The sequence below is a fragment of the Sinohyriopsis cumingii genome, chromosome 15, assembly GCF_028554795.1.
Source record: "Sinohyriopsis cumingii isolate HCF-2022 chromosome 15, ASM2855479v2, whole genome shotgun sequence".
NCBI lineage: Eukaryota > Metazoa > Mollusca > Bivalvia > Unionida > Unionidae > Sinohyriopsis > Sinohyriopsis cumingii.
The window spans coordinates 16,599,208-16,743,386 of record NC_142975.1 but is presented as its reverse complement, the minus strand read 5'-3'; the positions used below and the strand labels follow the sequence as shown (position 1 = coordinate 16,743,386).

Below are 144,179 nucleotides of genomic sequence, written 5' to 3'. Positions count from 1 at the left end.
TATTTATAACCAGCTAATTTTTTTCTTATTATATCATTGTCAATATCATCACTAATCACTGACGAGTCTATGACGATTCGTCTCAGTTGAGATATTTTTCTAACTCGAGACACTGCAAGATAAACTAAGTTCGACCATTCGATGTGATCATCGACGATCCAAACAACTGTATCAGTAATAGTTAATCCCTGAGATGAATGAATCGTCATTGCGTATCCAAGCGTCCACGGAGATTTATCAGCACGTAGAGCATTTTCAAGAACATCAATATCAACTGCGACAATATCATTCAGCACAAAATTCTGTTTCCTTGACTCGGTCTGTCCTGGTATATCAACGTCAATATTTTGCCGCCGTGTATCTGCTGGTCGATAACATAACGGAACTGGCAATGTTGGATATTTTTCTTTATGCAACTGAAACAACTCTAGTTGAAGTTTATCACGAACTATCTTTCTACTTGCAACTACCAGATCATTTGGTCGCCACGTTTGTAGAAAGTCATTCGTGGGTGTTTCTGAAATTATTCCACGCATTACTTCATACTGAATTTTATTCGGTTGTAGTCTGATTAATTTTCAATGTTGTATCAAGTGTTCTATGATCATCATTCATTTCTTCGTAATAATCGACAAAGTTCTTTAGCCATCCATGTGGAGATGGCCCAACAAACGGTGGTGGTTGACCATGACTGCCGCACATTATTACAGCAGTATTTCTTGTTAACAACCAATCTAGAAATGTTTTTAATGTTTCTAACGGCACCGTGCATATTTCATTCCAAATGATGATCCTTGGAATGTATTTCTCACCCATCCTTAAAAATGTCCATGTATCACCCTTCCATCGGAAGAAGCTGTGATAAGTACATGATTGTACTCCTCGTTGTTTCATTTCTCGCGTGAGTCTATGTGTTGGTGTCAGCACGATCATAACTGAGTTCTGAAATAGTTCGATCGCTCGAGTGGTTTTACCAGAACGATCCGGTCCGTTTATGTATATCGTTTTATATCTAGCTATTGGATCATATACCGATGGTAACAACGTTGCAACCCTAACTGCGGTATCAGGGAATTTATTTATCATAGATAGCAAGTTTATGCTCACGTAAGCCAACATCGATGATCTTAAATGTGTATACTGAGGCGATTCTCCATCCATATAGCTTACAATCGTACCTAATCGTGTTTCATTTAATAAATAAGCATCTTCGCGGTTTATAAATATATTTCTCGCTGCTGCATCAGCAACTATAAAATTGTATTCGGTATCATCCAGTATTAATCGTGCATGACGTTGTTTATTATCATATGCACCACCTTGAGCAAACTTTCCTATTATTTTTCTTCCAAGATCCTTTGCTGTTTTATCGCTATTATTGAGTTTAATCACGAGGATTCTAGAAGCCGCTTTGATGATATCATCATTGAAAGCATCAGGACATTTTTTTCTAAATTCCTTAATGACCTCATCGAGACTGATATTTTCCCCCGGTGGTAACCAAACCTCGGTTTGTTTCTTATATAATATAATTGTCTCACTAACCACCAACGATACCAATATCGCACAATCGAGCATATATCGTAATAAAACTATTGGTGCCCAGCGTTTTTCTGAGAAATGTCTACCAAACCAAACATAACATATCATATGAAGATCCATAACAAACTCTAATTATTCAACACAAGCAAATCCAGTTAGATCAAAATCCGGCAATGGTCCATTTATCGATACTCGCGTCATTTCATGTGTTGGATGACCGAACCTTGCAAAATAATTAGAACAATCTCCGTATCCGAGAAAACTTCGGATAATACGCAACCATATCAACAGGTATCATATCGTTGTAATTATATTTGGTATTCCACAATCCGCCGTGGCCATACTCGGCACAAATTGATTGTATATCCGAAAGAAATTCATTTCGGGTTGGTTTCCACGACTTTTTTTCTCTAGCAACATGAGCTGCAACAGATGGAACAGTAAAACAGTTGCTGAGCAACTCATCAATGTTTTCTGAATATTTTTGAGCAAGATTTTTCATTTCTTCATGAAGGGATTCTTTACGATATATTTCACTTTTGGGTCGCACAAATTGATCATATTTTTCATCATCTGAGCTCTTAAATAACCACACTGACAGAGAATCGTTTTTATTTATTTTGTTAATAAAATCAAACATGTTATCATCATAAAATTTAACAGTTCGATTTCGTGGAAACACTGTTACTGCGCTAGTCCACGCGTGTGCATTATGATCAATAATTTTGATCGAAGCTCCTTTTGATTTATATTTTGATTCATATAATATTTCTCCTGTTATCGTCGCTATGGTTATTGGGAATTTTAATCTTTTTCCTCCCTCAGTGACATCTTTGATAGACGCTCCGGTATCTTTAACTGTTTCGCCCCACTCGTTTATTATTTTACGTCTTTTATCTGTTAAACCGTTTGTAAAATGTTCTATTACTCGTTCAGCTACACAGTTTATTTTTGAAAATTTCATTGGCGCCAGTTTATCAACGCTAGGTTTTTCATTTATCACATAGATTCCATAAATAACTGCTGTTACAGGATACGTTCGCTCATAATACGGTTTGTCAATACCGGTAAATAGACCTGGTTTGGAATTTCTACTTAGTATGACAGTTTTTTTATCACCGTGGACGGGATCATATTTGTCACGAATAATCCATCGAGCTGTTTAATAATAGCTGTTGCTCTTTTGTCATTCATCGTAGCATCGATAATACCTTTGGCCTTGACTTTGTCATTGCGAATAATCTTGAACGTTGACCAGACATGATATGCACCATCTGCTTGAAATTCTTTTTGGCGTCGTGAATTTTATTGATCAAACCTTTATTTTTCCGATCAACCAGATCTCCTATTGGCACGTCAGGAGATATCCTGTTCAGGTTGTATTTACTTGTTTTCCAAGGCTTTATTAGGGATAGTCTTTTAAACTCATCCATATTATATTTCAGACAAGTATTTAAATAAAAAATATTATATATACAATGTCTCAATGCAAATGGTTGATGATCGGATCATTAACTCGTTGTAATAAACCCTGCAGGAAGGAATTCTGCGGACAACACATGCAAAACATTCACCGTGGAAGCTTAGGACCAATGCCATGTCTGCGATGTGTTGCTGGAGTACAAGGAGAAACACAGTTATGTGCGTGTTGTGGTGATAAACGATGCAGAGAGCTTAAAAGATATTATAATAAAAAAATAACGTCAAGGACAACGCTATAAAATCCGTGGAGGATTATCTAACTAAGTTTTCAGACAAATTATGATTTAAACAAATAAAATTATTGTATAATGGAGCAAAATATGAACCACGAGTTTATAAAGCATCCTATAATAACAAACTACGAATCAAATATTGATGGTGTGATCAGAAATTGTTGATTGAAAAAACCAGTTGGTTCTGTTAATAATACTGGTTATCTCGTGTTTACTGCTGGGAAGAAACATTATCTCTGTCATCGATTCGTGTATGAATGTAACAAGGGGTTGATCAAAGATGGTCTACTGATCGAACATATTGACGGGAACCCTCAAAATAATAGTTTATCCTATCTTCAAACTGTTACACAGAGCGAGAATAATACATGTGGTAATACTAGAAGATGTAAACAACCGGAAAGAGGGCGGTAAAATCTACAAACATAGAAACTGGCGAAGAGATTATATTTCAATGAATGAATTCAGCTGCGAAATATTTTGATATCTGTCGGCGTTCGGTACAATTTGTCGCGGAAAATATGCATAAATCCACTTTTTCCAGTAAATATAAACAAAGAATCACCTTCCAATATTGTTAATGAGATAAGCTATCATCACTATCAAGTAATTACCTCGAATTATATTTATTTTTTGGGAGACCCAGTATTGTACTACCTATTTTTTGACTCATGCGAAAGGGAGATTACTTCTGCATGTATATATTTATCCGTAGATTTCTGATTTTTATGGTCGTAATTGGTCAATTAACTATCCACTTCGTAATTAATATCAATAATTGTACTCGTAGAAGGATATTTATGGTTTTTAACTTAAAAATAAATATATAAACGTATTTCCCATCGTACAATGTAGCGAGTTATTTTTAGATCTGTTATGAGAAATCGAGGCAGAACACGCAGTTTATATATTCACAATCTGTTCAGAAACCGCTGTTATAATAGATAAATATACAAACCGATCTGTAGGTAATTTGATAATGCAGTGGTAGCATGTACATATATTTTATCAAGGCAGGAGATGCTGTTTATATATTTACAATATGTTACGAGAAATCTTGGCAGAACACGCTGTAAGTGCAAGATATTCTGAAACGGTTGTTTTAATACAGAAATATTTACAATCTATTCAGAAACCGCTGTTAGTGCAAGATATTCAGAAACCGCTGTTTTAATGTAGAAATATCTATAACTTTACAATCTATTCAGAAACCGTAGCTATATAATACTTTTTGGAACGTATATTGTTAGATGATTCGATAGCTCAGTTGATAACGTATCGGACCGTAATACTTGTGGCCCGGCGATCGAATCCCCATGGCTGACAACTGTCGGTAGTACGCATATTTGCGATTTTTATAATTAATTGGGGGGCTCCGAAACTCAACAGAAAAAAACACCCACCTACCACATCACTGGTGGTAGATACATGTTTTGTATCACCCACGACTGATTATTGGGGGGGTGGGTGTCAAAATCTGTTGAACGCAGAGAATGGCCCCCCCGTATATGTTGTGTCGTCATTCATTCATTGTATATTTGTGTCGTCATTCATTCATTGTATATACTCATCCATTGTATGTTTGTGTCGTCATTCATTCATTGTATATATTTCATGTCATTCATTGTATATTTGTGCTGTCCGTAATTAAGATTATATGTTCCGTATATCCTCTAAACTTGGTAGAATGCGGTGGCAAGCTACAAGTTTTGGGGGTTGGTGTTTGTGCTTTTAAATATGTCAATAATACGTGTTGTGCTCCGTGTATCCTCTAAATTTGGTAGAATGCGGTGGCAAGCTACGAATTTAATGGGGATTATATGTTGTGCTGTCTTCACCAAACGCACCCTCTTGGGCCTCTAGACCGTTGTTTGACGGGTTAGGGGCTCTCATAGGGGTAGTGTTTCGTGTGCCCCTTGAACTTGGTAGAATGCGGTGGCAAGCTACGAGTTGTGGGTTGTACTGTCCTTGTAAATACTATATGTTGTGCTGTACCCCTTCCTGAACTCGTTAGAACACTCGACTAGGGGTTCATATGGGATATATTTTTTCTTTTATATATATATATATATATATATATATATATATATATATATATATATATATATATATATATATATATATACTAAATAATGAACTATGAAAATATCAATGATGTAATTGTTGCTATTAAAAAATTAGAAAAAGGCAGTATTAATATTTCTGATGAACTGAGTCCTGAAAAGATTATTTCTGATTTAGAAATCTTACCAGAACGTAAAAATGATGGTGGTTTTACACTGTCGTCTGAATGCAAGTTCATAAAACTAATTCAGGCAGCGATGTTCCGGTCACTAGCTGCAGTAAAAGATGATAAGGTCAAGGACTTCGTTCCTCTCTCTGCCGCAGTAGAAAAATTTAGATCGGAGTTATCCCACGAATACGAGGCAAAGAAAACGATTAGTACACGTATAAGACAATTAAAAAAAATCAGGTCAGCGAGTAACTTCGTTGGTGAAACGACCGAACAAGTGTAATATTTTTATTTATTCTGAAATATTTTTATTTATTCTGAAATATTTTTATTTATTATGAAATATTTTTATTTATTCTGAAATATTCTTATTTATTCTGAAATATTTTATTTATTCTGAAATAATTTATTTTTTCCTAAAATCTGATCGATTTTGTTAATTTTGAGTACCATTTACTGGTCAAAATTAACAAACGATTGATTTGTACGATTCTGAGTTACCCATTTACTAGTCAAAATTAACAAACTGATTGATTTGCACGATTTTGAGTACTAAAGTACCATATCAATTTAAGATATATCTGATAAAACAAAACATTTCTGATCAAATAAAAAATATTTCAGAATAATAATAAAACATTTCTGCTAAAATAAAATATTTCAGAATAATAACAAAATATTTTTTGTAGTATTTTTGCAAAACTGATCAATTTTGTTAATTTTGAGTACCCATTTACCAGTGAAAATTAACAAACTGATTGATCTGCACGATTTTGAGTACCCATTTACCAGTCAAAATTATAAACTGATTGATTTGCACGATTTTGAGTACTAAACTACCATATCAATTTCTTAATAAATAAAATATTTCAGATTATAATAATTATTTCAGATTACTTGCAAAACTGATAGATTTTGCATGATTTTGAGTACCAATCACCATGCCAATTTAAGATATTTCTGATAAAACAAAATATTTCAGAATAATAGGATATTTTTTGTAATATTTTTTGCAAAACTGATTGATTTTGTTAATTTTGAGTACCAATCACCATATCAATTTCAGAATAAAAAAATATTTCACAATAAAATATTTCAGAATAATAGGATATTTTTTGTAGTATTTTTGCAAAACTGATCGATTTGCATGATTTTGAGTACCTAAATACCCTTCAGAATTAACAAACTGATCGATTTGCATGATTTTGAGTACCTAAATACCCATCAGAATTAACAAACTGATCGATTTGCATGATTTGGAGTATCAACCACCATATCAATTTCAGAATAAATAAAATATTTCTGATAAAATTAAAATATCTCTGATAAAATAAAATATTTCTGATAAAATTAAAATATTTCTGAAAAATCTACGATAAAGTCTTATGACAATCTTAAGATAAAGATCTACGATCTTACATACAGATTGACAATCAATTCCTCCCCACGCTCAGTTAATCGTCCTATGTGGTCAGTTAGTTTAAAATTTATTCGTGTTAACATATTATTATGACACCGCAGATAAACAGGATTACTTGGTTCTTGCACGATCAAATCCCCAGGGGGAACTTGTGGTGTGAACGTGTATAAAATGTATCCATGTTGAGCCTGATTTGATTTTCCGAGATCTATTTGATAGCTACCATTGATTACGTCACAAACTAGATTAACCGCGACCGTTGAAGTTATATTAACGAATCCCGGAGATACTTGTCTAACGCCGCCGTGTGGATCATTATCATGTCTGACAACAGTTGCTGGTGGGGCTATTTTTCTCCATGCATCGAGTATTTTAGGAAAGTTCTCACCAATGACATCATTGAGGGATTTTCTTAATTTATCTGGATTATAATCAGGGAACATAAACGTTGCAATATCAGCTTATGGTATTTTGTATTTGGCTGCGACGGATTTTTTGTAATTGCTTGATGACTTAAGAACCATATCTCTAATTCTATTATAGATAATTTCAGAAGAATCAACTACATAATTTAAAACTTCTATGTACCTAATGATAGTAGATGTCAAATCAAATAAATATTCCTGAAAACTATCACGTAAACTATTTAACTGTATTTTATGGTCTGAGTTTATAGAATCAATATTCAAAGCAATAACACGTTTATTAAGATTATAAAAAATAGGTGCAGGATCATAATAAAGTTCTCCCCATATCACCTCTGGTTTTACTTCTATGTAATCTAACCAATCTGAATTCATTTTAATACTATGACGAAAACTATTCTTCGACGTAAAATCACCCCTCGTTGGTTCTGGTGGTCCTTCATGCACTGGGGGAACATCCGGCCATCCTAGTACGGATCTTATCGTGGACTGATAAATATCAATGACATAATCAGGAGAGTTTATTTGGATTGCAGAAGATAGCGTCGACTCATGAACGTTAATCGATATTTTTGCTTCTTCCGATTATTGATTTTATTCTACGCGCAAATTCCTCATTGATTTGTTCGATCTCATAACTACCAGTTGGTATTCCAACAACAACCCAGTCCGGTGTTCCATCGGGTTTATTCTTATTAGCAAATACAAGCGAAGCATTTGTTGGTGTACCATTAAATGATTTCGATCTGATATTTGGCCAACTATGGTATACTTGTAATTGCGCTAGTGCAATTTCATTTGCGCGAATCGCAGTTGGAAAATTGATACTAAATTCAGGATTAATCGAGCTTACCGAGATCATCGTGATCTTGTGCGGGGTTGTGTTTGTCACGATCTGCTGGAGTAATTCCGTCATTATTAATACTCGTACCTTTAACAGCACTGTTATATATTTTAATCATTTCTGAAAACTCAAAATCAGATATAATTCCATCACTGAGACTCGCTGATAACAACGAGGATAACTTCGAGTATGCGACCGTCGCTGTATGTAATCTTATCATGTAATCGGATAATTTTTCATTCGTGCAAGTACAAATTTTTTGGCAATTATATTGAGCACACCTGCAATCGTTGTTGTAGCTGAAATACAAATAGTTACAGCTACTGGTGTCATCATTGCCATTGTTGATAATATCACATCGGTTCCAGCAACAACAGCGGATGCTGAATAAACGATTACGTCGACGATAACTAGTCGTCGTCGATATTTTTTTACTTTTACCGTGTATTGTTCGACTCAATCTTTTAAAGCTGCCTGCCATTCACGCGCTTGATTGTACCTGTATTGAGATGCATCATCGACTGAGGTACTCATTATATTTTATGCAGTAAATAATTGAGGTGTTTCCGCTACAAATTCCAAACACCACCAGTAAGATGTTGCGGTTAATTTCTTATCAGCTGCTTCCAGAATAAAAATGTCTTCGCTTCCGCTATTTAATATAACAGATACCACCCCGGAAAACTTATCAGTTGAATGACACCATGGATACGTTGTAAATATTTCAAATTTTGCAGCACTGAACACAGACAGCCTGTACATGCCATTGACTGTTGCGGTATATTTGATAGTTTTATTTTGCTGCGACGAGGTTGCGAATCCAGATGGCACCGTGTATACGATGTTTGTAATATGCCCGGGAGTTATTCCCGATGACATTTTAATCAAACTGGTTTTATTAACAATCTCAGGAATCCCCGCTACGATGTCTTGCTGTGTTTGTTTGATCGTGTCGATGTTCGTCTTGATATCAACGAGCTTTACGTCAACGGCCAACGGATTACCAAAAAATTCCTCTGCGGTTTCATTAGTTTTTTGAAAGTTTCTACGAAGTCTTGCAAACGCGTTTACGTGAACGTCATACTCGGCCCGCAGCATGGATAATTTACCATATACGGTGTTCTTGTTGACGTCGACGTATTTTTTTGTTGCTGCGTCTTCGTCGGATGTTGGATCTCTTAAAACTACTATCTTATTCCCGTTCATGCTGAGTTCATTGTGTCACCGGTATTTTTCACGCTATTAGCAACACTTGCTGTAATTTGATTTCTGATGGTTCTAAACGATATACTTGAATCCCTGATTCTGCCGCTGTCAGTAAACACAGGGATATTATCCGTAACTGCACCAAGTACTCTTCGAATTATATCATCCCATTTGATATTGCTAGTTTTTAGTTTACCATATCGATCCTGAAAAATAACAAGCTCATCTGGGTCAACTCTAGCAAGATTCATGATTTCAGCGAGTTCATCTTTAATCGCGTACTTTGACAGATCAATGTCATCGGATTTTTTCTTAACGCGTGAAGAAGATCTTCTTCCGTAAATATCAACCATTATATTTTAAGATCTGTTTAAAATGAATCGGTTGCTTGTATAATCATGCACGACTTTATGTGGCGGTTTGGATGATTTTGATATAGCATTAAGTACATTAATTGCCTCACGGCCACATATTGGCGGATCTGTCATTGTTTGTGTGGGTAGCGTTGAATACCAAACTTGTGCGTGAAGTGGTGCAACATACTTGATAAATTCAATGGGTGGAGCTAACCCGTATGAATCAAAATAAACGATTCCACGTGGATCAACCGCGTATGATACCCAGTGAGTACCGGGTCCTGAATTCGAGTCGAGATTTATAATACCTGTTTCAACACTGTTCGGTTGTTTCGGTAATTGATCGCATAAAAACACCTCTGAAGTTTTTTTTATTTTTAATCGTTTAGCAGCATCAAGTAAATCAAAATTTGATGCTGGAGCATCTAATGAAGTCACCCTGGAAGCCTCAGACCTCTTCCCCAACAAGATCCCGGTAATCTTAGGCCGCGTCCCTTTTTTGTATCCCTTTCCTGTTGCTTTCTTTAGAGCCATTGCAGCAGCTGTTCCAACAGCACCTAATGCGGCTTCTTTTGCTACGGCTGGAGCGTCAGCAGCTATTAACGCTGAAATAGCCGCGAGAAGTGGAAAAATGCCACCGGTTTTAATTGAGTCCTTAATCGCACCCGCAGAGAGATTAAGTTTGACGCCTGTTTTTGATTGTTTAGCGTCGTTGAAATGTTTAAGTTGACGTTCTGATAATGATAGTTTATTTTGACCACCCGTGATCTGATCTCGCTTTAGTGATATTTTCATTCCGCAGTTTTTTGCTGAATTTGATTGAAGGTTTTTAATCTGACCAGGAGTCAGACTGACACTAACGTGATGATATGGCATTTTATGATAAATACTTGCCACGCTCCAAATAATGATTAAAGGTTTTCCACTGGTGCATCAACGACTCTCATTCGACCACTACCACCTTCAAGTAACATGGCTTTATAGCTGAGTATAACCGCGATTGCTCTATAATCACCACCGCCTGTATTTAACGTTGCTTTAAGATGTGTATCAACGACAGATTGTTTTGATAGATCAAGATGCTCCAGTGAAAAATAATAAATCGGATACAAAGTTCTAAAATCATGTTGTGATATTTGCAACCCAGTATCTACATTTTGATCACGTCCCATGAATGACATTAAACGATGATATACACGTCCTATACTATTTTGTTAATAATTTAGTTGTATATTCTCTGTTGGTTCTTGTTGTCCGTTTATCCGTAAAGAAATATCTGTGATACCTAGTTTATCAAATATCATATGAGAGTGAACCTGTGAGCCTAATTGATCATGGCGCTGAAACGCAATAAAAATATGCCGTGGTGCAGAAACACCTTGTTGTGATGCTATATGCCATGCAAAATGACCGTTAACGTTAGTTTGTATACTACCTGTGCTTGTTGTTAACCATAACAAGGATTTACCACCTGTGTCCATGAAAGAAATCAACTTTTGTTCTTCTGCGATCGTTGGAGTCATTACCGGCATCCGCAGTGAAAGTTTTTTTAGTATTACTTTACCAGCATCACCATGAGGTCTCCACAGAGCATCGTTATCATCACTCTTTCTTACAAGAACAACCGTATGTCTAGCTCCAAAAATAACCTTTCTAATATTTCTACAAAATCCACAAATTTGCGATAGTGGAATAGTGCATGAAAAACTTCTATTGGCTCCTAGCAACATATTTTTACGCATTGTAAATCCAAAGTTGAAATTTTCATTAGAGCCATAAACCACTGGCCACACAGCAGCATCAGCGGTATTGGCATCGTTTCTTGATCGTCTTATATAATATGGATTATCATCGGGGTGATCAGAATTATCTTTTACAAACATCATCGTGGGACTCAACTTGTGATTGTTGCTGCGCTTGCAAGCTTTTTCTGAATGAATCTCTGACAGGGAGAAATTTTTTGATTGCTTCTAATCGTTCTCGAGCTATCCTTGCAGTATGAGATTCCGGATGTACCATTATTTTAATATAATTAATGATTTAATTATTGCAGCAGAGAGGGTGGGGGGACCTCGCGAAGACGTAATTGCATAAAACGCGTGCATAATAAAATAGAAAAAAATCACCAACGACAACGAAGTAATATTAATTAGACAAATTCCGGAAAGATTTTCTCAGTAAAGTGTCGACGCTTTTTTAAATCTGTCGACGCTTTTTTATTTTTCGATCATTTGTAGGAAGGCTTATTTTCGACATTTGGACGTTTTTCGACCATTGGTCTGTTCACCCTCTCTGCTGCTTTTGTTACAAGACTTGGGAGAAAGTTAATAGTTTGAATAATTTGAAATACAGATTGAATCACTTGTCTGTGGAATGAAAGTAGAATCTTATACATGTTCATTGTTTGACTATTCTGATTGTATCTGTAATTGTACAACTCCAGAACAAGAATCATTGGAAGAAATAAATTTGGATTCTGTGAGAATGGTAACAGGTGCTACCAAGAGTGTGGCTCGGGCATTATTATTTGAGGAAACCGGGTGGGATAGCCCGAATTTTCGACGTTATCAGCATAAATTAATTCAGTACCTTTTCTGAAACGTGTTCACAAGCAGTAATTTAAATTTATGTGTTACCAATTAAACATACGAAACTCGTTCGTCGAATTTGTTGGTACCTTTGTGCAAAACTACAATGTAACACATATCAGTTTTGGCTTCCACCATTCAAACGTGGAAAACGTTACGAATATAAATAAAAAGTAACCCGTCCATTCCGAATAGTAAAACTTTGCTGACTCGAGATAAACACAAGTCCGTAGTGTTATGTTTGTGATGTGGTGGATCGTACAAACAGCTGAATACTTTTTGTTAGAAATATAAAAAATATAAAACTCGAAAACATTCGTATTATCGTAAAGATTTAAACACTTACAAACCTTTATAAAATTACCAAACTGTTTTTTCAAATTAATTTACAACCACACACATGTATTGAATATTTTCTTACCATCATATGATCTGATGATGCACGAGAAATGACTGTGCATATCTTTATTTTTAGGTATGACCTAAGTTAAGTTTGCTACATCATTCCAGTGTTTTACATTATTATGGGTTCGAATCCAAGGCTCGGCTAGCGTGGGTACGAGTAGCCTCTCGTGGGTCGGTGGTTCTTTCCTCCACCAGTTATACTGGCCGCCATGTATAGCCTATCTTGTACTGAAAAACGGCGTTAAACCGTAGAACAACAACAACAACAACATTATTATAAATCAAATTTAAAGATGTTATGTTTTAAACTAGCTAAAAGAAATAAAAAGAACTGGGCTCGTCCGGGATTTGAACCCGGGACCTCTCGCACCCTAAGCGAGAATCATACCCCTAGACCAACGAGCCACCGTTAATACTCTAACTACACTTCTTATTCTAAACATTTTTAGTCTTTGTACTTAGTCCAATTTTGTTTGTTGGCTTATTTAAACAACTCTTGATAACTACCGGTACTCATTTTTTATTTACTCGTTTTTTATTTACTCATAAAATAAAGTGATGTTCGCAGAAGTTACCGTGCACACAGACTGGTTTCTTTATGTTCACTTTTCATTCCAAATTCAACCACTTGCGTATGTCACTTGACTGTCATGTGACTACTTGTTTTTAACTGTTTCGATCTTGTGATGCGAAGCGTTAACTGACAATTAAATTCCGCGTTCCCAGTTCTTGTTTCAATCAAGCAGAATAACTTTACACTTAAAATGATTGAAGCCGTGTGTATTGTTTTAAGCTGAACATTTTCTGCCAATTTACAAGAATTGGATTTTTGTATCGTTGGTGATTCACAGGCATCAGCCTCAAGCATATCCGATTGGAGCGTTGCGAAGTTGAGGCAGAAAAAACATGGCATGGACGACTCGTCAGATCAGCTTTGCGGTGGCAATGGTTATAACTGGGTCACTGAATACCTTATCAACTAAGTATGAAGACACTTCAGTAGACAGGGGAAATCTCAGTAGCTGACTTCTACTGTAGTTCGTTACACATATCTTCGCGCATTTTCTATATCTGTAAATCATTAACTTTTCAGGTCATCGTTATTAAATGTTGCTGAAGGTACCCAGTTTGTTTCGGATGAAGTATTTAAAGTTAATTAGGTACTTTTAGCTACATTTAATGACGCTGACCTGAAAATCAGCCTATAGTTACTTCAGCAATAGTTCTTAAATAGTTTTGCTTTTTATTCATCAGTAATTATGGCAATATAGTAGTCCTACCTGTAAGACCCGACGCTGATATTTATGTTGTGGGTGTCAGCAAAATCAAAATGTGCTATGTCTTACATGTAGGACTAGGTAATGTAGGTCCTGGTCATACAGATGTTTTGACCTCCTAAAACCAGCCTTTTAGCCTATAGAACTGCATGAATACATATTATTTGAATGGTCTTTGTATAAAATATGGAATCAGTTTGTCTTTTTGAAATATCAGTAGATTGAAATTTTTCTTGCTTTCAGGTGGGCAGACAATTGTAATGCTGAAAGTAGTGATGGTGAACAGAGGACATTTAATCATCCTTTCCTGCAGGTAGAGAAGTAGAAGTTAAACTAGTCTATTGTGTTCATGTACATGTTAAACTAGTCTATTGTATTCAAGTATATGTTAAACTAGTCCATTGCATTCAAGTATATGTTAAACTATTCTGTTGTATTAAAGTATATCAGGGTTCATATGGTATATGACAGTTTGGGGAAAATGAGGTAGCATTTTCAAGGCCTTGAAAGTTTGGTAAAGTCTAGCAGATTACCCTGTCTTTAAAGGTCTTTGAATGAAATAAACCCAAACATTTTAATTTCTTTCCATAATCACAAATAAAATTGCCAAAGGTTGTTAGATTCGTATGTAGTCAAGTTTTCCTGGTTTCTTTCTTTTGATGACCCGTTCAGTTTCATTTCATCATTAAATAATATTGTAGTATTTGGCATTCGTTGTTTTCTTACAAAACATAACTTTATTACAAAACATTAGCGAAAATAGGTCTTGGAAATCAGTGTTTATGGTCTTTGAAAGTTTGGGAAAAGTTTTTGAAGTTATCCTTCAAAATTCTGTATATGTTAAACTAGTCTATTGTATTCAACTATATGTTTAGCTAGTCTATTGTATTTAACTATATGTTTAGCTAGTCTATTGTATTTAACTATATGTTAGCTAGTCTATTGTATTCAAGAATATGTTAAACTAGTCTATTGGATTCAAGTATATGTTAAACTAGTCTATTGTATTCAAATATATGTTAAATTAGTCAATTGCATTAAAGCATATGTTAAACTAGTCTATTGCATTCAGGTATATGTTAAACTAGTCTACTGCATTCAGGTATATGTTAAAATAGTCTACTGCATTCAAATATATGTTAAACTAGTCTGTTGGATTCAGCTATATGTTAAACTAGTCTTTTGCATTCGAGTATATGTTAAACTAGTCTGATGTATTCAAGTATATATTAAAGTAGTTTATTGCATTCAAGTATATGTTAGGATAATTAAATGAAACTATTACTGTTAGTGGAGTCTTCTTAAATTAAGCAATATCTGCCATGTAATCACCATTAATTAAGTACATATTGTCAAAAAATATTAGTCTCAGAGCCACCTCATTAAAAGAAATAGATTTAGCTTGAATGTGGGTTTTGGCTTCATGGGACATGTGGAAAAAATTGATAAAATCATTGGACAGGTGAAACATTGATTCAGATATCTTTAGCATTTTTGACAGGATAGCAAAACAGTTTCAGCCTATGGATCAAATATGTCTTTCCTGTTGACTGTGCATCAGTTAGTTTGTTGGTGATGATTACTTGCAGAGTGAATTAACATGATATGTAGGGAGAGCTTCAATACTTACCAGGTTACTGTGATCTGTACTTTATGCTTCATTGAAGGCTTTGCATTTATCTCAGTTCTTCAGACACTGTGGTCTGAAGATTCACAAAAGACTGATGCATGTATTTATTATGCATTATATCATTAGACAGACTAGGTCATTGTGACCATATTTTCATGCTTAAGTGATTTGCATTGGGTTTTGCATTAAATTTGATTTCTCATGCAGATTTGTCAGCAGAGGGTATTGTTACTTGATAAAACTGGGCTTTGTGATCTGACCATGCTGTCATTGGAAATGTGTCAAGAATCATTTTCAGACTCCACTGGGATCCAAATTATTTTATAAGTTTTAATACACAAGGTATTTCAGTTTTAAATTTTTGTGTACATGTAAAGTTAGCAGAAATCTCGGAAACGCTTAACTACGTGTATTTGGATGCCAATTTTTGATCTAGGATGCAGAAAATCACTGAGGCGGGAGTTCTCCATATGCATGTAATAGGTGCGCAGCAAAATTCAAAGATTTGCCAGTCCTGCTTCAGCCACCTGCTTTGTGGGAAAATGTGTTGATTAATTAGCTGTGCTGATATTTACAATGACAGAATTCAGTGACTGAAAGGCCCCTTGATGTACATACATGTAGCCATTATAAGAGTACATAAAAATGAACGTGATGCAATAGCTGGGCGGCAAGTTCAAAGGCTTTGACTGGCGGCCAGGTGGGAAAATGTACTGATATTTACAGTGATTGAACTCAGAGGCAGAAAAACCCAGAGATGTACATGTGGTCATTTATAAAGGTACATCAAATAAACAACTTTAGTTTTCGTTATTCTGTTCATTTCCGATTGTAGCGGAATAAGCAGTGCACGTGACCTCAGAATCAAGACATGTTGAGACTTAGACAAAATGCCATTCATAAGTGGTTGACAAGTCACCTAAAAATGTAAATTTCGCCTTCTTATGTTAGGACAGCGAAAATGACTTCGCCCTGTGATCATTTAAGAGGTACATTGACCCCTCGACTTAGTTCTAGTGTAGCGAAATGTATTCATCAAGGCATCAATAGCTAGGCCTAGTTTTTATATCAATTACGTCGACAAACAAACTCTTGTCCATTCACAAGCATTATGTTTTGATAGCTGATTAAGTAGCAACTATCGATTTCCTGCATGCTATCATTTGATGATAAAACATACAAACTTGTGTTTTAAGATCAGAATCGGTGATCTGGATATATATATTAACTGCCTCTTACACACTATTTCATCATAAAATTAGTTTGAAACTTTAAGCGAACCAGTAGGCCTAACGGGAAATAATGGCGGACTTTCTAAGTCTGGGATGTACCAGTTTATTAGATTATCTGTTTTCTTAAATCATCGGGCAAATATATTTTAAAAAAATATACAAATCATTGAAACCAAAGCCTCTGTATTATTTTATTAAAGATTTAACTTTAAAATGCAAATTATGTAGGTCAGAAACGTATGAGACAATGCTATGTTGTGGAATTCGCGAGATGCGCTGTATGGTCTAAGCTGTTTTCTGACTTGACACGTACTTGCAAAAATACGGAGAAAACTCCAGCAAATCAGATACTATTTATTTGCCTAAAATTACTACAAGTATTTATGCAAATACATAAACCATAAATTTGTGATCATGTTAATGGACTGTTGTAATGAAGCTATATTAAATTGAGTGATTACATTACGAAAACCTCTCCATCTAAAAATAGATGAACTCACATCTGTGTTGATTCTGTAGGAAAGAAGGGACTGCAAATTTTGATGGTGGGACTCCAATTTTTACCAAAATGGGAGTCCTGGACTCCTAGTTTTAAAATCCTAGCAAGACCTCTGATCAAAGGATTATTCTATGACACAGTGGATAAGGCTGATGGTGTTCTGATTGGTAACAAGGCCTAATCTGGTATAGACTGACTCATATAAAGTCCTCAAATGACATATTATCATGTAAAACACAAGAACATTTAGCAAAATGGAATAAAAAATCTGGTATAGACTGACTCATACAAAGTCCTCAAATGACATATTATCATGTAAAACACAAGAACATTTAGTAAAATGGAATAAAAAATATGTTCCACATGTAAATTCAATAAAAGTATTTTATTTACCTATTATATAATGGCCACTAACTTGTAATGGTCAGTTTCAGAATGTCCTGTTTGTACCTACTGTATGCCATCAGACTGGACTGTTAAATACAAACGGACTGAAGATATTTGAACCTTTTCAGGCAGTGGGTATGTTCCTGGGTGAGATGTCATGTCTGCTTGCATTCCATCTTATTCGGCTATATCACCACTATAAGAAACAGCAGATGGATATCGGAAACCAGAGCTTCAGCCCGTTAATCTTCCTCCCTGCCGCTTGTTGTGACATGGTTGGCACTTCCCTGATGTATATTGGACTCAACCTCACCTATGCCTCCAGTTTTCAAATGCTCAGAGGTAATGTAACCAAACCAAAATTTCATAACTTACACAGTGCCTAAAAATGATATTTTCTTTCATCATTTTTTGGCATTGGACTCAGACACAATTTTGTTTTATGCAGAAATGATTTACATTGTGCTTCTTTGTATGTAGTTTTGAAGGATGCCCCAAGCCTCCTATTTGTAGAACCTTATGAATATATGTACATCATTTTCTTCACGTAACTGACTTGCTACACAGATACATAATACATTTTATAGCATGATGGCTCTCTTGGACCCTGACTGTCATGTTGAAGTGGGATATCAGTGTATATACATAAATAACATAATGTCTGAATATTTGACTAAAATACTCTACATATACAGTGACCCGCTATAACACGGTAGTTGGGAGCCATAAAACCCAACCATGTTATATACTGAACTGTGTTATATGCAACCAAGTCAGTTAGCTGAAGAAAATGTACCCCCCCACAAAAAAAAAAAAAAAAAATCGTGGGTGGTGGGTGGATGGGTAATATATGCAGGCAGTAAAATACATGCTTCGTCTGCACAGTTACCTTCTTAAATTGATGCATATTAAATGAGAAATACACCTGTAGTGAAAACAGAAGACATAATAGTTTTCTTTATTTAGAGAACCATGAATTGGTACATATATGTGAATCCTGTTTATATATAAATGTCTAATGTATAGCATGAATATCAACACTGTACTCACTTGCGAACCTCATCATATACATTGAATCCACAATACAAGTGATTCCATTGAAAATATGCACACACAGAGCTTTAAAATATTCATTAATTTTTTGACAGGTCATATCGGTCTGAATTCAGTTGAAAAACACAGCACAATCATGTAACAAATAACAAAACACATTTACTTTAAAGTACATTCCAAGTCTGTAAAAGTTAGTTTGCATTTTAAGCTGTTGTTGGTAGCATTTGTAAGCATAAGCTTTTTCCCTAAAAAAGGAAACTTTCACAGCACAGTTAATGTGTTCCAGTCACATTGGAAAATGAAAAAATCCATCAGATTTCATCACTTTTATTTAAGTTTGGTACTGACTTCCTTTGAAGAAAAGTACTTTGCTGTTATTGAAAGGTTGTAGTTGGCTTTCTTTGATGAAGGGTGCATTCGCTATTGAAGTCACCGCTAAAGGACAGCTTTGGATAACCAAACGAATGCCCATTTCTTATTGTGGCGTCAACATCAAATAATTGTATTGCATGATTGAGACTGGTATTTTTTCCATTTGCTGAGTACGTTTTCATAACAGTCAGTGGTTCAAAGGTAATATGTTTCCTTTGAAATTTCAGCAAACTATTTTATCTGGGTATATTTTTAAAAACGAATTGGCCATCATTTAGACTGTTCTAGTTACTGTCCCTCCATGCCTACTGAATAAACCAATAAGTAAGATGTATTCTTTTTTTTTTACATTTGTGGTAGCAGCGTGATGCTGCCTTCCATGCATGCATCTGAAAATTAACAAAGGGTCAACGGACGATAGAGACGCAGGTATTCTGATGACAGGGATTATTATAGAAAATGTGAGTGTTCTGAAGGATTTAATTCTGAATGAAAAGAAGAGGAATTTTACTTACCATCCACATACAGATGTCAGTCTTTGTAAATATATTAATTACTAGTAAGCGGCCAAAAATCTGATGAAAGATATAGTACAAGACAATGCCTTGTCCAGTTGATCTCCATTACCAGAAATGTCAACAACAAAAAAGCGGATATTTCCCAACATACAGAACTCATGCTAGATGTCAAGATAAGTGGATTATGATATAACAATGCACCATTTAGATGGTTTGTCAGTATGGACAAAGAATTTGTTTATGTAACAATAGATAAATTTCAGTGCATTTTTATATCCAGTTTGTGGCTTCCTTTCATTGGGCCTCTGAATTTCTGCACTCCAAACCAATGGTCATATATAAAAGTTTAAACAGCCAACAATGTCGCCAATAAATAAGAGCCACATGGTATGTTTTGCAGCCAATAAGAAAAAACAATCCAAGTTTGCGACATTGCGAAGACCTACGTGATCCCAGAATAAACTTTTTATGCGTTTTTTGTTTCTTCTTACTTTTAAGAAAAAAATCCTTTTTTGTGTACTAGAAAAATGCATATAAAATTTCAGGAGCCAAGCCACGATTGTCTTGTATTATTCATACACGATCTCTTGCCCAGAATGATAAGCAACGTTTTACTTTTTTTTAAGCACTTCTTTTGCACAAAAAAAATACATGTATATGAAATTTCAGGAGCCATGCCATGACCGTGTTATATCCGAATTCACGTTATAATGGAGCGCACTATAGTGGGATCACACTGTACTGTGAAATTTTGTTATGTAATTAACAAAACATCATTTTTTATTTTATTAAATTTTCTCTATTTATCCATCCATCCATCTACTCTTTCCTACATCCATCTATCCATCAATGCAAGTATGGCCAAATAGTACTCTGGATGTGTATTTCATGTTGTGATCAGCCATTGTTGTCTCCCATAGAGATATTACCACCGTTGATGCAGTGAAAGATGCACTCTCCTCAATGCATATCAAATTTTTTAAATATCATATATCTGAATAAAGAAAAAATATTTTATGTTCTTATTAATGAGAAACACATCAGAAATGTCCTAATGTTGTTGTGGGGTTTAACGCCATTTTTCAGCACATGACAGGCTATACATGGCGGCCAATATTAATTGTGGAATAAGAACCCGGGAAAACCCCGGAAAGAACCACCGACCCACGAGAAGCTACTGGCAAGCTTTCTCACATATCCACATTAGTCGAATCCGATTCTCAAACCCGCACAGACAGAGGTGAGATGGCAGTGATCCGTAACGAAGAGCCCTTTAGGCCACTCGGGGACCCTGAAATGTCCTAATAACCTGTGTATATAATATGGTCATGACTTGTAAAAAAGGTCTTGAGTTTGATGATTTCATGAATGATAAAACAGTTTTTATCTCGGCTGAATGAGAGACCATACTGTACTTTGTATATACACTGGTGTTATAAGAGATGAAATTACTGTCAGATTTATCCAATATGTCAATGAATCACCTCAACTTTAAATCCAGGATCATCTTTTTACCTATGCTTTTTCTTCTCTGTCAAGTTATCTATCTATCTGTCAGCAGCATGTGAAATTACTGCCAGCCCACCAATCTGATACCAGCTAATTTCACTGTGGACTGGTACAAAATAGAGTAGACATTGGCCATTTGGTGTTTTAGGTATATCGAGTAAATGTATTATGCAAATTATGTATTTTATCATATTAAAACAAATAATAAAAGATATATGAAAAGTAAAAAGCAGCAAGTTGTTTCTGATGACTTTTTATGAATCTTGAACATAGCAATCCAATCTCTAGAGTGAGATGTGAAACGTAATAACTCCCATGTAGTCTGCATGCAGTAGATGCTTGTAACTCCAGTTAAAAATGCTGATGCATCTGTGTGATACCTGATGACAGATGCTACTTAAAATTTCCAATGTTAACTTGGAGGGATTTGAACATTTCATATATAATTCTTTGATTTTCCAAGAGATGCCTTTTGGTAGCATTAATCCAATATCTGTCACTATTGCTTTGCATACCCCTTTAAGGACAAGACCTTGTGTCCAAGCTCATAATTCCAACATCCCAGTAGATGGAACATTGTAGACTCTAGAACAGAGAGAACTAAGAACCAGTCTGACTGCTATGTCAAAGGCACATGTGGAATACACTTCATTTTTTCTTTGAATGCTTGTTACACAAAGGCAATTTACTTTTGGACAAATTGTCTTCATTTATGTGTTTAAATGTTGTTTTTTTTGTAATTTATTAAAATTTCATTTTTGATTGCATAAGTATCTCCTCACTTTTAGTAGCATTGTATTCTTTCTTTACATTATAGTTCATATAAGAAGTTAGGAGATTTCATTGCACCATGTTCATTTATATATTTCCTTACCCAGTGTGAGGATTATTCATTCTGCATGGTATCATTTATTTTTATTTTTGTGTTTTCTTCAGCAGCACTTGTTTATATTTTTGCCTAGGGTAAGTATCACTGCCCACTTGTAGTTCCAGAATCTTAATTTCCTTTTATTCATCAATTAATAATGAATAATTAATAATAAGACTAGCTTTGGCAGTTCCCTGCTAGTTAGGCCATTCCTGCCACTCCCCTAAATGTGGGATGAGGATAATCATATACAAGGAACAAGAAGTGTTTCCCATCCTCCTGAGAAGCATGCTAGATGGGGCAGTTTTCACCATTCACAATGAATAACAGTATGAGGAAACTGACTATCAAACCTTACCTTCATCAGGGAGTCACAGGGTTGGAAGATTCTGTCTCTTCTCAGGAGCATTAGCAGGACAGTAATGTCCTTTCGGGTTTTAGTGGACACGAATGCATTTGCCAGGGAACCAACTGAGATGGTCTGTGCTCCTCACCCCTTTGGGACCCCTTTCGTCTCCCACCTGTTGGCTGAAGTGAGTCAGGAGCAATAGATCGGGTCTTTTGACAGAGTGGTAAATGAAGTTTACTGTCCACCATTTTTGTACAAAATCCTTTGGGAAGGACAAGAAAATCCTCCAGTTTGGAGAGACTCGTGGAGTCTGTATCACTGTTAGATCTCTGTGTACTCCCTCATTTGACCATGAAGTGTGGTCTTTTCCTCCCTTTATGCTGTGACTGCTGCTTTCAGCATCATACGGGGGTTAACTCTTCTGCTTGGCTTCTTATGCCCCCTTTGTCTTCCAAATGGATGCATGGGCAACAAAAGTCAGAATTTGTATAGGAATTTGGGCTCACCTTCCAGAGTGAAGATGATAGAGCATTGCATGCTGATCTTCTTTTAGTAGCTGCTCCTGGCCTGTCAAACCTGCCAGGAAGTGTCGTTATTCTAACCAACCCTTGGGTCCTTATTCAGAGTTTAAAAAGGAGCATTCTTCTGTTCAGGAAGTAACACCAGTTAAAGCGTCTCTTTTTGTGAGTTTAGTCTATCACAATCGAAGGTAAGTAGATAATTTCTGTTGTAAGGAAGGATACAAGCTTCATTTCTGGCAACATCCTCCTCATGCAAGGACCTATACACTTTATCACATGTCAAAACTGACTCAGTTTAGGAAAGATGTACACACCCTTCTGCAGAAAGCACAGTAGGGAGATTAGGGCTTGACTGTGATTGGGTAATGCCTTAAAACAATTTCGGTAAATTGGTTTCTTAGATGCATACAGCATTACCTAGGGTAGTTCATATGTTTTTTTTCTTCTTTTTTTGTGACCGGGCAATACATGCATCTCGCCATAGATCGCTTTTGGTGAGATACCCTTATAGCACATTGTGCACAGGTACTTTACCCACGGTTGTGTACATTTTTTTCTTCTCAGTATTTATAGGAAACATCTTCTCTTATGCGACACAGTGATTGCTTGGACCTTGTCAAGGAGTGTCAGTACACTTACATCTTTCTGCACCCATAGGGCTGGTTTGATGGATGGATCAGCTGGAAGAGCCAGAATTGGGAGGCCATGACCAGCAGTGCAACAGCGAACCCATTTCAACCAACAGTGTATCTGTTACATGACAGAAATTGTTGAATACCAGTTCCAGATTCTAGAGAAGGCCAAGGAATAGTGTTGTGAATTCCAAACACTGTATAAGGGCAGTGTACACTGGTGTGTTTACAAGGACACATGGTTGTGCACCGTACTTAATTTTCTTTGTATCATTTGGTTGTGTGAATCATACATATTTTTCTCTATCATTTGGTTGTGTGAACCATATGTATTTTTCTCTGTATCATTTGGTTGTGTGAACCATACATATTTTTCTCTATCATTTGGTTATGTGAACCATATGTATTTTTCTCTATCATTTGATTGTGTGAACCATACATATTTTTCTCTGTATCATTTGGTTGTGTGAACCATACATATTTTTCTCTGTATCATTTGGTTGTGCAAACCATACATATTTTTCTTTGTATCATTTGGTTGTGTGAACAATACGTATTTTTCTCTGTATCATTTGGTTGTGTGAACCATACGTATTTTTCTCTGTATCATTTGGTTGTGTGAACCTCTGTATCATTTGGTTGTGTGAACCATACGTATTTTTCTCTATCATTTGATTGTGTGAACCATACATATTTTTCTCTGTATCATATGGTTGTGTGAACCATATATAATTTTCTCTGTATCATTTGGTTGTGTGAACCATACTTTTCTTTTTGTGTGTCATATGACTCTGTGTATCATATTTGTTTTTTTTTCATTATATGAATGGTGGACATATGAACCATATTCCTATTAGTTTTATATCTGATTCTGTATTTTCATAACATGTTCAGTATGGGAGTCTTGTATCATATGTAGTGCATGGATTTGTGAGCCTACTTGCATGTGTATTGTCATAAACATTTTTTTTTTCATTTCATAAACTTCATTTACTCACATTGTATTGTGTTATCATTCAGTCCATTCGTTTTCAGTCCTGTTACATCTCAAAAATACGCAGAATGTTTCGACTTATCACTGCTCTTCCTGTCCTGCTATAGGCAGCAGTACCTGACCCAGAAATTCCATAAGGCCTGGCAACTGTGCAGTTTCTTTTGACCTTCATGATATGTACCATCATAGCCTAATCTTTTCTCCTCACAGGAAATACCTGTATTTTTGCCTGGACCAGGATGTTTTCCAGTTTCTGAACCTTGAGAAATCTGAGCTCATTCCTTTACAGGATATCATTTATGTATGAATAAATTTTCTCACCAACCATGGGCTAGTGTGTGTTTTGCTGGACAGGAGAGACAAAATGCTGGCTCTTTTTTGTGGTAGTTGAAGGTCAAAAGTTCACTGGCTCACCTATCTCTAACCCACATGGGAACCTTGAACTCTGTGGTGGATGTGGTTCTCCTAGGAAGACCATACTTGTGCCATCTCCAGTTTCTTATCTGGTGAACTAGAAATTGCCAAGTATCCCCAGTCAGCTAGTATTTCTCTGTGGTCAGAAGTTTATCACCACTTGAGTTAGTTGGCTAGTCAGGACTATTTTCTGACTGCATTATGACTTCACACCCCTGAACCACACTCTTATCTGACCAGGCATGACCTTGAGTCAGAAAGGATAGTTCTTAAGGGTTCGTTGTCCTGGGAAGAAGCTGCCTTGCACATAAACAATTTGGAAATGAATGCAGTCTTTTTAGCCATCCAAGTAAGGGGTAATTACATAATGGTCTCACATGCTCATTCTCGTTGTGTGAATGTTTGGAACCTTCTTTGCTTGGCAGCCTCAGTAAGGATTATTACCTGTGTTTGCCAATTTTCAGAGAAGAGAGATATTCTGGTGGACAGTCTGTCCAGGAGAGGCAAGGTAGTCCTCATGGGGTGGTCTCTTTACCAATCTCTGTTCATACCATGGCGGTGACCCTTGGTGGTCACAGATTATTCATACCATGTGGGTGACCCTTGGTGGTCACAGATTATTCATACCATGGGGGTGACCCTTGGTGGTCACAGATTATTCATACCATGGGGGTGACCCTTGGTGGTCACAGATTATTCATACCATGGGTTACATGGATCATCAATATTGGGAGTCAGTCTCTAATGGGTTATATGCTTGGGAGTCAGTCACTTATATGGATCATCATTCTTGGGAATCAGTTTTTGATATGGATTATGTAACATCCAGCATTATACTGTGACATTATAATAATAAGGGACCACTTTATATTGAATAGAAGGATTATGTAACATCCAGCATTATACTGTGACATTATAATAATAAGGGACCACTTTATATATAGAGTAGAAGGATTATGTAACATCCAGCATTATACTGTGACATTATAATAATAAGGGACCACTTTATATAGAGTAGAAGGATTATGTAACATCCAGTATTATACTGTGACATTATAATAATATGGGACCACTTTATATATAGAGTAGAAGGATTATGTAACATCCAGTATTATACTGTGACATTATAATAATATGGGACCACTTTATATATAGAGTAGAAGGATTATGTAACATCCAACATTATACTGTGACATTATAATAATAAGGGACCACTTTATATAGAGTAGAAGGATTATGTAACATCCAGTATTATACTGTGACATTATAATAATATGGGACCACTTTATATATAGAGTAGAAGGATTATGTAACATCCAGTATTATACTGTGACATTATAATAATATGGGACCACTTTATATATAGAGTAGAAGGATTATGTAACATCCAGCATTATACTGTGACATTATAATAATATGGGACCACTTTATATATAGAGTAGAAGGATTATGTAACATCCAACATTATACTGTGACATTATAATAATAAGGGACCACTTTATATAGAGTAGAAGGATTATGTAACATCCAGCATTATACTGTAACATTATAATAATAAGGGACCACTTTATATAAAGGAGAAGAATTATGTAACATCCAGCATTATACTGTGACATTATAATAATAAGGGACCACTTTATATAGAGTAGAAGGATTATGTAACATCCAGCATTATACTGTGACATTATAATAATAAGGGACCACTTTATATAGAGTAGAAGGATTATGTAACATCCAGCATTATACTGTGACATTATAATAATAAGGGACCACTTTATATAGAGTAGAAGGATTATGTAACATCCAGCATTATACTGTGACATTATAATAATAAGGGACCACTTTATATAAGGAGAAGGATTATGTAACATCTGGTATTATACTGTGAAATTCTGATAGTGAGGGACCACTGTATATATAGTGGAAGAACTATGTAACATTTGGCAATATACTGTGATTTTATAATAGTGAGGGACCACTGTATTTATAGTGGAAGGATATCCTATCTTCAAAATTTTTGTAAAATGTTGACATTTCAATAGTACATTTTGTCCATGTGAGAAAGTTTTGTACACAAATTATGTTTCTTTTTGCAGGTGCTGTTATAATATTTACTGCCCTCCTGTCTGTGGCATTTCTTGGCAGAATGATCAAACCTGTGATGTGGGCTGGGATGGTGATGGTCACCATTGGACTTGCAGTGGTTGGTGTGGCAGACATTGTGTTTGGAGACAATACTTCCACAACTGATACAAATGGCATCATAGCAGGTGAGGATTGTTTACACAGATATACTTCTCAATGTTCCCACTAGTGTTATCCAAAATAGCCATCAGCTACTACATTCTTCCCCCATTTGATCGCTACTACATGTTATGAAATAATGACTTCTACTTTATCATTGCCCATTGTCAGAAAGGTCAAAGTGTTGTAATTACCAATAGAATTTTGATTATAGATGTAACTTTCTCAACTGGAGTGGGAATCAATTGATATTGCATTGTAAATATGTCAGTAAGTATATATTAACTTCAGATTGTGTTTTAAATGATTGTAGGTAGTGTGCATTGACATGCATATAAGAGAACAGAAGGGTCCCCCCACCCAGGGGCAGAATAAAGCTTTGGGGGGCCTGGGGTACATAAAATATAGATCTACAAATACACCCTGAAAACTGTGGTCGGACTGTCATTTATATTCGTATAATTATTACAGCTATGTTAGGCTAAGTTTTAGACGGTTTAAACCAATATCAGGTTTATTGAAAAACATGTAATGCTATCCATGGCTACCAGGGGGCCCCCATTACTGGGAACTGAGGATGCAGTATGTTATTGATTTCAGACTGTATTTTATAGAAGTACAGATTTTGCAGTTTCTTCTACCTTGTGTCTCTTTCTTTCATATTAAGACTATTGTGGACTCTGGTATGTGAAATATTAATTTGGTAAAACATCATTTGCATGCCACAGGTGATAGAGGTCAGCTCCTACTGCCTATCATGAGTAAGAAATATTCTTTCATCAGTTATGCAGTTTCTCAGGGAAGAATACTCCAGCTAATTTTCTTCAGTTGTCTAACTTTATCTTACAGTAAGCTTATTGGTGCCATGTTAATTGCCTGCCCTTTGGTATTTATTACTCATCATGCAAAAGACTTATAGGTATCATCATAATTGCCTGCCCTATGGTCTTTATTACCTGTCATGCAAAAGACTTACAGGTATCATCATAATTGCCTGCCCTATGGTCTTTATTACCTGTCATGCAAAAGACTTACAGGTATCATCATAATTGCCTGCCCTATGGTCTTTATTACCTGTCATGCAAAAGACTTACAGGTATCATCATAATTGCCTGCCCTATGGTCTTTATTACCTGTCATGCAAAAGACTTACAGGTATCATCATAATTGCCTGCCCTATGGTCTTTATTACCTGTCATGCAAAAGACTTACAGGTATCATCATAATTGCCTGCCCTATGGTCTTTATTACCTGTCATGCAAAATTTGTACTGGTGCCATGTTAATTTCCTTCCCTGTGGTTTACATTACTTTCAATGTACTCAGTACTCAACCCATTTTGTGAATTCTGTCAAGTAATTCATAATTTATTACATCTTTAAGACCATTCCTATTATTTCCTTTGGTATATTTATTTATTCATAGCATCATCTTTAGAGTAAGTTCAGTCCATTCCTTTACTGATGCATGCCATTGTTGTGATGTCTTTGTTGACAGGATTAAATGTCAGGGATGCAAGCTGAAACATACATACAGTTTCTACATTCATAAATTATTCAGGTGCTACTGGGACTGTATATGTGATGAGTACTCATGCCAGTTTCTCTATCTTTATAAATTGTATGGGGTTCAATTTAGACCATACATGTGAAGAGTACTCATGCTGGCTGAAAAGTACCAGTTTTTCTATCTTATAAATTGTATGGAGTTCATTTGGACCATAATGGTAATGATTACTCATGCTGGCTGAAAATTCCAGTGACTATATCATTATAAATTGTATTGGGTGCAATTTGGACCATACATCTGATGAGTATAACCAACTCTGGCAAATGAAAACGAGTCACATGATTAAGGGTGCAGATGCCTGCCTTGATGTGTGTATGGAGCTGTAAATGCCTGCCATGGTGTGTGTATGGAGCTGTAAATGCCTGCCTTGGTGTGTATATGGAGCTGTAAATGCCTGCCATGGTGTGTATATGGAGCTGTAAATGCCTGTCATGGTGTGTATATGGAGCTGTAAATGCCTGTCATGATGTGTGTATGGAGCTGTAAATGCCTGCCTTGGTGTGTATATGGAGCTGTAAATGCCTGCCATGGTGTGTGTATGGAGCTGTAAATGCCTGCCTTGGTGTGTATATGGAGCTGCAAATGCCTGCCATGGTGTGTATATGGAGCTGTAAATGCCTGCCATGGTGTGTGTATGGAGCTGTAAATGCCTGCCATGGTTTGTGTATGGAGCTGTAAATGCCTGCCATGGTTTATGTATGGAGCTGTAAATGTCTGCCACGGTATGTGTACGGAGCTGTAAATGCCTCTATTGATATGTGTATAAATCAGCAGGCAACAGCTGGTTTTTAACAATTGTAGCAATAAGATCTAACTTTGTTACATTAGTTCTGTGACAGCAGTCTTAGCCAAAACCATTCCATCGAAAAACCCACTGATCATTATGTGTGGGTGTCAGTCTTTGATATGGGCTATATAGATCATCATTCTTGGAGTCAGTCTTTGATTTGGGTTATATGTATGTGAGTCTCTTTTATGGATTGTATGCTTGGGAGTCAGTCACTTAATATGGGTTTTATAGATCATCATTCTTGGAGTCAGTCTTTGATATGGGTTATATGTATGTGAGTCTCTTTTATGGATTGTATGCTTGGGAGCCAGTCACTTAATATGGGTTTTATAGATCATCATTCTTGGAGTCAGTCTTTGATATGGGTTATATCCTTGTAAGTCAGTCTCTGATATGGGTTACATGGATCATCAATATTGGGAGTCAGTCTAATGGGTTATATGCTTGGGAGTCAGTCACTTATATGGATCATCATTCTTGGGAATCAGTTTTTGATATGGGTTATATGAATCATCATTCTTGGGAATCAGTCTTTGATATGGGTTATATGAATCATCATTCTTGGGAATCAGTCTTTGATACGGATTATATGAATCATCATTCTTGGGAATCAGTCTTTGATACAGGTTGTATATATGATCATTCTTGGGAATCAGTCCTTGATACAGGTTGTTTATATGATCATTCTTGGGAATCAGTCTTTGATATGGGTTATATGAATCATCATTCTTGGGAATCAGTCTTTGATATGGGTTATATGAATCATCATTCTTGGGAATCAGTTTTTGATATGGGTTATATGAATCATCATTCTTGGGAATCAGTCTTTGATACAGATTATATGAATCATCATTCTTGGGAATCAGTCTTTGATACGGGTTGCATAAATCATCATTCTTTTGAGTCAGTCTTTGATACGGGTTATGTGGACTATCAGTATTAATATATTTATTTTGAATAAGGTAAATTGTTTAATTCCTTCATTATTAATTATTGATTGTAATTTCTATTCTTTTATACAGTACAGCATAATACCAGGCGTTTTCTCGTGAAAAAAGTTTCCTTGGTGTGAATGGAGATGCTATTTTACTTGAAAAAAACTTTCTAATTGATCCTTATTGGGATTGAAACTAATTGTTGATGACTTTATTCTTTTGTTGATTTTGATTTTAGTATTGTAGGAGTAAAAATTGTAATTTTATAATATTGAAACTTTGCATTTCATTTGCTAAAAATATTTCATTTTTAGTGTAATATTATAATCGGCTAAGAATTCAGTCCTGATCATGATAATATATACTTTTTCATTTTTTTCTATCCTTTTGAAAGTGAGGGACTGAGCTTATGCCAAGGACTCTCAGACATTAGTTTGTGCCCTTCTAGACAGAATTCTGGTACTTTTAGATACTCAGCAAGTCATGATTTGCTTACATCGATCTCTAATGGGTATTTTGAACTCCATGGCAGACTTGATTCCTGTAGAAAAACTGCACATGTTCCCCTCTAGTTTCTCCTCCTGACAAACTAAAAACTACACAGGTATTCTCCAACAACTCAGATTTGTCTAGGAATGGAATTTATCTATCTCTTGTACAGAGGTTTGGAACCACCTCATTCAGAATTCTGTATGAACCCTGAGTGGGAAGATTATGACCAGTTCATGTCTTGGGTCCCTATGCACACTGCCAACCCCACTTCTGTATGCTCACAGACGCATCAGATACAAGATGATGTGTTCACTTGGAGTCATAAGGACTATTTTAAAAAATTTGGAAATGAGGGTGATAGTTTGTGCTTTACAGGATGTGTCAACCAAGTAAGGAGTTACTGTATTATTGTCTCCTCCAACCTCATATCATTGGTAGCATACCTCATGCTGCAAGGATTCATGCATGCTTATTTATGTATAGAGGTTTGGAACCACCTTCATTAGTTAACCTCAGAAGGCTTTACCTGCTGGGTTTGTTGCACTCCTAGCGAGAAGAAGTTTCTGGCAGTCAGTCAGTCAAGAGAGGCTAGGTAATAATCGTGTAATGATGTGTAAACAAGTCTGTAGTCTCTTTTTAGACTGTGCAGGAGACCCTTGGTGGACTGAACAACAAGCTCCCCTTTTATGTTTTCTCATTCAGATGGCATGGGTAATGGTTGCCCTCAGTCTGAGGTAGGATGATATCTTACCTTATGCCTTTCTACTGTTCACATGATAGTGCAAGTGCTTCACAAAGTCAGGATCTCCGCTGTTCAGCTTCTTTTGATAACCCAGCTGTGGCCTCCGTGTTCATTGTTTAACGGTATTCTTGACCTGTTGGTAGACCAGCCCAGAACATTGCCTTAGCGGAGGATCCTACAATCATAGCACTAGAGGTCTCTTCTGCATAACAGACCACAGATTCTCCAGCTTTACTCACAGCCCCTCTCAAGTAATCTGCCTGTTGGGAAGAGTTATCAAGCAAGGTTTCCAGTCACATCATTCATGTAAGGAAACAATCCACATCCAAGATGTATGATGCAAAATGGAGAATCTTTTGTGATTGGTGCAGTAGGAAACATGTTAGTCAAAGCTGTCCCTTTTTGATTACGGTGGCAGATTTTCTTCTTTTCATGCATGACAAGAGAGAATGCTCAGTTTTTATTGTTATTATTATTATTTGCCCACATTTTTTAAGAACCAGCCATTGGTTCAGTTGCTTTTATTTGAGCTGCAGAGACCAGATTCATGCACCCTAATTCCCAGATAGAATCTTGTGTGTTGTGGTCCTGTAACAACCGCCATGAACCATTGGATGAATCTTCATTCACGAATTTAACCTTGCGCTGTGGATGATCAAGATATACTTTTATGCCCACTTAGTGTTTTATGGTTCTATTTGGCCACTTCGAAAGGGAGAAGGAAGGTTAGGAAGCACATTTTCTGACCTCTTCAGGGCTGCGCTGACAATTTGGCATCCACCACTTCCAGGTGGATTGACCTCACTATCAAAAGAGCTCATCAATCCCTTGATGCCACAAATTCAGCGACAAAATATTAACAGGTTGTATTAATAATATTTAATGTGGTGGGGGGGGGGGGGTAAAAGTAAATTTAATGAAATAATACTTACTTGTTGCCATTGCCAGATTTGCCTCCTCCCACCCTTCTGATGTTCCGCAAGTAGTCTGGGTCATTCGGGGGGGGGGGGGCTATGGTGCATGAAACCATGATGTGTGATACAGACTGTATCTAGTTCTAGACACTTTGGAACTTTCCATCTAATGGAAGGATGGAATTTTGTAATGTGGTGGATGATGGTAATTTCTGTCTTGGAGAGGTAAGTAATGCAATAGTAACAGGTAAGTATTATATCACTAAAATTAGTTTTACTTCCTACAAACACTTCTCACCACAGCCACTAATCTTCCACTCTGAACAGTGCATTTTCTCACTATGACTGCAATTAAAGTTTAGGGTAAAAAATAGTTGAAACTGTCACTGTGATTACACTTTCAGAAACTTTATCATTAACTCACATCCTGGGACTGCAGACAAAGGAACCAAAATTATTACCACTTACCATACTGACATGTAAAATGTTAAGTTTGCTAAAATTCAGCACAGACAGAATGACTAACCAGACAGATGGTGGATAAGAATTATTTCAATATTCTGATACATTTTCAAAACATCTCAAGTAATCTTTCCATGCTTTTTATTTTCTAGGGGATCTATTAATTGTGATGGCCCAAGTTATCGTAGGAGTACAGATGGTGTATGAGGAGAAATTCATCACCAAACATAATGTTCCAGCTCTTCAAGCAGTTGGATGGGAAGGTTTGTTATAATTCTCAATTTAACATTAGAAAAAAATATATAAATGTCATTACTTATTGACATCTTGTTGAAGTAGTCAGATGGGAAGGTATGTTATGTTTCTCTATTTAACATTTAAAAAAATAGAAAGGCCATTATTCATTGATATAATGTTCCTGCTGTTGAAGCTATCTGATGGGAAGGTTTGTTATAGTTCTTGATTTAACATGAAAAACAACTAGAAAAGCCATTACTCATTGACAGTCATACCAAGGCATACTATTTAACTATTTAAGATGGACTATTTGGAAGTCCAGTTGTTCACCTCTGTAGAGTTTACTAGGTCTTCAGGACTTTTTCTACTTAGATTAAAAGACACATAAATGTATGTGTGAACTGACTCCATTTTAATCATTAGCATTTCTCAGTCATATGAGAAAAGGTCAGATATATGTGGGAGATGTCTACATAAAGGGAACCTGTTACTAGTTTAAAACGGTTACAGATACGAAACAAAAAATTAATTAATATTTTGAAGCATAGCTTTTTATTATATACCCATTTTAATCGTACATGGCATTTAATCCAAGATTTGTATTAACAAACCCACACTAGAACTGTTTAGATGTTCAGCACATTGATATTCTTTGATATATGGAGTCAAATGTTTATACATTCCAGTTGTTTTTGACTCAGATGAAGCTCTGTAAATAAAAAAAAAACTTTGGAAAGCATACAAAAATGGGGTTTTGAGTCAGGGGATATCATATGATTTGATATGATTGCCCTAAAACATCCCATGGTGTCGTTGATCTTCAATGAAATTGTGCCCAATGGACTTTTAAAACTACAAAGAGTAATTTACTTCAAACAAACTATGCCTTGTGTAGCAATAATATCTTATGGTTGGTTGGTGATTTAGCCATACCTATGGCTAACAAGCACTACTCTGTAAATATATCCATAATTAACTTTGATATGTTAAATAATATTTTACAATTATATTTTGGAGAAGAAAAAGAATGATAGTACCAAAAGTAAAATTGCATCCTTATTAATTTAATAATTCAACCTCAAAATCAGAAGTTAGAGTGGATGCTTTTAAAGAATGGCTACCAGTTATACTTACTAGTGCCGTTTTCACGATATTTGTGCTTGTTGCCTGTTTTCATCTACGTTATTGTGTTCATTATGTATTGGCTGTTAAATTATTATGTGTCTCTTCATCTCCTTGTTTTGGAAAGGGGAACAATTAGACTTTTTCTCAGCTGTCTTGCTCCACTGTTTTTGAACAAACCGCCATCACGTGATACTCGCCAGTCAACCCATTTATGCTATGATGGACCCTGATTAATTGCTTTAAATGACCACTCCTTGGCTCACCAAACTACATTGTGCTCTAGACTAAACGAACTAGGACTACAGTCATCATTACCTAAATGTGAACAGAAGTGGAACAAGAACGTTGTTTCAAAGCTGGCCGGCGTAGAACAGGAAGAATTCCAGTTATCTCCCTTATTTCGGCTCAACAATTTAAAAAAGATCGACAGTTAATTTAGATAACCTAATTGAAATCCCAGTCAATTCGTCAACCTTTGTGTCATCTATCCAAGAGATACCTCTGCATATTGCATTATTCAATGCCTATTCTGTAGGACCACTTGAAAAGCGCACAGAAATAGTTAATTTTATCAACGACCAGAAACATGGCTAAAAACATCAGGCGATGAGCCCAATTGTGTGGATCTAACACCCACTGGTTACTCCATCAAGTCGTTCCCCCGTAATTCTTGTGGAGGTGGAATTGCTGTCATCACAAAGAACTCCATGATAAAACGTCTTAACCACACCACAACATTCAATTTTGACCACACATCGTTTGAACTAGTACAAACCACACTGACGCTGGAGCAAAGGTCAGTCCATTTTTTCTGCCTATACTGCCCTCCTCCTAGTAGAAAAAACAAGCTGGCTGACTCTCTCTTTTTGGAGCAGTTTCCATATCTCCTGGACTATGGAAATTCGACAGATGCCAACCTGATTATTCTTGGAGATTTCAACTTTCACTTTGACTGTCCCGGAAACCCAAATACATCAAAACTCATAAATTCCATTAATGTTTTCAACCTCAAACAATCAGTTAACCAACCCACCCATAAACATGGTCACATTCTAGACTGGATTCTTCATAGACCTGATGAAAACATTCTGTGGTCCTCCCTGGTATCCCATGACCTTGCATCAGATCACCTCTGCATTATATGCCATCTTGACATATCAGTCCTTAACCCTCCACCTCCTTTATCTGCTACTAAGAGAAATCTCCGTATGATAAATAGAACCAAACTAATGCATGACGTCCAAGGTAACCTAACAACTTGCTTACCTCCTACCACATAGCAACTTGATAGCTGCCTGTGTTCATTGTTTGACAAACATACTCCAGCTACCAGGTCCAGAGTATCGATTCAAAAGTGTTCTCCATGGTATAGCAGTGTTAGAAACCAGCTTCGCACTGCTAAAAGAGACTGCCGTAAAGCTGAGAGGCTTTGGCTTTCCACCAGACTCGCTATTCATAAGCAAATCTATGAAGCCGCTAAGAAGAACGTCACAAATATAGTCCATGCAGTCCATACGATCATGGAAAGTTCCAGCTGCAAAGAGCACTTCAAGATTACTAACAAGCTAATGTCAAGGAACAAATCTACACCACTTCGAACTACCTTCTTTCCAGTCAACCTTCCAGACACGTTTGCAAATGTCTTCTGTGACAAAGTACAAAACCATTAGAGATAAGCTTGACACCACAATTTCAATCGACTCATCGTCACCATACAGTTGGGATACAGAATTTGAGCGGCAACCATTAGCAGCATTTGAACCTGTCTCTATGGATTTTGTACGTACAATCCTGAATAAGACTGCACCAAAGTCATGTGAACTTGATCCAATTCCAACATGCTGCTTGAATACTTAGATCCAGTATTGCCTTCACTAACTGATGTTATTAATACCTCTCTCTCATCCAGGGAATTCCCATCATTTTTTAAAACTGCCATTGTAAAGCCTCTGCTGAAGAAACCAACACTAGACCATAATGATTTAAAGAACTACCGCCCAGGTTCTAATCTCCCATTGATATCAGAAATCTTAGAAAAGGTTGTTCTATCCCAGCTCGTATCTCATCTGAATTCAAAGAGTATTTTTAGCAATGTACAATCTGCATATTGCCCTTGCCACAGTACTGAAACTAATCTTCTAAAAGTAGTTAATGACATTCTCTCTGCGTTGGGTAGCGGAAAGATTACAGTCCTCACCCTCCTTGATTTGTCTGCAGCATTTGACACAATAGACCATGATATATTACTTCACTGTCTCCAGCATGTATTTGGCATTCATGATACAGCCTTACTGTGGTTCAAGTCCTACCTGGTCAACAGGACACAAATTGTATCTGCAAATGGAATACACTCCAGCCCAGTTGATCTATGTTGTGGTGTTTCACATGGGTCTGGTCTTGGACCTGTTCTTTTCATTCTATACACTCAGTTGCTCTCAAGTGTCATAGATTATCATCCAGTGTCTCACCAATTGTACGCTGATGACACCCAAATATACAAATCTATACCATCCAAGGTGTAAAGAGGTGCATTTCTGATGTGAAGTCATGGATGACATGTAACAAGCTGCAGATGAATGATGATAAAACTGAGGCCATTCTGATTACAACAAAAAGACTTTCTCATTCACATCCTTTACCTCAAACAATAAATATCAGCATGACCAAGATTAAATTCACACAATCAGTACGAAACCTATGTGTTACTCTGGACAGTACTCTCACATTGCACCAACATGTCATGAACAAATGCAAGGCTGCATATCTTGAGCTGAGACGTATCAGCTCAATTCGCAAATATCTTTCAGTTGATGCCACTAAAACACTTGTGTGTTCATTAGTACTTTCAAGACTGGACTATTGTAATTCAATTCTGTCTGGTTCATCTCAATGTCTGCTCCAGAAACTTCAAAAAGTTCAAAACACAGCTGCTTGGATCATACTTAAGAGTACCACAATCAGAGCACACCTCCCCGCTGCTCTGTACCCTACACTGGCTATCCAATCGATCCAGAATCAAACACAAAATTTGTTCTCTGTGCTACGTTTCACTGTCGGACTCTAGTCCAACATACCTATCCGACCTCACACATGTGTACACACCAGCAAGATACTTATGCTTCTCTTCTGACAATCGTATACTCATTATTCCAAGTATGAAAACAAAGTCATATGGACAGCGTTTTTTTGCATACCAGGGCCCAGCAACGTTGGAATGAATTGCCCACTGGACTTAGACACAGTGATCACATTCAAGAGGGCTCTCAAAACTCACTTATTTCGACTGCAAGAACAAACTTAAAGACCTAATAATGTTTCCTACATTAAATATTCTCAGCAGTTTTTTTTAATGTTTTCTGATTTCATGGTGTTTGTTTTTGTAATCATATCATTATATGTTTTTTATCTTATAGGTGTTGTCTAATGTTGTAAAGCGCTTAGAGCTTTTAAAGATTAGGCGCTATACAAAGTCCTCATTATTATTATTATATCAAACCAACTTATACTTATTATTTGGAATGGCTCATATTAACCGATTCGGCCCCAATCCCATCTGTAGGCGTGATGAGGCTGTACCCTACTTCCGAGCTCTGCAGCATCAAGGATAGGTGAACCTTTTCAAAAACTAGGATAAAGTAGGTGTTTGGAATAAATTGCGGTCTCCATATGAAAATGATGGGTCCATTAAGCAACATAAAAAAGAAAAAAAAGAACTCCAACTTTTATCATTCTGCTCATGCGCAAGCAAAATAGCCAATGGAAAATGATGTTTCTAATACAACTAGGCATTAGTCTCCTGGAAAATCTGTTGAAAGCCGATGTATTACGATGTATTCAGAAATAGCCCCCCAGATGTCTTTCCTACGCACATTTCAGGCAAAAATGACAAAAACCTCTTGGGCTGAAGGAGTTAATGGGAGAATTTTGGTGACATCACCAAATCTGAATATTACTTATTTATTTCATCATTTATGCATCAATATTGCACATAAGTTACAAAAAGAGCCATTCTTTGACAATTTCTAAGAAATTTCCATAAACTTTATTAACTGATTCGGCCCTGATCCCATCTGTAGTCATGATGAGGCTGTACCCTACTTCCGAGCTCTGCAGCATCAAGGTCATTTAAGATACACCAATATGGGTGGTATTAAAACAAAGCAGACAGATATAGCTCTAAAATGATACCAAATAATCTGGAAGTTCTAGTTGCACTACAAAATACAGAGGGAAAAGCCTCATTTTTGGTTTACCCAAAATTCTCTCGAGGTCGGAATGCGATTTTGTGTACGGATTTTAGACCTTTTGGCCTCAGATCTAAGGTATACTGGTCTTAACTGCACACAGATAGGTGAACCTTTGCAAAAACTAGGATAAGGTGGGCATTTGGAATAAATTGCGGTCTCCATACGAAAATGATGGGTCCATTAAGCAACAAAAAAAGAAAAAAAGAACTCCAACTTTTACCGTTCTGCTCATGCGCAAGCAAAATAACCAATGGAAAATGATGTTTCTAATACAACTAGGCATTAGTCTCCTGGAAAATCTGTTGAAAGCCAATGTATTACGATGTATTCAGAAATAGCCCCCCAAATGTCTTTCCTACGCACATTTCAGGCAAAAACAACAAAAACCTCTGGGGCCGAATGAGTTAATCAAGTTTATGGAAATTTCTTAGAAATTGTCAAAGAACGGCTCTTTTTGTAACTTATGTGCAGTACTGATGCACAAGTGATGAAATAAATAAGTAATATTAAGATTTGGTGATCACCAAAATTCTCCCATTAAACCTACTTGTACATATTGTCTTAAATGGACAATATGAAACCTACTTACAGTTGATGTTTGAAATGGGCTATATGAAACCATGTTATAGTTATTATTTGAAACTGGCTATATGAAACTTAGTTATTATTTGAAATGGGCTATATGAAACCAACTTAGTTATTATTTGAAATTGGCTATATGAAACCAACTTAGTTATTATTTGAAATTGGCTATATGAAACCAACTTAGTTATTATTTGAAATGGGTTATATGAAACCAACTTATAGTTATTATTTGAAATGGGTTATATGAAACCAACTTAGTTATTATTTGAAATTGGCTATATGAAACCAACTTAGTTATTATTTGAAATGGGCTATATGAAACCAACTCTTAGTTTTTATTTGAAATGGGCTATATGAAACCAATGCTTAGTTTTTATTTGAAATTGGCTATATGAAACCAACTTAGTTATTATTTGAAATGGGCTATATGAAACCAACTCTTAGTTTTTATTTGAAATGGGCTATATGAAACCAACTCTTAGTTTTTATTTGAAATGGGCTATATGAAACCAACTTAGTTTTTATTTAAAATTGGCTATATGAAACCAACTTAGTTATTATTTGAAATGGGCTATATGAAACCAACTTAATTATTATTTGAAATGGGCTATATGAATGAAACAAACTTAGTTATTATTTGAAATGGGTTATATGAAACCTACTTATAGTTATTATTTGAAATTGGCTATATGAAACCAACTTATAGTTATTATTTGAAATGGGCTATATGAAACTTAGTTATTATTTGAAATGGGCTATATGAAACATACTTATAGTTATTATTTGAAATGGGCTATATGAAACCAACTCTTAGTTTTTATTTGAAATGGGCTATATGAAACCAACTTAGTTATTATTTGAAATTGGCTATATGAAACCAACTTAGTTATTATTTGAAATGGGTTATATGAAACCAACTTATAGTTATTATTTGAAATGGGTTATATGAAACCAACTTAGTTATTATTTGAAATGGGTTATATGAAACCAACTTATAGTTATTATTTGAAATGGGTTATATGAAACCAACTTAGTTATTATTTGAAATTGGCTATATGAAACCAACTTAGTTATTATTTGAAATGGGCTATATGAAACCAACTCTTAGTTTTTATTTGAAATGGGCTATATGAAACCAACTCTTAGTTTTTATTTGAAATGGGCTATATGAAACCAACTCTTAGTTTTTATTTGAAATTGGCTATATGGAACCAACTTAGTTATTATTTGAAATTGGCTATATGAAACCAACTTAGTTATTATTTGAAATGGGCTATATGAAACCAACTCTTAGTTTTTATTTGAAATGGGCTATATGAAACCAACTTAATTATTATTTGAAATGGGCTATATGAATGAAACCAACTTAGTTATTATTTGAAATTGGCTATATGAAACCAACTTAGTTATGATATGAAATGGGCTATATGAAACCAACTTACAGTTATGATATGAAATGGGCTATATGAAACCTACTTATAGTTATTATTTGAAATGGGCTATATGAAACCAACTTATAGATATTATTTGAAATGGGTTATATGAAACTTACTTAGTTATTTTTTTAAATGGGCTATATGAAACTTACTTATAGTTATTATTTGAAATGGGCTATATGAAACATACTTATAGTTATTATTTGAAATGGGCTATATGAAACATACTTATAGTTATATTTTTTAATAGGCTATATGAAACTTACTTATAGTTATTATTTGATATGGGCTGTATGAAACTTACATATAGTTATGATTTGAAATTGGCTATATGAAACTTTTGGTTATTATTTGAAATGGGCTATATGAAACTTACTTATACTTACTGTTTGAAATGGGCTATATCAAACCAACTTTTAGTTATTATTTGAAATGGGCTATATCAAACCAACTTAGTTATTATTTGAAATGGGTTATGTGAAACTTACTTATACTTACTTGACCTTGGAGTCAAGCCAAAGGTCACTGGTTGCACTTTTGTACTTACTGAGTTAATGACCATAATGACATTTGAATTCTAAGCAACCTTTGCATGTACTTTCATTCCAGTAAACAAGGTTATGGTCAACACTCATTAATTCCAAAGACAAAGATCATGACTCTGGCTTTTAACTGTGTTGGCTTTTGAGCATGGTAGTACAAACGGGTATGAATGGATTTATTTATTAATCCCTGTTTGTGGGTATATCTGAAGAATACCTTGGATGATACCAGTTAAATAACTTATTTGTTTGTAATAGTAATTATGGATATAACCAATATCATGAGGTTAAAGGTCAAAGCCAATGACAAAGGCTTTTGTAGTGCACTGTTTTGTGAATATCAGAGTTTTTAAATAAAAATTATTACCAAAGTTGGTGTTTTGGAGTTTCTGCAAAATGTCAGAGGTAATTTCATTATTCTGCAGCAGCTGACGAGTTGAATGACAGAAAAAACTCATGTCTTATGGATTCCTGAAAGATTTTTTTGTGAAATGATCAGTCCCTTTGAGGACTCTGGTTTATACTGTTCATTTTTACAAACGTATCCCCTCAACACAAGCTCCAAAAATGGGGGCCCCTAGTGGCCGTGTGGTCTAAAGCGCTGTCCGTTACGGATCACTGCCATCTCACCTCTGTCTGCGTGGATTCAGTCTCCGATTCAGCCAATGTGGGTATGTGAGAAAGCTTGCCAGTAGCTTCTCATGGGTCGGTGGTTCTTTCCGAGGTTTTCCCGGGTTCTTCCTCCACCATTAATACTGGCCGCCATGTATAGCCTATCATGTGCTGAAAAATGGCATTAAACCCTACAACAACAACAAGCTCCAAAAAGTATCAAAATCAGGGACAATTTTCAAAATAAAGTCCTATTTATGCAGCATGGCACGTTGTTTAGGAATTTTGTGGGGTTTTTTTCTTTGTTTATTCTAGGCAGTATTTAGTGTTTTACATCGAAGTTTACCAGCCTGACAATGGAACTTAGTTGTTTGAGATACATGTACTTAGGAATTGTCATGCATATTCTCAAATATTGTGCATATTTACAGACCAGCCCTAAATATTTACGTTGTTACCTTGAATAGTGTTGGAGGAATTGTATCACATCATTACACATGATTAGACAAGATATATCACATAAACCCTGAAGGTGATCGGAGTATTCTTGTCATTTGACAAACATTGCTATAGAAAACAATTATGCTGAGGTCTTTCTGTATAATTTGAATTTTAAGTACAATCTAACATACTTTTTTGATGAAATAAGTAAAGGGCTAAACCATAGAGCAGTATTTGTTGTACATAATCCTCTCATAAATGTTTAAAATTTAGGGCACAAAACATGAAATATTAAATAAATTTTATTTTCAATGCTTGCAGGTGTATTTGGATTCTTTATACTGGGACTGCTGTTGATACCTTTTTACTACATCAATGCTGGAACTTTTAGCAACACCCAGGGTCACCGTCTGGAAAATGCCCCAGATGCATTTGTACAAATGGGAAACAATTGGCAAATCATCGTAGCTACAGTAGGTAAGGCTGACTCATGTTTCACCTATATTTTGTATACCTAAAATTTTGCAACTTAAGTGAAATATTTGAGAGATATAGAAGTCATTTTAATAATTTTGAGTATTTATAATTGGAAATGTGTGTGGTAAGGTTAGAAATGAAAGGAAGCATTTTAGATTTATTATTTACAAGACTAGTAAATGTGAAAATGAATTTTAAATGATCAAGCTTTTTCATTTTTATTTTAATATAATAAATCCAAAACTCATTGCTAGTCCACCTCGGATGTGGGAGGTCGTGGGTTCGATCCCTGGCCGAGTCATACCAAAGACTTACAAAAATGGTACTAACAGCTGTCTCGCTTGGCACTCAGCATTAAGAGGTTAGTGTTAGGACTGGTTGGCCTGGTGTCAGGATAATGTGACTGGGTGGGACATCATGCTACATGTCTGCGGCATGATGCCCCAGTGCTAGATATCACTATAAACGGCCACACTGCAGACATCATAGCAATATGACTGAAAATCTTTTAAAGCGACGTTAATAATCTAAGTCACATGCACACATTGCTAGTGTGTAGCTAATCTTTCTAGGTTGGATATTACCCTCGTCTGTATGTTGCGAAATTCATCCTCCCAGGGTGACTTTACGGAAGATTCCAAAAGCCAATGCTATGAGCCAGTCCATGCCGATTAGCAATCATATTTTTTTATGAATGTCATCCTCTTATTGGTTGGAAACTTTACACTCTGCAAGAAATTTGTTTTGCTTTGTGTTTGTTAGACTGTTAATTGGGCATTTTTATTATGTGTATTGTAATTATCTAGTGTATTCATTGCTGGAATTAAGTTTTCTTGACAGTGCTTGACTTTTTATTTTCTGTTGCGGCTTTTCTTAACATTGCTATTAGGTTACCCCCCATCCACCCTGGGTGGTTTTGTCCTATCAATGTTAAATAGAGGATACTGGTTTCAGTTTGGGAACTACATCATCTGGTAAGAACCCGATTGTTGTTTCACCAGTAGAATTTGGCATTATTAAAAGAGGTGCACTCACTTCTGTAGAATGTTGCATTATGGAGGGTGTTCATTGACCAGCTTTCTACATCCTGATTTGTCCCTTCCTAAAGGGATGGGAGTTTACATATATTTGTTGACCTTTCCACCCTAAACAATTTTTTTTTAGGAGGAGCCTTTCAAGATTGAGACCACAGCTTCAGTCAGGAATGCCATAAATCCTGGTGACTGGGTAATCTTTACAGCTTCAGTCAGGAATGCCATAAATCCTGGTGACTGGGCAGTCTTTACTGACCTTCAGGATGTGTACTCTCATACCTAAATCTTTTCCTCTTGTAGGAAGTAATGGGTTTTCTTGGACAGGGAGATCTTCTAGATTTATGCTGTGCTGTTCTGACTAGCTTCAACATCCAGACCATTTACCAGAGTCATTGGAGTAGTTACTGCTCACCTGAGATCACTGGGGATCCCAGTCCTCTTATATTTAGATGACATGTTGATGCACAATGGCCAATTAGAGTCCCTCAGACAAGATATGTCTCTCAGTTGCTCCATGGTGACCAGACTGGGCATCTTACTCAACCAAGAGAAATTGGAGCTAGTTCCATCTTGGGATTTTGTATATATGGGGAATTTTCTCACCAACAGAGGATTATTTTTTCTCTTGTGGCAGAGTAGACAAGGGACTGAGCCAAGGCCATGTTGTTCATTTGTCTATTTCTTTCACCTTTGGTGACCTTGAATTTGGAAGTGAATGTGGTTCCCATCGGCAGGCTGTACTTGTGCCGACTCCAGTTTCTCCATCTGGCTAACTGATAACTGCACAGGAATTTTATGAGTGGTCAGATTTCTCTAGGCCATGATTTCTACCATTACATGATTTTGCGGTCAAATTGCAACCAGTTTCTGGCCAGAATCTCAATGCACACCCCCAAACTCCACTTCTGTCCACTCACAGATCTGCTAGCAAGAATTTAAACATTTAATAAAGGTTAGCTTACCCTGGGCTAACTGACTAAAAAATTGAACTAGATGTTTGTAAATTTTAGCTTACCCCAAACATAATATTCCAGCACAAGTAAAAAGATGAGATAAAAATCCGTTACTTTAAAGAAATCACATATTTATTGTATCTTTTGGTTTTGTTAACATTTTTTAACCGTATACCATTGAGGTTATATAAAAAATTATGTGTAAATAATGCATGTAAATGAGAACGGGTTAGAATTCAGATACAAGTTCAATTTTCTAGTCCTGGTCCTAGCTGATAAAAATTTTAAATCACTGCATTAGACTATAAACTTTTTCCAGGTGTGTGTGTGTGTGTGTGTGTGCCTATGTAAGAGACCAGACTTATCAACTACATCAACAATAATGAAAGCTAGACTGTTGGTAATGATTTATTTATATTAATAACTGAAGGATTTGTGAACACTTATTTGACCCATTTCCTTTTACAATTATCATCTTGTCAACTTGAAATCAATGCCTCAAAATATTTGACAAACCAACTTTTGAAGTTGAGAAAACTTAATTGTATTCATTTAATAATTTGCCAGTCAGATACCATGTATTGGTTCCCTGTAATTGTCATATAAACAAAAGATCATAATCACGACTTATGGGTGCTACATTTTTGATACATCGATCACATATTGAACAAAATCCTCTGGTGGTTAACCATTAGAGACAAATACCTTTATTTCCAAACCTGTCAAAAAGAAATTTCTCTATTTATATTATTAACAATTAACACTTGCTCACAATAAAATCAGCAACATGCATCAAAACAATCTTTGAAACAGCAACTTTTTAGAGTTGGCAAGCTCACAAACTGGCCGAGGCTAGGTCAGGACATACAAAATATTATGATTTTTGTTTAATTTTGCTTTAAATAGTAATCATTAACATTATCGTGTCTGCACAAGAAAATATGTTGATAATGATTACAAAATGGAAATAACATATGGTAGATTAAAGAAACTGTCACCAGTTTTTAGTTTCACTGCTGTACTGAAAAAAAAGTAAATTTTACCGCCAACAATCCAAGACATTTTAGTATTCAAATTGGACCGTCTAAATTTTATTTTGGATTTATTGTATGGGACAACCACATTTTTAAAATTATTTTTAAAATATTTGCAGATTTGAGCAGTTTTATGACCATTATGGACCAACTCTTTTATGACTATTTTACACCATGCTGTTGTTGACCTCATATGGTCATTTATGAGTTAACATGACACTGTTTTTGCTTCCTTCATTAGCAATGGAGTTGTTTTAGCTACTTTATGTTTTTTTTTCCCTTGTATTGTTTCATTACAAATGTCAAATAAAGATATGAAATGCAGAAGTTCAAAGCATAGTCGTGAAAACATCAAATGTGACACTGACTAGCTTCCATTACTCTATTAGTAATGGGGAATATATTAGCAAGTTAGTAACATGATGAATTATGTTGTTTTCTTTTCTTGTGTTGTTTCAACAGAAATGTCAACTATATGCATGAAATGCAAATTCAGAACAAGGAAGTCTACCATGACCCTCGTTTTGTATATACTACGTGCACATTTATGACTTGCATCATGTTCAGAGGAAGTCTGGGCTACAGTATTAGCTGGGGCCTCAAGTGGTCTAAAGTGCTCTCCTTTACGGATCATTGCCATCTCACCTCTGTTTGCGTGGGCTCGAGTCTCGGATTCAGCCAATGTGGGTATGTGAGAAAGCTTGCCAGTAGCTTCTCGTGGGTCGGTGGTTCTTTCTGGGTTTTCCCGGGTTATTCCTCCACCATTAATATTTGGCCGCCATGTATATCCTATTGTGTGCTGAATGGCGTTAAACCCTACACTATTAGCTAGTTACTAAAATGCTGAATTGCTAATTTATGCTTTGTTTTCTCTTCTGGTATCGTTTGATGAGAAATGTCTACTGAATGCATGAAATGCAAAGTTCAAAGCATAAGTCCATAAGGCATCAAAGGGAAGGAAAGGCAGAATAAGTCAAGGAATACAATGTTGACATCCCCAGTATACATCCAAGTTCATCAATGGCAATTCTGATACACTGGGGTAGTGTCCCCCAAATTTGGGCTGCCAGTGGGCATAATCCCCCACCATGTCCAAGTATGGTCTTTTGGCCTGTAGGTCAGGATGCATGTGGTTAGTACCGGAGCAGTTGGATCCACCTCCTTATACCACTGTTTTGTTACTGGCCATCCAGTTGTGTCCCACCATCATCGACAATCCAGCACAGTAGACCTTTTGTGAAGACGGCCTAGCCAGCTAGTTCATTGCTTGCATTTCTGACAGTGGAGGAGTGTTTCCCAATTTTAGGGAGCCCAGTGGGTGTAAGTCCCCCCACATGTCCGAGCATGGTCTCTGGGCCTATTAGTCAGGACACATGGGGTTTGTACTGGATGCATTGGATCCATTTCATAATACAGCCTCACCATCATTGGCCATCTAGCCATCACTGACTGTCCAGCATGGGGGACCTTTTGTTAAAAAAGGTTCAGCTTGACTAGTTCATCGCTCGCAATTCCAACTCATTCCCCCCCACACACACACACACAATTTTAGGCAGCCCATTGGGCATAAGTCCCCCTGTATATTGGAGCATGGTCTTCAGGACTGTAAGGCAGGACACAAGATCCATTGGATCCAACTTATTGTACTACTGCACTGTTACTGGCCATCCAGCCATCTCAGCATGGGGATTTTTTCATTGAAACGGTTCAGCCAGCTAACATATATGTGGGTCTTAGTGAGAGATCAGTCCATCTAGACACACCATTCGCGACATACCCTTCCTATGCTGGAGATTTCATTGAGAAGTATCTCTGTCCAGCCAGGCCTTTGGAGTGGCTGGTACCGGTGATAGCCAGACTGTCTTATATACCCCCAGCGTCCAGACTTACCATATGCCAGGCAAACCAGCTGGAGGTTCCCGCAGATCTGGACTTCCAAATGTTCTTTGATTATCCACAGGGAGAGCTAGGGACATTTTCAAAGAGGTCGGACTTGAGTCATCGATGGTATGCAAGCAGACCCAGATTGAGACATGACACAAGGTGGGTGTGATGTAGCCCCTTCAGATAAATCCAACTCTGATCCAACCATAGAATGGACTGAATTTAGCTTTAACGCCACTTTGGAGGAAATTTATTTGACTTTTAGATCATCTAGGCTTTCTGGTGAACTGGAAAAGTCTGACCTCTGTCCATCCCAGCGCTTTTTTCATCTGGTATGGAGTTCATTACCAACCTGAATCTGGTATGGCTTCCTCATGTGTGCATAATCAGGACTGTTGAATAATTTTATGCAATACTTCCTGTTGCTATTGACAGATTCCCTCATCACTCCCAAACAATGATGTCCCACAAGTGGTCTCCATCCTTTAAAAAATGAAGACTCCTGGGCATGCACCTGATCATAGGATAGGCTTCTGGAAACTAACAGAAAGTCACCCTGTGGGAGGATGAATTCTCATCATACAGACAAGGGTCATTTCCAACTCGGAAAGATTAGGTACACCTAGGCTATATGACTACATCTCTGAATTGTGTAATATAGACTGACTTTATTTTAGGTACAAAATATATTATATATTTTCAATCTTTTATTTAATATTCATTAATGTCTCTGTAATAATGCACTTATGTAAATCATGGTTACAAATCCAAATCTGAAAAAAAAATTGGTTAATCATAGGGTTTGTAGATGATGAACAGGTAAACTTGGTATCTGAAAAAAGACGATAGAAATGGTGGGCATCGGTCACTTCCTGTTCTAGCTCACGACTCTTTTCAACAAATCCACAAATTCAGGCCAGGTTCTATAAACCAACATCATTTCTATGATGTTTTGGAACATATCCTTAATCAATTTGATAGTATCCTTGCTCATACTTTTTCTATTTAAAATTTAAGGCATTCCCTTTTAATCTACGCTGGTCACTCACCAGCAGATCCCACAATGCAACTCAAAATGTAAACATCCGTTTTCTTTTCATTTCTTTTTTTTTTTGGGACTTGATAGATATAAGTTAAAACATGATACACCCCATTAGCTTATCTTTCATCACCCTTACCCTCATCATGCACAAAATATTAACCCTGACGTTCCAGGCAGAGGACAATAATAATACACAACCAGTACTGATTCGGGATCGTCAGAAATTATCGCTCACCACCCACCTCATTACCATCCTAAAAATAAAAATGTTGAATGCAAAAGGACCAGTATGTAGGAACAAACTTGTTCTCCTCTATCTATATGGCCTTTTGTTAGCTGAATCATATGTACCAGAACCAAACCCGGGTCCAAGAACCATCAAGTTTCCTTGCGGTGTCTGCAACAAAGCCTGTAAATGGACGACACCTTGTAACTCGTGTGAAGTATGGTATCATCAAGAGTGTATGGGTATGCCAGATGCCGTTTTCAAAACCCTCCACAATGTAAGCTGGGATTGTACTCAGTGTGGTTTGCCAAACTTCTCCACTGGAATATTTGACACTTTTATCTTCAATACCAGTAATAGTTACCAATGCCTTAGTGACAGTACCCAAGCAGACAGTGAGATAAGTTTTAACAACCCAACTGCTACTTCATCTCCACACAAGCAGAGAAGCACCTCTACAACACATGGTCCCACTGGAATTAGAACTGACTTACCCATGAGAATCCTAGTAATTAATTGTCAGTCTATAAAGGGGCCTGGAATGAAAGGACTACTAAGCAATATGATCTCCTCTACCAAAGCCACCATTGTTATTGGTACGGAATCGTGGCTAGTCAGCAGCATAAATTCATCTGAAGTATTCCCAGCAAATTTCAGGTCCTATCACAAAGATCGTCCAGAGGGATCCCATGGGGGTGGTGTATTTGTCCTAGTATCAGACCAGTATTCCAGCGGCGAGCCAGAAGAACTTAAGGCAGATAATAACTTTGAGTTAGTTTGGGCCAAAATCAAGGTTAAAGGGGCATCAGACCTATACGTTGGTGCCTTCTACAAACCTCCATCCTTAACCGAACCAAACTACTTAGATCAGCTTCACTCATGTCTTACGAGAATCCCACAAGGTGCGCATGTATGGCTAGGAGGAGACTTCAACCTGGCAGATATTGACTGGGAGAATGAGTTTCCACTACCACAAGCCACAAACAATGCCCAATGCCAACATCTACTAAATATCATAAAGGACTCATTCCTGGAACAGGTTGTAGATGCAGCAACACGTGTAACTGAATTTAGTTCAAATCTGTTTGACCTGTTCTTCACAAACAACAAAACACTAATCAACAAGTGTGATGTCATACCAGGAATTGCTGACCATGAAGCAGTTTACATAGAGTCCAGCCTACGACAAATGAAAGTGAAGAAAGCAGCTCGTAAAGTCTTCCAATACAGGAATGCAGACTATGGCCAGTTACGTGAAGAATTTAAGTCATTACAAGAATCGTTCTTACGTGAAACAGATAACCTTTCTGCAAATGACACATGGAAAATGTTTGAGGAGAACATCAAACGGTTAATGGATAAATTTATACCATCTAAGACCTTATCTGGAAACAAAACAAACAAACCTTGGATAGACAAATCCATTAGAGCCCAACACAGAAGACGGAACAAATTGTTTGCAAGACAGAAAACAACAGGAAAAACAAGAGATCGGAAACTATACAAAGAAGCAGAAGCAAGATCACAACGCTTAGAACGGTAGGCTTACTGGAGATATATTGAAAACTTGATAGAAGTCGGTAACCCACATCAAGAACAACAACCAAACAAGCAGAAGAGATTTTGGAACTACATTAAGTCCTTACGTAGAGACAGCTGTGGTGTGGCACCACTCAAGGAACACGGGAAACTACATTCAGAGGCATCCGACAAGGCTAACATACTGAATCATCAATACCAGTCAGTCTTCACATAAGAGGATAAGAGTGATCTACCAAGCCTACATGGAGATCGTTACCCACCAATGCCTGACATCCAAGTTACTGTAGAAGGTGTATACAGCTTGTTGCGGAAAATTAACCCACAGAAAGCCACAGGACCAGACATGATTCCAGCAAGGATCCTGAAAGATCTAGTAGAAGAGTGTGCACCATACCTGAGTTATATTTACCAGAAGTGCCTCTCAACAGGTCATGTCCCTGATGTCTGGAAAACAGCAAACATTACAGCTATCTTCAAAAATGGAGAAAGATTCAAGGCCAGCAATTACAAACCTGTCTCCCTTACATGTATCTGCTGCAAAATGCTTGAACACATCATAGTCAGCAACATGATGCAACATCTAGATCGCTACAACATTCTAACAGACTGCCAGCATGGTTTCCATGCCAGACGAAGCTGTGAAACACAGCTCATAACCCTAGTGGATGAGCTCGCCAAATCCTTAGACAAAGGGAAGCAGTATGACCTTGCAATCCTTGACTTCAGTAAGGCTTTCGATCGTGTCCCGCATGAAAGACTCCTCAGTAAGTTGGACCACTATGGCATCAGGGGTAACACACAGAAATGGATCAGAGATTTCCTATCAGATCGCAGAGAGTTATAGTAGATGGAGCAACATCAGATCCAGCACCAGTTGTTAGTGGGGTACCTCAGGGGAGTGTTTTGGGTCCCATACTCTTCCTGGTGTTCATCAATGATCTACCTGCAAGCGTCAAATCCAACACAAGACTTTTTGCAGATGACTGTATAGTCTACCGGGAAATAAATGTCTCCAAGGACTGTGAGATCCTTCAAGAAGACCTGAACCAACTGGCCCTCTGGGAAAGAACTTGGGGTATGTCATTCTATCCAGAAAAATGCAGCATCCTAAGAGTTTACAGGAAAAAATCACCAATCTTGTCCGAATATACTCTTAAGGGGCACAAGTTAGCCAATGAGCAGGCAACAAAATATCTCGGGGTGGAATTGTCTAGAGACCTCTCTTGGAAAAGGCACATAGACAAGATAGTGAAAAAAGGGAACAGTAACCTTGGTTTCCTGCGCCGCAACCTCCAAATCAACAATGAAGAAGTAAAAAGTGTGGCATATTTCACTCTGGTTCGACCAGGTCTTGAGTATTGCTCGACTGTGTGGAACCCACATAGTAAAGATCTAACAAATAAGATAGAGATGGTTCAGAGGAGAGCGGCTAGGTTTACCACAAATAAATATCGTAACACTAGCAGTGTCAGTGCAATGCTCAACCATCTCCAGTGGGAATCACTCGACTCCAGGCGAACCAAGGCCCAGCTAACCATGATGTACAAGATTGCAAACAACCTAGTGGACATGCCAGCAGACAAATACCTGACCCTGGCATATAGCCAAACTAGGGCAAACCACAGGAACAAGTTCCAATTAAAGTCAGCATCGACAAATTGTTTCAAGTTCAGCTTCTTCCCATGTACAGTAGGGACTTGGAACAAATTACCATTAATAATTGCAGAAGCTCCTGACATGGTATCTCACAAGCAGGAGCTTTCCAAAATCACATTCTAATGAACTAGTCAGTTACAAATAAGACCTAGTGATTCTCAGGGCTATGCCGGTTCAGGTTCCATATCTCATTGCCGCTACGGTAGCCGGATTGGTCTGAGTATGAAGGGACGAAAACGTACACTGACACACTTTTACTTATTTCTGCCTTTCCTATCATTACTCTTCTGACTGTCCTATCACTTCCATCTTTACTTTATCTTTGACCATGTACCACCCGTTGCTTAATAGTCAAGTGTGACTGTGTCAACGTATTTATAGAGAGAGTGAAAGATAGTACAAATCTATTATAGACTGACAATCTGGAAAACCTTAAGAATCTTAGGGAGCAAATTTGTGTTGGAAGTTTAAAAAAACAAAAAAACATTCACAAAGGCAATTGTGTATTCTGCATGCAGACTGCATACTTCTAATGATGGCAAAAGTAAAGTAAGTTTATAAAGTGTTTGCTTACTCAGGTGGGACTTGTTTGATATTTTATATATTTGTAATACTGTTATTTTTTATACTTTTAAAAAGGAGAGTATGGCATACACTCACCTAGAAGTCAGGTCCATCTTTAAACAGCATAGACACTGATCTGCCATTACCTAATGAGCCAGCTGGTTAGGGTCTTTGTGATTTATTCTAATGAATTATCCTAACAAACAGCATAGACCCTGAGCTGCCATCACCTAGTGTGCCAGCAGATCAGGGTCTGTTTTGTGTTCTGCTTAACTATCCTAACAAACTAGATCCAGATCTGCCAGCAGATTGTGCAACAGCAGGTTTGAGTCAGTGCAGTTTGCAGTTTGTCATGACATACATATGAGTGTATATGGTAACAAAGTTTTTGAAGCACCTTCTCCCTGCAACAAAAAACTTGCATCACTGTCTAGAGTTTTTCAGAACAAATTAAACAATGCTGTATGATTTGCTGCTCTGGACATAACATTGAAAATAATTTTTGCATGATTTTCAACTTGAGTTCCATGACCTGTATTTAGATATCTGAAAAGTTCAGAAAGCCACTTATTTATTAACCAAAAGAGAATCCTGTTGTTGTTTTTTTTTTGTTGCACTCCATTTAACCAAAAGAAAATCCTCTTTTTTTTGTTACACTCTCTATGGCACTTTTTTTCCTCTTCTCACAGGAAATATTGTAAGTATAGCATTTTTCAATTTTGCGGGGATAAGTGTTACCAAGGAGATCAGTGCCACTACACGCATGGTGTTGGACAGTATTAGGACTCTAGTAATCTGGGTCGTATCCATGGCAGTAGCATGGCAGAAGTTCCAAGGTCTGCAGGTGCTTGGATTCATCATGCTTTTGTCTGGCACTTGCCTGTACAATGAGCTGATCATCATGCCTGCGATAAAAGCAGTCAGAGAAAAATGGCAACGGAGAGGAGAAGGAAAACACAGAGATGAAGAACGGGAACATCTTACATCTAATCAGACAGGTAAGTTAATCCTGTTATAATTTTGGGAGCTCTTATAAGTTTTTCACCATCACTTTGATGTCTTATAATAATAAAACTTTTATCAACTGCACTTACCTTGAGGTCCCATTTGGATGGTACATAATGTCTGTGGCATGATGCCTCAATACAAGACATCACTATAAACTGCCACACTTCAGACATCGTGGTGAAAGACTGAAAAATTTTTAAAGCTACGTTACAAATCCAGATCACCTACACATTCTCTGAACACCTTGATGTACATGTTTATGTTTTATTTTTTGTATATTTTTCCATTCAGTGTGACCTAGAGAGTATTAATCCTTTTGTTCTATATTTTAATAATTCATGGATTTAGAAAGGAGCTTTGCGTGTGACCAGAATGTCTGCAATATTTAGTCACACTTTGTCAAAGTTGCATTTAAGAATTTGTGAAAACTTTTATATGCAGGATACACTTTTAAGTACTCCAGCTGGTAAGCAAAGATATACTGTGTAAGCATTTAAATATATTGTAAACATTGATCTGTCCTTGTCTCTTGAATTTTGTTTCTTTTGAATAATTGTATGATAATCATTCAGTGATATTTAAGATGAGTTGATTCAGAATTTTGTCTTTTTATGCCACACTAGACAGGGGATTATGGTGTTGCAGTTGTCCACCTATCCGTCCAACCATCCCATATTGCTAAATTTTGCCTTTTCTCATTAACCCCTGGTGACGAGTTTAAGTGGCAAGAGGCAGTAGCTCAGTAGTGTCAAGGTCATGTATGATACACTAAAGTGGGTGGTATTATAGAAATGTAGACAGATGTAGCTCTACAATGATACCAAAAAATCTGGAATTTCTAGTTGCACTACAAAATACAGAGGGAAAAACCTCATTTATTGGACCCAATTTTGTTCTACCTAACATTTGCCTGTGGTCGGAATCCAATTTTGTGTCCAGATTTTAGACTTTTTGGCCTCAGATGTAAGGCAGACCAGTATGAACTGCAAAAGGACAGATGAACCTTTGCAAAACGTAGGATAAGATGGGCATTTGGAATAAAGAGTGGTCTCGATACAAAAATAATGGGTCCATTAAGCCAAAAATGAAAAAATTATGTTTCTGAGACAGTTAGGCAGTATGTTATTGGAAAATCACCTGGAAGTTGGTGTTTTAGGATTTATTCAGAAATAGCTTCCAAAATGTGTTTCCTACTCGAATTTCAGACGAAAACAACAAAAGCCTTCAGAGGTTAATGTGTTAAGATAATTTATAGCACTGTGGTAGTTTATCTGTATTCAGTGAAGACCTATCTTTTATGAATAGAATGATGTTTGCTGTCCATTTAAAGTACAGGCACAAACACTTATTATTTTTCTTTCTGCTTCTTTAATTGAGAATTACTGATTGGATTGACGTTATATTTGAAACTCTGTATTTTTTTTTGCATAATTAGGTCGATTTTCAGACTGTTAGCAAAATTTTCTGTTTACTGTTTTGTACCTTGATTTAATGAAAAAGTTGTTAGCATTAGACTAATAGAATTTAGTAGGCATTTTTGTGTGCATATTTAGTTGATTCGATTTTAGTGCCTTTGTAGCAATGGCTGTATATTGTAAACATTTTGAAGTCTTTTTGGTATACATTGGGAACATATGTGTTTTAGAGAACTTATTTCATCATATTTTTTGCATGATTCTGGGTTTAAAAAATCAGTAAATAATGAACAACTCAAATTTTGGATCTAAATCTGACTAAAATGTTCTTCATACTTTTTCAGAAGTACAAGTAGCTAATTATGGTACAGGTGAGCAGTTCCAAAACCCAGCAGTGATTTGAACAGAGATGTTTTGAGATGTGCAGAATTTAAGATGTTTTGATGGCAGCAACTCACCATTGATGTATTCAAGAAAGCACATATATATGTTGATGATATGACCATTCCATTTCCATTGTCGGATGAATATCATAACTGACTCTATTCATTATCCCATCTTGGGGATATTAAAATTGTCACATTTTAGCAGATAATGTTAATATAGTTTCAATGGTACACATTTTTGTGGTTTTGCAAACAATGACTTTTCATCAGTACTTCATGGATTAAGAAAAAGTTGTATTGTTTTCACAAAAGGCCCACAATTTTAATTTTTATTTTAATGGTTTGTATTAACCACAAAAGTGACAAACATGTGTAAGATAATGAAGTTGCTTTCTGTTGGACCTACTTTATGTCTAATCTTATTTTGTTTGTACATTTTCTTATGTATCTAATTTTGAAGAACAAGTACCTAAATAACGTTAAGATGTTTTCAAATAATAATTCTTTTCTAGAACAAATGACATAGATGCATAATAAAGCTCCATTAGTCTTTATAACACTGGAATCCTGTTTGATTGATGCTTTACAGTATATTCTTGCAGGCCATAATTTCTTAACCTTTGTAAGAACATTTGATATTTATTTTTAAAAATAATAATTGAAACAAGGAATAATAGAACAAGGTCAAGATGTGATCAAAGGATTCATGCTGATTTCATTCAAATTTAGCCTCAAAATCAACTGAATGTACGAAAACCATGCATCGACTTAACACATGAAAATGAACTGAATTTATGAAAATCGTGCATCAGCTTAGTGCATGAAAATCAACTGAATGTATGAAAATCATGTATCGACTGATTCATGAAAATCAACTGAATGTATGAAAATCATGCATCGGCTTAGTGCATGAAAATCAACTGAATGTATGAAAATCATGCATCAGTTTAATGCATGAACATTTAGTGAATTTACAAAAACCATGCATCAACTTAATGCGTGAAAGTCATTCATCGATTTAATACATGAACATCAACTGAATGTATGAAAATCATGCATCAACTTAATGCATGAAAATCAGCTGACAATTGTGCATTGACTGAATGCATGAAATCATGTATCATTTTTGCAGGCTGTACTTTGATTTCTTTGTTAAATCCCTCATATATTTAGACCACCTGCCCCATTTATAGCTCCTGTGGCTTGGGTGCTTAGAGCAACTGTCTCGGATGTGGGAGGTTGTGGGTTCTATCCCTGGATGAGTCATACCAAAGACTTATAAATATGGTATTTACAGCTGCCTCACTTGGCACTCACCGTGGGACATCATGTTACATGTCTGTGGCATGATGCCCTAGTGCTAGACATCACTATAAACTGCCACACTGAAGACATCATATCAATATGACTGAAAAATTGTTAAAGCTATGTTAAAAATCCAACTGACTCACACACACACAATCATAGCTTGCCAACACAAAGTAGTGGCGCTACCTACATGCTTATAGCCATTCTGTCCGTAAACTTTTCTTATTTTCTTAAGTCAAAGGCAACAGTTTGGAGAGTGTTCCATAACACCTACCACCTTGGAATGATGCTGAGAGTATTAATTTTGAAGATGTAGATTATTTGTACATTCTTGGTTTTTGCATTTGGCTTGAGTTGTTTTGTACCCTGTTTACATACTGTTATACCTGGAATCATAAATCTTGGAGATACATAGGTCTTGTTGATTCATAATTCATACTTCATCGACTCAGGTTCAATTTTGTAGTTTTTTTTTCTGATGCTCTGTTCATGCTAGGTTCATCAAACTAGATGATTGTATGCATTTCTATTAGTACCATATCTTTTACAACAAAAGGTCACTGTGACCTACATTTCATTTGTTACTGGCTTTATATTTTAGTGTTAGACCACAGATTTTGGGGAGGGTTTTTAATGAAGAGGTTGCATGGGCTGGGGAGCCATTCCATGGACTACCTTGCAGTTCCTTTATTCCACTTGTGTTGTCTATGTAATGGTTTTAAGCGGTTAGAAGGAGAATAGGAATATTAAATAACAAGAAGTAAGAAGTGAATATATAGTTAGAAAAGGTAAACATATATGATGCCATTGCTGTAAATATGACTGTTGGAAATTACTGTTATTTTTTCAAGCAGTATATATATTATATGTGTAAGAAGAAAAGAAATGTGTAGATGAAAATAGGTAAGAAACTGAAATATTGTTAGCAAAGACATACAAATAAAATAAATATATGCAAAGTTTATTATACTTTAAGATAAAATTTATAAAGTCTAGACAAAACTGATAATTCAGGATTGTTAATATATTGGTAATGTATAACGATTTTCAGAAATCATGTAACCAATTTTAATTAGTTTTAAGCGAATGACAGAAATATAGCTGCTATACTACTGACGAATACATGTGTGCCATTCAGTTTAAAATCATTCCAGTTTATTGTTTGTTTCTTTTGTGGCTAATTCCAGCTTAAAAATTATTATCATTAAAAAAACTTCCCAGACAAAGGTAGAGATGTAGGCTTTCTTTCATAGTGCATGATATATATGTATCTTCTAGATATCAGTATTATAAAATTGATTACAATGTCTGCTTATACACCTTCATTATTAAAGTGAAAAGTAAGAGAGAAATTGGTGTTGTGTATTTCAGATTCACTGGTTCAGATTATTAAAAACTTGTTTCACTATAGCACACTTTAAAAAATGATGGATTAATGTTTCAGGTGAATGGGCAAAAGAGAACATTTATTATTTGTTGATATTCCAGTTTTTCTTTGTTAAAGGGTATTATTTTACTGAACCATATTAGATTCAACAATTTTGCAATTTTACATATTTTTGGAAAATGCTTTGCCCAATCCATTTGTTTTAGTTGTGTAAATTGTATTTTCCATTTATTGCTTTCTTAGATTTGAGAAGTAATATTATTTTTCAATCCACGTTTTTTCCAAACTTTCTGGTTGGGGATCAATGGATAATCTATTCATATATAATTTCATAGAGTTAAGAACCTCTGCATGTTGTAAAAAAGTTTGTCTCAACATTATATCTATCATTTAGATTTTGCCATGAAAGAAATTTTCCATTACTCTGGACAGTGTCATTTGTAAGAAGTATACATTTTTATGACCATTTTTTCCAAAACAGATATAGACTCTCTGATCTTAAAATTTTCATAATCCAGTAGGGATAAAGTACAAAAATCTGTTAATGTCTTTGGAATATTCTTTTTTGAGAAGATGTTGTAACAAAAAAAGAACATCCTTTCAAACTTTATTATCAACATATCCAACAATTTTTTTCTATCGCTGATACCAGATTTGTTAAATTCCTTTAAACAATTAACAAGGAAACATAGTTTACTTCGTTGTGTACTTTTGGTAAGTTTTTTTCTGATCCAGAAGATTTTAAGAGAAAGAATGAAATATTTGTAATCAATCATTGGATGTCCTTCTACTTCATAACTTTTATTTATTACTTTTCTTTTTTCTTGTCAAGTGACCTTTTCTACAAATGCATGTAGATTGGAACTGTTTCATTATTTATTTAACCATTCTGAGAAAATCAAATTTTTTTTAGTTAATTTTAACAAGGCAGTTAATTTAGTTACAGTAATTTTCCCATAAGGGGTAAGAATTCTCTTTTACCACTGAGTCAATAAATTTTTTGTTTCATTTAATTGATCATCATAATTTAAGATTTACAATCGGGGACCAAGGATATTGAATGATCTAAAGTTCTCACCTTTATCGATCACGGCCATCTTACCTCAGTCAGTCTTGATTTGAGTCTCAGGCTCAGTCAATGTGGGTATGTGAGAAAGCTTGCACGTAGCTTCAGTTAGTTCTGTAGTTCTTCATGGAGTTTTATGGGCTCTTCCTCTGACAGTTTTACTTGCTGCCATGTACTGAAAAATAACATTAAATTTCAACCCACAAAAACAAAACTAAAGCAAGATTTACAATGCAGCTTAGATAATGCCTAATATTTTGAAACAGTCATCTGTCCATCATAAATTGTACTCTATATACAAACAGCTGTTGCTGTTTTTCTTGCTTCCTACCTGTAGTACTATTGTTTTATCAGTATTTACATCAAGGTCAGAGATCTTTACATAGAATTTTAATATGAGAATTGTATTTTCTCGAACTATTTTGGATTCACTCAGAATTAATGTGGTATCATCTCATACTGAGATATTGGAAATTTATTTCCATCTATATCAATACCATTACTATCTTCATTTGTTTTAGTCAATGATGACAGCATCTCTGCATAGAGTACGAACTAATAAGATGAAAGAAAGTCACTTTGTCTGCATCCTCTCTCTCTCTCTCTCTCTCTCTCTCTCTCTATATATATATATGAAACAAATAGGAAACATTTCATTAACAGTTAACAAAAGATTTTATTTTGTTATCAAATGTTTCAATCCATTTTATGATTGAATTACTACTGTTGAAATGTTTTGTATTTTAGATAAAAAATATTCCACAGAATTTAGGCTTTTTAAAGGTCAATCCATGGCAGCAATCAAGGCATGTTTCAAGATAAAACATTACATCATATACTGCTGTCATATGCTTACCAATGGATCTACCAGCCTTAAAACTAGTTAGATCGTCACTAATTAAGTATGGTTATTTTTAAACATCCTATTAGCAATACATAATACGGCCACTTTATAGGTTGTATTAAGGAGAGTATTGGTTTACAAGTCTTTAAATAGTTCTTATCTTTATCGCCTTTAAGAATTCAAGTAATAACTCATTCCTTCTGAGTTGTTGAGAGACCATTTTATAGTTAATTGACCTAACTAGAAAATATTCTAAATCATCCCCCCCCCAAAAAAAAAAAAAGACTTAAAAAAAGACTTAATAAGCTTCGGCACATAAACCACCTGATCCTGGACTTTTACGATCATTCGTGTTTATGGGGGCAGCTAAAGCTTTGGAATATGCAGGTAATTCTTGACTAAATTTTCTTTGCAATTTTTTTATACCAAAGTAAACAAGTATTAACTAAGATCAATGATTTCAACAACTCTTGAGGCATGTAGAATTTCAAAATAATATTGTCTCTTTAAAAAAAATGTGCTTTATATGAGAGTTCTGTCACTTTTTACAATACTTTTCATATATTTGCTAAGTTAGTTCTGGTCGTCTAAGTTGCAAAACTGTCAGTTTTTTGCCATTTAACCCTAGACCTTATCATTTGACCTTGAAGTCTTAGTTGATGCAACTCCTGTACTTGTAATTTGTTATTATTATTATTATTATTTCATTGTCATTGATAAGATATTCCACTCTTGAATTCAATCTTTTTCTCGAGTCTCTATTTCCTTTTTTTGATTGAAGAATGAGTTATTGTTTTTGCTCAGATCTCCATAAAAGTTTATCTCAGCTGCTGTTGGTAGCAGGGTTTTATCCTTAATCTCATCAAAAACCTATCACCAATGGCTGATGGTGATGCAGCGGTCAAAGCTGACTTTAACGCTTCAAACGCGACCTTTCTGGCTAATCCTGGCAACGTCGACGTGACTTTGGGAACAAAGTGGATAACAATCCTCTTATAATCTTTTGTCGCTGAATCGTGATGGGCTTTATCATTATACACTACAACTACACGCGTTGAGGTAAAGTCAATCTATTTATCTCAGATAAAAATATAACTTGACAAGTCGTTGTTACAATCGACTCCATTTCCAAACTGATCCTTGATCGAGATGGCCACCGCGAAGATACAACAAACATTATTTACCAAATGATCAATGGAGATAGTTTTGTGGTTGATTTGGAGAGAAACTACAAATGGTGCGACCACGGGTGTCATAAGACCCTTTCGCGATCGAACACATTATGAGAAGACTATTCATGTTGCTGATATTCACCGGGGGCATCCCCCTCGGTGACACCACCCTTGTTAACTAGATCATCCGTTGGCAGAGCAACGTCAGAAACATCCTTGTGTTGAGAAAACCCCAAGATCAGAACGAGAGTGTTAGCGAGGTTGAACTCCGCACGATAACCACCCGCGTGAGTAACTCTGGTTTTCAATGTGACGCAGTTGGGTTCCGGTTTGATGTTCGCGTTATGACTGTATACGGTGATTAAAAGCTTGATTTCGCTGGCGATGTCGACGATGTTATAAGCTACATGGGTCATCTTCTGAGACACAAACGTAATTGTGCGAAGTCACGTTACGAAACTCGTCCCAAACTTGGCACTGATCAACTCTATATCGTCCTCGGCCTCTTCGTCGAGTGGATTCTGAGGCGCATAACGCAAAGTAAAATTATGACTGTTGGCCTGTGCGGATTTCGGATCAAACATCATCATCGTGTTGGTGACTGACATGATAATATACAAACCGTGTAGGATTTATTTTTTAAATAAACACCAAAAAAAACAAGGTTAAAGATCTGCAATTGACGGCGTTTACTCACGTCCGGACGATTTAACCGATTAAATCTGACAAAGCAAAGGATAATCCTCACTCGATCATGTTCCTGGCGCCGCTAAATGAACCAAACTTTTCACAATTTCATTATCAGTTTCCACCCCAATGTTTCCGGCGAATTAATGGAAAGTAATTCTAGTCGCTGCACTACCTCTGACTGCTTTTTATATTTGATGTCTGTTTCCCCATTGAAAGGGCCCTTCGTCATTTTAAGTGGTTTTAGGTCACTTTTATCCTACTCTTGTTAAGTATCCTGTTTCAAATCATTGTTGATGTAATCTCCGTACGGTGTTTGATAATATTCCTCATCTAAATGATAGTTCTTTTGTAAAATCTCATCTAGCGTTTGATGTATTATTTCTTGTTATTTGCGATCATCAGTAACAGCATCAACGCGATGACCATACTGTGGCAACGTTGTGTCAATTATACCTTGTGACATCTCTTGTTGGGTCCGCTGTTTAGCTGTTAATGCTCTAAACGGAGCGTCTTGTTTTACATCATGTTCAGTTGCAACATCGTATGACTTTACTTGCTGTTGTCACCGGAATAAATAATGGCATGGCAATATCAGGTAGAAATTCTTGTACGACAATAGGCGCTTCAAACACGTGTTGCTTACATACTTGACGCTCTTCGAATCCCCCCCCCCCCCCAATATTAACTCGGTTCATTCTCTGGGTGATATTACGTTGACAAATGGCATCGCGATATATACTATCGTGGTGGATAAAACTATCACGGAAATACTCACTATGGGTATCAAGAATGTAATCAGTCGTTACCTTTCCGAACGTTCTCTGCGTCACCATGTAACGTCAAAAAAATCGTACCGGATCGGAATCGCTTTGTGATAAGCCCGTATGAATTCCGCAGCAGTGGTTGGCCTGCATTGTTCTCTCACTATCGAATCTATGTCGCGCTTGTCAGACCCGGATACGAGTACAAAACAATCTGCGTTTGGTGTGATATATTTTGGAACGTCATAATACGACTGCACCAGATAAACAGCGTTGCATTGATTGTTTATTGAGTGTGAACAATACTCGCAGGTCTTTTTCATGTTTGACGACAGTTTTTATGTCATCAGATAATACCTGACCATGTTCGTCATCGAGTTGTTGCAACGGAAGAATCTCGTCCGGCTCTATTATCGTAATAACATCCCGATCAGAAGACCCATTGGCACAGCTGATTTAAAATCTCGCTGAAAAATGATAAATTTTTATAATTATCCTGACCCAGGATGAGAGTGTAAATCGTTACTATGTCATATTTGAGTCCATTGTTCAACAATATTTTCACCAGCAAGTTGGTCTTACCACGACTGGTTGGCTCTCTGATCACTTAATGACAGTCCAGTAATATAAAACGGTGTCGTGGTTTACTCGCGATCTCTGTGTAAATCTTGATTATGTACGTGTTATATTAATACGCGATAAATAAACGAGTCAATCTGGAGAGGGAAAATTATGCAGCATTAAAGTATATAGAGTTGTTCGGCGTTTGGCACTCTCATCGGAGGTGAAACGATTATCAAACCAGCGGATAATGTCAGTAACAAATTCAATAAAACCGGCATTACCGTGACCGGTACACTTAACACGAGCAGAAAGCGCATCATTAACTTGTCAACGTCTGACAGCGTCGATGAAACATGTACTGCCACGCCGAGTCATGCTCATAAAAAGTTATCGCTGTCCGACGGAACTATGATTGGCGACCTTAACATGAGTGGAAAGAGTATTTTAAATACTGGCGATAGTGGTCTTGACCCAAATGATAATGCCGTCCCGATGTGGTCCGAGTAACAGCATATGGCAATTCGAAGTTGAGTAGACTAGGAGGAACGATTACATAAATTTAAACATGGGCGGAAATGTTCTGCGGGGTTTACGAGTAGCACGTTTGACAGATGGGGTGATTGAATATCAAGCAGTTGGTCGTTCCACACTTGATACCGCGCCGAACCGTAAGTGAAAACAGTGGTGGAACGATGAGCGGAAGCGCAACCTTGAGTAGTAATCTTACCACGGGTGGTATTTTAATCACCAAGAATATCATTGTACTATGAGCACCCGCTAAAAATGGCACTTTGCCGTCCATCCGACAGATCATTTCTACACCACATGTCGATCTGGACAGCGTTATGGTATTCGGGTTGGGTATCATTCATCGAAGTATATCACTGAATTTATAAACATAACCGAAAAATTATGTTGCTTATGATCTCATTACGGTATTCCCCAGAAGGATTCCGCGTGAATGTACTTCAAGAAGGAGAAATTTTTAAGGTCGGAAAAGATAAGATCACCTAGATTGAGAACTTACACATGTAGAATAGAAAAATGCTAGACCTCTGTCAGGGAAATGACCCCATAGATGATTATCAAGCAGTTAATTACAAGCAAGTCAAAGACTGCGCATTAAATAAATAAGGGGATAGCGTAGAAGGTAATCTCAACATGGATGGGCATTTTATAGTTGGAGTCGATACCACTTTAGTGTTGTTGGATATCAAGTTACAAGCAAGGTAGCAATTACTTTTTGGGGGGTACCAGACAGATGGACTCCCCCATTATCCTAATAAAAGGTGTTTTATGTGTAAGTGTTACCCCCACAGATATGTTGTTTGTTTTATTTTAAGATAGAATTTATATCAAAAATTTATTTAGATTAAATTTTGGACCGGGTATTAATTTAAATCCCTAGTGTTATTTATAGGGTTGTTCTTCCGAGTGGGTTTCTATAACCTAACTCGAAATCCCTTCCCTAGATTCCAAGTAGACCTTGGCTAAAGGTCGCCTATATCCTGTGTGTGCTATATGAGTATATGCCATATTGTATGTGTGCTATATATAGTTTTCATGTAGGGATAGCCAGTTATTGTCAAATCGTCCCCAGCTGTCTTGCGATCCAGATGATAACTGGATCAAAACTTTACTTTTATATTAATTCATTTTAATTTTGAATTTCGGCGAAGTAACGGTGTAATAACGGTTTGATTGAAGAAAGAAGAAAAATTCCCTATTGTTTCATGTGAGCGTTAATCAGTGTCGTTCTTCGCATAATTGGTTTATTGATTGAGGTCAGCTGTGCTCGAGTTGGGGTTCACACATTATTTCTTTATCAATTTGTATTTCTCTCAACTCGAGATAGGCCGCCTCTAATTATTTATTGGATTATTGCCAAAGTTCCAAGAGGGTTTAAGTTCCCACACAAAGGGGTACAGCACAGGAAAGAAATAGAAGACAAAATTACACGATAGTCTTTGTCTTTATGTTATGCATGTAAGTTTTCCTACCTGGGGTAGTTTTGCAAAACTGTTTCATATGCCTGTTCACTTCGCGTGGCGTCATGTGACATAGCCCCATCACGTCCTTATCTCGTACTGTCCCTTCCTGTTTATATTTTTAGAGTATTTAAAACTTTCCCTAATCTAAAAAGATAGTTTTAAGGTACATTGTGTTTAAACTAAATTTTGTATTTATTTTTTTAGAATTCTTACATTTATTATGATCTTAAAACACATATAGAGATTCCTATTGCTTCACGGCTCAGACAGCCTTACAGCCAGGGAGCGAGTTGACATGAAAAACGATCATGATAAATTCACGAATTACGATGAGGCTTTCAAAACTCGTGTGTCTGTGGCGGAGATGAGGCATCAGCAATTAAAAGTCACCATCGGTAAATGGTTATTCTGTTGAGACGTTTTGTAACGACAGAGAATCAACTGTGATGTCAAAGGAGATTGAGGACTTCATTAACCACATCTAGCCTAACTCTATCATGAAATCGTCGAGCTTATCTTGGCAAAAAATTTAAAAAATATAACCAGATAAATTTCTGGAAGAAAACTAACACAATGACGAGATAAGAATAAACAAGAAACCAACAACATGGCGATGGAGGCGTACTTTTACATCATACAGTACCTCGATTACGAAGTGGTGGATCCTGCTTTGGTCGCGACCGCGTATACTTACATTGAAAGTTTTAATCTTAAACCGCGTATGTTCTAATTGTGTCTTCAGGATATCAGTGACGATTTTAAGGATATCATCCCAATCGGTAGCTTTTTTGATCCTCCAGAGGCAATACCTGAGTTGCGGGGAAAGATTAGCAACCTTAAACTTAAGTATCAAAATACGATACAATTTGGAATCTACTCGGTAACAGATTAATACCGAGGCAACATTATTTAGTGTATGATAAGGTGAATCTTAGTCCGGTAGAGGTCTCTGCGGCTCATTAATGTCTTTATCAGCATGTTTACCTAAAAATATGTGACCCATATGGTCGCTTCAGCGTATACAAATTATTTGGAGGAGATGGATCTCAAGGCAACTTCTGACACATTACATGCTTCGGTTAAGATTAATCGACTTAAGGAATTTCCGCCAATCGACAGTTTTATTGTACCAGTACTATTAGAGGACAATTATGAGTAAACGAGCGTAAATTCAACGTGTATAAAAACGTGATTTTTCTTCTGTCTGAATATTTATCGGAACTCGAATTGCTCGTGCAAAGCGCGTGTGTGTATGTGTGTGATTTGAAATTTTAACGTAGCTACGATGTCTGCAGTGTGGCAATTTATAGTGATGTCTAGCACTGGGGCGTCATGCCGCAAACATTCACATTATTCTGACACCAGGCCAACCAGTCCTAACTCTAGCCTCTTAATGCTGAGCACTAAGCGAGGCAGCTGTTAGTACCATTTTAGTCTTTGGTATGACTCGACCGGGGATCGAACCCACAACCTACCGCATCCGAGGCGGACGCTCTTACCACTAGGCAACCGGAGCGGTGTAGTGCAAAGTTTAATCGATACTGGGACAATAATAACATCAGATAAACGTAATGAGGGGGATGGAGTGGTTTAGTGGACGTGTAAATGTAGAATGAAGCCGATTATCGCTTTCAGTCTTACCTTGACCATGAAATCAGGCACGAATTCCTTGAACTTTACCTACACTACAAAAGAAGGTTTATGTTTTTAAACATAGACACCGTTGCTACAAAAGAATTCTCGCTGCGATGACATTAGTGCCCGTCGCGTTAACCACAGTGGGTATATTTTCAACCGAATAACCGCAAATCCTTTGATGTTAATCGTACCTGGCGCCGGTGTTTTGTTGCAATCGACGTTAAAATAAACTTTGACCCAAATCACACACAAAATACACAAAATATAACCAACGTGTTAATTTGTGTTTGAGACGTACACGAAGATTTTAAATATAATTCTGTCTTACCTGTGTGGCACTGATTTTGCCATGCACTAGTTGGTTCATGAGTTAAAACTGGTTACATTATTTTCGTCAATGAGCATTGTGTAGCATCAGAACGGTACGAGCGGAAGCATTCTGCTTAAATTTTGCGTTGACATGTAAAACGGACTCGTTTAGTCTTGGAAAAAAGAACTCTTGGATTTTCTCGTAGAACAATGTGTTTATTCGTGTGTTGATTTTAAAATCCTTACTCGCCTTATTCATAGACGAAAACTCGTGTTCTCCTGTCGTGATGTTTGTTGCTATTACTGGTTGTGCTGGACCAAAGTTTCTCGCACTAACGCTTCTACGAATAATATTCTCATTATATGTAACGATATCCAAATTAACCAGTCTAGTATCTAGTTTGTCTCCATTAAGATGATCGATTATATATCCAGCGGAGATTATACCTCCATGAGATTCAAACACAAAATGGTGACAGAAAACGCTCACTTTTTTAAATATGTGCTCCAGATACTATTATAAGCGAATAACCGGTATTACTAATTCTTTGCGGTCATAAATTTTCAACCGAATGCTTCTGACTTTGCCGTCTTTATCGTATTCGTAATTACCAAGCATGGTGTGTGTTCTTCGTTGAGCCTTTATATAATATGATATGATTTTTTCTCCCTCTCAAATTCACCGCACTCTCTCGCTAATATGAGCCACATATCGATCTATAACAATCCCGATATGGAATCTTAACAGCGTGGTGACAAACAGCGGCAAATATTGTAAATGGTTATACTGCGAAAATAGTCTCATTCTGACGATTTTTTCTCGTGCAGTTCATTTACATCGTTAACGATATTATGAAAATTAATTTGACGTAAAAATAACGAGAACGCAATTATCGGTTTTGTCGACAGCATTTTTAATAGATCAAGTTCGACTGAGGCAGAGTCATATTATCTCTTCCGAATAATTATGTTATACCAATCACAACCAGATCCTTATATTGTACATAATCCGAACGATGGAATTTTTTTAAAGTACAGAAGACTAAACCTTAGCTGGGTGGTCGAGTATTTTCTGAAAACTGTGTCGAAAAGAAAACTGATGAGCCATTGATGAGACTTCCAACTCGGATACCACCTGAAGTAAATAATATTCTGCTAATTTACTCACAACACGGCGAAAAGGACACTTAAGTTCTAATAACACCATCTTGTCGTCGGTGACAACGTAACCGTCAGGGGAGTAATGGAATCCGGGTAGGGCCCTGATGCAAATGTCGTTACCAACTATTGCTCCATCGAGTGTTCGCTCCGTATATCACCTAACCACAGGTTCGAAAAGAACACTGACAATCGGATAACGTCGATAACGGTTCGCTAGGATTAACTATTTTATCAACAACATCGTCCATATCGGAAAAAGGACAACAGCCCATGGCGGAAGCTCTCTCTGATCCTCCGAATATAGTTTCCATCAACTGGTACCATTCATTAGTTTTCTGTTTGATTTTATATCGGTTATTACATTTTTCCAACATTTCTTCCAATGATGTGTCCATTGTGATCATACCAAGGTCATTTGTCTACCCGGTAATCCATCGTGTTTTTATGCAAACATAGTATATAATGGAACGGTCTGAGCTTCTCTTCATTACCTCTCATATTTATTCACCAACGATGATTACCTTAATAAGGAATCATCAGCGGTAATATGTAGTAGGACAGGAAATTACTACATTCTGATGGTCTCCTCAATGGTCACTAATTGGATTATACAGTCAAGGACGATAATGTCATCACATATGGCAATGCGATCTTGATTAATATTTTATTAGTGTCCAGGTGAGACCATAAAAGTATGATCGGACCTCGTTTATTCTAGACTACTATTGTATGCCTTGTTTGTTTTTATTTAAAATTATGTTATATCCCTTTTGTTTATTTACTGTTTGACCGTAGGGTCTGTTTATCGGTATTGTACCGAGCCTGTCAGGACTGTAGGCCGTTGGTGTTAATTAGCTCTATTGTGTGTGCTTCCTTTATCGACAAGGGACATTCTGGACTGTTTGGTCTATGCACTCCAGAGCAATTTGCAAAGTGTTGAGTTTGTTTTTTCACGGGGTAGTGGATACATTGGGGTTATAAGACTACGCTTCTCCAAGTACTGTTATACTACAAGTCGTTGTAGTCATTCCAGTGAAGGAACTTTTAATAATAGAGGACAGTATAATATAGGAGCCAAATGACCAGGTATATATTACATGACTACTCGTCTCTAAATCTTTCCCGTATTTATACTTCGCAATTGGGTCGTGGGTTCGATCAACGGCCGAGTCATACCAAAGACTTACAAGAATGGTACTAACAGATGCCTGTCTTGGCGCCCAGCATTAAGAGGTTAGTGTTAGGACTGGTTGGCCTTGTGTCAGAATAATGTGACTGGGTGGGACATCATGCTACATGTCTGCGGCATGATGCCCCAGTGCTAGACACCACTATAAACTGTCACACTGCAGACATCGTAGACTGAACAATTGTTAAAGCTACGTTAAAAATCAAAATCACACACACACACACACTTCGCAATTGTACTTCTTTTCTGACTAGTTCCAGTGTACGCAGATGGCACATATATATTTGGTCAAGTTGGTGCAGTATTACTAGTCCTAAAATGTAAGACATTTACCCTGATATTTATGTTGCTTGTGTCGATGTCTTACTGCCTAAATAAAGGCGTTGTGTAGCGTGTTTCCCGGCGAACGAGATGCTATATTTTTAGGAATATTTAACACACTTGGCAGCCCATGCCGATACTTTTTCACAAATGAAAGTTTAATTGCTTTAATCGGAATTTGTTCACTCTGACGTCTTTTTCTAAATGGATTTCAAATTCTGACACTAGCAAATGGAAGGGTTTTCAAATTAAAATTACCTACATTTCAGTGGATCTCCCTAAACACAGTAATGTACAGTATTGAGAGTAATGGGCTGTAATGGACAGTAATGGGCTGTAATGGACAGTAATGAGGACGAAAAAAAAATATTGCAAAAGAAATTATAGTAATGTACATTAAATATTATAAGGTTTATTGTACGGACTTAAAACACATAAATCATAAATAACAAATGTGATTGTGATATTGTTTTATTAGTGCACATAATACGCTCTAATTCAAATATTGCCAAAACTTGAACAACTCTCTCTCTCTCTCTCTCTCTCTCTCTCTATATATATATATATATATATATATATATATATATATAGAGAGAGAGAGAGAGAGAGAGAGAGAGAGAGAGATTCTTTACTAAGACTGTCCACCTTTATTATTTTGTTCTAGTCTGACTACGCTCAGATCTCATCCTTTTTCTCTGGTGAGGTTTTTTTCCCTCCTGAAGATGTCTTTGGTATAGTGATTTTACCATTTGTCGACCTTACTGTTAACTTATTTGTCTTTGAGAAACTTTCTAAATATTGGTTCTCGTTATTTAACGATCAAAATGAAATATGAGATATATTGATTAAAACTAAATAATCCAACATGTACTCCGCAATAATAAATACAAGACACGTACACATATAACTATATTTAAGTAAGTAAACACATAGACTAAAAATCAAATTTCATTAAGTCTCAGTAACTTTACAGATTCCTAAAATTACAGATCATTACAATCAAAAATATATTTGGTGTCCTGAAAAGTTGAAAGAAATTGAAATCGAGGTTATATAATTAAAAGAGTCTAATAATAGGACCGTTATAAATGTTTGGGAGAAACTTATCGAATAGCCTAGAAAGGATTATGGACGTTTCGCCCCATGGACGTTTCGGCCCAGGACATTTCGCCCCACTTCAATGGACATTTCGTCCCATTTCAATGGACATTTCGCCCCACATGGTATATGGACGTTTCGCCCCATGGACGTTTCGGCCCAGGACATTTCGCCTCACATCAATGGAAATATCGTAAATTTCTAGAAATTCACAAGCATTACACCATTGTCTTCATTTTACTTCAGGGGCCTACCGTTAAGATTTAATTTTATGCCCCAAAATCCCATCACTCTCATCCATGTCAATTACATTCAGCGTGCCGTTAGATCAGACAATATTTTCCCTTTTTTCTTCATTTATGTAATAAGACTGATCAGAAAATTAATGTATCATTTACAGTGATCATTTTCTATACGGCAGTACTTTTATTTTCGCTGTTACATAAACTGATGAAAATCACTATTACTGTTTGTAGGAAATTGGCATATCGCCACTTATCAATCATGCTGTTCGTTTACCCAATCAGCGAGCGTAAATTAGACACAACTTAAAAGGGGGCTTTGTAATTCCAACAGTCAGTATCAAGATCGTATATATGGAGTTAGGTTTATTCCTTTCGCGAAACATAAAACTACGATGATTAAAGACTTGTGGTCGCCCGCAGAAAAGCTTTTTTTTTTAAATGTTGAACTATACTCATTTTTTTTCAAGCTCGGGTTAATAGGGTTTTTATCTCCTGCCATTTATTGGCATTGTTACTTTGACTTTTTGTATATAGTTGTGTTCTAATCTATCAAAGGCTTTTTCTTGGTCAAAAAGTACAATAGCAGCTTTTAGTCCACTATCATTTATATGTTCAATAATTGTTTTTATACTTAATATATTATTTTGTATGTCTCTGCCTTTGGGACCACATGTTTGATTTATATTTATTATTTTCCCCATTTCCTTTTTAATCCTATTCGCTAAAATTTTGCTTAGTATTTTATAGTCCGTATTTAGGAGGGAGATGGGCCTCCAATTTTTAAGATCTTCCCTATCCCCCTTCCCTTGATACAGTAGTGTTATTATCCCTTCCTTCATACTCTCTGTCATAACATCATTTCTAAGTAAAATGTTATTATACAACCATTCTAAGATGAGCGACAACTCACCACAGAATTTCGCATAGAAGTCCATGGTGAGTCCATCTCCACCTGGGCATTTTCCTTTGGTGAGGCTTCGAATACTTTCCACTGTTTCTTTTTGCGAGATGAACTCATCACATAAGTCTTTGACTGCTGATGATATCCTCTCGCACTAAATATTATTTAGATAGTCATCAATTTTGTAGTCTTCATATTTTTTAGATGTATATATTTGGGTGTAATATTCCTCAATGTATTTGAGTATTTGATTTTTATCAGTAGTTTTTTTCCCATTAATTTTCAAGGTCTTCATAATTTTTTCTCCACCCTCCTAATCTCTTCTCGCTTATACAGCCCTTCCGCTTTTCTGTATATATGTGTGAATTTTCCGGCTCTCATTTCTTTACCCCTAATGTTTTCTTCTATTATTTTGTTTAGTCTATCGTTTAGTTTTTTTTCCATACCTGCTGTGTTTTCTTTCTTTAACTGCCGTTCAATTTCCTCTTTCTCCATTTCTAGTTTTTTAAATCTGATATTTGAAGTTTCAATAGCTATACTTCTTATTTTTAATTTAAATTTATCCCATTCTCTAATAATATCCATGTTTCCTCTTTCAATAAACCTTTTTAATTCATAAAATTGGGATCCTCCAATAACTTACTGTTAAATTTCCAGCCCCCTTTTCCCCTGTTATTTTTAGCTTTAAAGTTTACTGTCATGTATATAGGTTTGTGATCAGAGATCTTAAAATGAATAATTCCAGCCTCTTTGTGTGTTTCTTCGTTAAAGTTTGTACACAAGAATTTATTCTACTCCCTTTGTTTATTTTATATTCATATGTATATTGTTTCCTAAGTATATTTAACTGTCGGTATACATCTTTAAATGTATGTCTATTTATGAAGTTTTCCATTTCTATCTTAAATCTGATATCATTGGTTGTTTGTTCCCCCTCCCTATCTATATTATCCCCTACCCAGTTATAGTCCTTTCCTAATATTACGTCTTCCATTGTATATCTTTCTAGATATGTTGATAGATTTCTAATAAATTCCTGTCTTGGATATTTGTTGGAAGGCATATAGAGGTTAATAAAATGTATTTTCCAAATTTTGACATGTAGTAGTCTCCCTTTAAAATCTTTACTCTCTTCTATTCTCTCCCATTGGATTCCTGGACATTGTTTGATCTATTGATTTACGTGATATTAAAACAACTAGTACCACGAAAAGGAAAGACTGCAAGTTATAGAGCCACTGATAAGTTTCCATACAAACACGTGCACGAGCTTCTATATCAAACGATCTGTCGGACAATGCACTTGAAGAATCATAATTTTTATCCTAAAACTCAGATTTTGATATACTAAGATCAAACGTTGTTTATTTATATGTCATTGTTTTTGTTATTAGTGAACGCCATACCATCTGTGCTAAAGTGTAATTTCCTTTTCATAAAAGCTTACACGACTTACTCAAAACCCTGGCTGCAGCTTAATTACCTTGATACCACATTTAGTAGATTATTTAAATATGAAGCTCAAAGAAGTTACCTGGCTGTAATTAAGTCCTATTAACACTTGCTGGGAGCAATAGTGAACGCCAGAACATTTTTTTTTTCTTTATGGCACCAGACAGATGCACGCCTACTTATATAAAAAAAAGTTGTTTTATATGTGTATATTTTCCAAAATTTTGTCGGGGTATTTATGTATTTCCCTAGTGTAATCTATATGGTTGTTCATCCTATTCCGTTTTTTGTCACCTTACTCGAAATCCCTCCCCATAATTTCAAGTTGACCTTGGCTAGAGGAAGGGACAGCCACTAAATCAAATTATCCATGTTTTATTATTATATTTTCTTATTGGATACAATCCATCCAATGATAATTTGTCATTATTTTATTATTTTAAATTTAAATTGGGATTTTTATTTTAAATTTAATTTGGAATTTTGGCGAATAAACGGTGGATTATATTTAAACGACAAATAAATCATATTGTTTTGTATGATTGATGATGTGTGTCGTTTCTCGCATTACCATTATACTGAGACAGGCTGTACTCGAGTGAGGGTGCATACTTTATTTAATTGTACTTCTCCCGACTGGAGCAGGCCGTCTCTTTAACTATTTAGAATAATGCCAAAGAATTCAGATCACAAGGGACACTTAATTATATTTTTGATCATTTTAAAGTAAAATGAAGACCGTGGTGTAATGCTGATGAATTTCTATAAATGTCCGATATTTCCATTAATGTGGGGCGAAATGTCCTGGGTCGAAACGTCCATGGGGCGAAACGTCCATGTACCATGTGGGGCGAAATGTCCATTGAAGTGGGGCGAAATGTCTTGGGCCGAAACGTCCATGGGGCGAAACGTCCAGGTACCGCCTAGAAAATATACAATTAAATCCTTAGAAAATAATTCATTACTTTTTGAAGTCGTGTGATACCCACCAAGTAATTACATTTACCTCCTAGTGAACGACACTACGACAGATGTATCCCTCACCAATGGAAGACCAAGTCTTAAAGTCTTTGCTTGTTATCACTTTGCACGTAGAGTGGAACCAAGAATCACATACCTGAATCAAAATGTATATATGCAAACTGTCGTCAGTCACAAATTGAAATGGGTAAAATATTTACGTTTATATGTATGTAAAATAATAATAATAATAATAATAATAATAATAATAATAATAATAATAATAATAATGACTTATTTTATGATGCTAATACAATTAGTTCTAGGAAGGTGGTGGGTGTATCTAATTTAGATATATCAGATGGTTTAAGATTTGACATAAACATAAAAAAGTAATTTGTGATATGGGCTCTTAAAAGATTCAAGTATGTTGAAAATAATATACATAATATAGATATACAGAAAGAATAAATGAGAAGATAGATAATCTTTTCTTGTAATATTTCCAAGGGGATAATTTTGTGAGTTTAAATATAATACTATATGAGAAAGATAAAATATGATTTATTTAACGGCCTGGTTGAAAAGAACAATTCAACAATAATTCTAGGGAGCATATTACCGACATAATTTAAAAATGGCTTGAGTCATAACAATATGGATGATTTGCACAAAAAAAAAAAACAAAACAACAGAAACAGCATAATACATTACTACAGTAAAATACCTAATATGTTTATCATGTATCATCTAGCAATAAAGTTGCTGAGATGTATGAATACCATTCAGAGAGAGAGAGAGAGAGAGAGAGAGAGAGAGAAACATGTATTATCGAGGTAATGGAATTCATCACCCAAAATGTTATTATGACATTCAGTACATTCTCTTCTTTTAAAATGATTTTATTACATTACATTGACCATTTTCAAGATACATACCGGTATACAATCGGCAACAAATGACATCGAATTGGTCAAATTTTCTTATCAAAGACTCAGTTATAAGACAGAAAGATAGAATGCTAATTTAAAGACTAAAACTCATCATTTTGCGATCAGTGACATACAATAATCAATCCGATAATAAAGCTAATGATAAAATGCAATTAATATTGAAAAACATCTACTTTACCAAGTTTAAATGAATTTAAGAAATGTACTGTTATTAATTATTTTTTACATGTGATGTTAACATTACATAAACATGACATATGTACGCTTGGGAACATTTTATTTATAATTCTAGTCGCTTCTTTCATCTTTCTTTTTAACATATGAAAGTATATTATTGAAGCACTCTTTTTATTATAAACGGCAACAACTGACACATTTTATTGGCAATTATGTAATTTATGTAGATACTGTTTAAAGTTAAATACAGATGACAGGAGGTTTGCATATTCAAATGAATGATTGTACAGACAGCTCAAAGAATTTGCAGGGATGATATATTAATAATGATACATATTAAAGATCATTAAATGGAATTAAACAATATATAAGCAATTCAAAAGATGACGTACCTCACATAAAAGACAGCCTGACTCACAAGCTTTTTTTTTTTACAGTCACCGCAAGGAAACTGTTTCTTGCTCTTTCCTTTTTCCATTTTGATAACATCCAAGATATCACAAACGTCCACAAAATTTAAAACTTTAACACGGTGAATAGAAAATTGTTTTTTGGTTTGACTGCCATCTTCTTATATAAGGAATATATGTCTATTGGATATTATTATTATTTGATAACATAGATTAGTATATACCGTTCACAAGTGCCAACATATATATTTTGTTTTGTTATACATATTTGATTCCCCCAGAAGATCACATGTGCGTATACAGAGCAAATGGATTGGACATAAGTTTTTCAACTTACCAGTTGACATACATACATAGAATTAGATGAGAGGGATGAAAGAATGATAAAGCCAGAGGGATAGTGATTCATGTGGTCTGGAATGTAAAGTTGTAAATAACAATCGTGATGGAACAAAAATAATAATCAATTTCTGCATATAAATCTTATAAAACTAGTTCCAGTAATTTACTCCATTCCTGTAATTTCTCTTACATTATAGTATTTTTGTCTCCATTACTGCCCATTACTGTCCATTACAGCCCATTACTGTCCATTACTCTCCATTACTGTTCATTACTGTACATTACTGTCCATTACTGTGTTTAGGGAGACCGCATTTCAGTTGGCTGGAATGCTGCGATGGCCGCACGATTCAACCAAAACCACCCAAATTCACCCAAAACCTACCCAAATCCACTACACACATGATGCAAATTAAACTAAGCATACTCAAAACCACAAGAAAACATTAGAAACAGTATTATTATGTACAAACAGATGACAAAATAGGCGTTATTTATTTTTTTGAGTGGAAGTAAATATTGAAAAAAGGGAGACAAATGTTACTTATATTCATCACCAGTCAGAACTGAACTCTATTCTGGACAAAATCAAATACAGTAAACAAAAATACATTACAGAAGCATATAATCGAATTAAAAAAAATATAAAACTACCAGACCAACAATTAAATTAATTATGCATAACAGAGGATGAAAACAATAATATATACCCCACACTGTCGGTATGACGAATGCGAAAAGTTACGAAAAGTTAATTTAAAATTAAAGTAAAATAATAAACTAGAGACAAACAGTCATATATACAATTACATTTTTATAAAGGATATACAACATACCAATGTTTTAATTAACATTTCATATAATTTTTATAGTGCCTTGGTATTAAGGCCATTATCATACAAAGTATCTTATGAATCCAATAATTTTCTTTTATGATTGTGTTCATGACTTCATGCACAATGTCATAAAAGAAAAATTGAGTAGAGTGATTATCGGTATTAAAACTTATTGAAACATTAACGTTTTATAAATGTGTTTGTCCAACATATTGCATGTTACATTTTTTACAGGTTATCCAATAAATTATCAGTTGATACGCAGTTAGTGTTATAACATAGAGAAAATACTTCTTTTGTATTGGTGCATCTAAAAGAAGTACTTTCTCTTTTATTTGCACATTGAGAGCAAAGATGTATGTTACATTTAAATGTTGCAAAATATCTATTTTTTTATTCTCTGTCTGTTTAGTTCTAATTAAAAACATCTTGCAAATTCTTGGGTCTTCTACAAGCATGAATTGGTCTGTTTTTGTAAAGTGTTTTTACGCTGTTTTTATTTGATAAATTTACGAGACTCCAGTATTTATTAATTATAAGGCCTATATTAGGTAATAAAGGATTATATTGTATTGTGAAAGGAATTATATTTTTCTCTATTGTACATTTTGCTGTGTTTAAAGCCTCATGTTGAGTAAGATTACGGGCTTTGTTCAGCGCATAATCAATTATATGTGTAAGATAGTTTCTATTTTGGAAATATGTTTGGTGGATATTAGTTTCCTTGATATAACTATTTGTAGAGATAGTGTTATCAATATTTATTATTACATTTACATCTAAAACTGAAACTTGCGTACTAGATGCAGTATAAGTAAATTTCATCGTCGGGTGAAAATGATTAAGGCAATCAATGAATTTTGTTCAGTTCTTCTGATGAATAGTTCCAAATCATCCAGATGTCATCCAAAATTCTAAACCAAACAAATGGATTAAACTTTTCGTTTTGAAGAAAATCTTTTTCTAATTTACCCATGAAAAGGGAAGCGTATGAAGGAGCAATATGACTACCTATTGCTGTACCCATTATTTGGATGTAATTCCTATTATTAAATTGAAAATAATTAATTTCCCAGATAAGTTTTATTATTTTACAAATATCTTCACTAGATTGTGTGATGTTATTGGAATTGTTATCAAGAAAATGTTTAAACGGTCTAATGTCATCTGTATGCGGAATGTTGGTATATAGTGATGTTACATTTAATGATACCAGGATTGATTTATCAGATAGCTGTGGAATAGACATCAACTTTTTAATGAAATCAGTAGTATCTTCAATGTATGAAGGAAGCGATTTCGTTAAAGGTTGTATAACACCAAAGAATTATGAAGCAAAGAGTAAATACGAAACTAGTTACACAGAATTATCGGTGTTTGTTTTTTTTTTTTAAATCGCAATTCTAATATATATATATATATATATATATATATATATATATATATATATATATATATATATATATATCTTGTATTTTCCCCAACGTTTTTGTAAGTTTTTGTAACTGTTCTCAACTTTTGGTAACTTTTCGCACTTTTGTCATACTCCCACAATGGACATGTTCTTGTCCTTATTAGCAATTGGTTGTCGCTACGGGCTATAGCGATATATTGTATTTCTTTGTTGCATATTTTTTTTTCAATTTCCTTCTTAGAATCATCTGAAGTAAATAATGTTTGGAGTTATTTTGGGTGAATCCTGCGGCCTTCTCATTCCCGCCCATTGAAATGTACATTGAAATTGACACACACACACACACACACACACACACAGGTATATTACAATAAAAACGTCTGCTTTCTTCGTATGTATGCATGTATGTCAGGGGGTACCTGGTCATTCCGTACCCAAGTCGTTTCGTATCCAAGGTGCTGGTGGTTTCGTACCCAGTGATATAACCGTTTCGTACCTAAAGTACAGATGTAACCACCAATATCAGTTAAAGATGTTTGCCTTTTCCCGTCTTAAGGAACAGTCCACGAAGATTTTACAGTTGGATTGACTATGTGGAGTCAACCTTGATTACGAACACCACATTCCCGGTTGAATCGTGGTCTGTGTATAGAAAATATGTTGAAACCAACAACGGTGTAGAGGGTTGGCATCGTAGGATCAACGCAAAAGCCGGCAAAGCCAATCTTCTTTCTATGTGATAAGTAGCCCCTATTACGACGAAGCCACTTCATTTGTTACACAGATTCAACTGGTATCAGAAAAAAACGCCGAGATCATACCAGAAGAAGAAATAAAACATATAAAAAATGCAAGCATTATTATACAACAGAAATGCATATAGTAATTATGTTTTCTTCATGTATGTAATAAAACTCTGGAATGTACAATTCGGAATAATGTTGTTAGTCTTTTGTTCTTTAAGAAACCTGTTGGAGCTAATCTTTCGTCTTACTGAGACGTCTCCTCCAATCATTCTTTGGACTGTAAGTTTTACTGTTCTATTATGTAAACAAAATATATATCGTATTACATGGGGGTGGTGGTGCTGTATTATAAACGTTTTAATACTGGCAGAATCAAAGCATGCATACATATAATCGATTGTTTAAATAATTAAATCAGTTTTAAAACACAGAAATATATGTAAAATGTTTTGCCAAGTTAAATCATCTCTCTCTTTCTCTGCACGATTATTTATGTGCATTATATTAAGGACGGTAACAAAATAAAGCAGATTATGACAAAAAACGAAAACAAATTTTCACTTGCCATGAACAAATATTAATATTTATAATTAGTTGAAAACAGAGAATTTCAATTATGCCACTAACTTGTTAGTTTCTTGTAATCGGTGAAAATGTCCAAAACGTTGCACAAGTATGCTAATGTGGCCGGCAGTCTACCAACAAAAAAAATGGCTTGGCGGTCCGTATATTATACCTCGATCAGCACCTTTAAAAGCAGGTGTCAACAATAGAAATTAACACCAGTATTGGTCCTTGGAGAAGAGAAACTTAATCAAGCAACACTGTTTTATCTGCATTGAGCCCCATTATTAAAAGATCGCAGAATTTCTAGTTGTTTTGAGAGGATAAACAGTTATAATTTTTTCAGTCAGGTTAGTCATTACTAAATAATACCAAGACATTTTTAAAAAAGACCGCCGTAAAGCTGAGAGACTTTGGCTTTCCACCAGATTCACTATTCATAAGCAAATCTATGAAGCCGCTAAGAAGAATGTCACAAATATAGTCCATGCAGCGAAATCAGCCCACTATACTACTAAGATCATGGAAAGTTTCAGCTGTAAAGGGCTCTTCGAGATTACTAACAAGCTAATGTCAAGGAACAAATATACACCACTTCCAACTACCTTCTCTCCAGTCGACCTTCCGGACATGTTTGCATATGTCTTCCGTGACAAAGTACAAACCATTAGAGATAAGCTTGACACCACAATTTCAATTGCCTCGTCGCCACCATACAGTTGGGATACAGAATTTGAGCGGCAACCATTAGCAGCATTTGAACCTGTCTCTATGGATTTCGTACGTACAATCGTGATGAAGAGTGCACCAAAATCACGTGAACTTGATCCAATTCTAACATCACTGCTGCTTGAGTGCTTAGATCCAGTATTGCCTTCACTAACTGATGTTATTAATACCTCTCTCTCATCCAGGGAATTCCCATCATTTTTCAAAACTGCCATTGTAAAGCCTCTGCTGAAGAAACCAACACTAGACCATAACGATTTAAAGAACTACGCCCAGTTTCTAATCTCCCATTCATTTGAAAAATCTTAGAAAAGGTTGTTATATCCCAGCTTGTATCTCATCTAAATTCAAAGTCTTTTTAGCAATGTACAATCTGCATATCGCCCGTGCCACAATACTGAAACTACTCTTCTAAAAGTTTAATGACATTCTCTCTGCGTTGGATAGCTGAAAGATTACAGGTTTCACCCTCCTTGATTTGTCTGCAGCATTTGACACAATATACCATGATATATTACTTCACCGTCTCCAACATGTATTTGGCATTCATGATACAGCCTTACTGTGGTTCAAGTCCTACCTAGTCAACAGGACACAAATTGTATCTGCAAATGGAATACACTCCAGCACAGCTGATCTATCTTGTGGTGTTCCTCAGGGGTCTGTTCTTGGACATGTTCTCTTCATTCTGTGCACTCAGTCGCTCTCAAGTGTCATAAATCATCATCCAGTGTCTCACTAATTGTACGCTGATGACACCCACCTATACAAATCTAGCCACCCAACCTGAAGTTGATACTACCGTCCAATGTGTAGATAGGTGCATTTCTGATGTGAAATCATGGATGACATGTAACAAGCTGCAGATGAATGATGGTTAAACTGAGGCCATTCTGATCACAACACAAAGACTTTCTCATTCACATCCTTTACCTCAAACAATAAATATAAGCTACACCAACATTAAATTCACACAATCAGTACGAAACCTAGGTGTTACTCTGGACAGTACTCTCACATTGCACCAACATGTCATGAACATATGCAAGGCTGCATATCTTGAGCTGAGACGCATCAGCTCAATTCGCAAATATCTTTCAGCTGATGCCACTTAAACACTTGTGTGTTCATCAGTACTTTCAAGACTGGACTATTGTAACTCATTTCTGTCTGGTTCATCTCAATATCTGCTCCAGAAACTTCAAAACGCTCAAAACACATTTGCTCGTATCATACATAGTACCACGATCAGAGCACACCTCCCCGATGCTCTGTACCCTACACTGACTATCCATTCGATCCAGAATCAAACACAAAATTTGTTCTCTGCTACGTTTCACTGTCGGACTCTAGTCCAACATACCTATCTAACCTCACCCATGTGTACCCACCAGCAAGATACTTACGCTCCTCTTCTGACAATCGTATACTCATTATTCCAAGTATGAAAACAAAGTCATATAGACAGCGTTCTCTTGCATACCAGGGCCCAGCAACGTGGAATGAATTGCCCACTGAACTTAGACACAAAGACACAGTGATCACATTCAAGAGGGCTCTCAAAACTCACTTATTTCGACTGCAAGAACAAACTTAAAAACCTAATAATGCTTCCTACCTTAAATATTCTCAGCATATTACTTTTAATGTTTTCTAATTTCATGGTGTTTGTTTTTGTAATCATATCATTATATGATTTTTTTTATCTTATAGGTGTTGTTAAGCGCGAAGAGGTTGTAACGATTAGGCGCTATACAAAGTCCTCATTATCATCATCATTATTATTATTATTATTATATGACAGTGTTTGTTAATTTGAACGATGTAAAAAGAATCGACTTGTTCAGTTTTTTAACATAGCCATCGTTTTATTTTTATTTTTACTGGCAATGTGAATTTTTGTTAATTCTTTTTAGTACATAGATGCTATTATGCAGTGAAAACAATACAATTACTGTCGTTGTCAATTTTTTGCCCGGATATGCTTTCCTCGTGCAATTTTTAAGTTAGGAAAAAAACTTTAGGCATAGAGAGGGAGCGGTAAATATGACAATACTGTATATTTGACCTTGTAAATTAATGAGTTCGAAACGACCACCACCTTGGGCACGAAACGACCAGCACCTCGCGTACGAGAACACAATCACATTGTGCACAAAACGACCAATTTCCACTGCGTACGAAACGACTTGGGTACGGAATGACCATGAACCATGTAAAGGCTACATGTTAATGAAAGCTAATAATGAACATTCTTTAACTTAATAACTTAGGAATAACAAAATCTCTGACATGTATTTTATATATGCATCTTGGTTCTGATATCTACAAATTACTGTGAGATTTTTATATTAACTGGGGACAAACTAAAATGATTCTCTCTTTGCTGGAGGAACTTTATAAATAGAAACAGCTACTCTTCAGACAAGAAAGCAACATTAAGTAACCGCTGCCTCACTAAAAGTTGTAGGGTTAAATTGATTACGTTGTTTCAAACCTGAACTACTTTAGAACATTGTTAAAGTACTGTTTATTGAGATAACCACACGTTCCAATACGCATTTATCTGGAATAACATAATATAAAACAGGTATGAACATCATGACAGCTGATGAAACAGTGTTAAATGCTGAATGGGTGTCGCCTATTTTCGATACGTGTTACAGCAGGTCATCCGTCATTTAATATGTAGCGGTTAAAAGAATTTTCATCAGTGTTCAGGAGCAAACTGTTTTACAGATAATATGAGCTACTATAGTCAATTTAATATTGCATTTTACGTGCATTAGATCACGGCATTGGAATAGGATGGATCTTTGGTCCATGTAGACCAACAAGTTGTTCTCCACCTTTTGTTTTTGTTTGACTGGCGGAAAAAGGTGGAGAACAACTTGTTGGTCTATGGTCCATGTAACTTGTAAGACCTCGACGCTGATATTTATGTTTTGGGCGTCAGGGTCTTGTTGCCTAACTAACGGCGCCGTGTAGCGTGTTTTGATGTCGACTAACATCGTAACGAAAGTCAATGTTCAGGAATATCTCGCACAAATGGCAACTAATATAACGATGCTTTTCTACAAAGTAAAGTCATAATGTTTAGTCAGACTTTACTTACTCTGATGTCTTTTCCCTAACAAATTTAAATTCTAACAAAAGAAATGGACTTGTTTTCAAGTTTCATTGGCCTACATTTTAATTTGCTGGAAAGCGATGAAAGCCAGGAATTGCAAAACCGGGTTAAGTTAAAATAATATTCTTTAACGAAACGAAGAAAAATATATTATGCCAATTGGAACTGTAAGCAATGTTTCGTTTCATTCAAGAAACATATCACCCACCTGAACCTACTTGAACATACTTCTGCATACCTCAACTACCATCACATTTCAGCAAATTCAAATGTCTGTCAATGGAACATGAAAATGCGTCAATTGGCTAGAGTCAGATTTTGATTCCACCAATATAAAACAGCACAGTAAGTATATTAATTACATATCAATTTGTGAAAGAGTATTGATATGGCAGAGATCTTGGAAATGCTTAATTACACGTATTTGGGCGCCAATTAGCTAAGTGTAAGAAAGTGTGTGGTGCCTAGGTTAGTGTTTGGAATAAGTCCATACGTGGATTGACAAAATTCAATATCACTCTGATGGATGAACAAGAGCTATTTAAGATGTACATTGACTGACCATACTTTTGTTTAAATGTCCCTCGCCTGAGCCTGGTTAGTTTTAGTGTTGTAGCGAAATGGATTCATCAGTACATCAGTAGCTGGGCCTAGTTTTGATATCACGTTGATAAACAAGCTCTTGCCCATTCACAAGCATATGTTTTGATAGCTGATTGACCATTAACCCTTTTTTGAGTAAGGTAGCTACTATCAATTTCCTACATGATATCCTTTGATGATAAAACATACAAACATGTGTTTTAAGATCAGAATTGGTGATGTGGATATATATTAACTGCCTCTTATACACTATTTCATCATAAAATTAGTTTGAAACTGTAAGTGAACCATTAGGCCTAACAGAAAATAATGGCAGACTTTGCTAAGTCTTGTATGTACCAGTTTATTAGATTGTCTGTTTTCATAAATCATTGGGCAAATATATTCATAAAAATATACAATTCATTGAAAGCAAAACCTAGATATTATTTTATTAAAGATTTAACTTTAAAATGCAAATTATGTAGGTCAGAAACATATGGGACAATGCTATGTTGTGGAATTTGCGAGATGCACAGTAAGGTCTAAGTTGTTTTCTGACTTGACACATATTTGTGAAAATACAGAAAAAACCAGCAAAGCAGATGCTGTTTAACCATTGCCTAAAATTACTACAAGTACATAGACAAATAAATAAACCATAAATTTGCAATCCTGTCAGATGACTGTTGTAATGAAGCTATATTAAAGTGAGTGATTACATTATGAAAACCTCTCCATCTAATAATAGATGGACTCGCGTCTGTGTTGATTCTGTCGGAAAGAAGGGTTTAGTTCATATACAGACTATAAAGGAGACATATCCGTAATTGTATGCATTTTAGTGTGTTATGCACGAATAGTTATGGTATTGTTTTATCTGCAACGAAGAAATGAGTACAAACAATATGATCTGAAGACACGTGTGCATCTGCCATCATGTACATGGTACAGGGGTTGTTTCAAACATATTTAGAAATCTTTAAGGGTAGTTGATTGAGCATTTTTACTAACTTGAAATCACAGTAATGTAATCTTGTTACTCAATTAAAATTTGTTATTGTCTTTTAGAGTCATATGGCCAAAATAACTTTTCTTGAAAATAAAGTATTGCTTAAATCCAAAGTTAAGTGCAAATATGAATACTGGGAAATAGAGGACTTAATTTAAATAAGAAAACATATTAGTGTGTGTGTGTGTGTGTGTGTGTGTATATATATATATCTCTTCCCCAATAACTCACGCACAATGGGGTTCACAAACATAGACCATGCTATAAGCAAGGCGCGAGTTACTGAGGGACCTCCAAAAATTGGAAACAATCACTTTGTCATCGTGAAAACCGTGGGAGGGTGCGGCGTTAGGGAGCAGGACTGTTTATTGACTGAATACTCACGTTACAATCATGTCAATAATAATTTTAATGATGCGCATTTTCTAAGTTTTTCGTTATTATGTTTAAATAACATTATTTTCAAAATGTCCAACATATGAAAGGTCATTCCAGCTGGTTTCAACAACCATCATGTGTATGTGAAAAAATCTGTGTATTATGTCACTGCTTTTTGTTTTCTTGATGAGTCTGGTTCCCGTAGTGGCGTTTAATATTATCCTGCCAAATAGCGAGTCCACAAAGCAGGCAGCAAGACTACTGTTGATACACTGCCAAACAAGATTCCTTTTTTCAAAAACACACAACATTTATTTCATGAGACAATCGTCCAAGTTGATGAGTTAATGAGTTTATGTTACATACACAATAAAATTTATAAGTGTTCGATTGATGAAATGAAGTGAGTTCACCCAACATACAACCAGGGCCACTAGATTTTAAGTTTGTATAATTTTCGTGCCTTTTAACTTTTCTTTTATTCCACCTCCTTTAATTGATTGAAAAGACATAATTAACATGATAATACTAAGGAGGCCAGCTTTTAATTCAGTACAACAAATACTTCCGGAAATCAGTTATGAAAACACTGCACTTAATTAGGTTTTTAGAGAAACACTCGTGGACATAGCTGTTATGTTAGATTGACACATTTTTTGTTTAATTTCAAGATGACACATTGCATTTATTACACTTAAAATGAACTAAAAGAACTAGAGTACAAATTTCAATTGATAAAAAATTACTTAATTTGTATTTATTTATTAAAGTACTGCCTCCACTCTGCGTATGTGACATTTTCATTGATCAAAATTTCTTTACATATCGTTAATTGTGGGGTACTAGGAATGTCTTTTGAAAAGAAAATGTACAAATTTGTATGCACTATTGTCAACACTTTTCTACAAATTAAAGTTTTGGTCAGACTTTACTTACTCTGATGTCTTTTTTTCTAATAGATTTAAATTCTCTCGCAAATATAATCTTGAAAAAGTGTTTAGATAGCTTCATTTTGTTCAAGATACTTACTATCCTTTTAACCAATTTTAGCATTCCTGGCTTCCATCACATTCCAGCTGTTTCAGTTACATGTATGCCCACCTTAGCATACCATCAGTGACCTGTTTGCCCTGCCCATTTCATAGTACTTTTGCATAGGTGCAGTATTATTTGTAGACAAGGTGCAAAATAGTACTTTAGCAAATGTTGATCACTGGATAGTGCATAGTGCTTGCTTGCTAGAAAATTATGTCAAAGGCAAATCAAGTTTAATTACAACTAATGCTTTCAGATTTTTTTTGTTTACATGTTTTTCAGTGACATACAAGTGCACATAAAGAATATCCAATATATTATGATGGCTCCAGGTAAAATGACTGGTACAGATCATCAGCCTCAGAATTTTTCTTCAAACTTGACTCTTCCAGGAGAGAGCTTTTTTTTCCAGTTAGTTTGTCCTCGGACAATCTTTCTGTTTTATCAGAATTGTACAAGATATTCATGCAAAGGACACTGTGAATATATATGGCTGTGTTTGTTTGCAGAATGTCCCGGAAGGAGGTACGTAGTCCATATGAACAAGGAGAGCTAGCATCCTCTAGCCCTGAGAACTATCCTCACAGCGACAATGAGGAGGAAGAACATCGATTGTCCTTATCACCACATTCCAGGGAGGGTATAGATGAGGAGGAAGAGGAGGATGATGTAGATGAAAAAGAAGAGGAGGAGGAGGAAGATGTGGGGGAGGAAGAACAGAATGAGCAAGAAACAAATCTTTCAGGAGATAAGCAAAGGTAGTTGAATAGATAGAGAATACTGTGTCCAGATTCTTCCATTTGTAATTAGATGTGAAATAAAAATGAATTTATCAATATTTGTGGTTACATCAGCTTGCAAATAATGTGCAGGCCATTTTCAGATGCCAGACTTGATATGAGTTTCCATCCATATAGCAAGCTATGGAAATGCTTCCATGGACTAACGTCAAGAAATTGGTGGCAAAGCAATGTTATGTGCATGCTTTTTTTTGCAGTTATCCTTATCTGCCTGCCCATCAATTCCACCCGCAGAGGACGAGGTGAAATTTGTTGATGAATGTACCGACCACCCAATCATATTCCAGAATTTGAAGTCTCTGTCGTCTGTGGAGGGGTATAACAATACATGCTGCAATGTATATGCGCACAGGCAGATGGAATCATATAATTTCTACCTTTTCTTCAAAAACACTGTGGAGATAATATTCACATGTTGCTGAATGCTGGATTGTAAATGTAGAAGCCCCTTAAAAAGTAATGAAAGGTTAATATTACATCTACATAGGTAGCCAATGGTAAATTGTCAAGTTACAAATCTAAGTATATATATATATATATGTGTGTGTGTGTGTGTAGTTAACATCCATATCCTTCAACAAGACTTTTGTTAATACACCTCTCACCTCTCCCTTGATAACTCGCGCAAAATAGGGTCCACAAACATAGACCGCACAATAAGCGAGGTGTGTGTTACTGAGGGACCAACAAATATTTTTTTAAAAATCACTTTGTCATCGAGAAAACTGTGGGGAGGGAAGTGGCGTTAGGGAACTGGGCTGTTTATTGGTTGAATCCTCATTTTACAATCACGTTGATAATAATTTAATAATGCACTTTTTCTAATGAAGTTGTTCATTATTTTGTTTAAATAACATTTATTTTCTAAATATCCAACATATGAAAGATCGTTCCAACTTGCTTCAACAACCATCACCTGTACATGGAACAAAATCTGTGTATTACATCACTGGTTTTTGTTTTCTTGATGAGCCTGATTCCCGTAGTGATGTTTCATTATTATCATGCTAGATCGAGAGTCCACAGAGCAGGGAATTAGACTAATTGTTGATATACCACCAAACAAGATTCATTTTTTAAAAAACGCACGACATTTATTTTCATGAAACAGTTATCTAATATGTCAAAACTTATTTTTGTATTTTTCAATTAGTACAATATTGATGCCATGATTTCATTGGAAGTAATAATGAAACTTCTTATCATCCTTGAGGATATCTCTAAGTGCCATTCAAGAATTCTCTGAAAGTCGCTTGCCCACAATGGTCCATATCTGTGAAATTCAAGCTTTTATTTTACGAAGTATTGATTTTGCTTGGCTGCCTTGTTATTTTTGATCACAGTTATGAAAGAGTCAGTTAATTTAAGGTAGTTTATGTAACATACACAATAACATTTTAACATTGTTCGATTAATTAAATGAAGTTAGTTCACCCAACATATGACTGGGGCCTCTAGATTATAAGTTTGTAGGATTTTCATGCCTTTTAACTTTGCTTTTATTCTACCTCCTTTATTTGATTCAAAAGACATAATTAACGTGATAATACAATGGAGGCCAGCTTGTAATTCAGTGCAACAATACAACAAATACTTCCAGAAGTCGGTTATCAAAACATGGTCGGCACTTAATTAGGTTCTCGGAGAAGTGCTCGCAGACATAGCTGTTACAGTAGATTGATGTATTTTGCGTTTAATTATTACAAGATGTCACATTGCATTATGATTACACTTAAAATGAACAAAAAGATAGAACTAGAACACAAATTTCAATAGATAAAATAAATATTTGTATTTATTTATTAACGTACTGCCTCAACTCGGCGTAAGTGACATTTTCATTGATAGAAATTTCCTTACATATCGTTAATTGCAGTGTACTAGGAATGTAGTTTGGAAATAAAATGTAAAACATTGTATGACCTTTTTTAAAATTTGATATTTCATAGTGTTGATTAAAACTTCCAGGTAATATCTACCGTTTTTGCAGATAAAATGAGCGATACATCAGAGTTTCCGTTACCAATTTTTATCATGATTGTCTTTAAGTTCACCAAATAGGGATAATTCTTTTTTGTATTTTCTGGTTCCACGCCCGACCCCACATCATAGCTGGTTTGTGAGTTATCAGGGTGTGAGTTATCGAGGGATTGGTGTTTAGGGATTTCATTTGCACCTGGTCCTAATTGCTGTGTGTTTTCTTTATCTTTAGTGGGGGTGAGGAACAAGATTTCGATGACAGTGACTCGCTGGACATAAAACCTCCTCAGGCTCCAGCTGCTAAGAAGGAAAAATCTTCCAAACACAGACGTAGAGAGGACCGGCACAGGGAGAGAGGCAGGGAACATGGAAATGAAACATCAAGAGAAAGGGAGAGAGTGAGAGAAAAGGACAAGATGAGAGGGAGGGAAAGTATGTATCATCCAACCCATAATTGTCACCTTCCCACACTAGCTGACACCCATCTTATAGCACTTTCACAGACCTGCCAACCATTATGATTTTGCCATAAGTCTTGCAAAACTTACCCTTAAATTATGGATATAAGCCACCATTTCACATATTACTTAGTTGGCTGACAATAGCTAGTGAGATGTGTTTGAAGTCTGCAGTGGGTGAGCCCATTATGCTGATTTGCGTAGGTATGCTCAGGACTTGGAACTAACCAATAGATAAATCAGAGAGATGTTTGATGTGTGTAGGAGAACACAAGGTATTATTATCATTGCTTTGAATGAAAATGTTGAAGCCATATGTATTGTAGGTTTTTGACAAATGTGTGAACAGCAGCAACATTTCTTCAAAGTCGGATTTTACTGACTATATAAAACGCAAATCATGATCATTTCAGTTATCAGATAGTGTTCAGGTGGGATTAATTTTTTATGGTAATTTAGGAAGCAATTAGCTATCAATAGAATCCACAAAGCCTAACAAAAATAAATTTCAGAACTGGTCGACAGTTTTACAGTGGAACCCCGCTATAACGCGATAATTGGGGTCCACAAAATTGGATTGCATTAATGTCAGGGTTGCGTTAATGCGGGGTTTTGCAGTATTTTACTTTTTTGAGAGAACAACTCATTGGCACATATACATGTATTCATGTCTACGGTATATGATGAATAGGGTATCAACATGTTTACTATCGTGCCATCGTGGCATTCAGTTCATCTATAATGCATGTAATTCCACTGAAAAATTGCACACATTTACAATATTCAATATTTTTTCCCCTAATCATTGTATCTGAATTCAACTTCTTATATATAGCATAAACATAGTATAATATATAGCATAAACATAGTATCAACACCATTTACTTGCTGTCTGATATCGTACCGTCGGGGCTTGAAATTAATCCATAAAATATGTAATTCCATTGCATAAATTGCATACATATTTAAACTATTCAAAAGTGTTGTCACACATCATTATGTGTCTGAATTCAATGGAAAAAATTAACAGCCAAATTAGGTTAAGAAAGACGAAGCACGTGTACAGGATATATGAACGGTGTCTGTACAAATTTTATACTGCTAAAGTTTTCTCATATGCGTTTCCATGTACATTTATCCATTGCAAATTTCCAATAATTAATGCTTGTACGCCTATTCGTTTGAATGACTACAACAGATTAATTACAAATCAATTCAACACATGCTTTCAGCTACATGTTAACTTTTACTTCAGATTTTGTGAATATCAAAAGAAACGTGTGAAAACTACTATACTAATCATGATGCAAAGTGCAGAGAATGATTTGCATTTGTGAACTTGCTTTTCCATAATGATAAAATATTTTTTTATAAAAAATAGCAAATTAATAATGAGTTCATAAACAAACACAATACCCATGTAAAACCCGAGAAATAAGTGCAGTAGGCCTGCATTGGTCACGAGTCACTTTTTAAAGAAAAATGTAAAGCTGACCGCATGTACAATTTATACCCTTTCAATTTCCAGCTAATAAAGCGGGCATTATTTACTGGTCAACAGATTGTGTCTAATAACACCACCAAGCCCAGAAAACATGTTGGCGGCTTTTGTTTTTTGATGTTTATTAAATTGTGAGAATCTTTTATCAACTGCATTGTCTGCTGATTGGTTGTGTATGCAGTTAAAGAAGAAACACATGTTGGCTATTGTTTGAGCAATGATTGTATACAGAATTAATTGAAGACAATCACAAAGACGATTTACTGGCTTTACTCATTGACCAGTAATAAGTAACATTTCCAATAATGTTTATTTTGGCATAAGACTTCAAGAACCTGATGAAATTGTTACATTTCAGAAGCCAAGCCACGATTGTATTATATTTGAATTCATAAGTGAATTCTTCCACAAAATGATAATAAACATTTTACACACTATTTCTCTTACTTTAAAACAAGTATTTTTCCGGGTACGAGAAAAATACACGTACATGTATTTAAAATTTCAGGAACCATGCACAATTGTTTTATATATCATATTGTATTCAATTTCATACATGATCTCCTCCACAAAATGATAATCACATTTTTTTGCGCAAAGTGCAGAGAATGAATTGCGCTTGTGAACTTGCTTTTCCATAACGGTAAAATATTTTATAAAAAAATAGGAAATTAATAACGAGTTCATAAGCCAAACTCTATGCACATGTAAAACCCAAGAACTAAATGCATTAGGCCTGCAAATGTCACGAGTTACTTTTATATATTTTTTAAAAGTTGAACGCATGTACAATTTCATACCCTTTCAATTTCCAGCTAATAAAGCAGACATTATTTACTGGTCAACTGATTGCGTCTAATAACACCACCAAGCCCAGCAAACATGCTGGTGGCTTTTTTTACTGGACCAGTAATAAGTAACATTTCAGATAATGTTTATTTTTGGCATAACACTTTAATAACCTGGTGATATTGTCAAATTTCAGAAGCTACGCCATAATCATATTATATTAAAATTTATATGCAAACTCTTCCCCCCCAAATATAATAAACGTTTTACACCCTATTTCAGAACCACGCCATGATCATATTAAGTTGGAATCCATGCGCAATCTCCTCCATAATGATACTAATTTATTTATGCACTATTTCATGTACTTTGAAGATTTTTTTTTCATGTGCGAATATACAACATTTCAGGAGCCACACCACGACTGCGTTAAATCAGGGCGCGGTATAGTGGGGTTGCTCTGAACTTTGTGAAACATGCCAGTAAAATAAAAAACATAAGGGGTTTGGGTGGGAAATTTCTTTGCACATACTGAAAACGGCTTATTTACTGACATCAACTTGGTTCTGACCATAATTGGGCTGAGAGAATTGTGAGTATAGTCATAAACACTAATAACACCTGTGTAATGGGGGAGAATTATACCTGGTGTGTGTCCCGCCAAATTTGGTTTTCGTTATCTAGGGGTTAACCGCCCTCGATGTTATTGCCCGGTTTGAGTAAATATAAATATAAGTGGTGAAATAGATAGAGATCTGAGCAGGTATATAGAAGAAACCAACACGAGCCCCCGTACATGTAAACAAACAATTTAATCAGTTACATAAAAAAACACTGTGAAAATTCATTACATCAGGAATATACTCTGCTTTTAGAAATTTAAACTTTCACCGAAATACAAAGAAAAATGCAAATAGATTTAAATAAAATAGCCAATCTGTTTACTGATAGATTTAGTTCATCATAGGATCGAGTGAACAATTGAAGTCAACGTCTTGTACAATTTCATAACCTGCTCGTCCCCAGTCTGTTCTGTTCCCACTGTAGCTGTTCAGACCCTTGGATCTCAGGATGATACTTTCCACCATCCGTCTCAGGATACTCTCAGAATACGTTTCAGAAATTAATACATCACAGGCTTGCGTCACAGGATTATACGTCTCACTGCACTTCTCTCTATACGTCTCAGGATTGTACGTCTCAGGATTATACGTCTCAGGAGCTATTTTCTCCCTTTGCTTTCACTGTTCCTCCCTCTAATCGGCAAATTAGTTCGTTGGTTCCTTTCAACAATAGTCCCCTTTGGACAACAGTTCTTTTTTTACGAGGATTTCTTGCAAATCCCCGGAGCCTACTCTGGTTCTCACGTAGAAAAGCTTAGACTGATTAGAATTTCCGATCTGACAATTTTAAAAGCTAGAAAATTTTGTGTGGGAAACATGCCCCTTATTCAACGTAACCAATCAGAATCAAATATCTGTGCCGCCTTTTTCCAGAGGCGCCAAAGTCGGGGTCAGCTTGACCTGGTAGTTTGAGTAACAGAGTTTCTGCGATTTCTCAACTGTGACAGCTTTACCATGAAAAATGAAGTTTTCCTTGTCCCTAATAGTCTGCCTGGCTGCTGTTTAAACAAATGCTTAATTAGGAACAAAATTCTCCCTCTAAAGGACATTACCGTACACGGTAGTATGGCGATATGATACGCGCCTGTCTCCATAAATCTAATTAATGGTTCTCTGGTCTCAACAAATGTGTTCTTGTTAGACTGACAGAAATTTGCCACTTCACAACCTGCATTATCTTCAAATCCCCCATCTGAATTTATATTTGAACTGTACTCTATCTTTTAACATACTTCAACACACACCATGGCATACCACAATTATGTTAGGAACAGTTTAATGTGGGAGCCTGACATTTTAAAAAAAGGTCTGTAAATAGCCTAAAAAAATATCTTGCTCAGATTTATAGCAAAATAATATTATATATCCATTATATTAAATGATAAGGAAATGAATTATCTTGAGCTAAATGTTGTTGTTGTTGTAGGGTTTAACGCCATTTTTCAGCACACGATAGGCTATACATGGCGGCCAGTATCAATGGTGGAGGAAGAACCAGGGAAAACCCCGGAAAGAACCACTGACCCACGAGAAGCTACTGGCAAGCTTTCTCACATACCCACATTAGCCGAATCCGAGACTCAAACCCACGCAGACAGAGGTGAGATGGCAGTGATCCGTAACGGAGAGCGCGTTAGACCACTCGGCCACTCGGGGCCCCATCTTGAGCTAAAAAGAGATATATTGGGCTAAAAGAAAATCACAATTTAAATGGTCAATACCTTATAGTAGATGGATTTGCTAGGTAAGTATTCATTGTTGTATACATTATACTGTAAAATATTTAACTGAAGTGGGATGTTTAAGATGACACTTCACAGCTTGGTGAAAAAAATAGGAAGTCTTGACGCTGAAGCCAACAGTTTGCTACCTACACAATTGATATAATAGGCATGGAAACTTTGAGTGGGGAACACTTTGGGAAGATAATTATAAAGGGAGCCAGTAAACATAAAACAAACTTACTCAAGAAAGGAGACAATATTTAGTGGACTTGAAAAATTACATAAAATTCAAACAGAAAAAAACTGAACCTCATTGGATGATTTGCTGTGTTATTAAGGAATACATGTAGTTGATTTATTAACATATTTTAGTAAATAACTAAAAAAATGACAATTTTTAAATCCAATTTTCCCCCCAAAGTTTTGGTTTAGCCAAAATATTGTTAACAACATCCTATTTGTCACTACTTTGTGACATTTAAAATTTGTGACAAATGCAACTGTTTTATAAAAAGTTACGTTTTTGAATAATTTTGTAGTTAAAGATAAAATCATGTTGTTAATATCATTGAATTCTTAAAAAGATTACTCTACAATTTCCATTGATTCCTTGCTGACAGAAACTATTGAATTAATGGTGCAGTTAAAGAATACTGTGGTACATATCACCAGAAGAAATACAATCTTAAATCAGTAATACTACTTATCTCTGCTTCCTCATCAGCTGTGTCTTTTATGAATAATTTATTTGTTCAAAAAGTTTGATAATTAATGAGCATTGATGACTCGAAAATCATAAAAGTTGTTATCAGAAGAATGCCAGGGTTATGACAGAATTCATAAGAGGCTTTGATAATTTTAATCTCAACATAAAATATTATGAAAATAATACAGCGGTCTCACGCTATAAAGACTATTATATTGCTGTCCTTCTTTCAACTCATGTATAGTAATTAGATCCCATAAATTTGTTCAGATTATATTTTATCACTGCTGCTTGGTTGATTTTGCTGTTTTTGAACTTGTCTCAGGAAAACCAAAGCATAATATGATGTCATATAATTAAATACTCAAACTTTTTTTATATATGTTGTGTCAGGATACAGCTTTGATTGAACATCCCATGGTATAAGCTTCCCTCACATTTAATGCAGGTTGGTTCTCTTGTTCCTTTTCTTATACAGAGGTGCTGTGTCAATGTCTGCTCTGCTCTGGTTGGAGTTCCATTAATGTTTGGATCCAGATACCATTTTACAATAGTTTCAAGGTTGCTGGTGAAATTGGTTAATGATTCACTATATTGTTGACAGCGGTGAGAGATTGTTCTTTTTTTGTTGTTGTTGTTCTAGGGTTTAATGCCATTTTTCAACACAAGATAGGCTATACATGGCGGCCAGTATAACTGGAGGAGGAAGAACCCTGGAAAAGCCAGGGAATAACCTCCGACCCATGAGAAACTACTGGCAGACTTTTCCACATACCCACACTAGCTGAGCCTTGGACTCGAACCCACATGGAACAGAGGTGAGATGGCAGTGATCCAGAACGGTGAGCGCTTTAAACCACTTGGCCGCTTGGGACCCCTGGTGAGAGAACGATGGGAGTGACAATATGATTTGTTTTTCATGTCTGATAATACATAGTATTTTGTTTTGCAGGGGTACATGAGAGACCATATGATCACAAGTCTACATCAACACATGATAGACGAGAGGTAAAAGAGAGAGAAAGAAGGATCAGTGAGGAAGATTTGAGAGAAGAAGAAAAGAGAGAAAAGTCAAGGAGAGAGAGGTTAGTTAACTATATCCATTTCACTTTGATTTCTCTTTCATTTGTCACTGGTATGATTATTACTTTTCATAATGTTATGTTTGCCTGTTTCAGTGACAACCACCACCAATCTGTCATGTTCCATTATAATCATCAATAAAAGATAGCATGAAAATTTTGTTTTTTTAAAACAAAAGCTGTGAGTGACTAATTAACACTTTGTTGTCTTTAATGATACTTAAAGCAGGCAGGAAAAAGTTCTTTCTGTTTTGATATGAATTTGTCAAGTTTCTGGTACTTATTGAAAATTTCCTAAGCATTATGGGTAAATTAATAATGGAACACAAATTACCCTATTTTTGTATACTTTAGTACACAAAATAGTATACGTCATTGCTTGAAATCCTGTCGTGTCAGTTTGAGTATAAATTTTTTACCACCATAGAAAATTAAAAATAACAACAGAGTTGCAAGAAGTCATTGAGTTCCCGGAGATTTGGAACTGTTGTTTCTGAACCAGAACTGGTCTAAATGTACTTTATGAATATTTTTGTTGAACATAATGTTTGCCAGCATCAAGGTACTCTTCTGAACTTTTATAATGCCAAGTCAGCAAAATCAGTTCTATATATTTAATTTACACTTGACTGAAAAGTGGTGACACTTACTGAAAAATATCAGATGCCATACTGGGAATGTCTTGCCAGGGTTGACATGTCTGGAACCTTAGGAATTTCCTGTTGGATGGATGATGTGGATGTGTATCCTATAGTTCTGTGGAGACTGTTGGTTATTGTCAATTAATAATAGCATACATGCCAACCATTACGCTTTTGGTGTAATCATTACGCTTTTTTTCCACTAAATTACGCGTGAACGTATATAGATTACACTTTTTCGATATATCCACCTTCCAAAAAAATCACTTGTTTGTTTTCTCGTTTTTATTAACATCCCATTGATCCCACAGACCATATTTTAGAAAAGACGGCTGCTGCGTAACTACAGTATAAGAGTACGCTTGTCTGTGCACTTTTCTAACAGTATTATGTTCTATTTATAGCAACTCTCCTATTACCAAGAAACATGCTGGTTCTACTTTCAAACTTTTGACCTCGTATTCTATTTATAGCAGCTGTATGGCTTAGTGGGGAGAGAACAGGCTGGTTTTCTAATTTTTAATCTTTACTCGCAGATTCTTTTTTCTAATTTATATTTGGTACAGAACCAGTCTATAGGTAATTGGTGCTAAAAGGTATAATTTATTTTAGTCGATGCATGTATGAGAGCAAAAATATCTCCTTTCAAATAATTTCAGATGGATTAGAAAAAGGCAAAAAATAAACGAAACAAAAAATAACAATCCTCCAAAGATGAGGACACGAGGGCAGCATCACATGGCGTCTATTGCAGGCCGTGTGGAAATAATTTTACTATTTGGCGCTAAAAGTCTTCAGATGTATTCTAGTCGATGTCAGTGTTAGAGCACATATATTTTTAAAGAATTTCACAGGTGGATCAGAAAAAGACACATAAAAAACAAAAAATGAATCCTTCAAAGATGAATAAATGATAGGCATAATACAGCGTTCCATTCTCGAGCACAGAGGCTTGCATCATTGCTTAAAATTGACCTGTCATACATGTACTGTATAGTACATGTATGACAGGTCAGGTTAAGCAACAATATGAGTCCCTGTGTTCTAGGGCAGCATCATGCTCATTGCAGTCTGTGCAGAAACAATTTTAATATTGGGCATGGTGGTAAATTTGATTTGGAGAAATACTTGAAAACAAAGAAACACATAAAATTAGCTCATCTTACAAATTCCAATACTAAGGTAACTTATTTACAGCAGAACTAAAGTGTGGACATGACTGTTATAAATGCAGAGGTGTTGTTTACTGAGTTCTTAATAGAAAGATAATGAAGATTCTGCTATTGGTGCAGTAGCAAGAGAATTCATATTACACAATTCTACTCTTGCTGTGAAGGTGTTTTATGATAATATTAGAGATTGTTATGCTTCAGCCTGTGATTACATGCTCCAGATATTCCCATATGGAGATTAAGTGCTTTTAAATGCTTCAGTTGCTGATGTAAATGAGAGTCAGTCAAGGAGCCTCAATAGTGTTAGATTCTTTGTCGAGAGTTATCCCTTATTATTGCCATCCTTGTCTACCTTGGATCATCAGGAAGGAGAATTACTGAAGCATCAAGTTGGGATTCTACCTGACAATATGCTTAATGCAGATAGAGTTGATGTGCAGTGGCACCTTATTTCCCAGCTAAAAGACACAATCACTGTTATGAAAGTAATATTGGTTCTTTACCATTCTAATGCTGACTGTGAGAGATTGTTCAGTATTGTTAACAAAAATAAAAGTGAATTCAGATCCAGGCTCAGTAACCCAGTACTTAGTGCTCTACTGGTGTGCAAAATATTCATGGTCTCAGCTGGTACAAAGTGTTTTAAAATGCAACATGAAAATCTGTTGTTTTTATAGCTAAAAGTGCTACATATGAAAACTTGAAGGACTAAAGGATGTTAAAAGATGAGAGCGGCAAATAAATGATTGTTTGTTGAATTTTTAGCATGTTGTATGTGGATTTCTCTTTTTCTGCTTGGATTCCTCTTTTTGTCCACTTGGATTACACTTTTTCCTCATCAGGGGTTGGCATATATGTAATAGTGTTCCTGATCAATGTTTATGCTTTGACTTGCAACACTCTGACCTACAGCCAAAGATCTTTGAATGTCTCACTGTAAAGATTAAGCTGCTGAATAGAAAATCATGGTCCAATGGAGTGAAAAATCATGGTCCAATGGAGTGAAAAATCATGGTCCTATGGAGTGAAAAGTCATGGTACATGTACAGTGGAGTGATCCCCATTATATTCGTAATCTATCAAGACCTTTCAAGAATCTGATGTGGCATCCTGATGGAGGTAAAACAGTTTCTCGAAGAGAGCCTTGAGCCTTGTGTCGTGGTGAAGCCTTCAGAAGTCTCTGCAATGTAGACATTGAGAAACACCTCCTGGCAAAGGTTGAAGGAGACTGCCAGAAAGGTTCATATGGTAAACTATGTTACATATGATAAACTATGTTACATATGGTTCAGGACTTGAAGGCTCATATGGGAAACTATGATACATATGGTTCAAGACTTGAAGGTTCATATGGGAAACTATGATACACATGGTTCAGGACTTGAAGGTTCATATGGGAAACTATGATACACATGGTTCAATACTTGAAGGTTCATATGGGAAACTATGATACATATGGTTCAGGACTTGAAGGTTCATTTGGTAAACTATGATACATATGGTTCAGGACTTGAAGGTTCATATGGTAAACTATGATACATATGGTTCAAGACTTGAAGGTTCATATGGTAAACTATGATACATATGGTTCAGGACTTGAAGGTTCATATGGGAAACTATGATACATATGGTTCAGGACTTGAATTCTAAAGCTTCAGATGACTTACTTGGAATGGTGGCTCAGATCCAGAGCAACATCCCTATATGGGATTCTCTCGAATTGAGATCATGAGACTTGCATGGTCAAACAGGTGAATGCACATTGTTGTTTTTAGTTTTGACACCAGTTTTCAGCACAAGTTGGGCTATACATGGTGGCCAGCATAACTGGTGGAGGAAGAACCTGGCAAACCCTGGAAAGAACTACCGACTCATGGGAAGCTGCTGGCAAGCTTTCTGATGTAACCTGAGTCAGATGCTCAAACTCATTTAGACAGAAGTGAGATGGCAGTGATCTGTAATGGTGAGTGCGTATTGTAAATATATGCTGTGACAAGGAGAAGGTTAGGCTTAACACTTACCTGCTGTCTGACTGCATTGACACTGTGCCAACATATGTACTATACCCATTGTCATAGCTGAGTGGGGAAGAAGTAGAAAGGTGGATGAGTCCTTGAAAATGTCTTCAACAGGAGAGTAAGCTATTGTCTAAAAACCTTTGAGGGCTTTGGACACAGATCTGAATGAAGGCGGCAGCAGGTGTTTACAGATCGTATCTTCCACAGAGATGCTGCAAAGGAGAGTGAGTGTGCCAATCATGCAAAATGTTTATGAATTTGTGCACTTGGAAAGCAGTGATGTAGGAGATCTCATGCAAATTAGTTGCATGTTGCATATATAAAGATGCTCTCTGTGTAGTGTGTAATTTTTATTAACAGGGTTTCAAAAGAAAAATTTTAAAAAATCTACAAAAACAATTTAAAGTAAGGATACTTTTTGGACAAAGGGATTCTTGGAGATCACACTAATTATTTGTAACAGAAAATTGTGTGTACTAGAGGGTCTCTGCAGTTGATGCCCTTTCCTCACATTTTCACATGCGCAAACTTTTGTCCATTTATGGAAGGTAAAATATTTGTCAAGCATTGCTGCTTCTTTTCAACTTCCTGTCATTGCTGATGGCAATGTTTAGAGTAAAAATTACGGGTAAAGTGGAGTTTTCTTGCCAATGGAGTATGATAATTCTAAAACAATGTCAAATGCTGGGTTAGATGAACATTGAAAGAGACAACCAAAATTTATTGCAAAGTTTTTGAAATTTTGTCTGTTACATTGCAAATTGTTACAACACAACACCAGGATGGGAGATGTGTATTATTTGCTCAAATTGTGGGGATAAAACCTTATATAAGAAATTTACCTTTGAATTTAGGATGTTGGCTCTTACAAGGCATGCCAGATCACATGCAGATTAGAGCATACATATCTGCATGACAGTAAATGTCAACTGTAGAAAATTCAACAAAACATCCATGAAGAATAGTTTCCTAACAGGTTCAAGCTGGCCAAGCAAGCTGTGCATGTTCCCCATTCAGATTGCAGACTGAAAGAGGATTATAACACAGAATAATTTTCATACACAGATCAAGAACACATTAAGCTTGGAAGCAGTCAACAGATTAAAGGTTGTACAACTAGAGGGGAATCTAATGAGGCTTTTGATTTCAGCATAGTCCTAACAGATTGGATCAGGAAGAAATAGAAAGGCTATTTAAGTGAGGGTTAAATAATGTACTATGGTGCCCCCTGGCAGCATGTCTGGTTCCACTAGCTGATGAGGTGGGATGAAGATGCGGACTCTTTGAACTCACAGGAGACCACTAGTCAAGTTGATTGGCAATTCCCATGTGTTGCATGAGGAAATAAGTAGCATCCATACATCAGTGATGTACCATCCAGCCCCCAGATATATAACATATTACAGAATCTTTTAAATTAATATTACTGTTATGCAAGGCTATTGAAATCATGCACTGGGCTTCATCAATTTCATATCAAATAAGAACATTGTAAGATTGTGTGAATGGGTAATAAACTGTGCTTCTTTTGTTCCACAGATCAATAGAAAAAATGTTTTTTATTGGTAGTATCATCAGACCTCTTGGTGTGATATTTCACATATTTAATATGAAATATTGACAGTTGGTTTATGAAACACGTGTAAGTGGTGACATAACAAATTTAATTTGCAGGGAAAGACTTGAGAGGCTGGAACGTGAAAGGCAGAGAGAAAGAGTTGCCCGAGAAGAGAGAGAAAGAAAGGAACTTGAAAAGAGAAAAAGGAAAGAAGAAAGGAGAAAGGAAGAAGATAGATTGAACTCACAGACAAGAACTGAGGGTATGCCAATACTTTATATAAAAAGAGATATTTGCTATATTACAGAATTGATAATTTTGAACTTGAGACCTACACAATATATCATAGAATATTTCCTTGTCATGCATTAATTGATACACAATTACTCAATAATAATTTTTGAAAGTCATATAGTTTGCATGTCTACATATGAAATTGTCAAGGCTAGGTCAGAAAGGCCACAGATGGCAGAGTGGTCTAGGGTGCTCACCTCTGTCCATGTGTGTTTGAATTTTGGTTCAGCCAACATAAATATGTGAGAAAGCCAAGAGTTTCCTGTGGATCATTGGTTTGTCTGGGTTTTTCCAAGTTCTTCCACCACCAAACTATACTGTCTGCTATGTATAGCCTACTAAGTGCTGAAAAATGGCATTGAATCCTCAAAAACAAACCACTAGGAAGCTGCAACTCTAGATACATTTTAAATTAATAAAAACATTTCTGCTTCAGACTACCAGAATCTTGAGCACATTGGGTTAGTATTACTTTGATTTGTATTTATTGAATTAAAATTCAGCATCAGTCTGTTCTGTAGACATGGTGATGTATATCAGCGTATAATTTAAGATTTCTATGGTACTTAGCTTCTCAGACCATCAGAGTTATATTACTTCATAGCTAGATGGATCGCTCCATTGGCATAAGTGGTTAGAGCCTTGGCTCTCAGATGCAGGAGGTCATGGCTTTGAACCCTGGAAGAGTCATACCAAAGACTTATAAAAATGGTACTAGCAGCTGCCTTTCATTGCACTCAGCTTGGTGTCAAGATGTGACTGGGAGGGACATCACGCTATGTGTCTGCAGCATGATGACCCTGTCCTAGACATCATTATAAAACGGCCACACTGCAGACATCTTAATGATGTGATGGGAAAATTGTTAAAGCCATGTTAAAAGCTAAATCACACACACACAGACACACACATATATGCTTCATGAAAAGCATATTGGTACAAAATTAGGTCTTTGTAACTAATATTTCATGCTCCTTTAATTTGTATTTTGTATTTAGCAGTTTCTCAAACTATACTTTGCAACTTGGCAATTGTGCCATTGAATTGCTTATATATAATACAGGCATCTGAACCTTTTGGAACTAAAATCTGAACTGCAAGATGAGACAAGTATTGATGAAGAGCAATGTGAGAATTCCGTCTTCAGAATATTGCATGAAATAAGGACAGTGAAGAACCATTAGACATATCTTTTGTTGCAGGGAAGTATCACAGAAGCAAAGAAAGGCACAGTCGTCCATACAGAAGTCGAAGTCGCAGTCGAGAACGGCGACATGGTTATCATAGTGAGGAGAAGAGGGATGAAAAGCCAAGGTCCAGGAAACAAACCGATGGTAAGATTTATTTTCTAATACTTGCTGAAATTTAGACACCTGATACAGTGAGCAGATTTTTTTAGAAAACTATTGATTTCCCTGAACAATAATACATTAGTACAGCTCAAATGAATGTTGTTGTTTCTCAACACATCACAGTTGGACAATTAATCCCTTTGTATGCTGATGCCCCGTGCTTAGAATGTCACCATTATAACTCTATAGCCACATTTTGAAGGGTCTTTTGTAGAATGTACAACTGCAGGATTTATTCTTCATTACATTGCCTGATCTTGATACTTTACGATTACAACCACTACCTCACAGATCCGGTCTCCCAGGCTAAATTTGTTTAGATTTGAAAGCTAAAGTTGTATGCCAATACAAAAATTGTGTGATCTCTCCATGATATGGGGATTGTGGCCAAATCTCATTTGTATCTCAGTTCCTACTTCTCTTCAGAGGCCCTGGGTGGATGATTGGTTTAAAGCATTTGCTTTTACCGATTACTGCCATCTCATCAAGATTTGGGCTTGGCTAATGTGGGTATATGAGAAAGCTTGCCAGTAGCTTTATATGGGTTAGCAGTTTTTAATGGAGTTTTGCTAGTCATCATGTATAGCCTATGATATGCTGAAGACTGGCATTAAACCCCAAACACACAACTACTTCACACTCACTTGAGAGACGTCATGAGCTGATCTGAAGAGTTTTTTGTACTCACCTGTAGAGCATGGTAGAGGAGTTTCTCATCTTTGGAAGTATCTATATTTGGAACTATTTCTTGCTCATTTGCAGATGTTTTGTATCTGTTGTAGAATTACAACTTTATCTTGAATACATGTTTGGCAGTTTGAGTGTGTGTGTGATTTTGATTTTTATCATATTTTTAACGATTTTTCAGTAATATTGCCACGATGTCTGCAGTTTGGCAGTTTATAGTGATGTCTAGCACTGGGACATCATGCCGCAGACATGTAGCATGATGACTGAACCAGTCACATTATCACTAACCTCTTAATGCTGAGCACCAAGCAAGGCAGCTGTTAATACCATTTTTATAAGTCTTTGGTATGACTCTGCCAGGGATCGAACCCACAACCTCCCATATCTGAGGCAGAAACTCTAACCACTAGGCCACCAGAGCAATTTGGCATTTGAAAGAAGAGTGAATTATTATTTATTTTTTTCAAACAATACAGCTGTGAGGGATCTTGTGCTTAGCACTCTAAGGGTTAAGATAAAATAAATAAATAAAAGCCAAAAGGAAACTAAAAGGTAGGGATATTCATTGGATAACAATACGTCTGTCTGAAAAAAGCAGATGATAGCATTGATAGACTTGAAATGGAATCTTGCATATAAGGTGGTGCAAAATAAATTAAACTTATGGGCATGTAAATTGTACATAACAACCATAAAGAACAGTTATTCCAGATTGTTATTGCTGGCAGAGCTAGCTATGCATAAGGCTTCATCAGAAAGGGCATTTTCAAAACAGAACACACTGCTCGGGTGGCCTAGTGGTTAGAGCGTCCGCCTCGGATGCAGGTTAGAACCCTGGTCAAATCATACTAAAGACTTGTACAGATGGTACTAACAGCTGTCTCTTTAGGCACTCAGTGTTAAGAGGTTAGTGTTAAGACTGGTTGACCAGTGGCAGGATAATGTGACAGGTTGGGACATCATGTCTGCAGCATGATGCCCCAGTGCATGATGTCACTAGATACTGAAACACTGCAGACGTCATAGTGATATGACTGAAAAATTGTTAAAGCTATATTGAAAATCCAAATCATGCAGACACAGTACAAAACAGTAGTCACAGATTTAGCTCAGAAACAGTCAACAGATTGATGCTTATACATACTGTAAACTTCCAGTAGCCTACTAGTCATAATTTGGTGATTATCTTTTTATGCCATGCAGTGGTAGTGGAATACAGTATTACCCTTGCCCATCTATTGATATGTCTCTACATTGCATCATATGTGTCATTGCAGGCACATCCATGTACCATGAGCACATTTATAGGTTTTTGTGGGCACTGCACCATCTTTCATATACTGTTCCTATTACATCCGGGAAACATGATAAGTGTTCTCTTTTCAATTGCTTGTATTTTTATGCTTGCCAAAAAAGGTAACAGTGCCTAACCTTTTTGCTCAAATTATTGTTCATTTAATAAATTCAGACATGATTTTTCTCCAGAATTGAATCAGATTTTTCTTGATATAGTCCGTTTTTTTATATCATCTCTGATTCAGTTTTTTAAAACTGTCTGTCTGCTCCCATTCTGCAACAACCCTTGTAAATATGTTACATATATTAGTAAGCACACGACTCATAAAGAGTATTCTGATTACTCAAAGATATAAATTCATCCAATGAATCTTTGTGTAATGGAAACAGATGGCAATGGAATGAAGACACATGCATGCACAACATGGCATCCCGAGTTGTTGAGAGAGACCTTGACATGAAAAGTTTAGAAATAGGTTTAAAAAAACATATAGAAATGAGAATTGCTGGAGCGAAAAGTTGACAGAAATTTAGTTGGTCAGTTTATAAGAAATTGAATGCTAGAAGACTGGCATTTTGTGACCTCTGCTTATAAAGATCTGAATTACGTTTATCGCAGTTTGAAGAGTTTAGAACAGCACCTACAAAAGAAACTGAATACAGAAAAATTGAAACTCAGAAGGCATCTGGAAAAAGTGCAATTAATTACTGTAAGAAGAAGGATTGCTTGCATGAGATGTAGACCTGTCAGAATATGTACACTGCATGTCGCCAAGCACCAGCTTGAAAGGACAAAGGCTGTCATTGAAAAGGAAAAGAAATTATTGCACATTGAACCAAAAAAGTCAGTGGTGACAAAAAAGAAGACTAAAGAAATCTTTGCCAAAGCTGCAAAAAGAACTCGACTGGCATATCAACAGGTTATGTTCATTGGAGAAAAAGACAAGTGAATGTATGGGATTATTTTGTATGTAGTTGATATACTTGGGTGTTTATTTTGCAGATTTGTTATGAAAAGAGGGAAGTATAATATATTTGCTGCAAAAATTGAGACATTTTTGTGACTTAATTACGATGTGAACACTGACACACACATGAAATAACTTCAGCGTCAGTAGGAGAACAAATTTTCGTGTGACTATAAATATTGTGAAAATATTGAAGTCAAGTTGAACATTTTTGGTAAGTTTATTAGTTTATCAAATGATTATTTTGGTTTATTTGATGATCATTAGTTGCACCAGGAGCAGTTTTTTATGAGTTTAAAATGCATTTTGGCCAGGTCCCTTGAGACTCCGTTTGTGGAGGACCCCCAAACCTTTCTTAAAAATTTTTCAGCTTTTTCTATGGAAGACCAAAATTATATCTGTAAATTGTGCAGCAAAAGTGCAAGCAAAACACTGCATTTCAGCTGAATTCTTGTAACATAGATTAATATGATTTCTTTTCTCCACTAGTGCAATCCACAAACCTTTCCTCTTCCCAGCGGGATAGAGAGAGAGGGCAACTGAAAGAGGAGAGAAATATGGAGGTGGATGAAGAGGAGGTACAGTACCATGAGGAAGAGGAAGAAGTAGAGGAGGAGGAGGAAGAGGAAGAAGAAGAGGTTGAGCAGTCAGGGTCCGAAGATGAAGAGGAGGAGAGTGAGGATTCTGACTCAGACTCAGATTCAGGTATAGTTAGAAGTTTTTTTGTTGTGACATGCTTATTACTGTGTCCTGTCATTTCTATATTGCAAAATCATAGGTACTGTATTTACCATACATAATGGGACACGATAAAATAATTTTTTTTCTTCCTTTCCCAGAACTTGTGGTGAAACTTTTTTTTACCTAGGTCGTATGTCCCAAGACTTAAGAAATGAAATAAATTTGTATTTAATTTTTGCCCCCCCCCCCCACCACATGGCCCAGTAAAGTAGATAAGCAAAATGCTTATCTGAAAGGAAAGAAACTAACCTTGTTATCATTTATTCCATTTTATTTATCATGAGCATTAAAGAATCAAATGTATCCACATGCTCTGTATACTGGTATGTAGCATAGTCTTCCATACTGTAGCGTGTATCACTAATGTCAGATAACATATGATACGTTGTTCATTGACATGACCAATGAGAAACATATCGTTTTGGTTGTGCTCAAAGGCTTGGATACATTATCCAGCTGGAAACAAGATCCACCAAAATCACAAATGAGAGGGAAATAATCCACCGATATCTTGAGACAACTGCCATTCACATATGACATGGTGTTAGGTGCAAAATAACCAAAATTGAATTATATCCAGGTTGCTACAGGACAATAGCTTGCAACAAGAAAATCATTATTTGAAACACATTCACGTGAGTGAAAGTGACAATCTTTTCACTAGCATGTGTCACAAAAGTATCATTAAAGCAAGTTATTGCTGTGTATAATATTTACCCGCAGACATCATTTCCAGTTTTTTTAATTATAACTAAAGATGCCAATCATGTAGAAGTCCAGGTGGTGAATAAACACAACTGGCAGCAAGCAATAAACTCATTATTAATATACAAAGACAGCCAATATATGGATGCTAACTTTGGTTCCTTTTCACTGTTAATGACACAAGTTGTGAAAATAAATTGAAACAGTGGAACAAATATTTAAGTAACACAATATAGTGCTTCATGCATGGACATTGATGACCCCGTGTGAGCTAGAAAATTTGGAGAAAATAAACTCATTTGAGAAATTTCTGAAGGCCAGATAAGAAGCAGATGATTTTGCAAATGAGAGGGAAATTATAAACCGATATCTTGAAGACAACCATGCGTGACACGGTGTTAGGTGCAAAATAACCAAGATCGAATTATACCCAGGTCAACTATATGACAGTATCTTGCAAATAAAAATCATTATTTGAAAACACATTCACTTGAGTTCAAGTGACAATCTGACCTCAGAAGCCAACTTTAGATGCTTTGAAGCCAGTTTTTGATTTTGTTTTTAAAGGATATCAATACAAAGGTTATTTTATTGCAAAGCAAGCCTTCCTCAGAAGCTGACTTTGGATTATTTTAAGTGTACCAGTATTTTTCTTCTTTTTGTCGATATTTTTGGGAATATGTAAAGACAGCTGAGAAATGGAAGCTATCTTTGATTTCTTTTCACCAGTATTCACAGGAATTTCGATAATAAATTGAAACAATGGAACAAATTTTTAAAGTGACACAATATAGTGCTTTGTGCATGGACTTCGATGATCCAGCGTTGCTCAGAAGATTTGATAAATTTGTGAAGGTCAGAAGAGAAGCTAATGATTTCTTTGACAATATGATCATTAACATTGATGAAATTCTAGTGTACTTTGATCTCATTCCTGGACAGACTTATGATAAGATAGGGGCCAAAAGCGTGAGAATTAGCACGACTGGTGCAGATTTGAAAAAATCTGACTTTAGTCCTTGTAGTTTGTAGTTTGTTGTAGTTTGTTTTAGGTGATATGTTGCCTCTAGCAAAAAAAATTCATGGTATGAGAAAGCTAAAATAAATATTCATGCACCAAAAGTATGGATCGTACTTATGTTGCAGAAGGGTTGTGTTGATGAGATGATGCTGCAGTGACTTAAAGACTTTTTCTCACCCATGCGACAGAGAAATCTAGCTGTTTTGCTAACCTTACTTTTCTTAACTTTGTCTAGTCATCTCAGACCAGTCCTCTCAGTCAAGGTGTCCACACACTCAGAACTACTTTTAAAAAGAGAAACCCTTGTTGTCTTCTGCTGTGCCTGACGTAGTTGTTCTAAAATCAAACAATGAACTTTCATATCCCATTATTTGGGGAGACAAATAATGTAACCACTTGACGTGGATTTCTTTGTCTCGGTCCAAACCCCAACATAGATTTTATATATCTCTAATACAGTTTTATATTTTTTTAAATAAAATTTCAGTTGGAGTTTATTTTCTGACATGTAATTTTCAAATGATTTAAATGGTGTCCCACAACTTACGACTGGAGAAAACAGTCTGTCGTAGAATATACAGTGCACACAAAATTTACTTTCAAAATTAGGTTATGGTGTCCCAACAAATATGGTGTTGCATCATATACAGTTAAGACAGTACTCATGTGTGGTTTATAATTGTAGACTCCCAAAACATCTTTTGAAATTTTACCTTCATTATAGACAAAAATATTATGTTACCAGTCCAGTGCTATAGTCGTTTCCATCATTCACAATATCATCCAGTCTTCCTTGGACTTGGAGCAGTAAAAGTTATGTATGGATGCTTGATATTTTTGCAATTTTAGTTGTCTTTTGCACTAAAATACTTCAGTTGTATCAATTTCTGTGTTGCAGTTAACCTTTTTCCCAAGTCCTTGCATTTAGTTAGTTATCTGCATCCATTTGTTATTTTGTTGGTTCTTTAACACATGCTTTTTAAGCAGTATTTCTGTAATTGTATCCTTCTTGTTGGTACTGGTGTTAGGGTAGTTATTACCCTTTGTGAATTTGTGTTGGTTATTTCTGTATTTTTGTTATATGTTTTTGCTGTGCTGTTTAGCCTAGAGTTGTGCCTGTATATGTACATACTCTTAGTACACACAGTGGACTTGGATAAAACTGTTATATTGTCAAGGCATTGAATGCTGTCATAATTGAAACTTTGTTTTGGTTGAGAGAGCAATATAAAAATGTTTAGACATCATAGTTTTTACTTATATCAACTTTCTGTGTCAGTGAAATGATTATCTTTTTTCACATTTCGTTTACAAATATGAAAATATATTTCCTTTATTGTCTTCATTTGTAGGGTTCTTGTTAGGGTGCAATTCAGACAAAATAGTTGCCCCAGTACCTGTCATTCTCTCAGGCATGAAGCAAAAGTGAAGTTGACTCTGACTTTCACTCCCACCCCCATGCTCTTTCAGGGTATTTAGTGCTTTAATAATCTAAGTTCTTTTGGTTCACTAACTAATATAAAATAGTTTAAGATCATATTATAGGCTTGATATCAACTTTTGATGTCAATGAAATGAATATTAATGTCTTTTATTAATTTTAATATATGAGAGATTCTTTAACAGGAATTTACACATGAACCTTGAATAAGCAGGCGTCATTCCATGCCTTTGCAGACCAATAATGAGTGAATATGACTTGGGGAGGTTTATAACAAATATTACCATGGGTGATGTTTATAACAAATATTACTATGGGGATGTTTATAACAAATATTATGCAGGGGAGGTTTATAGCAAATATTACTATGATGATGTTTATAACAAATGTTATGAAGGGGAGGTTTATAGCAAATTTATGGGGATTATTATAACATATTATGCAGGGGAGGTTTATAACAGATATTACTGGGGGGAGTTTTATAGCAAATATTACTTAAGAGATGTTTATAACAAATATTATGCAAGGGAGTTTTATAACAAATATTATGCAGGGATGTTTATAGCAAATATTACTTGGGGGAGTTTTATAGCAAATATTACTCTGGGGAGGTTTATAACATTATGCAGGGGAGATTTATAGCAAACATTACTTAAGGGATGTTTATAACAAATACTATGCAGGGGATGTTTATAGCAAATATTACTTGGGGAGGTTTATAGCAAACATTACTTAAGGGATGTTTATAACAAATATTATGCAGGGGAGGTTTATAGCAAAAATTACTTAAGGGATTTTTATAACAAATATTACGCAGGGGAGATTTATAACAAATATTATGCAGAGATGTTTATAGCAAATATTACTCTGGGGAGGTTTATGGCAAATATTACTTGGGGGTTTATAGCAGATATTGTTCTGGTTTTTCAAATGATTGCTTGTAAAAGTTAACAGCTTTATTCAGCTTTTTTGCCTTTTCTTAGAATGGTTGTTGTATGGTTTAATGCCATTTTTCAGTACAAGATATCATATACATTGTGGCCAGTATCATTGGTGGAGGAAGAACCTGGGAAAACCCCAGAAAGAACTTCCAACCCATGAAAAGCTACTGGCAAACTTTCTCACATACTCACATTGGCTGAATACCTGAGACTTGAACCCATGCAGACTGAGTTGATATGGTAAGTGCTTTAGACCACTTGGCCATTCAGGGCCCCCTCAGATTGGTAATAAAACAGTTGAAACTGAAAAGTATTGTAGCTCCTTCTTATTCCCAAATGCCTAGCCTGCACTATTGGTATAAGTGATTGGCCCCTCCCCCCAAATCATGTAGAAATATAATTTTGCAAGTTGAATTTTTTCAGCACTCGTGGAAATAAAGCATGTAGTAAAATAATGTAAATTTAAACTCTGCTATATATTTGTATTTGTCTTCATTGGTAATTTACTCAGATCTGTTCACTAATATGGTAAAATTAAGTATCTTCAAAAATTGTATGATGTTAAAATATTGTGATTTGCATATGTTTGATAAGAAAAGATAACTCTTGTACATGTATGAGTAATATGTGTTTATTCAATGATTTCTTTCTTGAAAAGTTGCAGAATGTTATCCTACATGTTTTTCAGGATCTAATGGTAAAAGTGAGAGTAGTGACAGCAGCAATAGTAGTAAACGGTCAGAATTAGCACACCCTGATGTGGAAGAAGAGGTGGAAGAGGAAGAGGAGGAGGAGGAGGAAGAAAAACTGAAGAATAGACAACTCAGTAGGTTACTTGAATAGAGTTTGTGATTGAGTAGTATGGAGTAGTACTGGAACTGCTAATTATATAGGTTGCATACAAGCAACGCCCACTTTTATTTTTAAATCTTTGATCCGAACTTGTCTTTAAGCCTTAGTGATATCCCTTTAATGATTAGGGGTGTCACGTAAACCAATCTTGTCCCAGTTGCTTGTTCCTTCTAAACCCTGAGTATCAGTTGTTTGACCATGTGGCTTGTTGTAAGTTTGTAGGTTTTAATTTTGCTGTAATCTGGTTTTGCTTCACTTTTGAACTTTGTTTATAACGATTTCATTTTCAAATATAGCATTCATGAACATGTCTATTCTCTGTTTTTATGCCTCAAGATCTTCATGTGAGCATCTTTTACAATAGACAAAATCTCTACAGGATGTCATTATTTACTGGAACAGATGTCAGAATATAGCATTAATGGTATCTTTTCCATTTATTGTTCATCTCATTTCCTCAGCTCAAGTTGTAAACTTTCAGATTGGTTTTTATTAATAATTACCATAACTTGGCCAAACTTATGGTATTTTGTCTTTTTTTTCTCTCTCGATTCTGATTCAGAGTAACATTTTTTGTTGTTTGTAACAGTCATAATTATTTTGCAGAGGACATAAAGTCTAAATTTGATGATCAGTCAGACCCAGACAGCTTGAGCCAGTCTCCAGATCAGTTGGAACATGATGATATTGGTTACATCGAGGACACGCCTCCCGAATCTCCCATTGAGTTGAAACCCCAGCTTCCTCCCTACCTCCCAGCCATCCAAGGTTGCCGTAATGTGGAGGAGTTTCATTGTTTGAACAGGATAGAAGAGGGGACATATGGGGTGGTGTACAGAGCCAAAGACAAAAAGACAGGTCAGTAAATATTTAAAACATTGATACATTAAATATAAATGAATTTTAGTCAATTAGTCTAGGCAGTTGGGGGTTTATTTGGCTCTTGATTTAATATGACTGATTGTTTACAATATCTTGACATTTACTAAGTGAACTTTATTTTTTTATAAAGTTTGGATACTTTACATAAAATAGATATTTGGCAAGAAGAACACATTAGTGAATATAGTTTATTATGTTGTAGATAGCTATTGATTACATAGAAATTACTGTGACTTTTTCTTTGGGTCTCACATGTTTATATTGAAATCAATATATGGCTTAATTCTTATCCAATTTTATTTAATATTCAGTGATTGAGTGAATTGTTTTATTAAACAATTTAGATTTGTAATATCACTTGATATTCACTTTTTATCTGTAATTATAATAATTATTGCCACATTTTTGCAGACTGACAGTAGTTTGTCTGTAAATTCATATAAATTATTGCCACATTTATTTAGACCAACAGTGGTCTACCATATTTATGTAGACTGATAGTCATCTGTCTATAAATTTATATGTAGATGAGATAGTTGCCCTGAAGAGATTGAAGATGGAGAAGGAGAAAGAGGGATTTCCCATTACTTCACTAAGGGAGATTAACACACTTCTCAAGGCTCAACATAAGAATATTGTGACTGTCAGGGTAAGATTGAGTACATTGTTTCCATATTAATGTAACTGTCTGGGTAAGATTGAGTACAGTGTTTCCATCTTATTATAACTTTCAGGGTAAGGTTGAGTACAGTATTTTTATCTTATTGTAACTGTCTGGGTAAGATTGAGTAATGTTTCCATCTTATTGTAACTATCAGGGTAAGGTTGAATACAGTGTTTCCATCTTATTGTAACTGTCAGGGTAAGATTGAGTATGTTGTTTCTGTCTTACTGTCACTGTCAGGTTAAGGTTGAATCTAGTGTTTCCATCTTATTGTAACTGTCAGGGTAAGATTGAGTACAATGTTACCATCTTATTGTAACTGTCAGGGTAAGATTGAGTCTAGTGTTTCCGTCTTATTGTAATTGTCAGGTTAAGGTTGAGTCTAGTGTTTCCATCTTATTGTAACTGTCAGCCATTTGGTCACAACTTGGAATGCAATTAGATAGCCATCCTGCAACCAGCAACTTGGAAACTGTTCTTAGGCTCATTCATAAGAAACTTTTTCACTTTTCCGTCTAAATTACTTTTATTTTCAAGGTAACAGCTATTGAAAGATCATTACACCAAGAGGATTCATGAGATATTACAATGTTACAGACAAAAAACATCAAGTGTCTCATTTAATTACAAAGTAATTATGAAATCTTTGATAATCCTTGAGCAAACCTCTGAGTGCCAATTTGTATTGATAAGTGTGCAGTTTTATGCAAGTATCAGACTTTATTTAATATGTAATTGAAGCAATTATTTTTTAACGTGTCAGGACTCGAAGATACATAAGAGCATATATTTTGTTAAAACCAATATCTGGACCTAATTCAGGACACAAATAAATTAGTATAGCAGCAAACTATAGTTATTTGATTTCCCTGTATTTAGGAAATAGTTGTAGGAAGTAACATGGACAAGATCTATATTGTGATGGATTATGTGGAGCATGACCTTAAGAGCTTGATGGAAACCATGAAACAACCCTTCCTTGTTGGTAAGTAATAAGCACTGAGATAACATCTTGTCTTAGATAACTGTTTTATCTTTTATTACTGTGCATATAAATATTACTTTTGTATTATGATTGATTAATAGACTGATTATTTGTAATAGTGTGTATTACCATGATGATGCAATACATATGTTGATACTGTATAATGAGTTGGTCATGATATCTGAATTAGAGCATCTGGTATAATGAGCTGGTCATGATATTTGAATCAGAGAATCTGGTATAATGAGTTGGTCATGATATCTGAATCAGAGCATTTGGTATAATGAGCTAGTCGTGATATCAGAATTAGAGTGTCTGGTATAATGAGCTGGTCATGATATTTGAATCAGACAATCTGGTATAATGAGTTGGTCATGATATCTGAATCAGAGCATTTGGTATAATGAACTAGTCGTGATATCAGAATTAGAGTGTCTGGTATAATGAGCTGGTCATGATATTTGAATCAGACAATCTGGTATAATGAGTTGGTCATTGTATTTGAATCAGAGAATCTGGTATAATGAATTGGTCATGATATCTGAATCAGAGCATTTGGTATAATGAGCTAGTCGTGATATCAGAATTAGAGTGTCTGGTATAATGAGCTGGTCATGATATTTGAATCAGACAATCTGGTATAATGAGTTGGTCATGATATCTGAATCAGAGAATCTGGTATAATGAGTTGGTCATGATATCTGAATCAGAGCATTTGGTATAATGAGCTAGTTGTGATATCTGAATTAGAGTGTCTGGTATAATGAGCTGGTCATATTTGAATCAGAGAATCTGGTATAATGAGTTGGTCATGATATCTGAATCAGAGAATCTGGTATAATGAGTTGGTCATTGTATTTGAATCAGAGAATCTGGTATAATGAGTTGGTCATGATATCTGAATCAGAGCATTTGGTATAATGAGCTAGTCGTGATATCAGAATTAGAGTGTCTGGTATAATGAGCTGGTCATGATATTTGAATCAGACAATCTGGTATAATGAGTTGGTCATTGTATTTGAATCAGAGAATCTGGTATAATGAGTTGGTCATTGTATTTGAATCAGAGAATCTGGTATAATGAGTTGGTCATGATATCTGAATCAGAGCATTTGGTATAATGAGCTAGTCGTGATATCAGAATTAGAGTGTCTGGTATAATGAGCTGGTCATGATATTTGAATCAGACAATCTGGTATAATGAGTTGGTCATTGTATTTGAATCAGAGAATCTGGTATAATGAGTTGGTCATTGTATTTGAATCAGAGAATCTGGTATAATGAGTTGGTCATGATATCTGAATCAGAGAATCTGGTATAATGAGTTGGTCATTGTATTTGAATCAGAGAATCTGGTATAATGAGTTGGTCATGATATCTGAATCAGAGCATTTGGTATAATGAGCTAGTCGTGATATCAGAATTAGAGTGTCTGGTATAATGAGCTGGTCATGATATTTGAATCAGACAATCTGGTATAATGAGTTGGTCATTGTATTTGAATCAGAGAATCTGGTATAATGAGTTGGTCATTGTATTTGAATCAGAGAATCTGGTATAATGAGTTGGTCATGATATCTGAATCAGAGCATTTGGTATAATGAGCTAGTCGTGATATCAGAATTAGAGTGTCTGGTATAATGAGCTGGTCATGATATTCGAATCAGACAATCTGGTATAATGAGTTGGTCATGATATCTGAATCAGAGAATCTGGTATAATGAGTTGGTCATGATATCTGAATCAGAGCATTTGGTATAATGAACTAGTCGTGATATCAGAATTAGAGTGTCTGGTATAATGAGCTGGTCATGATATTTGAATCAGACAATCTGGTATAATGAGTTGGTCATGATATCTGAATCAGAGAATCTGGTATAATGAGTTGGTCATGATATCTGAATCAGAGCATTTGGTATAATGAGCTAGTCGTGATATCTGAATTAGAGTGGTATAATGAGTTGGTCATGATATCTGAATCAGAGAATTTGGTATAATGAACTAGTCGTGATATCTGAATTAGAGTGTCTGGTATAATGAGCTGGTCATATTTGAATCAGACAATATGGTATAATGAGTTGGTCATTGTATTTGAATCAGAGAATCTGGTATAATGAGTTGGTCATTGTATTTGAATCAGAGAATCTGGTATAATGAGTTGGTCATGATATCTGAATCAGAGGGTCCTGTAAAAGGAGTTGGAAATGATATCTGAATCAGTTTCCACCTCAAACATTATATGATATCAAGATGAAAAAAGTAACATACATTGCCTTTTGCTGCAGTCAAAAAAAAACAGTTTTTGGTCATAATTTACATCCTGCCAGATTTTTAGAGCTGACAAGCATGTTAATTTTAAATGGATCTCATATTTACCATTCTTCAAATGTGATGTGACTTTTTGGGTGGAGAGTCAAATATTTCTTCATTGATAAATCAGCAAACTCAGCTAGCATAATCTCAATAGCTGGAAGTGTGTGTGTGTGGAGGGGTTTGGGACATTTTTTTTCTAAAAGTGAATGTGGTGGAATTTAATTTGAAAGCTTTTAAAGGAGATAGAAAAAGTGCCCCTCCCCCCCAAAAAAACATTGATATACTAGGTTTATGAAATATACTCGAAAATGTGTCATTGTTGGTGCAGGATTTGGTTTTACATTAGTTTTAATATCAATGTTCTCATTAGATTTCGAAACTGATGAGTCAGTTCATTGTTGACCCCAAAAATCTCAAGAGTCAGAATCAAATTCTCATGCTAAATAATGAGAAATACTTGTACAGTATTTTGTAAAAAGCATACAATCTCATTTTAGTAAAAGTTTTTCTCTTTCGAGCTATGTGTTAATAATAATAATAATAATAATAATGAGGACTTTGTATAGTGCCTAATCTTTAGAAGCTCTAAGTGCTTTATAACATTAGACAACACCTGTAAGATAAAAAACATATAATAATATTATTACAAAAAGAAACACCATGAAATTAGAAAAACATTAAAATATAAAAAATGTGCTGAGAATATTTCAGGTAGGAAACATTATTAGGTCTTTAAGTTTGTTCTTGCAGTCAAAATAAGTGAGTTTTGAGAGCCCTTTTGAATGTGATCACTGTGTCTTTGTGTCTAAGTTCAGTGGGCAATTCATTTCACATTGCTGGGCATTGGTATGCAAAAGAACGCTGTCCATATGACTTTGTTTTCATAGTGGGAATAATGAGTATACGATTGTCAGAAGAGTAACGTAAGTATCTTGCTGGTGTGTACAAATGGGTGAAGTTGAATAGGTATGTTGGACTAGAGTCCGACAGTGAAACTTAGCACAGAGAACAAATTTTGTGTTTGATTTCTGGATTGAATGGATAACCAAACCAGTGTAGGGTACAGAGCAGCGGGGAGGTGTGCTTTGATACTGGTACTCTAAGTATGATCCGAGCAGCAGTTTCTGGAGTAGATATTGAGATGAACCAGACAGAATTGAGTTACAATAGTCCAGTCTTGAAAGTACTAATGAACACACAAGTGTTTTAGTGACATCAACTGAAAGATATTTGCAAATTGAGCTGATGCGTCTCAGCTCAAGATATGCAGCCTTGCATTTGTTCATGACAGTGTGTGTGTATTTTGTATATGAAACAGACAGGATTCTTTTATACCTTTTTATATTTTCAGCTTCTCAACATATTCTTTTATGATCTGCTCAAATCATTTTGTATGCAAAAATATGCATACATCTATGAAGGTTATATATTACTCAGATATCAAGGATGTACAGCGCAGAATTTTCAGTTCACTTTCCCACTCATCCTTAATTTTCTAACAAATTTCAGAGATTGAGTCTTCTTTTCCTTCTCCTCAGAGCTGACACTTTATTTGGAGTCTGAGGTTCAGAAAATTTCATCACCATTAAGTTGTTTCCAAGACTGAGACAGAAAAGAAAATATACTTCTTTGTGCCATTGTGATTTTAAAGTTTAGATATATGCACTGAGTGTTATTTCTGTTCAATTTTTTCTGAATGATCCATTAATTAAAATGTTCTAGGTTTTAAACATTTTGCTGGTTGAAGCAAATTAATGGCAATAAAACAAAATCCCATGCTGAAAACTGGCTTTGCAAGACTCTATTTATATTCGCAGTTTTGTCTGAGTCATTTTAATTTAAAGCACAATCAAACAAATGGCGATATTTTATCAGCAATGAATCCAGTGAAGTCAAATGATTCCAGAATTTTAAACATCTTGCCAAACGAAGCAAATTGCCAATAAAACAGTAAAACAATTCAAGTTGTCAAATTAGTCCACTTTTTTTGACATACCATTGCTAATGTTTGATCAAAAGGCAGTCTGTTTATGTCATAATTGTTTCCTTTTCCTCTGTCGTAAACTTCAAATGTAATCTGACAACAATCCAACCTAATTCAGTTGTACCAAAGCCTGACCTGACATCAGTGAACAATTAGTTCCTCCCAGTTCATATATATCTTCCATTGGTGTGATATTATTGGCCATCAAGGTGTAAACTGTTGTCGAGCAGATGTCAGTCAGTACCTGCTACAGCAAATCTGTTATGGACAGTGTACTCTTAGTAAGAAACTAAGTTGGAGACGAATCAAGGGTACGTTTGATGCTCCAGTCTAAGAAAGACACACAAATTGAAATTTCCACATGTAAAAATGGACACATTAAATTCCACTCATCAAAACCCAAGTGTGTGCATCTATTGAAAACCCTGAATATTATCCTTGCATAAAAATCTGATCCTCTCAAGCTTATTTAATTATTTTTCTTTCAGCTGACTATTCTATTGAATTTCACACAGCAGTCTTTTATTCCACCATTGTTTATCTACACTGGTCACAGACATGAAGAGCTTATGGGGAGGCATGTTTGCAGATTGTCCATCATCAGTCATCCATCCTTTAGTATAAGTGTGTTATTACTACACTTCCTAAGCTACTTGGAGGATTGCATGAAACTTTACACACATATATATCACATGGTCTAGTTGGCGCTAAATGAAAATTATACTGCTTGGACATTGAATGACAGATTGGCAACCAGCTTGAAAGTGTTATCCCTACTCTTCATGAATGGAATTTTATATCAATGTGAGGTTTTTGTGAGAAGACTTTTTATGATGTCTAGTCAGTCCAAAATTAAAATACTGATCTGACCACCAGTATGGTCATTACATTGGCTGGCTTGAAACTTGTTGTTGATGGATGGTCATATTGATGTAGGGTTAGCACCAAAAGAATTTATGATAATCTAGTTAGTCTTTAATGATAATGCTGACCTGACATCTGATGCTGCTCTCTGTTATCCTGAAAATCTTGTTATTGCTAATCTCAATTTGGGGGACCCCGATGGGCAAGTGGTCTAAGGTGCTCACCTTTACAGATGTCTCACCCATCTCACCTCTGTCCATGTGAGCTCATGGCTTTGCTCAACTAATGTGGGTATGGCAGAAAGCTTGCCAGTAGCCTCCCATGCATTAGTGGTTCATCCAGCATTCATCCTTTACTAAAATACTGTACACCATGCATAGGTTATCATGTGCTGAAAATGGCACTAAACCACACAAAACCAAAACATATACTCGTCAATGCAAAGTCATATTGACATGGAGTTTACCCAGATGTCTTTGATATCTAGCTAGTTCTAAATTAAAATGATGCTGATCTACCGTCTGGCATGGCTATCATGTTGGCCATTTTGCAATCTTCTCCTAGATGGATAGTCATAATACAATGGGGTTTTCACCAAAAGACTTCTTACGTGCTTGGTTGGTCCTAAATAAAATTATACTATGTGACATCCAATATGGCCACAGTGGCAGCCATCTTGAAAATCTTATTATTGCTGTTCCTTCAGTGTTCATGTTGGATTTTCACAAAAAAAATGTATAATGATATCAACTTGGTCATAAATGATAGTGAGGTTGTTACATCCAATATGTCTGCCACACTTGCTGATTTGAAAATCTTGTTATTGTTCAAACATATCATAATGAAGCCTGTTTGGAGATTGGAGTCTAAACCAACTCTGGGGTAAGGGGATGTTATTCTCTCTTTTATCTAGTTTTTCTTAACAATTTATGATTGGAGAATATATTTAAAGAATAAAACCAGTTTCTCAAATGCAAAAGGTAAGATACGTTTCTTCAAAATTAATTACCAAATCATATGGTTACACCCTCCCAAACCTTTCTCACAGCTATATCCCTGAAGAGTGTGTACCTCTGCTCCAGTAATAATTGACAACTACAGGATTTTTGGTGCTTAGCCGGTATCAAGGGGAATACTACTCTCATCTGACTTTCTTTTTAAGCAGGCTAACTTAAATTTAGTACCATTGTTGCTACACTAAGCTGTGATGTTTGTAATATTCTGTAATGTCTATCCTACAATGTCTGCATTCATCTTCTCCAGGAGAGGTAAAAACTCTAATGATGCAGCTGTTGTCGGGTGTGATCCACCTTCATGACAATTGGATCATACACAGAGATCTGAAAACTTCCAACCTACTTCTGAGCCACAAAGGAATTTTGAAGGTGAGGTAAACATGGAACATGGTATGGTGCCAGAATTATATGTACCTCATAAAGTTTTTCTTTTGCTTCTACTGAATTATTTTTTTAAAAAATCCCCCTCCCCCAACTTTAAATTGTCATTATATTTTTTAATTATTATTATTAGTAGATACATTTGTTTAATTCTGTTTCTTTTTTGTACATTTCCTAAGTATCAATGAATGTATAGAGTTGCCAAAATATTTGATTTTTGCATAATAATTCCAGTTTGTAACCTCATGACATTATGATTACTTCAGTCTGATTCTTAATTTTGCATCTGACATAATTGTATATAGGTGAACATGGTTCATACAGGTCTTGAAAAGGTCTTGAATTGAATATCTGACATACTGTAGAAAATCAGAAAAAGTAAAAAACTAAACCTTAAATTTCTTGGACAGCCCTTTAAAGTCCCTTTATTTTTGCTAATATTTGCCTTATTACTAGGAAGTATTATTTTGTTACCAGTTTTATTTGTTTGAGGAAAAAACTGACAACTAATGGTAGTTTTACATATCTTTATAGAATTCCTTCTGTATTATACCTTGTCTTATTAAAGACTGTAATGTTTTATTCTAAAACTTTCCAAAGCGTCGTTTAGGTGTCTTTATTGGTAAACCAGTCATTGTAGATGGTTAATGACCCAATGAACATCAATTTTAAAATCAGCTTTAAATGTGTTCTAAATCGCAGATGGGTCACTGATCCCTAATACTCGTGAATTAAAGAGAACAAATCCATGGCCATGTGTGTGCTCATTGCAGTAATCAATAGAAGTTTGGAAAAATGGAGGAGTGTGTGCTTTCCTGACATATGAAAAGTAAAATATACCAATCATTAATAACCATTTTCGTGAACTCTGAACAGTCACTGACTGCTTTTCTAAAGACAGATTTTGAGAAAAGAATATCAGCTGCAAATCCTTTTTCCCCTCCTGATGGATCAAAACCCATATGTAGGCCAACTCTTCATCCCAGCTAATAAGAAACAAGATGACAGCTTCATTGAGAAGACAGATGTCACAAGACCATTAAGATTTACTTTCGAGTCAAAGTGTTATAGGAAAAAAAGGTAGAATAACCAAAGAAGTAAAATATAGGCATTTGACAGATACAACACATTGGCTTGACAAAGTACACATGTAACTTGAAAATTAGTAAGGACAGTAACTTTTGTTGATAGTGTTCTGTTGATGTTTATATTTTAAGACAAACTTTTCACACTGCTTTTTAAAAGTTGGAAGATAGGCTCAACATAAAGAAGCCGATGAACCAAATGAGAATAAAACCTTGATTTAACACTGCGAATGTTTTTAATAGATTATATTTATAATGCATCAAAATCATTGTTTTGCTTGGTGTGACCAATGGCAGTAGTAGGAAATGTTTTAGTCCCCAAACCACTTGAAATGAGTTAAGATTTAATGTTTGAAATAAATTCTTGAAATAAAAATTTAATGATGCCTGTTTTTGACTTTTTAAGGCTTGCTTTTCTATTTCACATTAGTATTAGCTGCCATAACTAATTAGTTACAGTGCTTTGTTTCAGCCACTTATACTTTATGATGAATCAAGTTTAAAGTAGCAATGCAGTCAAGTGGATTTGTATTATGACACTGATAGGTTTTAGTAATCTTTCATGTGTGAATATTTTTCTCTTCAGATTGGTGACTTTGGTTTGGCCAGGGAGTATGGTTCCCCACTGAAGAACTACACACCTATAGTGGTCACACTATGGTACCGTGCCCCTGAGTTGATCTTAGGTGTTAAGGTAAGCCCCCACCCTCATCCCCGAAAGCTTCTCATGTGGCATGAATCCAGTATACATTATACATAGCTGCCAACCCTCACAATTTTGGCATGAATTTCATGACTTTTTCAGCGATTCACAGATTCACTCTGCATGCAAAATAAATCTGAATTCCACAATTCTCAATTATTTTAAATCTTTAATAAAATAATCAACTCCCCATTAAGCACTAGTCGTGATATCAGCAGTTGCCAAAATGGTCCGGAACTGCTAGTCACAATATTAGTGGAACTACAGCCAATTGGTACAGTTGGCCCGATAGCAGGCATTTTAGCATATTTTAATCTATATGTATAAGAGTAGTTTTACAAATGCTTTTGAAAGAAACTGGGGCCCAACCGGAATTTTGCTCTGTGCATGCGCCTCAAACACTGATTTGAATTACCATTTGGCACTGCATCTTGAAAATGCCTTTACAAAAAGTGAAGCTTAGTTTGGAATATACCAAAAATTAGCCATGCATTCTACCATCAAATACCAATATACAGCATGCTTTTTGCACACAGTGTGCCACAAATTTTAGCATTGGGCATGGTGGCAAAGACAATGTGAGGAAGCACATTGGTAGTAAAAAGCAGATAGAGGTTGGGAAAATTAAGAACTTACAGCAGATTTCAGCTCTCAACGGAAGACCTGCAAGCTACCAACACTGAAGTATTGTTTGTGAGTTTTCTTGTTGAACACAATCTACAAACATGTGTTCCGACATATATTCCTGGACTGTAAGATTGCTTCACTAATTCATGTCAGAATTCACTCATTTTTATCCCTATTTTCACTAACTGTGAGCTTGGATGGTTGGCAACATGGCATTATATTATTTATCTGTTTGAAAAATTACATCAGAGTGCAGAAACTCTCTTATAGTGAACTCCGATACTACAGAATTATAATTATAAGAAAATAGAAATTTTTGTTTGAATAATTATGTAATCCTTCTAATTCTCCATGGTTAATGAACTTCATTATTATGAAATTGCAGTGGTCAGTTTCAGCTTTTCATTAAGGGGTTCCATTCTGCTTCATCTAATTAGTAAATTCAGTCTGAATTTACACTCATATAAGTATAAATTACTTAACCTTTCCATTACCTACAAAATCACACTAGGAAGGAAAAGAACACATAACATTTCATTTGTATGGTAATCATCCAGTTACGTAGTGCATAATGTTGAGCTATGAAAACTGTTTAATGTTCATTTGATACACTATCCCAAAGTACTGTGCTGTCAAATGAAGATCAACGTGTATTCTTGCAAATTTTATTGTTTTCGACTGTAAGTCATCTTTTAAACCACAATAGTTCATATTCATCAGAAAGATCTGTTGAAGTTAAAAATGAGCTGTGGTTGTCTTGTCACCATGAAAAAATTTCTTCGACTGGAATTATTTAGCTCAATATGGTTGCTTTCTTTAGGTTACGGCAGCAGTAGTTCTGACTAAAATCTTTTACTGCAAGTTTTTGAGGTTTGATAATGAGAAATTTAGCATCACTGTTAAGAATATTCAGGTTTTCAAAAAGAAAAATTTTGCGTCACATATTATTTTTCAGGAATACTCCACAGCAGTAGATATGTGGTCGGTGGGCTGTATATATGCAGAGTTTCTCATCATGAAAGCTTTGTGGCAGGGAAAATCTGAAATTGATCAGTTGCAGAGGATATTTAAGGTAGAAATTACATTAAAATTATTCATTCCTATTCTAACGTGTCTTGTGGAATCCGTCCTTTAGTTGTGTTCAGATATAATTTGACAGGGTTTATTTTTTATAATTATCCATTGGAATTATAAAGTTATTTAGGGCTGTTCCATTTAAACATACATGCTATGCAGGGAAGGCAGTTTAAAAAAATATATGCCAGGGTAGTTTGATTTCTCAGAGTTCATTTTAAAATGATAAGACATTTCTAAATTGCATCTATGGGTGAGTACCCTACTTTAAAAGTGCTTTCCCTGGGTCGCATGTATGTTTTAATGGAACAGCCCTTAAGACTTCTGGAGCACTTTTTGCATTATTGGGAATTCATTCAAGAACATTCAGGATTATATCACTGTGATAACATTAAGACTGTTGCACATCAGCTCATTCAACACTATTGGCATATCAGCATTTTCAATACTGTAATTTATTTGGAACACACTATGCATTTGGACTTGTGATACAAACATGTAAGTTTCTTCTAAGCTTTCACTTTGTATTCTAAATAATTATTTGTTTAATTTGATTAATCTTGGTTATGAATTTCTTTAAAATATTTCAGGAAATTAAAATTGCTTTTGAAATTTAAATTCACATTGTTCCAGAATTTTCTTAGTCCCAGTATTTTAAATGTAATATTTGAGAAATATTTAGTGAAACCAGCAAGCTATTAAATGCCAGTTTTGCTTCTTGTATTAATCAAACAAAAGGTGTTTATCACAGTGATCCTCATTTTATTACCCATTCTCTCAATTCTAGTCAGGGTAATAAAAGACCGTTACTCATTTTCAAACAGGAACATGATCATGAGATCTCGTTTGTTTCAGAGGGCTATTAGTGAAACTGAAGCCACACAGGTGCCTGTTTGTTACTTTGTGAAAACTGGGCTTCATATGAGAAAATGGAGACCACTGTAGGTGGCAAGTGGTCAGTGACCTATGAAATTGTGTTCCAACGCAGGTTGAGCTTGAACTTGGTTGAGCTTATTACCACTCTGAAAATATTACTAATAACTTCTGATCCAGTTTTGACCAAAGTTGAAACATGAGCTTATATGAGCAAAATCTCAAATAGGTTCAGTAAGGAGTGAGATTCATGCATAATATTTAGGTAATCAATAAGTCTTACTTGGAATATTGGTCTATATCAACATGATTCTTGATGGGTTAATGACCAACGTCCACAAATACTAATAAAGAGATCTTGAATCTGATTAAGGCTGGAGCCATAATTCTATATCATTTTGATCAGAATATGGGCATGTATCATCAAGCTCATGGATGATTTGATAATGATCAAATTAATGAGGCAGTCGTGTATCTGATCTTGGTTGAATTCTGTTATTAGCATGATATTATGCATATTGATTTAAGTCGAGTTCTTTAAATAACATTGGACTGATTAGTTAATTGAAAATGACACTGAGGTATTGACTTGAGTTTGATAGACACATTTACATGTGGTTTGTCTTGATCTAAGCAATGCCTTTCTGGCAAAATCAAACAGTTAATTTGCATACATTGACTGGTCTCAGTTGATGTGCTTGAGTTACTGCTTAAATCATTGATTTATGAACATGTGGTTGTGGACCAGAGAAAGCAGGTGACTTCTGAGTTGTGACTTTTAGTGAGGAAAATTCCATATTGGTAAGTTTGAATGGTCATTGAGACCAGATGACTGTTAGGGCAGGCTTGACTCCAACATCAGAGCTGTAAATATGATCACATTTAGATTTAATGCAGGATGTTTTCAGGAATATCTTATTACAATTTGAGTTTGTTGTCTTTGCAGGACCTGGGCACACCAACAGAAAAAATCTGGCCAGGAGTGTCCAATTTGTCTGGAATGAAGAAATGCACCTTTACAGAGTACCCCTACAACACTTTGCGAAACAAATTTGGCTCCTACCTTACAGATCTTGGTTTTGATCTAATGAACAGGTACTGTAGTATGTTTTTAAGTGGTATCAGTGTGTTTATATATAATATGGCATATTCTGAACACATGCTCATCTTTGTGTAAATTTTTAAAGCCAGTAGCGCATGGATGATCTGATGATTGATACTTCTCAGATACTCCAGTATTTGCAGCCTGCCAAAACTTTAATCCAGGCCACCACCATTTAAAGGTGGTTTGTAAACGCCATGTGAATGTTTTGTACACTTCAGCTCAGAATAAAGATTTGTGAGGATAATAAAAAAGAAGGTTGCTATAGTTTCTTCTGAATCCATAGAAACACAATTTATTAATTATCTGCATAAGCTTTGACTTTTCATTGACTTTGTATTCAAACTCATTACTCATCTGTAACACAGTATTCACCTTAGTTTACATACTAGATGCCATTTTACTTGTTTATGAAGAAAATGACATCAATATTTTGTCTATATTTGGAATCAGCTAATACAGTGATTCAATTTCAGCATATGATGAGCAAAGTTGTTGTATAGGGCATTGCAGATACCTTTGTTAGATGTTAGGTTTTAGACATTGGGATGTTTAAAAAAAATTGGTACTTAAAAAGATTTTTAAAGTATGGGATCTCTATAGGATCCCTTTAAATTCACACTGTATTTTTTCCCTCATTCACATATATGTTAACTTTGCACATACATTTTTTTTTACAGACATTTCCATATTTTGAGGACTCTAGTGTATATTGCTTGCTTTGTGGTCTACAGTACTTTTCACTTTCACCTAGTACCTGACCCCTTATTTGTGAATTATGTCTAGTTATTGTTTTATATGTTGTATGATCATGCATGTAATTTCCTGTGGCATTTTCCTGTTGATTTTGGCAGCTTCACAGTAAATAAAAAATGACACTTGATTCCATATGTGCATACCGTTATTCAGCTTTCTCATCAACATTCCATCAAAATGCTGCCTTAGTCAGCATCTTTCTTTTCTCTGAATACCTGAAGATGTAAAGGTCATCCATTCAGAAGAAAATGTAGCAGTCTAGGCTGTTATGAGCTGCTCGCACAGCACCACCTTTCCATTGTACTTGTTGCTGTTGCAAACAAAACAGATCCTCACAGCACTACCTACTAAATTAGTACCAGAATGGTACAGTGGCCAATATGAACCTGTAGTAGTTAAACCAGAAAAACCCAAGTACTGGATATGAAGATTATTCCCAGGATAGCCAGTACAGGACTTCGATCCCTGAAATTAGCAGACTGCTGACCACATCAGCACAGTCTAGGCCAATGCCTGTGACTTCCAGGTCTCAGTATCTATTTGTCTGGTATACTAAGTCCTGGCTTCAAGACACAGATATCACCTGGACTTTGGTTCATATCGGCATGGTCTGGAATCCATCTAAACCATTCCTGGACATTCCTTCATCCTATCTAGACTCTGGTTCTGATTATGGGCCATAATTCCTATGACATATGGTACCAGACATAGACACCAGAAGTTGGTTGACAGAACAGTTGTATGTGTTGGTGCCACCAGGACTGAGTATAGTGATATATTTTCTTGGTGTATGCAGCCCATATTGCCACAACTACAGTATTTTATTATGGTACAGACAGTCTGGCCTGAACTGGTACAGACTGGCAGACCAACACAAACCGGACATTTCTTTGTCTCATACAGACCCTGTCACTGCTGTAATGACCATTTCCTCAGCAGTCCAGACCAGTCTTCATCTCCAGCACAGATGAGATCAATTCCTTTTATCACTGAGACTGGGTATGCTTTGTCTTTTCAGTATACTCCACCTTGGTCGCAAGATACAGATAGAATTCAACACCCACACACATTCTCTAGCCCTTCATCGTGACCTAGGTACTGGCTAGTGACTGCCATTGTCCTGTCACTGTCTCAGGCCTTTAGTTGACACTGAAAATTATATTTGGAGATTATGTCATTCACTGTCTTAAAAGACTCACTTCACTAGAGCATTTGTGACTACCTGTCCTATACCACTCAAACCATATGAATTCTAAAACACAAGTACCAATTTCCATTCTTGATTTGGCATTGATTAGGGGAGACCCAACCTTCCTTAAATTGATTAAGAGTCTTCTGTCCACTATATCCTCCTGCTCCATCAGTGGCTTCTTACATAATTCTTGCATATTTTGATAATTTAATTCTTGATTTGGCATTGATTAGGGGAGACCCAACCTTCCTTAAATTGATTAAGAGTCTTCTGTCCACTCTATCCTCCTGCTCCATCAGTGACTTCTTACATAATTCTTGCATATTTTGATAATTTAATAAAGACCAGCCTTTTTGAAAACAACTTGTACAGTCTGGACAAGTCGCTGACTTTGCACTCTGTTGAAAGGCAAGCTGACATTGACAACTGCACTCTGGTATTTTGTAGTGAAGTCCCACCTGTTGACAAAGACATCATAGGCCTGGAAACAACAGAACCTTCCTTTTGCCAATGACTGGAAACCGTTTTCAGCACACAACAACCAGTTCACAACATTATGACATTTGGCTACATGCTTGATTGGATCTTGATGTGTCTGTATTTCAGCAACCTGAAAATAGTCATGACCTTTTCCATGTCTGGAAGTTATCCTCACATATAGCTTTTATGCTCAGTCCTCACATATAGCTTTTATGCTCAGTCCTCACATATAGCTTTTATGCTCAGTCCTCACATATAGCTTTTATGCTCAGTCCTCACATATAGCTTTTATGCTCAGTCCTCACATATAGCTTTTATGCTCAGTCCTCACATATAGCTTTTATGCTCAGTCCTCACATATAGCTTTTATGCTCAGTCCTCACATATAGCTTTTATGCTCAGTCCTCACATATATCTTTTATGCTCAGTCCTCACATATAGCTTTTATGCTCAGTAGGGCACCTGAACACTATATGATGCCATTGCTGTATTTATTGCTGTAGCTTACAGGAATAGATACAGCAGCCGTGCTTAAGACCAACACAAGGCCATCTTCAGATCACTCCCTGTTTCTTCCAGCTACTTATTAATTCATGACCATGTAACCAAGACCACACAAAAAACAGGCTGCAAAAGGCAGAAAACTTCAGTCTGGCCTCTTGACCAAGAACATAATATGGTGAGAGAAGGTATGGTTGTGATTCCACTTTTCATCATGGCAAATGTCTCTAAAAGTTATACTTTGGCCAAATTGCTCTATTATGATACATCATTAAGGGGAAGTCTTCACCTTTGACCCTACTCAATTGCCTATGGATATTTCTAGAACATGTACTCATGAAGAGAGTAGTTGAGTTCCTTCACAACACAGACCAACTGGTTCTTCCTCATGACCTTTCAAGGTTGGATCTTTCACAACCAACACCATCAGGCATCTGCAGCCAATGTGGGTATGTGAGAAAGCTTGCCAGTAGCTTCTCGTGGGTCGGTGGTTCTTTCTGGGGTTTTCCCGGGTTCTTCCTCCACCATTTAATACTGGCCGCCATGTATAGCCTATCGTGTGCTGAAAAATGGTGTTAAACCCCACAACAACAACAACAACCATCAGGCATCTGAGTTGATCATGGATATCATGAGGTTGGTGTCCATTGACATTTGAGCAGGAAATCATGCAGGTCAAAAGTGAGCACCCTTATGAAACAAGACACTAAATTCTTTGTATCACCCTTGTATTGTCTTTGATTTCTTGCCTAAATGGAAAATTCCTATCTTATTTAATCCCAGTACTTTATTCTGGATAAGAGGTCCAAATATTCCTTTGGTTTGGAGTTTGTCTCATACAGGAACATCAGATTCGGATCATCCTGGTTGTCCCCTCTCCACTTAATGAGTCACATCTTAGGTAGGGAGGCCCATCGCCATCAGTCAAAACAGCATGCAAAGCACATTTCAATTTTAAACAATTCTTTTATTTGATGAAGTTGTTTCAAATAGATAAAGTACTACAAACTATGCAATATTCTAAAACTCATGTGAAAAAATTGCAGCATTATCTCTTGTACTTTCTTAGATAATGCTTCATTAAAATGACATATTTCATTACCAAACATATCATAAATATGCAAAATTAAGCTTTTGTGCTATGTTTGTTGCTTTGTTAGAGCTTTGCATTTTATCCAAAGTCTATAAATATCTCTTAGTTATGCATACTATATATCTGAGAAAAAAGAACAACTCTGGTAACTTTATTTTTATTTTCAAACTGTTAAAAATCTGAAAAATAACAAAATCTTTCAAAACATACTGCATTTTCTCATGTTCATGAACCAAAATATTTTACTAATTGTCTACCTTTGTAGGTTATCTTTAAAGAGTTTCATCTATGCGTACAATTCTTAAGGAAACACTACTTTTATGATGTAAAGCATTGCAGACAAAAAGACAGGATGGTCTTACAAATGCCACATTATGCATTTTTCTTTCTATCAAGAATTTAAAGTCCCAAGCGTCCATCACCAGAAAATAGAAAGACTCTGTTAATCAAAGTGATCTACAGGTGGCCTAAATAATAAAATACCAAAACATGTTTAAAAAAACATTTATATTTCCTAATTAATTAATTGAAATCTCAGACTTTCAAGGGGAGATAATAAAAAAATATGGACCCAACTTTTCTTGCAATTTAATATATTTTCATTTAATAATAAAAAAAAACATTATGCTTATTTTTCTTAATAATTTACCATCTTGTATTTTCCAAAAGGTTACAACACCTGATGCTGCCAGTTACAATCTTATACATATACATATATATGTATAAAAGAAAACATTATTAATTTGTAGTCCTTTACAAAAATAAAGACAATTTCCTAGAGTAATAATGACCCACAAGTAGATTCTTTCTTGACAATGAGGCTATAGGCGTCAAAGTTTTTGATTGTATTGATGAGGCAAAGAAATTGTCTTGTAAGATTCTTAAAATAATCTAAACTTCCAGATGACGCAGGTGGATCAAGTGTGAGCCAACTTTCCAAAGACTGAAATGGCCAGTTTGGAATCGGATGACTCAAGTCTTCAAACCAAATATCACCTTCTAGAAACACTAGTTGTGCATACACATCTGAAAGACAATTTAGCTCAAAATTAATTAAACTGTATGGAATTAGTAAATATAAATTTTTATCAAACATGTATAAAGTGTCCTTTGAGTTATGTCGATCAATTAATTTATGAATGACTGAAATTTATGTCGATATTCATATGTTTCTTCACTTTCTTATGGGCTTTAAAATTATTTTAGCCATTTAACGCAAAATTAGGGACTGGGTTGGGGACAAATGCCAAGTCCATATAATTATTATAATTGTAAATGCTCTTAATACAAGGACATTTTCAATTTCTTTATATCATGCTAACTGAAAATTCTTTGATAAACCAGTAATGCTTACTGACACATACTATTGCCATGAATTTAGATAAAAGCAGAGTGGGGTGTGCAAAATGCCATCAAATCTTCAAATAGTGAAATTGGTATATATATATATATATATATATATATATATATATATATAGATTATATATATTGGGTTTTAAAACTATAAACTAATGAAAAACTGATTATATTAAATAAAATGACAGTAAATATCATAATAAAAGAGCACAAAATAGAAGAACCTTTATTCAGATTGATTATTCATGGTTATGTCAATTTACTGTGAAATGTGTATTGCATTTTCCCGATAAAGTCGCATGCCCAGTTAGAGTTTAGAAACAACAGCATTATTATTAACATACGTTTTGAGAGTTGTACGAATTGTTTCCATTGAATGCATGCTGAATTACATACTCGGTGAAAATGTGTAACGTAACAACCCATTATCCCTGATCTACTGTAAACATGTGATGAGTTATAGTGGCCATTTTACTCTGGGCGCCCTATTATTTTGGAATCTTAATTCGAAGTGCGGCATATTAATGCTTGCAAAAGACATGATTTAGGGCTCATTCAATGCAGAAAGAAAAGTTTTATCTATCTGACAACACACTCCTTAAAATATCCAGAAATACTGGAGTAAAAAGAAAAAAAACTTAACCATTCTTTTGTTCTTGCTTGTTCTTCATAGTGCGAATACTGTGAGAAATGTCATAACATGAGCTATACGTTAAATCCAGTTGTATTGGTTAAAACTAACACACCTCCAAGCACAGAGCAAATCAAATTGTCCGTTGTTTAAGAAATGCAAAAGCATCAATACCGTGCATTAGTAGGTCACTGACCTGGCCGCAATGGGCAGTCGTAGTGAAAACAAAACATCTGAGTACTTATTTCAAACTCGTCCTACTTTATTTTTAATGAGAAAGTGATAAAAGTTTCAAGAGATAAAGAATGGAAAGAAAGCAAGATAGTGGTGCAGTTTCAAATATTCTGGTTCATGGGGAACCCATCAAAATTAAAGGTTAATTATTGGATTTTCACTGATCTGCCATTAATTACCTATTATGATATCCATGGGCTTCTTTTTCTTAGGTTGGGAATGTCTTATGTAATAGGCCTTCCAGTTCCTGAGTTAAGTCTCATGAAAAAGACGCACATCATTTCCACTATAGTCTGACTCAACATCCCTGTTTGTTTATACCCCCCTACTGATTTAAAAAATGAGAACGTTTAATGTGATAAAAAGTGCACAGAACTAAGTCAATTGAATCATTGATTTATAATTTCTAACCTGACTGTGACCAGAATGGCACTAATGATGGCATTTCCTGCACCATTTCATGCTTAACAGACTTTCCATACTAACATGGTGCCATATTGCGTACACTATAGGCTAGTTTATTTCCATCAGACAACATAATGACGTAGTTCATCCTGTTCGGTAACTGCTGAATAATTGCATAAATTACGTAAAGTTGAGAATTTGGAATTATATCCCTCTGCATATATGAACATAGAAATTAAACCACTGGTTAAATCCACATGAAAAGCAAATTTGTAGTTGTCATTATTTTCCTTTGCTTGATTTGACATTGTAAATATCAGAAGCAGACGACTAATGTTTGTACATCTGCAGTCACGATGCACCCCTTTGCTGAAAATGGACTTGTCCAGAAACTGGAAATGGATCCGAGCATGTCCGTCTATTACACTGAAAACTTCAGTTAAGCATGAAACGCGGATACGGTGATGGTGTTAGGGCCACTCTACTTGGAGTCAGGTTAGAAACTATAAATCAGTGAATGAATTGACTAAGTTCCTTGCACTTTTTATCACATTAAAGGTTTCCATTATTTAAATCGGTAGGGGGGTACAAACAAACGGGTTTGTATTATCAGACTATAATAACCATTGATTGATAGGATATGGCCACCAGTTGGTGTATCCAAGGGAAGATCACTCTTGTCTGACTTCCATCTTGGCAAGCAGACAACCTTTTAGCTTGGGAAGACTGAATATGCAAGGCATTTAATGTATTTTTAACATGTTTGTATAAACCGTACAAGTAATATCAAAGAAACTTAATTTCAGTACAAGAAAATGTTGTTTTTCAGACTAGAATTTTATTCCATCCTAATTTATCATAAAAAAGCAAAGTATAAATTAATACAAGGTTTATAATTCTTTTTACTTGATTAGGTTCCTCACATACAGTCCAGAAAAGAGGATTTCAGCAGAAGAGGCATTGAAACATGAATACTTCAAGGTGTGTGGTACATTTAAATTCAAAGGCACCAATCTAATAAGTATTAAGTATGTGTAATCAGATTGAAGTTTTGAAATGACATTGTAACTATGACACTTTTACATAGTCATAGCAAACATAGAAGCATTCTGGTTTATTATCTTGCATCTAGAAAATACACATGCCATACTTTTTAGCTCATCTCTGAGATCTGTTATGATCGCCCTGTCATCGATGTCAGTGTCTTACTTTTAGTTTATCTCATGAGAGCTATTATGCTAGCCTTATCATCAGTGTAGTGTCTTACTTTTTAGTTTATCTCGTGAGAGCTATTATGCTAGCCCTATTATCAGTGTAGTGTCTTACTTTTTAGTTTATCTCATGAGAGCTATTATGCTAGCCCTATCATCAGTGTAGTGTCTTACTTTTTAGTTTATCTCTACGAGATCTAATACAATAGCCCTGGCATTGATGTCAGTGTCTTACTTTTTAGCTTATCTCTATAAGGTCTGTTATGCTAGCCCTGTCATTACTGTGAGTGTCTTACTTTTTAGCTTATCCCTATGAGAGCTATTATGCTAGCCCTGGCATTGATATCAGTGTCTGCGCATATAAAAGCATATACATATATACAGCCTCAAATGCATCTCAGCCATTATATCTTCCTGGTCAGCAGGGGGCCTTGGGTGGCTGAGTGGTCTAAGGCTTTTTTTTTTTTTTTTTTTTTTTTTTTTTTGCTTTTGCTGATCATTGCCATCAAACTTCTGCCTGCATGGGTGCAAGACTCTGGCTTGACTAATGAGTGTATGTGAGGAAACTTGCCAGTAGCTTCCTGTGGATCTGGTTCTTTGCAGGGTTTTTCCTCCACTAAGTATACTGACCATCATGTATTGGATATCATGTGTTGAAAAATGGTGTCATACCCATAATAAATAGCCATCCAACCAGAAAAATGCTTGGTCATGTCAATATGGGGTTTTAACTAAAAGACTTTTTGATTTCTAGTAAATCATAAATTAAAATGGTGCTGTTCTGATGTCCAGTATGGTCACCATGGAAGCCATCTTGAAAAGTTTAGAATGGGGGTTTCACCAGAAGCTTGTCTGATTGGTCAAAAGTAATATTTGTGCTGATTTGTTGTTCATTAAAGCAGCCATATTGTCTTGAAAGTCTTATCTTTATTCCTTCTAGATGTCAAGTCATATCAGCATACTGTTTTTCTTATGATGTTTTTAGTTGGTAGTAAATGAAATGGTGCTAATCTGACATCTAGTATGGGTACCATGACAGTCACCTTGAAAGTCTTGTTTTTGCTACAAAATGGAATGTGATATTGTAATGGAGTTTCCACCAGAAGATCAGTTATGATTTCTAGTTGATTCTGAATGAAAATGTTACCAATCAGGCCTCAAATATGGCAGTAACAGTGCACATGTTAAAAATCTTATGACTAATTCTGTTGAATGGATGGACATCATATCAATATGCTATCTTTTGATGGTGTCTAGATTGCCCTCAATGGTCAAGAATATCAGAGATAGTTTTAACACTCATTTCAGTAGAGCATCAGTGCCTTTAGTTTTAACACTCATTTCAGTAGAGCATCAGTGCCTTCATGGGATTCTTGTTATCAACTTGTTATAGTACCACAAAGTTTGATATCATAAAAGAGAATGGTTTTTATTAATTATTTCTTTTATGCTCTGTCACAGTATGTATGACTTGTACAGAACCTGACATTTTACCAAATCTGCATTTTATTTTCATTTCATCTGAGTTCTGTTTGAATCTCAATATTTTTTCTTTGTTTGTCACTTCTATTGACTATTTCCTTTCATTTTCATTCATTTGGTATACATTTACAAAAGGTGGCATTTCCATTTTTAATATTATTAGGTAGATTTGTTGCTTTCATTTTTGTCATGTGTTGTCATCACATTCATGGCTGTTGCTATAATAGACTGGTGTTAATAACAGTTTCAAGGTGTATAAGCAATGGGACACAGTGAAGAATCTATAAGCAATGGGACACGGTGAAGAATCTATAAGCAATGGGACACAGTGAAGAATCTATAAGCAATGGGACACAGTGAAGAATCTATAAGCAATGGGACACAGTGAAGAATCTATAAGCAATGGGACACAGTGAAGAATCTGATCTGTGCTTATCCTGCACAAGGACATTTAATAATTGAAAATTTAGTGGCCCCTCAAAATACAAGTACATGGATATTTAAATATATTTATTATTTGGATTTTCATTTCATTTTTATTTACAAATCATTGTTTGTTTTTTTTGGCTTTTTTTTTCATTTGTGCTGTGTATTTCATTTATGATCATATTGCATTGCCAATTTCAATCACTTGTGAAATTGCCAGTTTCAGTGTCTGTATGGATGCATTGCATGTCAATACTTGTTCTATAGTGCTGATTGTATGTGAAGTTTAAAAAACAAAAAGAGAAAATAAATACAAAAAGAACTTGTCTTAGAAAGGGACTTGACCGTCATTATTGAGGTCACTTTAGTTGCAACTTAATATCTACAGAGGTAGCTTGAGACAACTGAAAACTTTACAGAGTTAACTATGTAATGGTTGATTACATTATTTTTCTTTCTTTATTTTTATTATTATTATTATTAACTAAAATCATCTGTCATTGCATTTTTATGTGATTGTTGTATGTGAACAAGTAATGAACATAAACAGCTTACCAAATATATATATGAGCAGGTAGGCAAATGCAAATGTAAATTGCATACTCATGCAGCCATATTGCTGCTTGAGCATGGTATGCATGTAATTGCATGCTAAATCAGTACAGCCTATAGATGTACTATTCATTTGGTACAGAGCCAGAACAGGTATTGAAATAATTATGCATGTTATCTCTAGATCCATAATATGTGTTTTTATGCAGATTTACCAAGCACCAGCCAGTAACTTTCACATTTTGTAAACAAAATGTCAGATTTTGAGTTTGTGCATCTTCTGTTGAATAGGAAGCACCATTACCAGTAGACCCATCCATGTTTCCCACGTGGCCTGCAAAGAGTGAACAGCCTCGTCGACATGCCAGCTCACCCAAGCCACCGTCAGGAGGAAAAGCCTATGCCAAACTTCTGGTACGATAAGTTTATGAGTAGGAAGAAATTATTGTAAAGCACATGCTAGTTGTAGTGAGACATAATCACTTTTCTGGCATCATCATCATTGTTTTCAAGTTTGAGAAGGTTTTTATTCAAGTGTTTTTAATTTTCATATATTCCATAAACCTTTGATGCTTGTCATACTTGGTATGAATAATTAATTCTAAAATATGCTTGCTGTCTTCTACTTTGGGGTCAAGTTCACAGTCATTGAAAGTTTGCATGAAGTTTCTGGTTTAAGATTTTATTTGCTTACGTTTCCTAAACGCCTTGATGGATTTCTTCATATTTTGGTGGAATCATAATGAAATTAATGTAATTCATTATGTGGCATACTTATATATGCCCAATTTATCTTGGGTTTAAGGTCACAGTCATATAAAGTTTTGGTTACATTATTTTCATTTGGTAATATTTCCTAAATAACATTTAATTTTACTTGTCTGAGGCTAATGTAATTTATTCTGCAATATATTTTGTCAACTTGTTGACCTTGTTTTTAAAGTATGTTTTGATTGTGGACTTGATATGTAGGCCTGGCTTTCTTGTTTTATGCCCCACCATAACATTGGTAGGGGAATAGAGTACTAGCCTTACTCATCTGTACATCACAGTTAGGCCCTGGCCTTGTTTTATGCCCCACCATAACATTGGTAGGGGAATAGAGTACTAGCCTTATTCATCTGTACATCACAGTTAGGCCCTGGCCTTGTTTTATGCCCCATCATAACATTGGTAGGGGAATGGACTACTAGCCTTACTCATCTGTGCATCACAGTTAGGCCCTGGCCTTGTTTGATGCCTCATCATAACATTGGTAGGGGAATAGAGTACTAGCCTTACTCATCTGTACATCACAGTTAGGCCCTGGCCTTGTTTTATGCCCCACCATAACATTATAAGGGGTATAAAGGGCATACAATATTAGACTTATTCATCTGTCCATTGCAGCTAGGTCCTCACCTTGTTTTATGCCCCTGCATAACATTGGTAGGGGCATAGTGTGTAAGCCTTATTCATCTGTACATTACAGCTAGACTGTGATCTTGTTTTATGCCCCTGTATAACATTGGTAGGGGCATAATGTGTAAACCTTATTCATCTGTACATTACAGCTAGGCTGTGACCTTGTTTTATACCCTTGCATAACATTGGTAGGGGCACAGTGTGTAAGCCTTATTCATCTGTACATTACAGCTAGGCTGTGACCTTGTTTTATGCCCCTGTATAACATTGGTAGGGGCATAGTATGTAAGCCTTATTCATCTGTACATTACAGCTAGACTGTGATCTTGTTTTATGCCCCTGTATAACATTGGTAGGGGCATAATGTGTAAACCTTATTCATCTGTACATTACAGCTAGACTGTGATCTTGTTTTATGCCCCTGTATAACATTGGTAGGGGCATAGTATGTAAGCCTTATTCATCTGTACATTACAGCTAGGCTGTGACCTTGTTTTATGCCCCTGTATAACATTGGTAGGGGCATAGTATGTAAGCCTTATTCATCTGTACATTACAGCTAGGCTGTGATCTTGTTTTATGCCCCTTTATAACATTGGTAGGGGAATAATGTGTAAACCTTATTCATCTGTACATTACAGCTAGACTGTGATCTTGTTTTATGCCCCTGCATAACATTGGTAGGGGCATAGTATGTAAGCCTTATTCATCTGTACATTACAGCTAGGCTGTGATCTTGTTTTATGCCCCGGTATAACATTGGTAGGGGCACAGTGTGTAAGCCTTATTCATCTGTACATTACAGCTAGGCTGTGATCTTGTTTTATGCCCCTGCATAACATTGGTAGGGGCATAATGTGTAAACCTTATTCATCTGTACATTACAGCTAGGCTGTGACCTTGTTTTATACCCTTGCATAACATTGGTAGGGGCACAGTGTGTAAGCCTTATTCATCTGTACATTACAGCTAGGCTGTGATCTTGTTTTATGCCCCTGTATAACATTGGTAGGGGCATAGTGTGTAAGCCTTATTCATCTGTACATTACAGCTAGGCTGTGACCTTGTTTTATACCCCTGCATAACATTGGTAGGGGCATAGTATGTAAACCTTATTCATCTGTACATTACAGCTAGACTGTGATCTTGTTTTATGCCCCTGTATAACATTGGTAGGGGCATAGTATGTAAGCCTTATTCATCTGTACATTACAGCTAGGCTGTGACCTTGTTTTATGCCCCTGTATAACATTGGTAGGGGCATAGTATGTAAGCCTTATTCATCTGTACATTACAGCTAGGCTGTGATCTTGTTTTATGCCCCTGTATAACATTGGTAGGGGCATAATGTGTAAACCTTATTCATCTGTACATTACAGCTAGACTGTGATCTTGTGTTATGCCCCTGCATAACATTGGTAGGGGCATAGTATGTAAGCCTTATTCATCTGTACATTACAGCTAGGCTGTGATCTTGTTTTATGCCCCGGTATAACATTGGTAGGGGCACAGTGTGTAAGCCTTATTCATCTGTACATTACAGCTAGGCTGTGATCTTGTTTTATGCCCCTGCATAACATTGGTAGGGGCATAATGTGTAAACCTTATTCATCTGTACATTACAGCTAGGCTGTGACCTTGTTTTATACCCTTGCATAACATTGGTAGGGGCACAGTGTGTAAGCCTTATTCATCTGTACATTACAGCTAGGCTGTGATCTTGTTTTATGCCCCTGTATAACATTGGTAGGGGCATAGTGTGTAAGCCTTATTCATCTGTACATTACAGCTAGGCTGTGACCTTGTTTTATACCCCTGCATAACATTGGTAGGGGCATAGTATGTAAGCCTTATTCATCTGTACATTACAGCTAGGCTGTGATCTTGTTTTATGCCCCGGTATAACATTGGTAGGGGCACAGTGCGTAAGCCTTATTCATCTGTATATTACAGCTAGGCTGTGATCTTGTTTTATGCCCCTGCATAACATTGGTAGGGGCATAGTGTGTTAGCCTTATTCAGCTGTCCTTAGCTGAGTTATACACCTAGGTCTTATCACAAGCACTGTGGCACAAGTGTTAAATGAACTCATTGCAATATTTTTTTCTGTGGCTTTTTAAATTTTTTTCTTGTTTAGCATTTGTTCAGTTGGATGGGAAATAATGTTTAACATGAATCAGAAATTGTTTGATATGGTTTTACATGAAGACTTATGTATTTTGAAGTGATGCATTTGATTTGTCTGCTTTTATTATTATTGTTATACTAACTGATATTTTTGTGATACAACTGAAATAAGGTTTATCTCTATTTCATATATCATTCAAGATTTTTATGAAAATGGATTGCAAATTTGTATTGAAGTAACATGATTTTGTAATTTATATAATTTACATTATGCTTTATTTTATCACTTTCTTTACATAAAACTCAATTTTCTGATATGCCTTTTAAGATAAGATAAGATAAGAATTCTTTATTTCAGACTACAAAGTCCTTACCTCTAAATTAAAATATAATTAAAAAGTAAAAACATTGTAAACATAAAAGAACATATATGTCATACATACAAGTATACAGATACATTTAAAACAAATAATTGTGCCATGCAGTGTTAAGAAGGAAATTAAACGGCACATTTAAATAGTAATTTTAGACTTTAATATCCCACTGTTTGCATTAAAGTTACTGGTATCTAGAGTTATTGATACTAGAAAATAAAGTTTAAATTGACCAGAAACTAATAGATTTAGTTCATCATGAATTTTGAATCAACTTTTAAATTGGGTCTTAGAGAAATACTTAAGTAACTGTTTTAACCAATGACTTTTCTTTCTATGTAGGCTGGTGATGATGATGACACATTGGCTTCTGGTGGGTTCCATCTGACAAATGCAGCAAAAGGGGTGTCTGCCGTAGGACCGGGATTCAGTCTGAAGTTTTAACTCAATTGCATGATAATAAATTTTAGCCACCACTGTGAAGATCTCACTCACTCACTGCAAGCCAGCATTGTTCCATCAAGAAGATATTGTTTGGGCTTCCCGAACCATGTCATTTATATCTTCTTTCATTCTCAACAAAATGGAATATTTGATTCACTGGCTCATATTTATTATCATCAGCAGCAGTGTCATAAGCAGCAGCAGCAAAGTGGTGCAAACCTGGCACAATAATTAAAAAAGTGCCCAAAATGCAAAGCTGTTGACATTTCTCAGCTTTTCTGTCAGCCTTTCTGTCAGCTTGTCTTGGCAACTTTATCACGTGATTTTAAAGTACATGAAGTTGAATTTGCTTCCTTGAGTTCATATGTGAATTGCTTGTTTAAGAATGAGTGTGTATAAAATGTTGGAGCATTTAAAGTTTTAAAAAATCTGTGTTTTTACAGAGCTGATGGTCCAAGTGATACAAAATCACTTAAATATTAAGAGGGTGATGTGCGTTTTCCCTTGTTGCTAGTAGATGAATATATATCTGCAAGTAAGAGTCATTATATAGACAGGCATGGACATAATGGCCCTGTCACCCATTGTTCATAAAAGTAAAAACTTGAGCATTTAAAAATTCATCAAATTTGCACAGGTTGAAGATCGTTGACTCCTGTTGTCAAATAGACCAAGCAGAGTATATTGGCAAACTTTTTGAGTATGATAGTGATTAAAAAAGAATACATTTGTGGCAGATTTATAGCAGGTTATAAGTCAAGGCAGGTGGGGCAGATTTATGGAAGGTTGTAAATCACTATCTCATTTTGTTGGTTTTATGATTTTCTTTTATTGGACTGTTATTGCAATTTTTTAAAATTGTAAAAGCAGTTTTCTTTTCATATATAAATTGCAGCAGTGTCATTCTTATGACTCTCTAATCGAGTTTATAGCTGTATGATACACTTAGGCAGCAATAATGTCTTATCACTTCATTTTGAACTGTGCAATATGCATTGAGTTTGCATAAGCAGGCCTCCATAAGTCACCAGTTCTAAGGTTAGAATGATTGTTATCTTTTCTTCATATTTTTATGTCAGTTAATAAAAGGTGTGTCGAGTATCATAACAGTTGTATGTGAATATTTGCATTACAATATATTTATAGTGTGAATATAAAATATACCTGTAGTCTGATTACAAAATATACCCGTTGTCTGGTTATAAAATACACTGATGATCTGATTACAAAAGAATAGTATACCACCGAGAGAATATCTGGATTATTTTAAGACTGATGTTGTTAATGAAAATGAAAATCGTAATAAAATATGCTGTTCATGCTGTTGAATTATACTTCTGTTTTTTGTCTTCTTCCCTAAATGCAGTTACTGTATTAAATTAGAAAATTGGCAACAGTATCTGTAACAATCAGTTGTGCCAGATATAATGGTGTCTAGGAGTTAATGGAACTAGACACACACACACACAATCTATGAATGAATAATATTTATCTAATAATTGAGTTTTATGGAGCAGATTTTGCAGGAAACAAAGCATTCATTAATTTTGGTTGACTAATAAACACTGGACACAGAGCCATTTTATAAACTCACATGGCCATTTTCTACAAACTTAATATCAAATTCTGTCCACCACTGCCATCCAAATACTGTTTCTATGTACACAGTACACTGCAGTATTCTATCCTATTACCAGATCTATCTTATATAATATCCTATTCTGTATCCTATCTTATGCCCTGTATTCTGTGCTGTCTTGTATGCTGTCCTACATTGTATCCTATCTTATATCCTTCCCAGTATTCTATCCTAACTTATATCCTGCCCTTTATTGTGTTCTATTCATATCCTGCCCTACATTGTATCCTGTCTTGTATCCTTTCTGGTATTCTGTCCTATCTTATATCCTTTCCTACAATAAATCCCATCTTATATCCTGTCCTACATTGTATCTGATCTTAAATCCTTCACTGTATTCTATCCCATCTTATATCTTCCCCTACAGTGTATCTTATATCCTTCCCTGCATTATATCCTATCTTGTATCCTATCTTACATTGTATCCTATCTTGTATCATGCCCTATATTCAGTCCGATCTAATATCCTGCCTCACATTGTATCATATCTTGTATCCTTCACTGTATTCTATCCTATATTATATCCCTCGCTGTATTCTGTCCTACCATATCCTTCCCTATATTACATTCTATCCTATATCTTTTACCATATTCTATCTTGTATCCTTCCCTATACTCTCTCCTATCTTGTATCCTTCACTGTATAATATCCTTAGATCCTTCCCTATATTTGGTTCTATCATACATCCTTTCCTATCTTGTATCCTGCCCTACCTTGTATCCTATCTTATATTCTGTCTGTATTCTATCCTATCTTATATCCTGTCCTACATTCAATCCTATACTGTATTCTAATATTCTTCTATATAATCTATCCTATCGAGTATCATTGTCTGTATTCTTTCCAATCTTACCTACTGACCTGTATTATGTTATATCCTTCTTTGTATTTCCTATCTAATGTCCTTTACTTTATTCTGTCCTATTTTTCATCCTTTCTTACATTCTATCCTATCATATCCTTCCAATTATGCTGTTCTAATATCCTTCCCTTTATTTTATTTTATCTAGTATCCTGC

The 144,179-nt window shown here is 35.6% G+C and overlaps 2 protein-coding genes and 1 non-coding gene across 4 annotated transcripts; 2 read left to right on the top strand and 1 right to left on the bottom strand.

Annotated features, from left to right (window-relative positions):
• Positions 1-13,067: 13,067 nt before the first annotated feature.
• Trnap-agg (transfer RNA proline (anticodon AGG)) lies at positions 13,068-13,139 on the bottom strand. Its single transcript has one exon. It is a non-coding gene; the product is annotated as a tRNA-Pro (tRNA).
• A 224-nt stretch (positions 13,140-13,363) lies between these two features.
• On the top strand, positions 13,364-58,242 carry LOC149781324 (solute carrier family 35 member F6-like). Its single transcript, XM_089935423.1, has 8 exons — positions 13,364-13,717; positions 14,255-14,324; positions 17,888-18,101; positions 27,086-27,259; positions 33,289-33,399; positions 42,683-42,838; positions 53,463-53,771; positions 55,541-58,242. Exons 1-8 carry the CDS (start codon positions 13,641-13,643, stop codon positions 55,597-55,599), a joined length of 1,170 nt encoding a protein of 389 aa, XP_089791549.1. The 5' UTR covers positions 13,364-13,640; the 3' UTR covers positions 55,600-58,242.
• A 24,998-nt stretch (positions 58,243-83,240) lies between these two features.
• On the top strand, positions 83,241-142,850 carry LOC149781323 (uncharacterized). 2 transcript variants are annotated; one of them, XM_089935422.1, is made up of 19 exons: positions 83,242-83,400; positions 84,134-84,285; positions 87,457-87,705; positions 89,960-90,159; positions 96,481-96,613; positions 102,116-102,261; positions 103,496-103,627; positions 107,089-107,304; positions 112,137-112,274; positions 112,907-113,158; positions 113,710-113,831; positions 114,726-114,831; positions 121,256-121,377; positions 123,061-123,168; positions 124,760-124,876; positions 126,698-126,846; positions 134,416-134,482; positions 137,464-137,586; positions 141,420-142,850. In XM_089935422.1, the coding sequence occupies exons 3-19, from the start codon at positions 87,458-87,460 to the stop codon at positions 141,519-141,521; spliced, it is 2,481 nt and encodes an 826-aa protein (XP_089791548.1). In that variant the 5' UTR covers positions 83,242-83,400; positions 84,134-84,285; position 87,457; the 3' UTR covers positions 141,522-142,850. The 2 variants fall into 2 exon arrangements, with proteins under 2 accessions (XP_089791547.1, XP_089791548.1); XM_089935421.1 differs by lacking the exon at positions 84,134-84,285 and having other exon boundaries at positions 83,241-83,400.
• Positions 142,851-144,179: the final 1,329 nt, after the last annotated feature.

Bases quoted from the DNA above. Each gene is read 5' to 3' on its own strand.
- LOC149781324 (XM_089935423.1), top strand. From the start codon at position 13,641: ATGGCATGGACGACTCGTCAGATCAGCTTTGCGGTGGCAATGGTTATA. The intron at 18,102-27,085 runs GTAATGTAACCA...TTCTTTTTGCAG, and splicing joins CAGTTTTCAAATGCTCAGAG to GTGCTGTTATAATATTTACT. The intron at 27,260-33,288 runs GTGAGGATTGTT...TTTATTTTCTAG, and splicing joins TACAAATGGCATCATAGCAG to GGGATCTATTAATTGTGATG.
- LOC149781323 (XM_089935421.1), top strand. From the start codon at position 87,458: ATGTCCCGGAAGGAGGTACGTAGTCCATATGAACAAGGAGAGCTAGCA. The intron at 112,275-112,906 runs GTAGGTTACTTG...ATTATTTTGCAG, and splicing joins ACTGAAGAATAGACAACTCA to AGGACATAAAGTCTAAATTT. The intron at 134,483-137,463 runs GTGTGTGGTACA...TCTGTTGAATAG, and splicing joins TGAAACATGAATACTTCAAG to GAAGCACCATTACCAGTAGA.